Consider the following 121,896-nt stretch of genomic DNA (forward strand, 5'->3'; position numbering starts at 1 on the left):
AGGTGAATATCGGCGCTCAAGAGAGACCCCTAGTGTCGCTTCTCTGACACAGGGTCTCGTTCCCTCCATCGGGGAACGGAGGTTACATACGTAACCTAGACGTTTCATCTCTCCCTCATTTGTCAAATCAATCAGTTGCTCTTGGGCTGCTAGATCCAGATGAGTGCCAATCCCTGGTGCAAATGGGTTTCTAACATAGTCCAGGTGAGTGTTGTTCAAATCTGGGAAATATTGTTTAAAATAGCTCTGAAGATGTGACAGGTGAGACTGGATTATGGGTGTGATGTTGTCAGCAGTGGAGGAGATGCGCTCCTGGTTATAGACAGGAAACATTTCTGTAACTCCCTCTTTCTGTTTGCTTTCCCACAGAGATCATTTTTGCATGAACGTGCGCACCTTAACTTGTGCGTTCAGTATGTGAACATTGTGCCCTTGCATGCTCTGATTGAGGACACTGAGATGCTGGAAAAAAATCTGCCATGTATGACAACTTCAGTATCCACGAGCCATCTTCAAAACAGCTTGCAAGCTCTGATTTTTCACCAGAGAGAAACTCTCTCAGCTCTTTGTGCAGCGCATACACGCGATTTAACACAGCACCTCTGAGTGAAGCAGCAAGCTCTCATAATCAGCACCCATTTCTTTGCAGAGTAACGCCTGTTTCACACATACTTTGTGTGCGGTACGTATGCGGTACGTATGCGGTAAATATGCGGTGCATATACGGTACAGGAGCAGCACGTGCTATAGTGCTTTCACATATGCTGCGTTTGCAGTGCGCTACTGATCCGCAGTTTCTGTGTGCCACAAAATCAAAAATGTGTAAGGAATTTTGATTTTAAATCCAAACGTTAACTTTGACATTGTTTAAGACATTGAAACAGTATGAAAATTATTATCATCATCAACAATAATCATTGTGATTCTTTGTTTTACATGTAGTTCGAGTTGTTGACAGAAGAAAAGCTATCGCGCTATATCTGTTGCTAATAAGGAGAAGAATGAGACGCATTTGGGTTCACTGTCTTTTTTAGGGTAAAAAAATCATATATGATGGCATTTTGCAACTTTTGGGACTATAATCATACTTTTTTGTTTTTCTTGACCCTGTAATTTAGTAACTGTAGAACACATTAACTGTAATTATGCATATATGATTAAATTATTACAGTTTCTTGACAATCTATGTCTATTTTAATGTGAACAATGCGCTGCCAGTGTAAAAGCTCTAACCTGTTAACATGGGTGCGGAAAAAAATACGGACCGCATACGCACTGCAAACGGAGTATGTGTGAAACGGGCGTAAACCGAATAGTCTGTGTTTCAAAGGGTGTGATTATATATAGTTCACAGTTTTAACTACATCCCTCAGCACGTGATGCAAATCATCATCAATGTGTTTGGCCACAAGAGCCTCACGGTGAAGCATACAGTGTGTGGCAACAGCATTGGGGGTTTTCTCTTTGATCAGGGTCACCACACCACTGTGCTTACCGGTCTTAGTGGCAGCACCATCAGTGCACACACCAACACACCAAGACCAGTCTATTGAATTGACCATCATGAACTGATCCATCATATTAAATATGTAACCAAGGGGTCTACAAAAAATAAATTAAATAAATTTGTCCTGCCCGAGGAAACGAATGTAGACCATAAGCTGTACTTGATATGCAACATCAGTTGCTTTCATCCAACTGCAGTGTAAAATATTCACGGGCTTGCACTTGTTCTAAAAGCTGCGAAGCAATATCATTGGACATGTCACCTATGCGTCTGCTCAATGTATTGTCCGACAAAGGCACACAATCTACTTTTCGTGCCGCTTCCTCTCCAAATAACTCCCTGACAATGTCTTTAGTAGCTGTTAATAATAATGCTTTGCCAATCGTGTGCTGCTTCTTAGCACGCACGATGTGGAGTGATGCCAAATATGATGCCTTTAAACTCCTCTCAGGGACCGATGCTTGCTGCCGAAAAGTACTAGTCTGCCGGGCCAAACACAACTCCTGATGTTTGAAATAGTCAGTGGACTTTCCTGCCTCACTGGGATGTTTCTGCTGTAGATGGCGTTTGAGCTTGGATGGTTTCATGCACTCATTGGAGAGAATCTCTTGACAGAGAACACACTGGGGTCTCTCGACTCCCTGCTTTAACATACAGGTAAAATTAAACGTAATGTAAGATTTGTCATATTTTCTAGTTTTTTGTTTAGCGTTCGCCAAGTCAGATTGACACGAACTGCTTGCAGGAGCGTGATTATTCAAAAATCTTTCCATCATTTGTAGAGTATGTATTTAGCCTCTAATTGCTCCGTTCACCTTACCATAAGTGCAAAACTTAAATAGCGCAAAATATTTTGGGATAAACACGTTAAAAGGAACAACTCTTATACATCACGAAACTGTATGTTTATTTGGTTATTAACATCTTTATGTTAAAAAATAAATTATGTATAAAATTATAATCTTACATATATATGTTTTTTTTTTCTGTCAAGTTTTTCGCGGACTCCCAAGCTTCCTCTTGTGGCCCCCCTGGGGTCCGCGGACCCCAGTTTGAAAACTCCTCGTCTAGGGCATATATACTTCGTATGCCATCCTATCTCTTTTAGGATTTTGCATTCTTGTAGACACCATCAAAGAAAAATATAAAAGTATAAAAGTTCCACATCAGAGAGATCCAGACAAATTATTTCAAAAATCGTGTCCGGTAGAATTGTACGGAAATACAAGTTCCAGACAAAGGTTCAGGAAGCTCTTGGATTATCGAGGAAGAGGTTTAGGAAAAAGACCAGTAATAAAAAAACTTTTATTACGCTACTGCCTACAAAAGAAAGAAATACACATCTAAGAGGATAAAGTTACAAGATAGAGTGTGCACTTTCTTCAATAGAGATGATGTCAGTCGTTTGACTGCAGACAAACGTCAAACAATTACAAGAATGAAACAGAAGAAGCAGAAGCGCCTCTTATCAGGTCAGAAATCTACACAAACGATTACTGCTTGAAAATCCAAGTACCCTCATTTCCTACTCCTTGTTCTGCCGCATGCATCCATTCTGGGTGGTAACTCCAACCAATGCAGACAGGGAGACACGCTTATGTAAATTTCATGAGAACATGGCATTCCTTGTTGTGAAGCTACATCTTCTTAAAGTGGTTGGGACCACCAGCTTGGAGAGCATCGTGGATTCAACATGCTGCAGCATTGACACAAAACAATGCATGTATGGAGAACGCAGTGACTGCGAAAGAAAGGAGTTTCGAGTAAACCCTAACTATGACCCTGAGGCCAGGGTTCCATACACACAGTGGACAGCTGAAATGGGAGAGAGGAGGAAGAAAACAAAAGATGACACAGCAGAGAAAGTGCCTGTTAGGGCCACAGTCAATTGGTTTCCTTTAAGAGGCATCTTTTTTGCATGAGAAACCAGTTCAGGCACTATCGTGAACTGAAGAAAGAAATGAAATCACATGAGTGTCTTTATCTGAAAATTATGCATGCAAATATGCATCAGAGATTCAGTCAGTGCATTTTGCCTCCTCACAACAGCAGGCAACATTACACACAGGTGTAGTTCACATGAGTGGGGCAGAGGACCATGTGTTTTTGCTTAATTTCATCCTCCAAGGAAAAAGGTCCTGCTGCTATATGGGCTCACCTCTCCCCAATCCTTGATAATCTCAAAACATTCCATCCCTCAGTATCAGTCATTCACTTTTTTTAACGATGGCCTGTGTACTCAATACCGGCAAAAGGGGATTTTTTTCCTATTGAGCACTGAACTGCACCAGCGTGGCTTCATGGCTGGAACATGGAATTTTTTTGAGGCCAGTCATGGCAAAGGTGCTCCAGATGGAGTTGGTGGATTGCTCAAACGTACTACTGATGGATTAGTGAATTGTGGGAGAGATTTCCCTAATGCTCAGAAGTTGTTTCATGCCTTATTGGATGCAGAGACATCAGTGAAGCTCTTCTACATTGAGGAAGACACAATCAACAATGCAATTAAGGAAATGCCAAAAGTACTTACTGTTGTGCCCTTAACAATGCAGATGCATCAAATAATAACGAGCTCACCTGGCCAGCTGATTTATCGTGATGTGAGCTGCTTTTGCTCCACAAAGCAAAAATTGGCGTGCCAGTGCCACCATACAAAAACCTTCAATTTTGCAGTTGAGCCCCTTGGAGCAAGTGAAGAGCAAGAGGTGTAAATCCGTTGGGAGTGTCAAGATGTTGTTGGACATTGGTGCGTCCTGAAATATGATAATGACATCTATCCTGGAACCATCCTCAAAATCAACAAAACACGTGCAAAGGTCAAGTGTATGCGTAACATAGGAAGAAAGCGTTTCTTCTGGCCAACACGAGATGATGTGTTGTGGTATCCTCATGAGGATATTATAAGATTAATTCCATCCCCAACCAAGGTTGCATCACCACATGTTGAAATACAGAAGGAAATATGGGCCTGTATTTCACCAGAATGAGCACAGGAATTTTCAGTACAGGCATTCAGATCATACAAGATTCTATTTCTAAGCCATTTTTGTGAAGACAGGGCTTTTTGATGTTTGAATGATAGTTCTCTTAGAATGTTTGCTCCTAATTATATAATTGCGTTGATGGAATTATTAATTGTTTTTGTTACCCTAACTATATTTGTCCATGGTTGTGCAGGGGGGGAAGGGAGGGGGTTATGGGGGCAGGGTGTTTGTAACCCCCATAGTCAGTTCTGTTACTTAAAGGGTCAACTCTGTTTATGAACTATTTTCACCAAAAAATTATTAAATTGTTGTTAAAATCTCATAAACTTTATTGATGTATTTTTGCACCTTTATAATATTTCAACAAAAAAATAGTTTTTACTGGATATTGTATATAATACATTTTTAGATGATACATATTTGCTCCTAGTGGACGTTCTGTGAAGCCACAGGTATTTTTAAATTTTTTAATGTATGCATAGATTAAATATTATCTCAGTTTCAAGTGTTGGAATGTAAGGATGGTTTGTCTAATGGAACAAGAAGGATTTTTCTTGTTATGTTTTATTGTTATTTCTACACATTGCCTAATTTGTCTGTAACAGAGTTGACGAACGATACTATAAATAAATCAGTTTTTTCATTAAAAAAGGAAGTAACTTGTGTTTGGCAAGCACTGAATTATTAAAATGTAATATGTTTTCAACAAAACATTTCAATTAAACAATGCAGTGCATAGTTTAATTATTAAGGATGAGGTAATCACAGACCCCAAATTAATATCTGAGGAAATATAAAACTTTAATAGCGATATTTATTCATCATCTTATTCTGAAAGAAATAGTAATATATTTCTTGAAAAGATAAAAGATGTTATCCCACAGATTGATATAGAATTTAGGGAAAATTGTGAAGTAGATCTAAGAATGGAGGAACTTGATTTTGCTATTAAAGACATGGCTTTAGGAAATTCTCCGGGTGAGGATGGTTTGACCACAAATTTTTATAAATTATTTTGGGAGGATATAAAGGGTCTGCTGTTTGAAGCTTTAAAGGAATGTTTGGAACTTAAATCTCTACTTCCATCCATGAAACAGGGGTTGATTATTCTTGTACCAAAGTCAGGTAAAGACAAGAGAATTATTGATAACCTCCAACCGATTACCCTACTTAATGTTGATTATAAAATTATCTCGTCTGTGTTTGCAAACAGATTCAAATGTAACTTAAGTCAAGTTATAAGTGAAACTCAATCTGGTTTTATTAAAGGCAGGTTGATACACAACAATATTAGACTTATTTTGGATTTAATTGATTATAGACTTCTAATTAAGGATGACGGTTTTATTTTGTTTCTTGATTTCTACAATGCTTTTGACACTGTAGAACATACATTTATTTTACATGCACTGGAGCTTTTTGGTTTTGGAAACAAATTTATTAATATAATAGAGATGATGTATAAAGACATAAATCGTTCTGTTTCAATTTCATCTGGGACTTCTAAACATTTTAACATTAATAGGGGCTGTCTAATACCCCTATTAATGTTAAAACGCTTAGAAGTCCCAGATGTCCCAGGGGATCCGACAAGTCCATATTTATTTATCTTAGTAGCTGAACTGTTGGCAATTTACAGTATGTTAAAATTAGTAAAGAGATCAAGCCCTTGAATGTTGTAGGTAATCAGGTATTAATAAATCAATTGGCAGATGATACTACTTTCTTTCTTAGTAATGCAGAGCAGATTCCAGTGGCCATTAATTTGGTGTCTCATTTTTCAAAAGCTTCAGACTTAGGATTGAATTTAAAAACGTGTGAGCTGATCGCAATTCACGATCACTCATTTGTTCAATATTCCGTAAAAAAATTAAGTAAAATATTTGGAAATTGTTATTACAAAAGATACTAAAAATAGAGAAAAACTGAATCTGGTCGACAATATGAAAAAAAGTTAAAAATAATTTTTACTTGTGGTTACAAAGGGATATCTCTATTTTTGGTAGAATTCTCATACAGAAAACTGAAGCTCTTTCTAGGCTAATTTATCCAGCATACTCTTTAAGTATCTCTAACAGGTGGACAAAAGATATTAACCAACTTCAGTATAACTTTATTTGGAAAAACAAACACCATTATATAAGAAGTATATTGATTTAGTGAATCCAATCAGTGAGGGTGGGTTGAATATAATTGATTTTGATGTCATGAATGGAACTCTCAAATTGAAGTGGCTCCAAACTTTCCTTAGAAATTATCAATCAGTTTGGTCTTGTTTTTCTTCAAAAATCTTTGAATCTTTTGGGGCCTTGATTTCCTTTTGAGGTGTGACCTTTTTGGCCTTCAAAATTAAAATGCAAACTGTCATCTTTCCATAGTCAGGTATTATTATATTGGAAGATGTTATACAAACACAATTTATCCCCACATAGTTGCTGTTTGTGGAATAATAGGTGTATCCTCATTAATAGAAAATCTGTGTTTTTTCGTGATTGGATGGATAAAGGTGTCTGGTCTATTGTACACATTATGGATGGGGAAGGGAATCTTCTCAGTTATGATGATTTTTGTGGTAAGCACAATATCACATGTACTAATAGATTGTACTTATCTTTGTTAAAAGCTGTTCCTGCAGGCTTGGATCAATTGGTTAAAGATGAATTGTGTTATTCACCTGTGATACCAAGACTGAGTACTTCAATAATTTCTGGTTTCAATTTTATCGAGGAGAATGGTAATAATAAGGTATTAAGAACATTTGTAAATGCACAGACCTTTACATGTCAGAAAGAGACGCCTTGTTTTTGATTTTTGTAAGGAGAAAGTGATTCAAATTAGAACAAGGTTTCTTTCTTTCCCTCTTCTACCGAAGGCTAAAAAGGTTCAGTTCACATATATCCTTGTATTGAGTTCCTTAGACATAGATTTAATATGGACTGCAATCAGTGTACCTTCCGTGAAACAGACATTGAGTCATTGGAACATTTATTTTACTTGTGCAAATTTTTTAAATAATTCTGGGATGACCTTCATGTTTGGTTAACTTTGAAATATGTAATACCTGACTTTGATTTTAAATCTATAAAATATGGGGTCTTTTTTCTCAATGTGATGTTGAATTTTTGGTTAATAATATTGTGAGTTTGGCCAATTACGAAGCCTCCCATCCTCATGCATTTCCAGAAGGAATTGATGATCTTCCTCAAATCATTAAAATGTATACATAATAAAAAAGCCCTTAAATTGTGCAAACTTTTGAAGACATACTTTGGTAATTAACCCCCTTTTACAATATTCTTTTGGTCTTTTTTTATTTATCTATTTAGTTATTTTTATTATTATTTATTATTGTTATCCCTTGGTCATTTACCTCTGTTTATTATGTGTATCTTTTGTTAGTGCTGTTCTTTAGCTTTGACGTTATGTATTAAGTTTTATGTATACTGTGGCTTTTTTTGTATTTTCATTCAAGCAATAAAAACAATTTAAAATAAAAAAAAGATTGGTAATAAACTTCCTGCTATTTGAATAAAATAAAAAAAAAGATAGATCCGTATTGTTTTGGTCAAAACATCCTCTAAGCACACCTAAGTTATGCTAGCTTGTATAATCATGTTCCACTTTCAATTAATTGTATTCATAATCTAATGTAATGTAATGTAATAATGTTTTCATTAGAAATGCTATTGTATCAGATCAAGTAACTCTTTCAAATTGGAGTATTTATTACCTAAATTCTAATTTAAGCAATTTATGGATTTCTCCTTACAGACTTCTTATCCCAAATAAAATTAGAGAACTTAATTTCAAAATTACTCACAAATATTACCCTTGCAATCAGATTTTAAACAGGTTTTTTGAGAATTTTTGTGTTCCTTTTGTAAAATAGCAGAAGAATCAGTTTTACATTTTTTTTATCAGTGTACTTTCTCTAAATCTTTTTGGACAGAAATAAACTTGTTATTAATTTTATGTTTTAACAAATTGCAGATTACAGAGACTATGATTTTTCTTTCAGATATTCATTTTAATGATGCTAAATTTGATTGTTCTTTATTGTTAATTTGTCTTCTAGGTAAATTTCATCTTCACAAAGCCAGAGTAATACAATCAAAACCTAATTTTAGAATTTTTCCTGCCTTTTTTCTCTCCGTCTTTTATTGAGTCGTGAATGAATCAATACAAAGCATTGAATCCAACGTTGGGGAGGGAACAAAATATGCAGCTCAGCTCTTCTTATGTGTGGCATGCAAAGATATACTGCTATAGTGAAGGGGAGTTCACAGCTCTAACCATTAAAAGCATACATTACCTCATATCGATATCACAAATAACAATTCCATATGGCAAAAGTTCCTTGTGAGCCTTCGGACCTATATGGCAAACTCCTTGGTCCTTGAGAGCCTGTCAGACCTTTTGCCATACACAATAATATGTATACATAATGTATATAATGTATACACAGAGAAAGTGAGGAGGGGGCTCTTACAACTCCATGCTAATATGAAACAGATGTTTGATAATGCACACACAGCATTTCTTTCTTGGACAGAGCTGAGATAGAAATAACATTTCTTACAGTGCCCCCTTTGATAATGACAGTTATCCTATAACATAATTATCACATTATTCTCAGCATGTCCATTATTACAGAATAATACATGAAACATATTTCAATCAAACATTTCCTTTGAAGTCATTAGTACTTGATAGTTCTGTTTGCTAAGGAATATTGAGAGGATACAAAAGTATTCATAGAACGATAAATCAACATCCTAATGAATGGAATAATACAGCAAACAATAAATGAAAGGATTAACAGTATAACTCCAATTGGTATTAAAGAAGATACAAGTAATTGTTTCCAACTTGTTATCCAATCTCCAAACCCACAATCTATCATCCACTTCTCTTCTCTGTAATTCATCAGCAATATTTTATTCAATTTATCCATTTCCTTTCATACCTTCTTGAATTCACCATCATCATCAATGTGACCCAGGATGTATGTATAGCATTTGTCACCAAATATTTTACATATTCCTCCTCCATCTTTAGCCAAGAATTAATCCAAACATTTAATACCTCTTGGCTGTCCAACACTGTCTAGATATACTTCAGGGTCACTTGAGGCATCACATTCTATGTACCTTCGTTTCTGGGTGTTTACCCATACCTTCATAAAAAAAACATCTTCCTTTAACATTACCATAAAACATAAACCATCATACATTATTTCTAGGAATTGGAATTACACTTGTGACTCCTTGCTGTTGTGTTGATGCTGAACAGGCATAGGCAAGCACAAACACCTGCCATATGCAGAGTGTCAGAAGGAATGTTTTCATGTTGACTGTTCCGGGTACCTCCTCAGGTCCTCCTAATTCAAAGATTCCGGTTGGGCACTGGCGCTGCGTGTTCAGCTCCTCCAGTGCTTTCACCGTTCACCTCGAATTAGTAATGCCCTCCTCTGGAGCAAGCTTCACGCGGCTTGCGTGGATCCACTGTGGTTGAAGGTCAGTTAGCCCCCCGTTCTTGTCACAGCGATCACAGTGGCAGGCCCCAGATAATTCGTGTGGCAGCGGGGGCGTGGTCAAGCGCCCGTCCGGGAGAGAGAAGCGGTAAGGGCGCTCACACCTGGGCCAAATTATGACTAACACCTGTCTCTAATTTCAGTAGAGTGAGGAGAGCGGTTAAAAGGCCAACAGCCGGAGAGCAGAGACAGAGGGGAACAGAGCAAGCCAACTGAGTGCGCTTGTGTGTGTGTGTGTGTATATATAAAGTGGTTGTCAGACAGACGAATAAAAATCCCTTACCTTACGTTGTATCCTCCGTTTCTTGTCCTCCTTCCTGTGAGGGTGTCACACTGGTGCCGAAACCCGGGAAAGCAAAATGGAACAGAGTCGCCCCATAGAGTCCTCCCAGCTGGCTGAAGTCCTCCAGTCCCTCGCGACACTCCACCAGAGCCACCAACAATCCCTGCTTGAGCTCCGGCAAGACCAGGATCGTCGTTTTTTGAGATCATGCGGGCTCAAGCAGAGGACCGGCACGCCATCCGGAGCCTCCTCAGCCAGGAGGCCGCTCCAGCCGCAGCCGCGACCCCGGACACCCACGCCACATTGCCCCCGCCCTCGTTACAGAAGATGGGGCCGGCGGACGACCCAGAGGCCTTCATCGACCTCTTCGAGAGGACGGCGGAGATTTGGGGGTGGCCCCAAGAGCAGTGGGCAGCCCGCTTAGTCCCTCTCCTGTCCGGGGAAGCACAACTCGCGGCCCAACAGCTGCCGGCAACAAGCCTCCTGGCTTACCACGACTTGCGTAAAGCCATCCTGCAACGGGTTGGTCGGTCCCCAGAAGAAAGCCGCCAACTCTTCCGGACCTTAAAGCTGGAAAAATCCGACCGCCCGTTTGCGTTCGCCCAACGGCTCCGTGATGCGTGTCGGAGGTGGCTGCTTGCGCGGGACCGCGGCGTCGAGGAGCTCGTCGACCAGGTGGTACTGGAACAGTTTGTCCAGCGTTTGCCCCGGAAGACGGCCGAGTGGGTCCAGTGCCACCGCCCGGCGTCGCTGGAGGAAGCCGTCCGGCTCGCGGAGGACCACATGGCGGCGGTTCCTAGGGCGGATGAGCCCTCTCTGTCTGTCTCCCCTTCCCCTGTGTCTTCCCCTGTTTTTTTCCCTCCCCTCTTCCCTCTCGCTCTGCTCTCTCCCCAGGGTCCGTTCCTGCCCCCCGCAGGCGTGGAGCGTTCGCACGCCCAGCTCCCCGGTCTTGGGAACACCCACCAAGCCCTTCTCCATCCTTCAGCCGCTCTCCTCCTCAGGCGGGGCGCCCGCCAGCACGGGTGCGGCCGCAGCGTCTGGGCCGGTCTGCTGGAGGTGCGGGGACCCGGACCACTTCCGGGATCAGTGTCCGCTGATGGAAATAGGGGCGGTGGTACGGGTCTCCGATGTTCCACAGACTGCCCCCGATCGAGCTGGAGCGTATCGGATTCCGGTAAGAATCCAGGGGTACATACCAAGCTTTGCTGGATACCGGCTGTAACCAGACCACCATCCACCAACGCTTGGTTCAACCCGGGGCTTTGGGCTCAGCTAAACTGGTGAGGGTAAGGTGTGTGCACGGGGATATTCACAAATATCCCGTGGTGACTTTGGCGATCAAATTCAGGGGAGAAAAGCATAGTGTAGAGGCAGCGGTTAGTCCCCGCCTCACCCATCCGCTAATTCTGGGTACAGATTGGCCAAACTTTAGGAAATTATTGGAGGGAGTTTGCGCGGATGGGTCCTGCGTGAAAGTGAAGGGGTGTGTGATCTGCGAGGCTTTGGCGGGGGAGGCGGAGCCAGGGCCGTCCTCTGCTGCTCCGAGTGACGTGGGAAGGGGCGAGGTGGACCCTCCTCCCCTCCGGGAGTTCCCGGAGGGGGACTTCCCCTTGGAGCAGTCGCGGGATGAAACCCTTAAGCACGCCTTTGACCAAGTGAGAGTAATCGATGGTCAACAACTCCGGCCGGGTGTCGCCGTCTCATATCCATACTTTTCGCTGATCAATGATCGCTTATACAGGGTGACGCAGGACGCCCAGACAAAGGAAAAAGTAACTCAATTGTTGATTCCACGGAGCCGTCGGGAAATGGTTTTCCAGGCGGCTCACTATAATCCTATGGCCGGTCACCTAGGGGAACGAAAAACACTTCTCCGTCTAATAGCCCGTTTCTATTGGCCGGGCATTGGCGGTGACGTCCGCAGGTGGTGTGCGGCGTGCCGTGAATGTCAGCTGGTAAACCCACCGGCCACCCCAAAAGCGCCATTGCGCCCTCTACCATTAATCGAGGTCCCCTTCGAAAGAATTGGGATGGACCTCGTCGGGCCATTAGAACGGTCAGCACGCGGACATCGCTTCGTGTTAGTCCTAGTGGATTACGCGACGCGATATCCGGAAGCAGTGCCTCTGAGCAACATCTCCGCACGCAGTGTTGCAGGGGCACTCTTCAAGATAATCTCCCGGGTGGGGATCCCGAAAGAGATCCTCACCGACCAGGGCACAACGTTTATGTCACGAGCACTTCGCGAACTTTACGAGCTCTTGGGCATTAAATCGATTCGCACTAGCGTTTACCATCCTCAGACAGATGGCCTAGTGGAACGGTTTAATAAAACGCTCAAGAACATGATTCGTAAATTCGTACACGATGACGCGAGAAATTGGGATAAGTGGCTAGACCCCCTGTTATTTGCAGTACGAGAGGTCCCGCAAGCCTCCACCGGGTTCTCCCCGTTTGAGTTGTTGTACGGACGACGCCCACGCGGGGTCCTCGATGTCATCCGTGAGAATTTGGAGGAGGGACCTTCTAATGCCAAAAATGAAATTCAATACGTTCTTGATCTTCGAGCAAAGCTCCACACACTGGGGCGACTAACACAAGAGCATTTGCTCCAGGCTCAAGAACGCCAACGCCGGTTGTATGACAGGGGTGCTCAGCTACGGGAATTTGCACCGGGAGATAAAGTGCTTGTATTACTCCCAACATCAAGCTCAAAATTACTCGCCAAGTGGCAAGGACCGTTTGAGGTCACACGACGAGTAGGGGATCTCGATTATGAAGTCAAACGTACCGATAGAGGGGGCGCGCGTCAAATATATCACCTCAACCTCCTGAAATTGTGGAGGGAGGAGGCGGCCTCTGTGACGTTGGCCACGGTAGTTCCGGAGAGGGCGGAGCTCGGACCGGAGGTAAACAAAAACTACAACCTTAACACTCCGGTCACTTGTGGGGACCAGCTCTCACCGCGGCAGCTCACAGAGGTTTCTGAGTTACAAAAAGAGTTTGCGGACGTGTTTTCCCCTCTCCCGGGCCGTACGAACCTCATACAGCACCATATCGAGACCGAGCCGGGCGCGGTGGTGCGTTGCCGCCTCTATCGCTTACCCGAACATAAAAAGAAAGTCGTTCGGGAAGAATTAGATGCAATGCTCGATATGGGCGTAATAGAGGAATCCCACAGTGATTGGTCCAGCCCGGTTGTTCTTGTTCCCAAGAGTGATGGGTCGGTTCGGTTCTGTGTGGATTACAGGAAAGTCAACGCGGTGTCTAAATTTGACGCGTACCCAATGCCCCGTGTTGATGAACTGCTCGATCGGTTAGGTACTGCTCGATTTTACTCGACCCTGGATTTAACAAAGGGCTATTGGCAGATCCCCTTGACACCAATGTCCCGCGAGAAAACAGCCTTCACCACGCCGTTTGGATTACACCAATTTGTGACGCTTCCTTTCGGTTTGTTCGGGGCCCCAGCCACGTTCCAGCGACTCATGGATCGGATCCTCAGACCGCATACCGCATACGCCGCTGCCTATTTGGATGACATAATCATCTATAGCAATGATTGGCAGCGGCACATGCAACATCTGAGGGCCGTCCTGAGATCGCTGCGGCGGGCGGGGCTCACAGCAAACCCTAAGAAGTGTGCGGTTGGGCGTGTGGAGGTACGGTATCTGGGGTTCCACTTGGGTCATGGCCAGGTGCGTCCCCAAATTGAGAAGACTGCGGCGATTGCGACTTGCCCTAGACCTAAGACCAAAAAGGGGGTGAGACAGTTCCTGGGGCTGGCTGGCTATTACAGAAGGTTTGTGCCTAATTATTCGGACGTCACCAGCCCGCTGACTGACCTCACTAAAAAGGGGGCTCCAGATCCGGTCCAATGGTCGGAGCAGTGCCAACAGGCGTTTACGCAGATTAAAGCTGCACTTTGTGGGGGGCCGCTTTTACATGCACCTGATTTCTCTCTCCCTTTTATTTTGCAGACGGACGCTTCAGACAGAGGGCTGGGGGCCGTACTCTCGCAGCTGGTGGAGGGAGAGGAACGCCCGGTGCTGTACATTAGCCGGAAGCTCTCCTTAAGGGAAACTAAGTACAGCACCGTGGAAAAGGAGTGTTTGGCCATCAAGTGGGCGGTCCTCACCCTCCGTTACTACCTGCTGGGGCGGGCCTTCACCCTCTGTTCGGATCATGCCCCACTCCAGTGGCTCCACCGCATGAAGGATACTAACGCCCGGATCACCCGTTGGTATCTCGCTCTCCAGCCTTTTAAATTCAAGGTGATCCACAGACCGGGGGTGCAGATGGCTGCCGCCGACTTCCTCTCCAGAAATGGGGGGGGAGTGGTAGGCAGGCCGGATGACGCCCCGGCCTGAGTCGGGCGGTGGGGGTATGTGGCAGCGGGGGCGTGGTCAAGCGCCCGTCCGGGAGAGAGAAGCGGTAAGGGCGCTCACACCTGGGCCAAATTATGACTAACACCTGTCTCTAATTTCAGTAGAGTGAGGAGAGCGGTTAAAAGGCCAACAGCCGGAGAGCAGAGACAGAGGGGAACAGAGCAAGCCAACTGAGTGCGCTTGTGTGTGTGTGTGTGTATATATAAAGTGGTTGTCAGACAGACGAATAAAAATCCCTTACCTTACGTTGTATCCTCCGTTTCTTGTCCTCCTTCCTGTGAGGGTGTCACAATTCGGTTCTCCAAGTTTCGTAGGTTTCAGACACCTAATCAACACCGATTGTCCTGGAACGAAAGGATGAGTTGGCCCTTCTGATGGAAGAGGGAGAGAGAGAGAGACATCACCATTTATGCCATTTAACGTTCTAACTAGGGAATCCACATAATCCGTGATGATCACCTCCGTGTCACCTGTGGAAAGATTGCCAGCGCGACCTCTGACCCAAGGGGTCGGGAAAGGTCTACCCATGAGAATTTCAAAGGGAGACATTTTTGTAGTGGCTGACGGAGACATTCTCATTTCAGTCAGTACGGCAGGCAACAAATCAACCCAATTTCTACCCGTATCTAGACACGCTTTATTAAGACGTTCTTTTATCGTTTTGTTCAAACGTTCCACGTTTGACGAAGACTGAGGATGATACGGGATATGAAAATGCCAATTAATACTAAGTTCTTTAGCTAATAATTGTGTTACTTTAGAAGCAAATGGAGTTCCATTGTCGCTTGTTATAACAGTTGGAATACCGAAACGTGGTATAATTTCTTTGGCAAGAACCTTCACTACCGTCTTTGCGTCTTCTTTTCCACACGGAAAAGCCTCAGGCCACTTAGTAAATCGATCAATAATCATGAGCAAATACTTGTGATTTCCACATGGAGGCATGTGTGTAAAATTGATCTGTAAATATTGGAAAGGAAGTTCAGGATGCGGTAAAGCATCATGGCTGATTGCCTTGTGCCTGTTTGTTTGCGCACACACCAGGCAAGCATCCAATATCAACAAAGTATTTCTTCGAACGTTTGCAATGCAGTATGATTGATTCAAATTTTGTATCACTTTCTCTTTTGACACACGTGCTACACCATGATAATGCCTACACAGCATTACAACAGTAGATGCTGGTAGCGCGATTCTACCTTGTTTATCTCTTAAGATACCAACTTGATCTGGTTTTACTTCATTGGCTGCCCAATGAGTCAAATCATCTTGAGTAGGATTCACTTGTAAGATTTTAACATCCAAATCATTAATCAACGATGAATTCATCATCCGCACTTCATTGTTTTGTTCATTTACATGCGGACTACGTATTGCTTCTTTTGCTGCCCATTTCGCTACTTCATCCGCAAATCTGTTTCCTTTGGCCTCGTCAGATCACCTGTTTTATGACCAGCTACTTTAATTACAGCAAGCTTCGATGGTTGCAGAGCGGCACTAATCAGCTCGGCCACAATGTTATGATGCGAAATTGGTTTTCCTTCGGAGGTTTTGAAATTTCTTTCCTCCCACAATTTAGCAAAATCATGGACTACGCCATACACATATTTGGAGTCAGTATATATGTTGATACACTGACCTTTTGCCAATTGACAAGCTCTTGTTAAAGCAATCAGTTCTGCGACTTGCGCTGATTTATGTGGCAGTGAATACGCTTCAATTACTTTATCAGGCAATTCAACAATAGCATAACCACACAAATATGTACTGTCGTTTGGCTTAAAGCAGGATCCATCAATATACCAATGCATTCCCTCCTCCAGGACAGACGTGGAAACGTCTGGCCTGCAAGCAGTCGAAATTTGGATCCTGTTCAGGCAGTCGTGATCGTCGCTCTCAAATTCACCTTGTGTCAGCAACCTATGCAAATGTACAGTAGGGCCATGAATAACAGAAGTTACTTTCAACGTTACATTAGCAGTAGCTAACAATATAGCCTCAAAGCCGGAACTGCGTTGGGCAGTCATGTGTTGAGTCGAAATATTATGCATAATGGCTCCTACCTGATGATAAACAATGAGAGGATGTGACAAAACAACCTTTTCAGCATCCTGTATCATGATTGCTGTGGCAGCCACTGCACGCAAACAAGCCGGAAGTCCCCTAGCCACCGAATCAAGGGTCTTGGATAAATAAGCTATTGGACGGAAAGTGCCCCCATGCTATTGGGCCAGGATTGCTGCGGCTGTGCCACCACTTTCGTACACGTATAGATGAAAGTCTTGTGTGTAACAGGGTAGGCCAAGGGCAGGCGGCCTTAAGAGTGATGATTGCAAATGTTTGAATGCTTGATTCATCTCACTTGTCCATGTAATATCTTCTTTGTCACCCAGCGTAGCTTCTCGCAGGATTTTGTCATACATGGAGCAATTAGGCACCCACAGGCAGCAGTAATTGACCAGTCCCAGGAAGCTTTGCATTCGCTTCCGTGTGGATGGATGCTTAAATGTAGCAATGGCTTTGATCCTGTCCGCAGACAGACGAACTTGGCCTTGTGACAGTTCATGTCCAAGGTAATTGACTTTTCTCTGCACCCATTGAAGTTTGTCTTTAGATGCCTTGAAACCAGCCTCAGCCAGAACATTGCAATTAATCTATGAGGCAGCAGCACACATGTCCTCAGAGGCACCAGTGACCAGAATGTCATCAGCATATTGGAGCAGGCAGGTGTCTGGAGGGAGTTTGACATTTTTTAGTGTATCGTGTATTACAGCGGAGAAAACAGCCGGAGAATCTCTGAAACCTTGTGGGAGACGCGTCCAACTGTATTGACAATTCTGAAAACAAAATGCAAACAGTGGCTGAGTTTCATGATCAACAGGAATACTGAAAAATGCGGAGCTTAAATCAATAACAGAATAAAATATATGTTCTGAAGGAATAGAATTAATTATAGCCTGAACTTCTGGTACAATAGGAGCAAGTGGTTTGATCAAATCATTAATTTTTCTCAGGTCTTGCGTTAAACGGCAAGTACCGTTAGCTTTCTTAAGTGGATTGATTGGTGTATTATAAGGTGAATGAGTTCAAACCAGAATGCCTTTTTCCAAAAATCGAGCAATGAAAGTTTTGATTCCCTCCTCTTTTTCCTTTGAAAGCGGGTATTGTTTCTAAAACACAGGCCTAGTATTTATCAAATTCGCCCTGTAGGGCTGGACATCTATTAACCCTACGTCATCCTTGTGTTCCGCCCACAATTGAGGGTTGACTCCCAAAATTTCCGGTAGCGGCACAGTTGCAGACGAATCTTCAACAAGAGCACTTCCTGTGTCGGTTGTAATGGAACAAACTAAAGGAAACAGAAGTGTCAAAGAGTTAGAATCAAAATTCAATTTCATACCAAGTTTATGCATCAAGTCTCTACCTAACAGGCAGAATGGAGAATTCGGTATGATTGCAAAAGCATGCATCGTAAACAATGTCAGTACATCCTTAGAAGTAATTGGTAAGGCGGGCGTCAATTCGCATTTCACAGGAACATTATTAATCCCTACAGAACTCATTTTCTTTCCCGTGATGGAGCCTGAGTACACATCGGAAGATAACGAGGACACCAAAGTGCCGCTATCGATTAAAAACATGTATGGTTTATGGTCCACATTTAATTCAAGGAATGTCAAAACATTTGATTTATTTGGATATTGCATCGAAAGTAGTGAAAACTCAGACTCTTTGCTCTCGCACCGTCAGGCGCGGTTCCATTCAGTTGGATAGCTCCCTGAATATGTTACTCTTTGTCTCTGGTTAGGAGAAAACGAAGGAGGGTTTTTGTTCTCATAGCCATTAAAGCGCTTACACATCTGGTTTCTATTAGGCTGCTGCTCAGTTCTTTGTCTGCAAGACTTTGCAACATGTCCGGAGCGGCCACAACAATAACATCTAACAGGCTTTGTCTTGTTACGGAACGGACGTTTCTGAGCTGCAGCATTAACCTGTAACATTATCAGAGTTTTCCCTTTGGAGGAAGAAAAGGCTCCAGCAGAGGAAAGCTCACGTAAACGCTTGCCAAGGTCATCAATCGACATCGTTAAAAAATTATTCCTGGTGATAGCTATAACATCAGCAAGAGGCAATGGGTGAACCTTAAATCCTTCTGCAGTTTCCACGAACGGAAATGCAGTCGCAGCCGTCAAATCAGGATACAGTTTATTTTTTACGGGCTCACACACTAAAGGAGCCTGAAGGTGTTCATAGCTCGGGGGAAGAGCAGTGTGAGAGAAACTTTTTTCTCTCTGCTCAGGCTGTGAGACTGACTTGGGAGGAAAACTCACCACTCTGTCAGACTGTGCACTGAGATCAGCCCGCGGGGGAGAAAATTTGCGATCTTTGTTTATTCCAGCAGCTTTATCTATCTCAGGTCCGCGATCCCAGTACTTTTTCATCATTTCCCAAGTTTTATAGGATTGTTTCATATAATCGAAGTCCCATTCTGGATCACCCCAATTTTCAAAAATCATGTCTATCGCTGCAGACATGTCTCTAACTTTAAAGGAACCTTCACGTGGAAACAGATCCAGCTGTGTTTTGTCAACTGACCAGCCAGCTAAATTTGATAGATATGGTCCCGTAAAAAAGGCTTGATTATTTCTTTCCATAAAATCTTTCGGAGATTCCTTAAATAAAGGTGGATTTATTTTATTTCCCATTTTTGAAGCCACACAAAAATGTTGTCCTCTAAATCAGAATAAACAAAATTCAAATAATCAAACAGAAAACAAAGAAGAAAATTTCTGCAGTGTCAATTGTTAGTAAAGCATTTTTAGTCAAGGAAGCAAAGAAAGAAGAAGAATAGAGAAAGAGGCAGAAAAAAAATCTAAATAAACTGTGCATTGATTCACTCACAAACCCCAAAAAAAACGACGGAGATTTTTTATGAAATATCTCACAACAATCCTTCTTACAAAAGTAAGGATATCACACAACGAAGAAAATTGATCACGTTTTCTTAAGTTCGTCCCATAGTTTATCAAAAACTTACGAGGTACTCACATAACTACAAAAAGAGGGAATTCAAGTCTCTTTTGTGTTCTTCCCGTATCTCATTAGAAACACGAGGATAATCCTCCCGCATTTATAAAAAATACGAGGAGACCGTACACCCCCCAACGACAAATAAACTGGATCATGTCCTTTATTGCCCTTCCCGCATTAAATAAAACACGAGGAGTCACCAATCCCTGGTGACCTATACGGTCCTACAATAACTCAATACGGCACTATCATAACATTATAATCATATACTTTAAAATTATTTCTCAGCAAACAGTAAGAATCAACCCCTCATTAAAAGGAAAATTAGATTCTTACCGTTTGGAGAATCCCGGACGAGCCCCCAATTGTTAGAAATAAAAGTTCTTCTAAACCACAGCAGTGCCTTTTTTCTCTCCGTCTTTTATTGAGTCGTGAATGAATCAATACAAAGCATTGAATCCAATGTTGGGGAGTGAACAAAATATGCAGCTCAGCTCTTCTTATGTGTGGCATGCAAAGATATACTGCAATAGTGAAGGGGAGTTCACAGCTCTAACCAATAAAAGCATACATTACCTCATATCGATATCACAAATAACAATTCCATATGGCAAAAGTTCCTTGTGAGCCTTCGGACCTATATGGCAAACTCCTTGGTCCTTGAGAGCCTGTTGGACCTTTTGCCATACACAATAATACAATGTACACACAGACAATGTATACACAGAGAAAGTGAGGAGGGGGCTCTTAAAACTCCATGCTAATATGAAACAGATGTTTGATAATGCACACACAGCATTTCTTTCGTGGACAGAGCTGAGATAGAAATAAAATTTCTTACAGTATGTCACATTGAAAATGTAATCTTTAGATGTGATATCTTATGTAGCCTATTGTTCTTATTTGTCTTTTGTTAGCAATATGTCTCCACTGTTGTTATTCAATGTATATAGATTATATACTAGATTAAGATCCTCACCATTTACTTTTTTGTTTTTGTTGTTGTATTATTTTGTATTTATTTATTTTATTGTGTTGTTGTTTGTTTTTACATATGCTGTTTCAAAACGGAAAACATATGGATGATTATTGAATTATGCCATAAATGTTTGTATTTGAATTCTGTTTAATAAAAAAAATATATATATATATATATATATATATATATATATATATCAGCGTAAACCTCGATGTCGTCATCAGAGGCGGACCGGAACATCTCCCTGTCCGCGTGATCAAAACAGTCTTGTAGCGCAGAGTCTGATTGGTCCGACCAGCACTGTATCGTTCTGAGGGTGGGTGCTTCCTGTTTCAGTTTCTGCCTCTAAGCGGGCAGAACGGAAGAGTGATCTGATTTGCCAAATGGTGGGCGGGGGACGGATTTGTAGCCATCCCGGAAAGGAGAATAACAGTGGTCCAAAACCCGGTCCCACGTGTGTTGAAGCTGATATGTTGGTGGTATTTTGGTGCGATTGTTTTAAAATTGACTTTGTTTTAGTCACCGGTCAAAATGAACGCGGCCTCAGGGTGCGCGGTTTCAGTACCCTGAGTGCCCGGTCTGTGTCGGCTTGTGAGGGGATGTACACAGCTGTGATAATGACCGCTGTGAATTCCCTCGGTAGCCAGAATGGTCGACACAGAAGTATTCTGAAAATAGTTTATTAGTTAGAATAATAATGAAGTATTAACAATTTTCATAGTAGCCTAATAAAAGAAACAATAATGACACCTATTAATTTAAATGCATATTTAACATGAAGTTACTATACCATTGAACCCATTGCTTTACTACAGTAATATTGTAGTAGTAACCATGGTTTCACTAAATCCCATGGTTAAACTATAGTTACTGTAGTGAAATGGTTAATGTTTGTAAGGGTAAACAAAACAGAAGTCTAATAATTTCCTGTTTTGGCAAGTAATAATAGTAATGACATGAATAATGACTTAAAATATTATTTTAAATTACCCATTTTATCCAAAGTAATTGCAAAAAAAAATAAAATATTTAACAGAAGTATCGGTATTGGTATTGACGATATTGTACTTGAAAATATTGGTATTGCCCATCCCTAACACTGGCACAATTCACAAATGCATGCATCAGAATGCATTAAGGTTACCTGCTCAAATATGTACACAAATACTGAGACCTTTATATACCATTGGTATTCTGCTTCAATGATGTCCATGAATGTGCTTTTGCATTTGGGGATTATGGCCTTGATTCACAAATATAAGCAAGCTGATCTCCAATGTATGTGGTTCGGCCTTCAGCTTCTTACTTTTTTAACAGCGAATCACAAACAACTACGGTTCTTTATTGCCACTTGCTGGTAGCTTACACCAGATACATTATATTTTCTTTCCTTTGTTTATTTCCTCTGGTTTCAGCCCATGCTTCATGTTCAGCTCCTCCAGCTTCCAGACCCTTTATTTATTTTCTCTTGATTCTGCATTTGCATAGCATCCATGCATATGTTCCTCATGTTAATGAGTGAGGAGACAGTTTAATCATTAATAAGTAATTTAAATAATTATCACCAATATTCATCAGCAGTGTTACATTTAATGATGTCTGGGATATTATAAATGTCATTAGAAAAAATAAAACTGCAGGTTAGACTGTTCTTGCAATACTGCTATTGCATATCCAGCCTTACAATAAATGTACCTCTGAACCATTACATATGTCTCTTTTTGTACTGAAGCATTTTAGTAATGTGCTTTTAGATTTATAAGGCTGGCAGTTTGTGAAAGTATTCATTCGAGGTGATCCGCTGGTTGTTTTTTCTATTGTAATTATTAACTAGTTCATTGTTTTGACCACTGCTAAAGCTGTGCATACATGGAGTTGTGACATACCTGTTACTTTTCTCAGCCTTGGTCAGGTTGGATAATTTGTGGTAATAGATAGACCTACATATTGAGGCTGTCAAACTGGTAATGTACGTTAACCTACCCGTCACCGCCGGGTCTCTGCTGCCTTCAGCGGCTTCCGAAGTGCCTGATTCGGTTTCTGTCTCAAGCGAAGTCGGAGACTGTGGTGGTGTGGGGGCACTTTAACAGGAGTCTGTCACTCCAGCCTGGCTGTGGTTCTCTGTCTTGTCTTGCTGGTGCTGATGCTCAGGTTCATCTGAAATAGCAAGGCTGGATGTTGTGCTAAACTCCTCTTCACTAGCATCACCGCAGGTGCCGCCAGGCTCCTGCAGTGGTTGGAATATTTCTCCTAATTAAATCCTCTCTGCTGTCCTTCTCCCTTTTAGCTTTCTGTTTTGTGGCTCCACTGCTCCACCGTTTTTTATCCATGTTGTTTGTTTTTTCGATGTCCTCAATTCTCTTTTTTTCACACTATCGTCTACCGCCGGTCTTGCCGCTATCAACAGTTTCCTCGGTAACCTGACTCATTGTCATCATCAGACACAGCCAAAAAACTGATCATGATACTTTTTTGTGTGCAAATAAATTATTGTTAACACACATACACACACACATAATTAATTTGATTTTAATTTAATTTTAAATAAAAAAAAAAAGGATGAGGCCACACAGTTAGTGGGGTCTTGGAGGCCCCAATCGCCCCGGTGGTAAATCCGGCCTTGTGTTCAGTATGACATGTTCACAGACGGCCGATTAATAGCCTTTGCGATGATCTTCAGCCTCCAACGAAGTTCTGGCAGTGTCAGAAATTTAGCATCGTAGCCGTGTAGTGTGACTGCTATTACGACGGGATGAGATATTCTGCTCCTCTCTCGCACCCCAATTCACTTGGAAAGAAACTGGCTCCGTGTTTGCCCCACCGTCGCAACAATTGTGCCCAGTTATCTCTCTACTCAAGCACTTTCAATGTTTTTTCTTCTTTTCATTTTATATAAAATGTTTAATAAATAAACAAGCAGAAAATACTTGGAGAAAATTGTAACACGTCAGCAATATGAATGCATTATTCTCTGAATTAAATAGCTTACAAAACGAAAATAAATAAATGATTGCATTTTCTTGTCATTTTCCTTTACATTTATCATGCATTTTCTTTACAACGTTATTATAATTACTATTTTACTAATAATAAATGTACTTTAAACATCTGTAAACATCTTTAGTTAAGATTCACATCACTCCAATTTTATTTATAAATAAATAAAATAAAACAGAAAGGCTGAACAATTAATACTAGTAAGTATTTATGGGACGTTTTAATCCAAATCAGCAAATACAGTTGGATACAATTATAGAAATCTTTATCGTGTTTGCATAGCCGATAGGTTAATAATCTAAAAGAAGAAAGACGTACTATATCCCTCCTTTATTGTTTTCTCCAATGTGAACGGAGAAGTTTGCAATTTTTCGTGCCACAAGTCTTTTTATTTCCACAATGAATATTTGCTTGAGGAAGCTAATGAGCTTGAGGTAGCCTAATAATGATTAGGCTACCTCCCGCACTCGCCTTCTTTCTCAACATCTGTAAATTTCTGTCTTTTTATGGGCCTATTTGACAAAATCAATCTTTCTTGTAAATGTTAGCCTATGCTTGTGGTGGGGTATTGGAGCAATGGAAATGCTGATGTCCAGACTTTCAGAGAGAGAGAAAAAAATGTGCTCCTCCATGGAGGATGTGCTTCTCTGTTTCGCTTCTATTCCGCAACACTCCCTTAACAGGGTCTCATTCACTGATCGGGACGATTGGGACCACAGTCATCTACGATGTATATTTACATTTATCCAAAGCGACTTACAGTGCACTTATTACAGGGACAATCCCCCCGGAGCAACCTGGAGTTAAGGGCCTTGCTCAAGGGCCCAACAGTGGCATCTTGGTGGTGCTGGGGCTTGAACCCCCGACCTTCTGGTCAGTAACCCTGAGCCTCAACCACTGCCCAATATATCGTGCAGTCTGACATTATGTCGCACAGTGTGCCATGCGACAGTGGCGGTTCTAGACAAATTTTACTAGGGGGGCCAAGGAGGAGCCAGTGTTTAACCAGAGGGGCACATAAAAATAGCAACAAATTATATTTTAAGATTATAAACTTTATTTTACTTTAAAATTATATAAACATTTATTTTGTACAAGAGTGAGTGGAGGTGCAAAAGAGGTAGGGACATAAAAAATGAAAAGTACAGTACAGGGTACAAATACAGGGTGTCAATTCAATGTGAACAAAACTCCAGGGTACAACAAAGGGTACAACAATGTGCCATTTCCTATTTATGGACGCCCCACTACTGTGGACAGTTGAGTCTACACTTTAGTATTTGAATTGGCACAACAATGCTGGATCAATTTAATTTTAATAAATAGATACACTACACTACAGCAACAGGATACAGCGGTTGTGCTGTCTGGAAAAACGGTCCACAAATACATCAAGATCCAGAGCCTTGGCCCTTCTGGACTCTATGCTCAGGACACCAAGATCACGGAGTCTCTCATCAGTAGTGGTGGACCACAGGAAGGTTTTTATCAATTTCAGTGTGGAGAAACTGCGTTCGCAAGAGGCTGAGCTTACAGGAAGGGTTACAGCAATCTTGCAAAGTCTAAAGAGCTCAAAGAAAACTTCCCTGTAAGGCTCAATAACACAAACCAGCGCAACTGTACTGCATGGCTTTTTAACTTCACCACTCTGTATTTTTCTGTCCAAAACTCTCTTAAATTGATGGAGCTCATGCCCTAAATCATCAATGTCTGCATTATACAAACAGCCAAATGAAAAAACATTGCTCTCCTTTAAAAAGGCATCACTCTGGGGGCTGAGAGACTGTATGCTTCTCATGAGCTCACAGTTGGTATTGGAGAAACGTCTGTTCAACTCATTGAGCATGCTGTCAATTACAGGATAGAAAAATGACGTGCGAAACATATCTTTGTCACGTTCTACCTCCCTCTGACCAACAGTGCTTAGTGTGCAGTAGCCACTGAAAAGCTGTGTGCTGAAAAGCTCAGCATTTTCTGACGTTTCGCCACTGACGTTGTTGCAGAATCACACTGCTCACAAATATTCAATGCTTCATCCCACAACTTATCAAAGAAAGACTCCTGCCTGTGGTCTTTCAATGTTTGGACTAAAGCATTTACTAAGTCAACAGCTCTTGACAGATCAACAGTTTCTGCCTGTAACATGTCAGACAGTAGCTTTGTCTCCCCAAACAACTTACGCAGAGTAACAAGATGCACAACAAATTCTAGGTCAATTTGAGCCAGAAGACCTCGGGCCTAAACAGTTTTTTCACCATGACGTTCTTGAGCAATCTCTTGCAGTAGTCATTTAAGGGCAGGTAGAGTGTCCATAATATTACGTAGGGCTAGAAATCGGCACGCCCAACGTGTGTTGCTTAAATGTTGCAGCTCTCTTGTTCTGCCATACATTTCTCTTTGGAGAGACAGCCATTTTGGGTGCACATATGAGGCAGAGGTAAAAATATAAAGACTCTGTAACAAAGAAAAAAACTCCTCTGTTTCTGGGACACTTTTGACTACATCAACTAACACTAAATTGAGACAATGTGCACTACAATGGATGTAGAAGGCAAATTTAGCCTGTTCTTTGATCCTTGCCTGTACCCCTGAATGGTTAACGCTCATAATGCTTCGCCATCGTACGCTTGGCCTACAAGGTTATTTTTGTAGTTCAGGCCATAACGTTCCAGTAACTGCACTATTTTTCCAGTAAGCCCTGCTGCACCTAACCTCTCTGCAGATTCAAAATGGAGAAAACTCTCCTTAATGGCCCCATTGTAATAGTACCTGAGTGTGAAAGAAATCTGTTCCCTTTTTTAAATATCCTTTGTTTCATCTGCCATGATGCTAAAAACCTCACTGTTCTTCACTTCATCTATGATTTCAGACCGAACCATTTCTGCCAAACAACCCAAAACCTCATTCTGGATGATCTTGCTTGTGTACTTTGCATTGTGAATGGAAGTTAATCTTCTCTTAACAAGTGGGTCATGGTTAGCAACTTAAGAATTCCCTAAAGTTTCCTTTGTTATTGGACTCTTCAGATTCATCATGTCCTCTTTGTGCTATATTTTGTGTAGCTGTAAGTAACAGCACTTCCCCAACTGTTTTAATGTATGCCCGATTTTCTTGTACTTGTTTAGTATGTTCTTTGTCAAGAAGATCTGCTAGTGTTGCATCAGTTTTAACAGCTCTTTGATAATCCCTCCATGCCATCATTGCACACTTGTGTCGTTCAGACTTTGCATGTACTGAAAACCCTGCATCTCTCATAGTTGCTTTTTTCCAGTTTCTAAAACCAGGTGTTGAAACAAAAACAGTGTCAGGGGCATTTGGTGTGCTAAAATGTCTACATGCATAGCAATATGTTGAGTCCATCATGACAGAATAATCAAGCCATGGATGAAGATTATACCAGTCTGGCCTGAAGCTCCGTCTTCTGTCCCCCATCAAAGTGGTTGGGAATGTATTCAAGTTGGGCTGTACTGGTACATCATTCTTTGACTTGCTGATATCTGTAGAAAGATGTACAGTAAACTACAACATTTATTTACATATGCATGTACAAATTAGAATATCCTGCAAAAGTTATAATTTTGATGATTATGGCTTACAGCTTATGAAAACTCCAAATTCAAAATCTCAGAAAATTAGAATATTACATGAAATCAATAAAAAAAAAGGATTTTTAATACAGAAATGTCAGCCCTCTGAAAAGTATAATCATGCATATGTATATAGTTATATATACTAAATATATTAGTTTCACCTTTTAATTTGAATTACTGACATACATGAACTTTTGCACGATATTCTAATTTTTCGAGTTTCACCTGTATATCTGCATGTATTTCAAAAAGTAGGCCAAGTATTTAATTTATAAATGAAACATTAGAGACATATTGACACAAAAAATAAGTTACAGCAGAAAGCACCATTTTAAGGACACATGTAGGATGAAATTATAATTGCACTGCTTTGCAAATAGTAAGAACCTTCTTCATCACAAACCTGATGGTGCAGTACTTGATCCACATGGATCAACTTTCTGTCCATCTGGCTGTTCCTCTCTCTGTCCCTGTATGTTTTCTTCCTCCTCACCCTCTTCTTCATCCTCCTCACCCTCTAGAATTTCCCTCTCTGTGTCAGAGCCTTCACTTTCATCACATGCCCTCCCTCCAACCTCCACTGACTCCTCTGGCACTCCCTCTTCCTGCTCCTCAACTCTCTCAATGCCTTGATTTGTTTCTCTTACTTTTTTGTTTACTGGGGCAAAAAAGGACGCTATGTCCCTTCCTCGTTTCATGATAACTATTAGAAGAAAAAAAACGTAGGGGCATGCATTACACTTACGTGACACTTACATCACTTACGAGATTAAATCATTTTGCTTACCTTCAACTCTTGCAACAGGAGAAATCGTATAGCTCCTCTCTCCAAGCAGGGGCGTAGCACCAAATTTTGGGCCCTGGGTACAAACCATCTTGCTGGGCCCCCGTACCAAATATGTATGTATAGAAAACTGACTTCTAAGGGGCCCCTCCTGCCTCGGGCCCTGGGTACTCGGTACCCTTTACCCCCCCAGTCCGACGCCCCTGTCTCCAAGAGTAGTTGCTGAGCTCTCATTCACCGAGCAGCACCGCAGACAGTGTTTGGGTGCGCCACTCTAATTTACCCATGTAGAACGTTGCGTCACATTAGTTCCGCTTTTGGCGCTCGTGTGTAAAATCATAATTTATTTGGTCAGCACGGGGGGGCCACAGGGGTGGCCAGGGACATGTCTACAGAGGCACGGGCCTCCCTAGGCCCCCGTGTAGAACCGCCACTGCATGGCGATATCAATGCGTTCATACTGTACAGTCTGACAAGCAACAATCGTAAAGGACTATTATAAATCATACAGTGTGCACCCACCCAGGGCCGTCCATAAGGGGGGATAAAGGGGAACGTTTTCTGGGGCCCAGCCGCTAGGGGGGGGCCCATGCAGTCCAGCAATAATTATGTTCATCCTAAATATCAGGTTACCATATTTTATGTTGAACCAAAAAAGCACCATTAATTGTTGAAAATGCATTTTATTTAATGCTGCTTGAGTAAAATGTAGCCAGTGTCATAATGAAACACCCCTCTCCTGAAAATGGTCTGAGCAGGCTATTTTTTTTTTTAAACGTAACGTAACGTCAAATCCGCCAGTGCTTCAGCGCCAGTTTGCGGTCAGCAGAAAAGTGACAAGAACAAAATAATTAACTTAATATTGTAGTACATTTAGTTGGTATGCCAGGGCCAGCTAATAAATCAGGGTGCCAGAAGAGAAAGGAGAAGAAGAAGAGGGAGCTGGCAAGGGCTTTAGACCCAAACAAAATTCGACTGACCAACTTTTTTCAGTCAGCTCAGAAACCTGTCAGTGCTCCCAGTCAGGCTAACGATAGCCAGGAGGCTATTAGCGAGAGAGCCACCACCAATTGCTGAAGATGTTCTGCATTTAACCAGAGGTGGGTAGTAACAAAGTAGGCCTACATTTACTTGAGGATTTTTGGGGAAAATTTTAATGAGTTTATTCCAAGCTGAGCTGTATTTTTTTCTGGGCATGAGCGACTCTCAATTCACAAATGAATCACTCTTTTGAGTCGATTCTGTTCAAAGACTTCATCAAACAAGTTGGCAGATCTGTCTAAATCGGTTCGCGAATCAGTTTGAATGATCTGTTCAGTTCCTCACGCACTGAATCGCCTGAAGCGCTTTCAATTCACACTCGACTCGAAGTCGTCTAACAGGAAGATTTGAGAACATGCGTTGGATGAATTGGCCGTGGACCTAACGTTACAGTACAGTCAAGTGAGAGCAAATTTTCAAATGCATCACATTTTTTGCCAGCGTCAGCGATGAAGATCTTTATTAATTGAACATGCTGTCTGTGAATTAATGATTCCACAGGACGATACAATCGATCTCATTTCATTCAGGTAATACATTTTACAACCAAACAGATTATTACGCCATGATAGCACTACTACAAAGTATGACATCATCGCTTTTTTGGACATATTAATTTATACAATAAGCTACCATTGTTCACAGTTTATGAACCTGCCATCACGCGGTAGTTTGTGTGTATTATGCAGTGGCGTGCAAACTCGCTTTGGAAACAAACGCCTTTGCCTGCCTTAGACACAGTTAACCAGTTTAAACATGCTTGCAGAAATATACATTTGATTATATATTATAGAGAACAGACAGAAGTAGATCCGTCTGTGTGCATTTGATCGTTCTTTGTGTTCAGATCAGATGTTCAGTAGCGGTCATGAGCGTCAGCACATGTGAAGAGTTTTAACTATTTATTCTCTGTGTCAATTACATGCCTTTGAATGTAAAACTCTGCAGATCCTTTTTGTCGACATTGTCTAATAATCCAAATGTAGTTGTATAAGTTACTATTATACAAACCAAAGGACAGGCAATGATTTTTGGGCTATAGGTGGCAGAAATAATGCATGTCTCTTCTGTTTTTGTTGCAAAGATAGCCTATCTAATTATGATAATAATAGTCATTTAAATTAATGAAAAAAATATTTAGGCCTATATGATCTGAAGTAACTAGCTACTTGAGTAGTTTTTTCATTGGATACTTTTTACTTTTACTCAAGTAACTATTAAGATTATTACTTTTACTTAGAGTAAATGTTTCTATAAACACTTAACTTCTATCTGCATTTAACCCGACACCAGGATTTGAACCCACGGCAACAACTGTGGGGAGTACGGATAATGATGTTGCGTCTACTTCTGTGGATTCAGAACCAAGAACACAGGCTGGACATGAAGGGGAAACCTGTGAGAGTGGCACCGATCCCGGGAGCTACACCGATCCAGGAAAATGGCCCGAAAGACTTAACAATGTAGAGAGAGACAACATTGTTAGAGCACTGGCAGGTGTTGACAGCATTACTTTGTTACAAGGTATGTCAGTTAAAGATTCTGAAGGCAGGCCTTTCCCAGAGTATTTGTCATACTCTAAAGCAGCAAATGGACGTGAGAAAGTGAAAAGAGACTGGCTGTTTATTAGCGAATGTAACAAGTCATTGTACTGTGTTCCATGTATTCTCTTTTCTGACGAATTTGAAAAGAAGTCTACAAGCGCTCTTAATAGCCGAGATGGGTTTAGGGCATCTACAACGAAGTGGCAAAAACTCTACAGTAAATTACCAGAGCATGAAAAAAGCAGCCCACATAAACACTGCTACTGGAAGTGGCGAAATCTACAACATTCCCTGATGCATGGCACAGGAGTTGATGGCCAGTTTCAAAAGGAGTTCCAAACGCAAGTGGAAAAAAACAGGGCTTTGTTGGAGAGATTATTAGATGTAACACTCTTTTTGGCATCTAGAAATTTAGCTTTCAGAGGGGACACCAGTGAGCTTGATGATGTTCATAATGGAAATTTTTTAGGGTTACTCGAGCTGATTGCAAAATATGATTCTGTCATGCGAGAGCATCTAGAAAAAGTCAAAGAATATAGACAGAGAGGGGAACGGCTACCAGCGCACTATCTTTCAGGACGCTCGCAGAATGAATTCATTGAACTGTGTGGAAATCACGTTCTCAACAACATTCTCGGGGAAAGACTCCAGTCAATATATTTCTCGATAATTTGTGATGCAACCCCAGATATATCACATGTTGAGCAGAATGTTCTGCTTCTGAGATACGTGTGTAACGATAATGCACATGGCAAAGGATGGACAATAAACGAACGTTTTATTGAGTTTGTGGATTTTGCAAAAAAGACAGGAAAAGAAATCGCCAGCATGATAGAGGAGTCTCTCCAAAGGCATGAAATCGACCTCACTGATTGCCGTGGACAAGGGTATGATAACGGAAGTAATATGTCGGGAAAAGTTAAGGGTGTGCAAGCCCAAATTATCAAAGTAAATCCTTTGGCCACATTTTCCCCCTGCGCATCGCATACACTGAATCTAGTAGGTGTACATGCTGTCCAGTCATGTAAGGAAATATCAACTTATTTCGGATGTGTCAATCGCCTTTACACACTTTTTAGCGCGAGTCCAGACCGGTGGTCTGTGTTAAAGGAAAAGACGGGATGTTCACTCCACCGACTGAGTGACACACGATGGAGTGCCCGAATTGACGCGGTAAGATCTATTGCTCACCACCTCCCCAGTGTGATTGAAGCAATCGATTGCCTAATATCGTCATGTAAATTATCCAATGAGGCATTATCAGATGCGCAAGGACTGAGAGACTATTTCAGGTCATTTACTGCAGTAGTCATGTGCACTTTTTGGTTAAAATACTACAACCTATCGAAGATAGGAATTTGCTTTGCAGAGTGGCAGCCTATCTTTGGATCAGGAAGCAAAAAACATTGAAGCTTTACAGCAGGAAATAATTTCTTTGAGAAATAAGTGGGACTTAATCCTTGCTGAAGCTCAAAATATAGCGGATGCAATGGGTATCCCACCTGAGTTCCCCCACAGCAGGCAAAGAAAGCCTAGCGCACTGAAGAAAGTTCAGATGAACAGGTTACTCCTGATGTAACATTTAGGAATTCTGTGTATTATATTGCACTGGACACTATCATTGCACAGCTGACTTCCAGATTTCAGTCAATCAGAGACATCTGCAATGATTTCAAGGGAATACTCAAGTTCCAGCAGTTGAGTGAGGAGGATCTTAAGTCATCTTGTAGACATTTGATAACTAAATATTCCAAGGATCTATCTGAAGATTTGGGAAAACAAATCCTCCATCTGAAAAGGATTTACAGTGCCACATTCGCAGGATCATCAACACCCTTGGAGTTGCTCAACAGGATTTATGACTTGAAGCTTGAGAGCATTTATGGTGACGTTTGCATTGCACTAAGGATATTTTGCACTTTACCTGTAACTGTGGCAGGAGGAGAGAGATCCTTCAGTAAACTGAAAATAATAAAGAATTACCTGCGCTCCACAATGAGCCAAGAGAGACTCAATAACCTGGCAATACTTGCCATTGAGTGTGAACTGGCTAAACAGGTAGACTTTAAAGACATTATAAAGGACTTTGCATCCAGAAAGACAAGGAAGATGGCTATATAAGAGGCAAAGATTCATTTCCTTCTGAGAAATCCTGACGCTCAAAATAATTAATTGGTTAAATTAAACTAATTAGTTCAGTCAAATGAACTTTTATTAGAGTATTTAGTTCACATAACTGATATATTTTAAGTAAAATGAACTGTTTCATTGTTTTGAGTTTTATGAAATTTATTTTAATTAAGACAAACTTAAGTTTAACTGAAGCGGCTGGTATGTCTATTTCCCAGCATGCTTTGCTGATGGCACTTGAGAGTAAATGCTAAAATGAAGTGTAATATAATGTTGTTGTTTTTTGTGAAAGATTAATGTTAACTGGGAGATTTGTTCTAATTGAGATTACATGAAAGTTTTAAGTAAATGTATGAATTAGTGTACTCCTAAATCTTAAGTACCTTGAAATGTTTAAGTACAAAATAAAATTTGCCAGTTCTGCTTACTTAAACTTTGAATTTCATTGAGGCAATCGATTGCCTTAAAGGGGTGGTAAAACACATTTTTTCGAAGGCTTGATTGTGTTTGTGGGGTGCACTGTAACATGTGTTCATGCTTCATTTGTAACTTTACAGATGTTGTTTATGCTCAAACAGCAACATTACACACTAATCATAACTAAAGTTAGAAAAGTGAAATCATATTCAACAACCCCTTTAAATGTTTTGAGTTTTGCCAACTTATTCGGGTTTACAGTGCAGATCGTTTGAGAGTCAAGTCTCTCTGTTAAATGTATGTTAGTGTGTGTGTGTGTGTGTGTGAGAGAGAGAGAGACCAGCATGATATGAGTAGCTTAGCAGATTTGGGGAGGGCCCATTCACTGGACCTTTTCAGGGGCCCAGTCATTTCTGTGGGCGGGCCTGCACCCACCTCAAGGTATGCATGGATCTGTTGCGTGCATATTGTATTGTCATGTGCATTTGTAAGATGTTTTGATACTATTTTATCTCCATACATACTATGGCGGTACACTGGCGAGGAGACAAGAGGCTGTATTTTTGAATGGATATCTATGGAAGAGATGCTTCAGTATGCAAAATAAACTGCTTTTGTGAGGAAACAGATTGAAGAACAATCTTCAACATGTTTAACGCTGAAAAAAATCCCTTTTGAATGAACTGCGTGTAGAGTTTACTACGATAAAATTGCTGTTGTTTTTACGACGACACGGACCATTTTGCGACAGGTAGTTGTCAGTTTACGAATTTCACCATTCATTATGGTGTCCACAGACGGTGACTTACTGTCGTAACACGCTAGTTGACCGTTACGCTCTTTCCTGTGATAGAACCGCGGCGTTGCTAAATATAATTTACGCAAACATTTTGAGCGTGTTTTAAATGCCATTCCAAAAAGTTTTATAAATCTTGTACAAAACACTTCTTTCAACATACCTGATGGAGCTTGTGAACTTCCATACCTTCTCTTCAATGGTAATGACCTCAGAGCAATGCTTCCCAACATAGGCGGTGGGCCGGACCTCGAAATTATGAATTTAATACTTACCTCACAGCTGTGTAAGTCTTTTTTTGCTGAGGTCATGTAATAAAATCGTATAAGTAGTAAAGACATTGTTTCCAACTTTGTTGTTTGCACATTTGACGCAAAATGTCCTTACAAACTCTTACTTTTTTAAACCGGCAAATAAGCAGGTGTACTAATCATAACGTTAGAAAACCTCCCGTTTCCTTGACAACCAATGTAAATAATGAACACAGATGACCAGGAAGCTGCGTTCTTGAAATTACAATTTTGCTGTAAATCATTTAAAAATGTAAATTTAGTTCTGTAGTTCAGTAATACTGAGGTAAAAATTAGGTGTTTTATCCATTTAGCCTCAAATGTAAAAAGCCCTGTAACCCCCCTTTCCCAGACAAGTTGGGCAAAGATTGTTCAATGTACAAATTTATGGGTGAACCTGCAAACCACAGAGAGTACAGTAGCTGAAAAAGCCGTATTGGCATTTAACTTAAATTCCGAAGACGTCCAAGATGTGCCGGCTAATGTTGGATTTCACAGAGAATGCTACATGCTCTTCACCAACAAAGAACACATAAGAAGAGCACGTAAGAAGATAGAAAATGCAGCTAACAACAGTGAAGCTCTGTATCAAATGTATAATTTTTATATAAAACGTTTCATTTATATACGTTTAACCCCTTACTAGTCAGCCCCAATTTTGGCAAGTGATGCATTCATGACATCTGCTCAGAAGTCATTCTGAATATACACATAACCAACATATATTTAGAAAGCCAACCCTTGAGAGTTTACATTTCAAGACTCAAAATTAACCAGACTGTTATTAATATTGAGATATATAAGCTCAAACATAGAAACAAAAACAACAAATATTAAGAATATATTTATAAAATGTATAAAAATATTATGTGAACTTAGGATTGCAACTTATAACCACAACTAAAACATGGGGATTTTTTTAAAGACAATCATCCCGCACATCCCATTCAATATTCTATAATAAAATCAACTAATCGAATATTTAAAAATCGTGACTCATTCCTAATTAATATAGTATTTCAGTGCAAGTGGATGACATGACAAGTAGCAAAAGGCAGTGCAATATGTGTGTAAGTGGGGTCAAATGTTCATAGCAAATTTAAAAATAAAAAAATAAACCAATGTAGCAGCATCATAGTGTAAACTACCAGTGTATTTGTGCAAGAGTCAATCAGCTGCCCTTAGGTTATTGGAGGGTGGGGGTGGAAGGAAGAGGCTCTCTATGATTCCCCTAAAGAAAGTTAAGAGGATGGATTTGTGGGAGATGAGCCTTCCTCAACTGTGGGAGGAAGTGCAGAGGTTTTTGGACTTTCTTGGCCAGGTTCTGTTGGTGGTGTCGATAGATCAAGATGGGTCATCTGTGATGTGGATACTAAGCAACTCCGTGATCTTGACCTGCTCCATTCATGGTGCTGTTGATGTGATGATTGTCAGCGATCACCTCTGTAGTCATTTGGGTGTGGAGAGATATGATGTTGTCCTGTCCGTGTCTGTGTGTTAGATAAACAACTGAATTATATTCAGATAAATAAACACAGAAAGCACACATTACTAGATAATTTTAAATCACATTTTTCATCTTGACATTTGTATTAAGATGCTAACCATCTTAAACGAGCTTGACAAGACTACTGCAGTTCTGACCACAAATAATTTTGTTAAATAGCTCAAAAACAGCCATCTTTAAATAAAATATTTTTCCACCATATTCCATCTTATACCTGTTCTGTTATGTAGGTGAAGCCCAACCACTGCCGTTCAATTATGAGTGTCTCCAAGGTCCGTATTCTGCGCTCTGCATTGGATGATGGCCCTGAACAAAGGAGAGCATCTCATCTACTCCCAGCTAGATGCCTAATATGCAGGAAGAATCAGTATGTTATTGACAGTCATAGAAAAAGGAGAAAAGAAAAGCTTTCAAAATGTGAGACACTGACAGCAGGTAACTTGCTTTTTGCGGCAGAGGACAAGATGGATGAGAGGGTTCTCATCCATATCCGAGGGAGAGACCTCGTTGCCTCAGAGGCCATATGACGTAAAAGATGTCAAAAGTGTCAACCAGGCAAGGTGGCACATGTTTAAGTCTGGGAAATGTCTCGAAAGGAGCCTTCCTCCAAATCAAGACACCCTTCAGCAGCACATTCAGCGTGCCAACTACCAGGCTGCAATACACAGGTACATGACCAAGAAACAGAAAAAGAGAAAATGGTTTACAGCTAATATGTCACTCTAAAGATAACAAAATTAGAAACATAAAGATAATAAACAAAATAGAAACATAAAACTGATACAGTAGGTTAATAGGCCAAAGTAATGTTTTCATATTTTTCATTCTACAGGAGAAGTCTGCAAAAACAACCTGACATACCCCCGCCGGTACAGCATGGATGGAGGATGGAGGGAGAATACCTGGTAGTGCACTGGATGACACTGCCCCCAGCACCACAGAGTGTCTTACAGCTGGTGCACTGCCAATGCAAAACCCTTAAATGTGTGGGAGGGAACTGCACTTGCAAAAAGCATAAGCTACCATGCACAAAATTGTGTCATTGTATAAACTGTGACAATCAACCATAAATGGCTTATACAACTCCATGACTACCACTATAAAGTTGATTTGAAATCATTTCTTTGTTTTGCTTTGCACTCTTTTTAGCTGATAATTACTCTAGTTTACTTGTATCCTAGGTAGCTTGCTATAAACCAATCCAACCTTGACATACCTGTCAAATTATTTCCTACTGTCTTCCCGTTTAAATATTTACCCGTAATTATCCCGTATTTGAATACTCTTTGCTTAGTTCATTGTGTATGTACCGAATGATTTGGATTAGCCTAAGCAACATACCGTTAGACCTAGCTTTATTGCTCCACTACCAACATTCTTTCGTGGCTACTGTTCTCATCAACGACAACGCATATATTCACGACGAAGTATAGCTTGCAGTCTTAAATACAACTTATATGAAAAGCATTAAGATATAGGGGTGTATAATCATTGTAAAACAAAGTTTACCTTGACGTTGTCTTGCCGAGACACACCGGTCTCTCCAGGTTGGGTTGTAGACTCATTTGGCTTCAGACTGACGCGAGTCACGCGACGCCGATTCAACGAATAACGTGATTGGCCAAATCAATTCAACAAGGTAACAACACAAGCGTTGATTGGATCTCACTCCGGCCAACGTTTGTGATCAGCTAGCGAAATTAAATCTATTTTTATACTTTAATGTGCAACAATTGGCGTTGGAAACAATCGGTAATCTTTTTGTGAATTATTCATACAGACAAATAAAAAAAAATGAGCCACACAGCTGCTGGGTAACTATCAAATCAAAAACTAAACGAGATAGACGGACTCGGCCCACCGCCTGCTGCAGGGGGCGCGCGACGACTCACACACATGAACTGTGGCTGGCTAATCCAGAGGTGCGTTGTGAAAATGATCACGCGGCAGCGCTGTCACTGTTTTATCAATAATCCACCTTCATCTGAATAAAGACACTAAGAAAGAACTTTCATTTAAGAAGTTCTTGTTTGAGAGAAGCACCCAGCATGTTTTATTGTAAATTGGCAAACGGATTATACTATTATTATTGTACAAACATATAACACAAGCCTTTAATAATACTTTTTCAGTAAATTTATTACTCAACATTTTGAAAATCCTACACACATGCAACAAGAGAAAAGTCATTGCAAATCTTAAATCACTCATGGTGAGGCTGATAAAGACCGATAAACTTTCTTGTTACATTTGTAAATGTACAAACAAAAGTTAGTGAAAGGACAAGTGCTTTTAAATAATTATCATTCATACATACATCCACCTGTAAATCACTGACCATATCCATATTTCTATATAACACAATACAATTGAATAGCCATTAAAACTTCTTATGCCCATGTCAATAATGGAATAGATCAATTAACCAGAAAGAAGGAAATACACAATGTTGATAAGAAGAATGTTTTCAAAGTGAATGAAAGAGAGAAAATGTAACAAAAGCCCATCAATGTCACTGATTCTATGAACATAACATCTGTTGTGAATGCTGTACACCATTACATATAAGTGCACGTCTGAATATCACCATCAGACAATAAGAACATTTACACATCACTAGTTAACTAGAGGCTGAAAGCATTCCCACATACTGAAAATAATCATCAGAATCAAGCGTTAATACAATACAAACATCACAAATTAAATTAAAGGAAAACTGGAGTGCATATTTCTTTCAAGGTCACTAAGACTTATACAGCAGAATCTCGTCTGAGTGAATATGTGGAAATCTGTGATCCAATCTGAAAACCCCACTGAGCATGCACACATTATAAGAAGTCATTGTGAAGTGAAGTTCTCTGGTGGAGTGCCGGAATCGGAAAAAGATTTAAAGGACATTAGTATTGCACTCAATGTGTGTCCGCAGTGCCAGCATTAGTGTAGAACAACACAATTTTTACACAGGACATGCCATGGGCAGTCACTGAGGCGCTCGGGTATATTTACACTTGTAATGATGTCACGGTGTCAGTGTTCAAGATCGTGTGTGTTGTTTGACAAATGAAGCCCACACTCGTAACAGACAATCATGAGTATGATGGCAGAGCACTGTGGAGTGGTAACGGCAGGGCGTTTCTTGACTGACTGTCATTTGGACGCAGCATGGGTTGGGAAAAGGCCTCTGATGACACCACGGTGATGGGTGGCAGTGTTTTTTGGTTTCGTATGGGGAAGCCACTGAGGAGGAATGGTGGCCCTTGTAATAACATTTTTGTTGTTCTAGACAAAATCAGAAGCACACATTATTCAATGAAAAACTGCACAGACAGTTGAAATATTCAAGTGTTTTCATTGAAGCAGACAAACTTATTTCCATGTACCTTAAAGCTGAAGTGTGTATTTTCAGTTAATATGCACAGCTAGTTATAAGTAATAATAAGTAGTAATAAGTAGTTTGTCTCGAAAACTATAAACACTGTGTCTCTGTTCACTATAAAAAAAATCCTGTGTCTTGAGTGAACCGTTCAGCATAATCAGTGGCGTGAGTTGGGGCGGGTCTATCAGTTTGTGCGTTCAACAACAGATGAACGAACAATGAAAAATGTTTACAAACAATGTTTGTTTTTGTAGTTACTTTCGGTGGTGAAAGAAATCACACACTTCAGCTTTAATAAAAAGTGAGCATTTTATTTTAGGTATACACAGAATATAATAAAAGTGTTAATTCACTAAATGCATAATTTAGTCACCAATCTGTAGAGATTTTTAGCAGGATGTCCACGCTACGGCTGTCAACAGGGCAGTAAACTCAATTCAAATTTTTACCTTAAATATTTTCAAAATGTTAATAATATTAAAATTTTAAAGGCAGATGATTGTTTTAAATTTACGTTGTTTCCTTAGTCCACAAGAAGGTGCATTAAATACATACAAATTCAGCACCATTACATTACTGCAAATAACATTCCTGGCTGTTAACAAAAGAGCATTTTCAACTAATGTGCATAAAATAAATAAATAAAAAGTTTTAGTTGGTCCATATTCTCAAATGTTAATTCAAAAGTAAAATTGGGGGGGGGAAACGGTTCAATAGACAGTTCACATCGTGTTACACTTGCACTGATTCCTATTACTCCAGACTCACGCTTCATAATAACACCGAAATACCACATTGTTTTTTTATTCAGAACAGCTGTATGTAGAGTAGCAATATTCACAGGTAGCAGTGGTATTCGGCTGAACTCGGTGGCTTTGTTTGTTTATTCAGATTCTCGTTCAGGAGCGCTGTTTTTAGATACTGTGTCTAATTAAAAATAACTTTAAAAGCATCTTGAGACACCTATTTTCTGTTAAACTGTATTTGTTGCGCTGTGTTAGCCTTTTTTTTGCGCAAGAATGCGATCAATCTGAAGTCATCATCAGTGCTTGGTACAAATCCAAAATTCAAATACACAGTTTTAGCATTTGAATGTGCATTTTTCTCTTAAATTCAACGAATATTAAAAATTCTAATTTTAATTTGACAGCCCTAGATCATGCTGCTCTCTTCTATACAATCAAAGTGAATGGTGACTGATATTGCATTGTAATAACAAAACAGCACTGTAAAAGTATCTTTACAGTAGTCCGTATGACTGGTGTGTTATATTTCAAGTCTTCTGAAGTCATACGCTTTGTATGAGGAGCGTACATGAGAATCTTCCCCTCCACTGCAAATCTCAAATCTTATTGCGTTTACGTAAATTAAAATCTATTGCCTCAAAACACCTCCATGACAGCAAATATTAAAATATTTATTGGTCTTGTTGGGTGAGGTCTGTTACACTACTTTTTAGTCAAACACACTACATTTTAAATTGTTGTAATCAGATTACAGATTTCAAGTTCATTTCTTTTGGGTAACATATATTTCTAAAATAATATTATTTATGTATACATTTTATTTATTTTTATCCCGTTTTCTCCCAATTTGTTGGTCCTCATGGTGGCACGGTTACTCAACTCAATCTGCGTGGCGGAGGACAAGTCTCAGTTGCCACAGTCAATCTGCACATTTTATCATGTGGCTTGTTGAGCGTGTTACCGCGGAGACTCCGCATGTGGAGGCTCATCCTATTCTCCACGATCCACACACAACTTACCATGCGCCCCACTGAGAGCGAGAATCACTAATCGTGACCACGAGGAGGTTACCCCATGTGACTACCCTACCTAGCAACTGGGCCAATTTGGTTGCTTAGGAGACCTGTGGTAGTCAGTATCAGTACTCACTGAGCTACCCAGTCCCCCTGTTTATGCATGCATTTAAAATATGAATTAATCTATTCATATGGAAGTCTATTTCCATTTCTGTGACAGCTGAAGGGTCTGCGACATTGAACAAGGAGGAAATATAGACAATATTATAATAATAATTTTCTCCCCAATTTGGAATCCCCAATGTGCTCCAAATCCTCGTGGTGGCGTAGTGACTAGGACGAACCTTAGTTGCCTCCACGTCTGAGACCGTTGATCTGCGCATCTTATCACGTGGCTTGTTGAGCGCATTACAGGGGAGACCCAGCGTGTGTGAAGGATCCATGCTATTCTCAGCGGCATTCACGCACATCTTACCATGCGCCCCACTGAGAGCGATCAAAAGTAAAGTCATTCGTAATGTGTACTTTTTCGATGAAGCAATCAGTAAAGTAATCTGATTTCCATTTTAGAGAAGTAATCAGTCATTTTTGGTGGATTACTTGTTTTGAATAGGGATGAACATGGATAGTCAACATTCGGTTAACCGCTCGATGCGACACTATTCGAATACCAAAATCACTATTCGGTTATTCTACACGGGCAATAGAAGTGTTCAACCCGACCCGAACTCGACTAGTCGGGTTTGGGTCAGTTTTTCAAGTATAGGGCGAGTTATGGGCTGTTGGTACATGCTTTACTGTACATCTGGGCTGTTTTTCTATGTACTGTTAACACGCACTGGACGGGCACTGAATCTCACTGTTTTCTCTCTCAGCGTCTCATTCAAGATGTCACACTTTCAGACACCAAGAAAGTTTCTCGAAACACGTACACTGCGTTATGAAGATGTTGAGAACACGATTCAAGTTTGTTTTTCACAGAGTAAAGTTTCAGCGCTAGATAAATGGTAAGTGTTTTTTCCCCTTTTGCTCTAATGTGCATTTTTACATGCAATAATAGTTAGACAAGTTCAATGCCATTTGATTTCAAACTGTTCAAATATCAAAGAATCCTGAAGAGGCTATTTATCCACAACAGTGTGACACTACACACATGACAATACTTGTGTTCGCTGCCTCGCAGCGCGTATATACTGCCACAAAACAGTTTGATAATGTTTTACTTTAATGTGAGATTTTATCATTTGAAGATCTATATATTGTACTATTTACTCATAGCTCACTGTGCACTTATATGCTGCTGTTTAGAGGAAATTCCATCACAATAAACGCTCTTTATTCCCGCATCTCAGCGATAAAAAGGGTTAGTGACACCTTGCGGTTAACCGAATGTTAAAAACAGTAACCGTGCACATCCTTAGTTTCAAGTCACTCATCACCAATTGCATTTAAATGTTTTGGATTGATCGCATGGACTTCTTTTTTCCCATTAGACAGCACCTGTCCCATACACTTTTTTACTTCAGGGGAAATAGCAGCATGTACATTCTGCTAGACATCTCCTTTTGTGTTTTACACATGCAATATGGGCCTTGAACGGCAAGAGGGTGAGTAAATAATGCCTTGTTTTCATGATTTGGGGTGAACTATCTGTGTAACGTGAACAGAAGAGAGTAGCTTTACTCTATTTCGTTGTCTTTCAGTGGCGCTTCACACTCGGTGGATTTGTGCATGACGCTGTATGGGAACGCCGCTCCGCTGCAGCTGCTGTAGCTCAGCTTACCGTGGCGGGACTGGGTCTTGATACTGCCAGGCGGGCGACCGGGACTCACTTTGTAACCCGCGGCCTTGGTTGTGCCTAACGGCCGCCCCGGGCTGGTTTTAAAACCAGCGGCTTTAGTGGTGCCCAGCGGCCGGCCGGTGCTGGTTCTGTAGCCGGCTGATTTGGTCGTCCCTGCTGGCCGCCCGCGTTTACCGGATCTGCCCGGCACTGACTTTTTCTTAGAGTCGCCGCTTTTCTCGCGTCCCTGAAGAGCGGTGGACCCCTGCGGTTCCTTGCAGCAGTCTGGCCTCTGGCTGGATGTGGATTTGGGGGGTTCAGTTGATGGGCTTAGGTTAGCGAGGCACAGCTGTCGTGAGCGCTGTGGAGCTGCTGCGGACGAGTAAAACTTGGTGGAGCACAAATCAAAGTGTCCCGCTGAGCGTCTTTCATCCTGTACTAAACACGCCGGCCTGCCGCTGAGACAGAACTCAGTACTGCTGCTGCTGGACACCTGACGCATCATATTCTGACAAAACAAACAAACACACAGACACACACACACACACACACACACACACACACACACACACACACACACACACACACACACACACTTAATCTATAATCACACACTGTCTATATTACTGATCCAGAATATTTCATAAATACGATCATGCATCAGTCAAGGATGTAATGTGTTTTGTGATGTCAGCATGCAGATCTTTATATAAAATGTAATAAATGCACAAAGCCCATTTTGTTTTTCTCGTGTATCTCACACTATTCCCAGAGTGAAACTATGCATTTCATTGCTGTGAATACACATTTTTGTCCATGCAAACTGACAGAAATATATATATATATATTTTTTAATATAACCAACAACTGTACCTCGTTTTAATGCTGATTTCGGAATGCAAAGGGTTAAATCAGATTTTATTGTCCCATTTTGGTGCTGGATGAATTTTGGCTGTTTATAATCGAAGCTCAGATGAATAAAACCAGATGACGTTCACTTTAATATTGATCAAATGTGTTATAGTTTCCTTCTAAATGTAAGAAAGCTTTAGCAATGAACGGCAGCCATTGATATTAAATATTAATAAAGCGAAGAACAGCCGCGCGTGCGCACTGAGAGCTGGCGCATCAGGAATAGAATAAGCGGCCCGGACGCTGATCAGGAACTATATATTTAAATAACTAGTGTCCGATTTGAACTCTTCACTGTGTATTTTAATTCAATGTCTATACAATTTGGTCAGTGTCATTTTTCAAGTGTAAATTACTGTTCCAATTGCGCAAACGCACAGTCACATGATGCCTGTTCCAATTCACAGCGTCATAAAGCGCCATAAATTTTTCGCAAATTTTTCTGCTTCAGTTGTTGTGGTTTTGATTCACATGAATCTAGATTATTGTGCAGAGTGGTCAGATGCATTTGAATATTTTATTTAGAATTGCAAAAAGCTTAACTGGCCAAAAAAAAAAATATTTTAACACAAAAACCCAAATGTCACTGTTTTTTGGCCCTGGCACAAAATTACCAGCTAACATTATTTCAGGAGTACTAGTCAGGTGAAATCACTCATCATTCTGATTGGATTATAGGAGCAGACTGATTGCTATAAAAGGAGGGAAGAAGCGCTTCCACTCATTGTGTTCTTGTTAGCAATGGTTACCTCTAAAGACATGCAGCCATCATTGCTTTGCATCAAACTGGCCTCACATGTAAGGAAATTGCTGCAAAGAATATTGCACCTGAAAGAACCATTTACCGGATCATCAAGAACTTCAAGGAGAGAGCTTCAACTGCAGTGAAGAAGGCTTCAGGATGTCCCAGAGTGTCCAGCAAGCACCAGGACCATCTCCTCCTGAGGAGTCAGCTAGGAATCGGTTCTTTGCTCAGGGTCAAAAAGAAGTTTGAAACTATTGATCAAGGACATAATGTTTGTACAGATGTAGTTAAGTTTGCACCAGCTCACCAATAACTCTAAACACTGGTGTGTTCATGTTCACTGATCTTAACTGACTGAACAGGAATCAGCTGTCGGCCTCAAAGTGGGTGGTGCTCCAGTTCACGCCCACCGATTATGTGGACATGTAACCACTAGATGTGTTACAGTAAGGTGTTTAGCAGCCAGTATTACATTTTCTTAAAAAAAAAAGTTCACAAACCATCAAAACGAACTAAAAAACATTTTGGTTTTGGCCAGATTTTGTTCAGATTTTTGTTCTGGTCACCCTTTTGTTCTTTGATTTTTTTTTTAGGAAGTGTGCAGGGATCTTTAACATCTGCTAAACATCTTAAAAAGATCTTAATCCTGAGTGTCTCAAAGACATCTACTGAAAGAGGAAACAACAGGTTTTCCAGATGCAATCACACACATAAAATAGACATCTGGGTCATGTACTTGTGATGTGAGGAACGTGTGTTCGTGACGTGTTTGCACCTGAGGGAAGTCGTTGATCTCCAACTCCTCCTCATATGCTTACTCGAGGTAGACCGATATATCGGTTTTACTGATTAATCGGTGCTGATAATTGCTGATTATCTTATTGGAAAAATCTGACAATATTTGCGAATAGATTTTTTCTTAATTTTGTCATTTCAAAATAAGAGTCCCGGGTGTGTTTTTATACTTAAAAGTCCTGTGTTATGCACCAAATACTTTTTTTCTTCTGGTCATTATTGGGATTTTGGTTGAACAAAAAACAGCATCTGGGACTTATATCATTTGACTCTTTGTCTTTGCCCCCATAGTAAAAACATTGTCAAAAAAAAATATTTAATTCTACAAGTTTATTTTAAAAACTATTGGCCGATTAATCTGTAATCGGCTTTTCCCACCACCTTAGTTATCATATCGTCAAAATCCACTATCGGTCGACCTCTAGAGGTTACTTTGTTTGGACACCTGTGTGAAATTCACTTTGAACTATGATTACAGATGTAGATGTTTGAAGTTCTGAGATATTTAATCCTTTTATGCTACAACTGTCAAATCAAATCAAATCACTTTATTGTCACACAACAATATACACAAGTGCAACAGTAGGTGAAATTCTTGTGTGCAGTTCCGAGCAACATAGCAGTCATGACAGTGATGAGACATATACCAATTTACAATAAACAACAGATTTACACAACACAATAATAATATACAATGTACAGTAAACAATACATACAATATAAAATACACATACAATAGAAATAAAAAATAGAGTATATAAAAAATATATATACTGTAGTTGTATTGTGGAGAATATAATTATATATAACAGTCCAGTGTCCAACAGTCCAGTAAGAGATATAAGATTAATAAAGTGCAGTGCTGATGTATATTGATCGTGAGAGATCAAGTGTTTAAAAGTCTGATTGCTTGGGGTAAGAAACTGTCATGTAATCGGCTGGGATGCTGCGATACCGCCTGTCTGATGGTAGCAGTGAGAACAGCCCATGACTCGGGTGGCTGGAGTCTCTGATGATCCTCCGAGCTTTTTTTCACACCGCCTTGTATATACGTCCTGGAGGGAGGGAAGCTCACCTCCGATGATGTTTCTGGCAGTTCGCATCACCCTTTACAGTTCTTTGCGGTTGTGGGCGATGCTATTGCCGTACCAGGCGGTGATTCAGCAAGTCAGGATGCTCTCTACAGTGCTGGTGTAGAACCGTGTGAGGATGTGGTGGTTCATTCCAAACTTCCTCAGCCGTCTCAGGAAGAAGAGGCGATGGTGAGCCTTCTTCACAACGGCCTCAGTGTGGACAGACCAGTGTGGATGGAGTTCCTCAGTAATGTGGACACCAAGGAACTTGAAGCTGCTGACTCTCTCCACTGGTGCTCCATTAATGGTGATGGGGCTGTGTTCTCTGTCTTTCCTCCTGAAGTCCATTACAAGCTCCTTGGTCTTACTGACGTTGAGGGAGAGGTTGTGCTCCTGACACCAGCGTGTCAGAGTGTGCACCTCCTCTCTGTAGGCTGTTTCATCATTGTCAGTGATCAGACCTACCACCGTCGTATCGTCAGCAAACTTAATGATGGCATTGGAGCTATTTGTTGCCACACAGTCATGTGTGTATAGGGAATACAGGAGTGGGCTGAGAACACAGCCCTGCGGGACTCCAGTGTTGACGGTCAGTGATGAGGAGATGTTGCTGTCCATTCTAACCACCTGACGTCTGCCTGACAGGAAGTCCAGGATCCAGCTGCACAGCGAGCTGTTTACGCCCGGAGTTTCACATCAAGCTTGGAGGGCACAATGGTGTTGAATGCTGAGCTGTAGTCTACAAACAGCATTCTCACATATGTGTTCCTTTTTCCAGGTGGGAGAGAGCAGTGAGTATCGTAGATGCAATGGCATCATCAGTGGAGCGGTTGTTGCGGTAGGCAAACTGCAATAGGTCCAGAGAGATTGGCAGCACAGAGCAGATGTGATCTCTAAATAGCCTCTCAAAGCATTTGCTGTGATGGGGGTCAGAGCAACCGGACGCCAGTCATTTAAACAAGTGATTTTTGATTGCTTTTGTACAGGCACAATGGTGGACGTTTTGAAGCACTGTCATACAATTTAAGTGTCCAAACACTCTTCAGGGCCACTGTACGTGACGACAAAGTGATTTATGATGCAAATCGATGTCCTCACCTGAGCTTCAGCACCAAGGTTCTTCTGTGCTTGTATTCTGAGAGCCAGGTTCTTGGCGATCTCAAGTTTCTGATATCTCCAGCAGATGGAGCGGTGCCCCCTGGAGCCGAGAAATCCTTCACACGCTTCTTGCAGTGAAACGTACTCTCAATCTGGTGGAACAGGGCTGGACTGGTAATCCGGCATACCGGGCATTTTCCCGGTGACCCAATGCACTTTTGGGCCGATCAGGGGCGCACTGGCCATTGGGAGAACGTGCCAAATGGGCCGTGATAAGCAACAATGAGCCGCTGTGGTGCCGCGATATGCAGAAAAGTTTCTGATTGAGAATAGTGAGTGCTGTGAACAGTCTTTGTGACTCACGTCCAGTGCGATGTCTTCATCATCATAGTCGTGCAGTCCTAGCCGCTTTCTGCAGCTTCTACCTCTCATTGGCCAGTACGTGTTCACGTTGATGCTCTTTCCCTCCTGCACCAGCAACCACACACAGCAACAGATGTATTGTGTTCAGAATCCTGTTTATTAGCTCCGTTTCAAAACGTTGTTAACTGCCTCATAGGAACGCTCTTTTTCTTGCCAAAATCTAACTGAGAGACTCAGTTAGTGTGAGGGGATTGTTACAGGCATCTTTCACCGCTTTCTGCTGCTCTTTAAAGATGGTCCACAGGTGCTCGAGTTCAGGAGGAACTGCAGATCCAGACTGCTCCAGAACTTTAATGATATCGCCAGCATAACGGGCCTGGTCATCAGTGATGAATGTGTATGCAAAACCCTACAACACACCATCTGCCTGTTACACACTCCCAAGAACCAACTTTAAGACTGCATCAAAAAAAAAAAGACGTAGAAATTAACACAATAATGGGATTAAACGTTGAATGCAACATGAAAACAATGTTCTGGGAATTTTCTCTTACAAAGACAACATGGAATGAAAAATCTGTTTAATATCTAGCCAGTAAAAAAAGACACAACTTGGGAGTGGCTGAAGGAAGACCCTGCAGCTAAATGTAAATGGCGAGAAATGGTAGACTATAATTACAAGGAAGCTCTGACTGTTTCATTAAGAGTGATAAAATCCCAGCATACTGGGGGAAATGCTCATTAAGAGATGTAACACAACTGCTTGAATTAAAACAGTTGGGAGGAGGATGGAAACACATGATATTTGTATATTTTTGGGATAGATCAAATGCAGAATGTTTTGAGTTGACTGAGATACCCCATGCACTCTAGGTTTAAGGTCTATATGCTGTGACCTGTTTTTATTTTTCTTTGTGCATTTTCTAAACCACTGGAAACTATAATGTATAAAAGTAATTAATATATATATATATATATATATATATATATATATATATATATATATATATATATATACACACTCACCTAAAGGATTATTAGGAACACCTGTTCAATTTCTCATTAATGCAATTATCTAATCAACCAATCACATGGCAGTTGCTTCAATGCATTCAGGGGTGTGGTCCTGGTCAAGACAATCTCCTGAACTCCAAACTGAATGTCAGAATGGGAAAGAAAGGTGATTTAAGCAATTTTGAGCGTGGCATGGTTGTTGGTGCCAGACGGGCCGGTCTGAGTATTTCACAATCTGCTCAGTTACTGGGATTTTCACGCACAACCATTTCTAGGGTTTACAAAGAATGGTGTGAAAAGGGAAAAACATCCAGTATGCGGCAGTCCTGTGGGCGAAAATGCCTTGTTGATGGTAGAGGTCAGAGGAGAATGGGCCGACTGATTCAAGCTGATAGAAGAGCAACTTTGCCTGAAATAACCACTCGTTACAACCGAGGTATGCAGCAAAGCATTTGTGAAGCCACAACACGCACAACCTTGAGGCGGATGGGCTACAACAGCAGAAGACCCCACCGGGTACCACTCATCTCCACTACAAATAGGACAAAGAGGCTACAATTTGCAAGAGCTCACCAAAATTGGACAGTTGAAGACTGGAAAAATGTTGCCTGGTCTGATGAGTCTCGATTTCTGTTGAGACATTCAGATGGTAGAGTCATGGATCCATCATGCCTTGTTACCACTATGCAAGCTGGTGGTGGTGGTGTAATGGTGTGGGGGATGTTTTCTTGGCACACTTTAGGCCCCTTAGTGCCAATTGGGCATCGTTTAAATGCCACGGCTTACCCGAGCATTGTTTCTGACCATGTCCATCCCTTTATGGCCACCATGTACCCATCCTCTGATGGCTACTTCCAGCAGGATAATGCACCATGTCACAAAGCTAGAATCATTTCAAATTGGTTTCTTGAACATGACAATGAGTTCACTGTACTAAAATGGCCACCACAGTCACCAGATCTCAACCCAATAGAGCATTTTTGGGATGTGGTGGAACGGGAGCTTGGTGCCCTGGATGTGCATCCCACAAATCTCCATCAACTGCAAGATGCTATCCTATCAATATGGGCCAACATTTCTAAAGAATGCTTTCAGCACCTTGTTGAATCAATGCCATGTAGAATTAAGCCAGTTCTGAAGGCGAAAGGGGGTCAAACACAGTATTAGTATGGTGTTCCTAATAATCCTTTAGGTGAGTGTATACACACACACACACACATACTGTATATTAACTTGTGTGTATACTACGTTTTTATATTTGATTCTTCTAGATTTATTCTGAAGAGGTACTGTCTAGTTACAATATCAACACAAAGCTAGTCGTTTTTATTAACAACTTTAAAATTTGTTGATGTGCACCCCTCCTAAATTTGTTCACATTTACTATATAATCAAAAATGGTTAATAATGTTGGGAAATTATGCAGTTGTATAATTTGTCAACATTATGAACAATGAGCATCAACAGATTTAAACTATGAAGGCAGAGAAACATTGCATCCTGTAACAATCTGCAGATGGATAACTTTGCTTTAAAAAGGGGTATTAATACACTTTGGTGTTGTATTTTTACTGTTGATTATTAAAGATTATGATCGTTATGCCCACTCTACATGGGGATAACGACTAATGTGTGCTTAATATGTACATAGTCATAAATTACAACCTGTGGGTACTTTAGCCGCATCCTTAAGTGGGTGTTGTTTCACGGTTAAACGCCGCACATGCCGCGATGCCCTCTGTCGGTAGGGAATAGTAAGATGGCCGCCTTCCGGCAGTTTAGCTTCACCTACAGCTGGCAGTTTAGAATTCTATGAGCAATCCAGTTATATATATATAGATCAGTGGGTTGTACTTGTCCCCTTGTTTGAAAATTGGGGTTATTTGATTTTTCTTCCAATTCTCAGGAAAGTGTCCTGATTTTAATAAGAGATTAAATCATTTCAGAACAGCATCTTTCAGTTTGGGGCTGCTATGTTTCAGCATCTCATATTCCATCCAAGCCACAAGATCTTTTATTTTTGAGGGATTTCATCTTTTCAGTCAGTTCATTTAAAGATATGGGGGTGTCCAAATGGTTTAATTGATCTTTTACTGTGTGTTCCAGATTATTTAGTTGAGAGGTCAGATGTTTTTGGCTGGGGTTTGGTTCGTTCTGTGAATAGAGTTTTCTGAAATGTTCAGTCCAGAGTTTTGGGTTACAGATGGGAATGGATTTGACTTTTTGATTTATCTAAATGATTCCATAAATCCCAGAAGTAGTTTTCATGGACAGTGTAATGAAGGATTCAATTGTGTTGCTGGTTTGTAGTTCTGATCACTGTGAGCATCTGTTAGAATGCACAAGTCTTTCGTTCTTCATCTACACTATCTTTTATTCCAAACTTGCTTCTTTTAGGTTAGGCTATGGTGAATAAATGTGGTTCTACAGGAGGAAATAATAATAAACAGTAAAGTCTTAGTAAAGTCACAACAAATATCAAACATTAATAACAATATGGTGAAATAATTATTAGACTGTCTCATAATGTAGAAATATTCAAAAGAGACAATATGCTCTTAAAGAAACTATATGAAACAATATAATAAGAAACAATCTGTACCACGTTATATGAATCATATCAACAATAATAATAACAGTAAATACTCTTCCTTATTGGAAAATACAACATAAAGCTGCCCATATACTTAACAAGATTCATAATACAAGACGTAAATGTTAGCATATCAAACTGACGGTAAATAGAAAGTGCTGAGTCATTTAGTCATTCGACGGCAAACAGAAAACGACCCAAATGCTAAATAACGTTGCTCATCTCCACACAATATCTACATATAGTGTCACTACTCACAATTTCCTGCACGCATAAATAACTAAACAATATGAACTGCATCAACAACACTTAAATTACTGGTGTTAAACTTTTCTGTTGCCGAATTGATACTTTTCATGTCCAAAAGAAAAGTCCAAATTTGGTGTAGATAAAGGTGTCCATCATATTCTGAACATGAATGCTGTGGAGCTCAGCTTCTTACTGTGCAGGACTGTCATTTTTCCATAAACATTTGGTGGGGAGGGAATACAATACAATTTTCTGATCAGAAGATGGCAGATTTGCTGACTTGTTTAGACTAATGACTATGATCTGAGAAAGGAAGCTGTGACATCACCATGAAGTAGTTGATCTTATTGTGGTCTATATCTGTAATAGCATAGTCCACTGTGCTGCTGCATCGAGGTGAGCAGTAAGTAAATTGACCCAGAGAGTCCCCCCTTGTCCTGCCATTAACTATATATAAACCCAGGCTTTTACAGAGCTGAAGGACATGTTTCCCATGTCGGTTTATCATATGTCATAGCTCTGATGGGCTTTAGTACACAGTTTATTCAGCTGTATATGTGTACTGTTAATATATTGATCTCCAGCTGAACTAATATAGTCTGGTTCCTTTCCAGTTCTTGCATTCAGATCCCCCATTAACAGTACAGAGCCTAGAGACTGAAACTGAACGATCTCTGACTGTAGTGTGGGTAAGGTGTCCTCATTATAATAGGGGGACTCGTATGGGGAGATATACACTGCAAATAGGTAAGTGTCCTCATCTGAACAAATTACTTCCTTATTAAGTTTCATACAGATATGTGTTTTTCCTTTTTTTACAAGTTGAATATAGTGTGAAAGATACTCTTTAAACCATACAATAATTCCCCCTGAATCTCTTCCATTTTTAACATGAGGGTTTTTGAAGGTATAAATAACTCTGTAGTTTGAAGAAGTGTAAGTTTGAGACATTAAACTACTCCATGTCTCAAGTAATATAATTAAATCTGAACTATACAATATTTAATAAATCAGGGTTAGTGCTTTTCTCTCCAAAAGATGAAGAGATAATCTCCTGAATGTTGTAGCATGTTATTTTAAATGAGGACATTGAGAAAAGTTCAATTTACCAGAAAGAATCATATATGATTTTGTGACCCCAATTGTTAGGAATTCCTTGTCTTGTTTCACTGTTGCCCTTTGTCTGCCACCTTTTGCATTCCTTAGTTTTCACTTTTGTCTTTTGGTTCGCCTTCGTGTTCACTTGTCATTGTTTAGAACTACACTTCCCAGAATCCACCTGCCATCTTCACTGCCATTTTGTTCATTGTTTTCACCTGTATCTCATTCAGTCATCACTCACTGTGTATTTAAGCCCTGCTTTTTGTTCACCCCTGGTCGTTCGGTGAATGTTGTTGTTAGCTTGGTATGTGTGCCCTGCCCGAGTTTTCAGTTTTGTTTCATCGTGTTCTCAGTTTTATGTTTATTTCCCCATTGAGGGTTTTCCTTTGTGTTTATTGGTTTGACTGTTTAAATAAAGTGAGTCTGCATTTAGATCCGCTCTCCTCGTCTGCTTCGCTGCCTCATTCGTAACACCAATATTGTTTTGAAATATATTAAATCAATTAAAATGCATTACAAAATAAAAATAACTGTAATAATGAAGTATTAAAGAATATGCCTGACTAAACTCACATTGTAGGTTATTAAGCTAATAGATTGTCACATATCATTTTCAGCATGTTTTTTATCTGGCTGAGGTCACTGGTGTCTGAACTACCTCTACCAGCCACAACAGTGGCGTAGCTGTCCAACTGTCTGCCGGAATGCTGTGTGACCCTCTCCTCGCTGACAGGACGTGTTATCTGGGGGCTCCTCAGAGTCGTGTTCTTGATGGATATTGCAAACAGTCTCATGCCATCTCGATGAATGTGGAGACGGTCATATAGATGGCCATGAGTGATGCGCTGGTGATTTGCTATATGTACATTTGGCATGAGTGCACACACATCAGTTATCTCTGCATTAATGGCATTGATGATGTTTTGTGGAACATATCTGTGAGGCAAAAGTGTTGAGATGATGACTCTGGCACTGGAGTAGATCCCTCTAGCTGATTTCACCACGTTGATAAGAGCTTTGGTGACGTCCACTCTCCTGATGCTGAGGTCGTTTGTCCCAGTGTGCAGTATAATGTTCAAAGCAGAGTGAGAGGTGGGACACCAGAGTTTCCTCACAGTTCTCCCAGGGAGCAGTCGTCTCTGGTCGAGGTGGTTGCCGTTAGAATCACAGAGGATGATGTTGTGTTGTCTCTTCTCTTCTCTGTTGCTGCTGATAGATGTTGTTGTGGTCTGTGGATATCTCTGTCTGGTGCTGATGTCTTTTCTCTTGGAGTTCTGAGAAGCTTGGGAGACCTGAGTAACCTGAGTGGTCACAGGGGGTGGGATGGTGTGTGTTTGTGTGTTGACACACTGCTGGTGTTTTGATGTGTTCAGGAGGAGAGTTGTTGAGTGTTTCTGTGCTGGTACACTGTTGCTGTTATTCTGTGGTTGTGATGTGTTCTGTGTTTGTGTGTGCGGTTATCTTATCTCCTCCAGTTGTTTCTCCAGCATATTGCTGTGTTGATCTCTCTTGACCAGCTCCTCTAAAACCCTCTTCAGCTCCTCTCGTAGCTCCTGGTTGTCTGACAGCAGAGCAGAGCTGTTGAAGTTGCTGTATGCTGAGGTGGCTAGTCGGGTTTAGAGTTGGCAGAGGTTGTTGATAGTTTCCTCTTTTAACAGGAAGTAGTCTTGCTCCAGCTCAGCAATGTCGTCTCTCAAGGCCTTGATCTTTGGAGATGCCAGAGAAACAGTGGGTCTGTGTGCTACAGGGGTGTTCGAGCTGAGGTGAGTGTTTGTGGCTGTTATGATGTAGGACTCTACTCTGCTCTTCACCTCAGGATCTTTCTTACCTTAAAAATCGTCTGCCTCTTTTTTGATCTTAGTTTAGTTTCCAGTAATTTAAGTATTGTTTGAGTCATAAAAACATACATTTTCTGGCAAAAATTGAAGTTACAGCAGGAGCTGATATTTTTTGCTGCCCACACTCACTCACACTCTCTCTCTCTCTTTTTGATACAGTGAAGGGATTAGTTGAAGTCACATGTGAATGCCCAAGTACGAAAATTTTTAGCAAATGTATAAATGTCATGAACGGCACATTTGTGTGCCGGGGGTGCGGGATTGTCTGCAGAGGTGTTCCGTTTGATGGGGTGTTGGTGGAGGGATGCGAACGAATTGGCAGAACATTGTTATGGACCATGCGTGACATGGATGTGTTAAGCCGTTGCGCACCGTCTATAGGATGCGATCGGGGTCAGACTCGTGCCACCCTTCTGCCCCGCCCCTGAAAAAAATACAATTAAAATAATTTTAAATAATTTGAAATAACACAAAATATTGTATAATATACTGTCTTCTCTCTTGGTGTGTGAACACGTAACGGAATGCATACACACATTTTAAACCACAATCAGAAATTGCAAGCAATTGTATGACCCGTGAATAATTTCGTAAATACTCGATTGGCCCTAAATGGAAAATGGTTCCCCATCCCTGCTTTAAATGATTGTGTATTGGCAAATGTTCCTGGTTGTAGGTTTTTTTTTTTTTTTAAGGGAACCTGTTTAAGGTTTTTGAACATAAATGTGTGTTGGCAGTGTGTGTGCATGTAACACCCCTCACAGGAAGGAGGACAGGAAACAAGTCTTCACCGCAAGGTCAGCCTTTAATGCCCATTGTAATTTATACAATTATACATCCAACTTTATAATAATACACAATATAATACAAGCGCACTGGGTTAGCTTGTCATCTCTCTCCCCATGGAGGCCCTCAGGCTGCCCTTTTATGCCGCTCTCCCCGTGCTCACTGAAATTAGAGACAGGTGTTAGACATAATTTAGCTCAGGTGTAAGCGCCCTTACCGCTTTTCTCTCCCGGACGGGCGCTTGACCACGCCCCCGCCGCCACAGTGCACAACCGCCCTATAATGATCAAAATCCCCCCAGTCCTTTTTTTTTTATCCTCATTAATCATAAGCACTGTCTCTGAACAAGCCGTCGCAAAGTCTGTACAAAGTGACGTAACTTTGTATAAGCCCTACCCATGACTGTTGACGGACACTGCCGACGGACATATTTGTTTGTGTGTGTTGTTTCGTTATAGCCCATAGCAAACATTAAAACAGTATTTGTGTGTGTGTTGCTCATCCATCATTGCAAAACTGCTGAAAAAACTCTACAACAAATAAATACATTTATCAAATAACCATTTGGAACTTCCTGGTTCATTCTCAAAGTTGTTACCTCTTAAGAAGTCTCTCCATCATCAGTGTCTGACTCCGGTTCAAACATATAGGGATGAACACCACTATTTTCGCTGTCAGTCATATTGCTTATGATGTTTAGTTCACAACAGCTCATTTTTATTTCCACCCAAGAATTGGCATTTTCAACATGGTATAATAAATGATCTGTGGCCATTTTGAGCTGAAACTTCACAGACATATTCTGGGGACACCAAAGATTTAAATGACATCTTGTGAAAAAGGGGCATAACAGGTGCCCTTTAAATACAATATATATATATATATATATATATATATATATATATATATATATATATATATATATATATATATATATATATATATGAGTTCCAAAAACAACAGTCTAAATGTAAAATTGACCAAAACCAAAGTTGACCAAATAGAGACATATTTTTAGTATTTAGAAATATTTATATATTTAAAACATAATTTTTCATGTGATTCATACCTTTTTAAAGTCTTCAAAGGAATTCATATATCCCAATTTTTTATTGGTCTATGTTGACCAACACGCTAAGCTCAGCAGGGAACATAAGGTTGGCCACCACCAATCATGGTTGTGGAGGACAGGGAGAGCAGTCAGTGCCAGAAAGAAAGCCCACTGCCAACCATCAAAGACAGTCAGTAAAGCAAGAAATGACTAGGTGTGAGATTCAATGAAACCATTATTTAGAATATTTTTTATTGCTTTGGCATTATTTTCAAAAGTGGTACATTTCCAAAACTGATTGAACTGATATATATTTTTCTTTGTGATTGGTTGATGTAGTTACTTGAGATAAATTGGCAAATACATGTGAAAATTCATTATATTTTGTTATAATTTCTTTGAAAATTTCATTTAGATGTTCACACATTAAAACAAAAAAACAATTAAACTAGTTATTATGTATCAATATACCAAATTATCAATTGAGAACAGATGGCAGTGAAAATTGTAATATTAATAGCATAATGAAGGTAGGTAAATGGGTAAATCATTTATTAGATGTAGTGGAAAAAGTTACTGGTGGATTTTGTGTTTTGTACTGAAATGAACATATCCTGAAACGTTTGAAAGAAGTGTATTTTCAATGATCTGTTGTGAGATTAAGAGGTTTGAACATTTACCACTTGTTCCTGAAAATATTGTTTTGTTGTTGTGCTTTGACATTTTCTGAAATTGCTCCAGAAATAAAAAGAAAATGTTTTCAGGTCATTTCAGTACAAAACACAAAATCCACCAGTAACTTTTTCCACTACATCTAATAAATGATTTACCTAGTTAGGGGAAAGAGGCGGTTTTGACCATATAAGAAAAAACTTTTTTAATAAATGTTTTTTTACTGGATAAACCTTGAGGATAGTTCAAGAGGATGAAGTATCTCTTACAATGGCTGGACTTGGGAGACGAGCACCAAGTCTTTCAGAAAACATCACCCATTCAAAGGTACAATGATACATTTTATTCTGTTTTCTGTTTGGGTGGGGTGTCCTTTTTACATGTCATTGTCATTATTAGAATATTATCAGTGAGTCATTAATATATTCAAAACTATGTCTTGTTTCTCAAGCTGTCAGAGGTGCTTATTAATTCATTTCCAAAAATGGCTAAAATCTGTGGTGGGTGGTTACTACACAAGTGTTCAGGTATGATGGCCTGCTTTTATGTTCACCTTTTTTTAATTCTTTAGTATGTAAGAATTATAACTAAATGGAATGTGCAGTTGTAAAGAAAAGTTTTTGAACTCTTGGATAAAAAAAAAACAAGTAATGCACAAATCCAGGCATATTCTAAAGTTCACACACATCTTCTTGAAACTACTTATATTATAATTGTTTGCTATATTCAAGGAGGAGGTGGGCATTGGAAGTTGATTGTTGTCCCTCCTGACCCTGATGGATATAATGGACAGCAGTTAAAAGTAGTGAGTGGCAATGGGAAGTGCATTCTGTACATAGTTCCTCTGCAGGAAGAAATAGACACAACTCCATTACCACCTGATGCAAAAGAGTTTGAGAACATGCCCAATGCCCAGTGTTCAATGTGCAGGAAAATGGTTCCTCTTCAGTGTCTTCACATGCATCTGAAAGCGTGTCAGGACGAACATGTGGATTTATGTATCTCAACTGATGATGTAAGTCTAAGATATTTTTTTATGTTTATATGTCACTTTATATTTTTAATAAACTCTGACAACATTTTTATTTTGTTGTAGGAACTGGAGAAGTCCCCAGAAGAAAACTCAAAATCAACTGGCATTTCACCAGAAAGAGTGAGATGAGTTGTTTTTTTTATTTATTGATGTTCATTTTTTTATTATTACTTTTTTTGTTGTTGTAAATAATAATTTAGACTATGTATATTGCACATGTTGAACTTAAATCCCTAAATTCCTGTTTTTTTGAAAACCAAGAAGATTATGTATTATTTGTAGGATGTGGAAAATTCCCCAGAAATACACAAGTCCATGGACATGAGGAGGTGAGTAATTGTGTGCGTGCAGTAACAGTAAGGTGGATAGGCTTTCATCTGGGTTCAACGGATTCGGCTGCTCCAGGGCCAGTTGTGTTCTCTAACAGAGATCACATACAAATACTGGAACAGTCATCTATGAGCAAAGTTGCTGTTACTCTCCCTGTATCTCTCTGTCCAATTTAAAGCATGCTTCATAGAAACTATTTTAGAAATCCACAAAATCAGCTCTTTATCATAATTTTTTTTTAATTATTATTATTGAGATTACATTATATGTTTGCCAGTCTTGTGAAGTAGTCACAACCCCACTCACAGAATTAAAATGTTGATAACAAGCATCTTGATGCCACTCAACCCAAATTAAGCCCAATTGGTTTTGTCAAACTAAATATTATCATGTAATCTTGAATTTGGTCAACTAACTTTGTGATGCATGGCACATGTCTCTTACACATAATGAACATTAATTAAGCAATATCACTCAAGCAAGAGTGCAGCTGTGCCAAATATCTACATGGCTGACATTGGTCACTATGCCACAATGTTTGTTTACACTTGATTTTACTGTGTCCGTGTAACACTTAACACATGGCACTATTATCTGTGATAATAACAACAAGTAACTCTACTAAAAAATAAAAATGCAATTATTTGTTCACTTGTTAACTGGTATTACTCAGTAATAATTTATATAAATACAAAGTATATTGGCACTGAAGAAAAGTACAACCTAAATCAATAATTCAAGAAATCAAGACCTAGGATAGTCCCAAAAAAGCTTTTGTCTGACACTGATGAACACAAGCCTATTACCAATTCAAAAGCAAACTTTAACTAGTAATGTTGACTTGGGCTGATTCTAAGAACTAATAAATGATGATCATTAGTTTACACTTACTGTTGTAAAGCTGTAATGTCACTGAGATAAATCCAAATTGCTACTGAAATAACCTAATTCAACTGCATATTAATCTCTCTTCAGACTGCTGAAAAGTCCAGTGTGCCGGAATATATTTAATAGTGAATTCATTGAGATAGATACAGCTGACTGTGGATTACGGTAATCATGTTTGTATGTCTTCTAGCTACATGTTTTGATTATGATTTTTTTTTTCTTGTTCATAAAGAAAAAAGAAACTGATCTAGCAATAGTATGTTTTTGTATTTATACAATGTTTAGGTTGAATTGTTTAAAAAAAAAAATATTTGTGCAGTCCTGCAGAAGATGAAGAAAAATTAGGTGGCCCTATGGATACCTTTCAAAGGTAGAAATTGTATATTAATAAATAAATTCACTGAATTGCTGTATATACTGTATGATCTGATGTACATCTCTCTTTGCAAATCACTGATCTCATTTGTTTTAAAGTTCATGGGATGTTTTGGATTCAATAAGTTGTAAAGTTGATGAAACCAAAACCTTTTCCATCTGCGTGTCTCAAACCGACATCTTGAGTAGAGGCATGCAACAGTGGCAGCGTCAAAATAAAACCACTCTAAAATGTAGGCTAAAAGTTACCTACTTTGGGGAGGCAGGCATCGACACGGGTGCTCTGCGCAAAGAGTTCCTAACAGGTGCAATTTATTTTATTATTTATTTTTATATCAGTGACTTCAGATTTTTTTGGTGTTTGTTCTGTTTACCAGAAATGCTTGCAGAGACGGAAAGAAGACTGTTCATTTGTGTTGCAGACAAAAGGTGGAAGAATCCCCTTTACTGTCTCAACAGCTTAGACCAGAACTACTTCAGGTAGACATTTTTATTAAGCTCTAATGGAGTTCCTGTTGTATTTGTTTCCATATAATAATTATATTGGCTGCCAGAGACTGTAAATTGTGAAGATGTTAAACTTTGGAGGATAGTCCCAAATATTCCCTCAATTATTAATTCTTCAATTAATCAAATAAAAAGTTCATTTAAATTATTATATTTTATTAAAAAACGAATGGTTGAGTCCATAACAAGTCACTTAACAATACACACCTTATTTTGAACTCTTAAACATATATTGTAATATACTAAAAATAACTGTACAATTTATGTAATACTCTAGAGAAAAACTGCTCTCAAGTACTGGAAATAGGACAAGTAATCTTGCAACACACCAGACATGGCAGTTGGTCCACATTAAAATGTATGGTTTTGATCTTCTTCAGTACACTCCTTTACATTGTAGTCCTGCACTTAGGACCACTTGGGTTGGTTTTTCTGCTTCAAATTTGATCCATTCTACAAACGAGTTATCATATCTTCTCCATGCATACGTTTACATTTAGAGCTTTATTAATCAACCATGGGAATTCATTCTGCATTTTCTTTCTTTCTTACCAACCTACATTTTGAGGAAGAGGGTTGCCTAGAATCTTATTTTATGTTTTGTTCCCTTCATTGTTCTATTAGGAGTGCTGGAGAAATCATGGCACTCAGCCTGGCACAAGGTGGACCTCCTGCTTTTATACGTGAGTGGTGCTTTCGATATCTCTGCTCTGGAGATTGTGACCGCATATAAGTGTCTACCAGTGATGTCACAGATCTTGAGTTCTCACTGCTTTTTACAAGGAATCCAATTTTCCATTATCTTTAGACATATGAAGTGTCATTGTACTATAAAACTTCCTGTACATTTTAGAACTCCAAATTTCCTCCTCCACTGCAAAAAGAGCATTTATTGAAAGAAAGCTGGCTTGTTCTTCCTGCTATTCTCTAGCCCTGTCCATTACCAGTGATCGAGCAGGCCAGTCAATAGCAGAGAGCCAATCAGAACAGTGGGTGTTTACTGTCAAGTTCAACCAAAATAAAAATTTGCTATGTGACATTTTCATCATCAGAATAAAAATTGAATTAATAATAGTCCAATGCAAATATACAGCAACCCATTTTTGACAGTCCAAAAGTCTCCTTTAATCCACAGGACTCCAGTCGAACAAGTAGTGTCTTCTATAATATACATGCAATATACGCAGATCTTGCAGGGAAGAAAGAGTGTGAGTGGTTGCTAGGTGGGACACCACCGACCTCTCAGTCTGGGACTGAGTTGTATTACGCTGGTGAGAGCATCAGCTTGAATGGCAGAGACCGGTGTAAAATGTTCCGAGCTTTGATCTGATTACTCCGGTACCAGGAGTTTATTAAGACAAGTTTTGGGCTCCACTGGTGTTTGCAGTAAGATGCAAAGTATTAAGGGACATTATAATTCCTTTGGTCAGGTTTTGAATGTTTAATGAAGTGTAGATTATTTCTATGATAGGAATCCACAGAATTGGAGAAATTCCACCACAGCACAAGTCAGAATCTTGTAATTACTACATTAAGTGATTGCACCAATAGCTTCGCAAAATTTGAGCGATTTATCCCTTATGCTAATTAACTCTAATTCGATGCTTTCAGATTAACAACTCAACAGATGACTTAAGTAACCTAACTGATGAAATTTTAGGCTGTGGATACACTGGACAAGTGTCTGTTGACAAGAAGAGCAACATCATCAGGCAGTCTTAGCTCTTAAATCCCAAAGGGGTATACGGAAGTCTTATTTAAAATGTATGGTTAGATGCAGCCTTCATTCTGGAGAACTGCAACCCTGTCCTTAGCAACAAAGGTTCTGTGAAATACATGAAGGAAATTAAAACCATGAATTTTTTTCAGGAAATTGAAGACAATGGTATGTTTATACTGATGTTTCTAAACTCCAGCCCTGGGGACCCCAAAGCCTAACAAACTGATGAGTTTAATCAGTTGTTTTGATTAGTGAGTCATCTAAAACTGTTTGGGAGGGGGGTCCTCAGTACTCTAGTTAAAAAACACTGCTCTATAAGATCAAATTAATCTGTTAATCTTGTTTATTTAATGCTAACTGTTTATCTATTTTTAAGAACAAGGTGAAGCTACTGAAGAAATAACTGTGGGTAAAATAATGCAGTGGATGACAGGTCAAAGACACCGGCCAATTCTTCCTAGTGACAAGAAGGAATTCAGCATCACTGCAAGGTTCTTTCATGACTGTGACCCAAACCAAACTGTTTGTTTTCCCACTGTGAGTGCATGGACTCGCACAGTTACCTTTCCTACAGCTCACCTGACAACATTTGACAACTTCAAAGATATTATGTAAATGGCTTTAAGACACGGAGAGTGCTTTGATAATGTATAACTTTAGAGAACGTTACATTATTGAAGTTAACTATTTATGCAGTTCTTGTTCTCAGGGAAGTAAAAAAAATGTTGTTAATATAATCATTAGCATTTTTCTATAATGAACAATAATAATAAAATGTAAATAGATGGAATTGTACAAAATATGACCTCCTGACAATGCACCCCAGCTGTGTCATTCTTTCTAATGCCAGGTGCATCAACCCTGTGCATGGACTCCTTTATGCGGTTCCACTGTACTTTGTGTCCGTCTGCTTGCAGGCAACCTTTCACCATCCTATACCCTGCATTTGGTATTCTTCTTTTGATGTCCAAAATGACATTATCCAATTCCTGGTCCGACAGGGTGCTATAGTTCGTTTTGGTAGACAAACCTAATTCACGCATTCGGCAGAAGATGGTTGACTGGCTGACTCCTAAGATGTTAGAAATGCAGGAGATTGGTAAAGACATGTCAATGAGTCTGCCCAGCAGTTCCTCTGACAAAATGTACTTGGGTCGGCCTCGTCCACAAGCAAACTCTCTGATCAGAATTGGGGGAGCCTCTTGCGAAAGTGTTGTGTGAATTTTTGTTTATAGACTCAGAAGTTCCTCCAAAATGTAATTTGGTACATCCATTACTGTGGAGGCAGATGTCAGAATAAAAACTTCTTGGTTAATGATGTAGTTACAATAGTCAAGATCTAACTGATGTCCATCTAAAATGCCCATTAACGTTGACCTGAGGCGTTCCAGTAGGTGCATCATCAATGGTCCCTGTAAGAAAACAGACTGTTTGAATCCTCTTAATGACACCTGATAAACAATGATATACAATCAACTACAAGAGGCAGAGCTGTAGTAAATCCAAAAATGAAAATTCTCTCATAATTTACTCACCCCCATTCCATCCCATATGTGTATGGCTTTCATTGTTCAGCTGAACGCAAATTAAGTAAACGGCAACAATCACTTTCAAGGTCCAAAAGTCACATTGATCCATGAAAGTCATACACATCTGGGATGGAATGGGGGTGAGTAAATTATGAGAGAATTTTCAATTTTGGGGGAACTATCCCTTTTAATAGATGTTGTAAGGAGTGGAGATGGAGTGACAGCACTAATGGAAAGGATTCAAAAACCAAACACTTTCAGCAAAACATTTAAAATTACATTTTTTTTAACTAAAACATTGTAAAAGTAAACTTACCAAGTACATAGTTTACCAAAGCAAAAGTCATAACACCTGACATAAAATGTTGAAACAAAAATAATGTTCCACCTTAAGTGCTGCTGCTGAGCAGTGATATGGTGAACGGGTGTTTGACAATAAAGTGTATTACAGTACACCGTGTAGTACACTACTGTGTCAAAATATGAGAGCTGTGAAGCTATGCAGCAAAGTGCATGACAGTATACAATTAATCGTGACCAGAATCAGTATAATAACAGCCCTTCTTGATCATGCTACAATTTTCCTTAATGTGAAGAAGTGTAATTATACATTGATTCATTTAAAATCAACTACACCAATCGTACTGTGCTTTCTAACAGACGTTTCCACTGACCTACCTCTATATGCCAAGAAATGTGACAGTGCGCTTTATTAACACAATATAACACGATTAAAGATTGATAGAAGTAAAACATTGCATAATAACAATAAAAAAAACTTACCTGAGTGGGTGTGTGAGAGCGTCCTTGTTCGTCTGCCATTTTGCCGCGATGAGGTTCAAATGACTGCCCATCCCCCACTAGGTGAGATTCAGGGGCACGCATGCGCACTGTGACAGATCGATTTATCTTCCAGTCTTTTAGCAATGGCTGTGACGTAATTTTGACAGCCGTTTTGCACTTTTTGATTCGTACTCATAAGCAAGGATTTGTGCTCGTAACTGAGCAGCTGCAAAAATAGACGTCTTGTCTGTAGAATAAACCAGACGTAAATGTGGTGATTCGTGCTCATATGGAACAGTTTGTGCTCGTAAATGAACATTTGTAAAAACAAAATTGTGTCTGTAGACCAACCAATTTGTAATTATTTGATCCGTACTCTCACAAACAATGCAAATGTTGTCCCTGCGATCATACGTTTTGGAATTTGACACTCACAAAACAAAAGTACAGTGTTTCACAGTTACGCACGATCATTTAAAAAAAACGCACGAGTGTTTTTTGACAGTCATTTTATTCCATAAGGTTCCTTGAAGCTGTGCAGAGCGAGCGCGAGAATGGAAAGTGAACCGCAGCTACCATATGTTCCTCCTGGACCACCATTAAAAGGAAACAAAAAAAATAAATACCGTGTTATGAAATTCTACAAGGAAAAAGCGTCTGGATCAAGAGCGTGTTAAAAGCGGAGGAGACGCGTCTGAAGCGAAGGCGGGCTCTATGCTGTCAAAGCTAGTTTGCTAAATGCTAGCCTTTCTGGATTACACACCCTAGCTTTAAAGAGGCCAAATATTAAGAGCAGTGAAGACAAATGAACATTTATTATAGATTACTGTAATTGTGAATAGAGGAGCTTACTGATAATATATGCTTTAAATGATTGATTATATGGAGAGAGAAAAAAAAAACATCCAAAAACAAACATTTATCAACTAGTCTGGTGGTGGTACAATAGCATCTAATGTTCATTTACATGGCACTTTAAGGTATTTCGAGTACAACCAAAGTTCAGGATCCAGGAAACAAAACATTACAGTAACTGTGGGCAAGCAGATTCTTTTTGACCCTTGCATGTACTCAAAGCTTTGCTCGTATAAAATGTGCTTAAGAAAATGTGATTCTTTCTCAAATAACAGAACTGAGATTAAGCGGAGGAATCGGTTCATTCGAGTGTTTGACTGAGACAGACATATTTTCTGAATCAGAAGTGAAACGAATACTGAAACTAGCTTCACACTTGATTTGACAGAATGGGGGGGAATTAGCAGCACTATAACGATTTTACTACAACCAGGGGCGCCGTATAGGGGGGAAAAGTTAGGACCATTCCAAGGGCCCCTGAATGACAGGGGTCCCCAACAAATAGGTAAAAACTATAATACAATTTATAGTCTAATTTATAGTAATAATACAATTAATTATGTCTTTGATTTTTCTTATTTTGGCAATAAAAGTTAAATATCCCCATTGACCAAAAAGTAAACATCCATATTGACTGACCACCCCCCTGTATCTGCATGAAATGGTTTGGTCCTGCCTTAGCGCGCTCATCAGTGAGCGAATGACGGTGTTTAGTTGCAGACAGTTAGTCGATGCGCCAGAAACACAGATTACAATGTTGAATAGTATAAGAAAATCTGGTTTTCAATAAAGGAAAGAGAGGTAAGACAAAGGAAAGGGTGTCAATCTGTAACCTAGTTTTTCACCAAGAAAGGTGGGTAGCCTTTAGTCTGTGAGTGGTATTAACCTGTTGTCCATAGAGACAGAGCGTATTTAGGCCACGGAACAATCCAACCGTCTCCATTGACTTTGCATTGCGAGAGACTGCCTCCTTGTCATTTATGACTTATAACAAAAAAAAACAAAAAACAATGTCTAAAAGCTGCTGTGTGACAAGGTATACAGCAAACAAGCTAAATAACCCAGAAATAATTCTTTATAAGCTGTCGACACCAAAAAACGGTTTGTTTCAGGACATAAAAGGAGACAGAGCGCAACTAGTTCCCGAACTACTCTGAGAACTACGCCCACTGGAACGCGACATGATATTGTAAAAAGAAAAAAAACATTCATAATTTTAACCATGTCGTTTGCTTATTTCACCACCCTATGTGAACCTGAGAGGAGGAGATATATTCAATTTACCCATTCTTCCTTCTGATGCTTCAAGTCTTATTGCCTGTATCTAGTTTTGTCTCCTTAAAGGCTGGCGTTTACGGTTCTGAAGCTTATAAAAATGTATTTCTGGGTTTAGTTAGGCATTTTCTGTCTTTTGTTATATGTCATAAATGACAAGGAGGCAGCCTCTCGCAATGCAAAGTCAACGGAGACGGTTGGATTGTCTTCCCTCCCGGTGGGCGTGGTCTTCAGATTATGACGCGTTGCGCTCAGTCTCTGTAGTGAAATAAGCTAGCTAGCTAAAAAAAATAAAATAAAAAAATAAGTTAGCTAGCTGCAGGTGTTAGTACGGAAGAGGATTAGGGCCAAGCAATAATAAAAAAATAAAACCATCTCGACATTAAAGTCATTATAATGCGAGATTAAACTCGTTAAATTTCGAGAAAAAAGTCGAAATACAATCTTGAGAATAAACTCATTAAATATCGAGAATAAAGTCATTATAATGCGAGATTAAACTTAACGAGTTTTTTCTCGAAACACAACGACTTTATTCTCGCATTATAATGACTTTAATCTCGAGATGGCTTTATTTTTTATTATTGCTTGGCCCTAATCCTCTTCCGTATGTTAGCCTACATTTCATCAACATTTAATCAGTGCAGGGAAACTTTTAGCAAGATATTCATATTAAATCATTGTCCATGCCCCTTTTAGCAGACTTAACAACAGATGAGTCAGCAGCACCCCAGTCTCCCCATAACTGCACCCCTCCCTGTCCCTGTGAAGAAGGTGAGCAACATCGTGTAAATGACTTAGCATCATTCCAGGAAGTCTGTGTGGGGTTCTCTGTCTCTCTTTTTACCATAACAAAAAAGAAAATGAAATATTTATTAATGACAGAAATCAAACACAAATTATTTTCTCACATAATGACCATTATGACATAAATAAAAAAACCAACCTCCTGTCTGTACTGGATGCAGTTAGAAACAATGAGTATCTTACCTCAACCAGTTAAGTTAAAAAATCTGCTGTATTCATTGTTTTGAGATGATGATGTTAATTTACTTTGAATAAAAAGTTAATATATATTTAGTTTTTTTCTTTTTTTTATAATCTGTCATTCATTTTACAATAAAAATACATTGAGACTGTAAAGGATTGCCTTTTTTATGATGGCTTTTAATCTTGCATCAAAGAGTGAACTGCATACTGTATGCAGACTTGCATTTACAAATCACCAGCAGTAAATATTGTGCTAGTACTAGTATTGAACTACAAGAAACAAGACAGTTGCAAGCCTTTGATTAGAGTTATGTAAAGCTTTTGATGGCAAAGTTAGGCCCTAGAGATGTGGTGACAACAGCTGCTCAGAAGGGGCCCAATTAGATTTTTTTGTCATGGGACCCAAAATTCCTGGCGGCACCCGTGACTACAACAGTGCTGAAGAATCTGCGGAGAGTTGCGTCACATCTAGAATTTAAGCGGCTCGACTAACTGTTCGGATTTACTCGTGGACTGATCGTTCGTTATGAGCTCAGGATTTGCTCTCGACGACATCGAGCGACAATGAAGCTGCTGAGCAACAGTTTCTAGCAATGTACGGCGCTTTGTTGATTAGACCGGGGGCGTCCTAGTTTGACGCGTGGCTTTTCTGGCAGTGACAACTCGGCTTAAGAAGCAGACGGTTGCGAAACATCTCACTGCCTGCCAAACATAGAAAGAGCTCGTTATTAACGCGTACTTTAATAATGCGCTAGAAAATGACAGCTGCGTGTCATAGGGAGAAATTACGAGTTTATTCACCGTTAGCATGTCGCTCCAGCGCTGGACATCGTGAAAATCGCGCAAATTAGTCTGATCGAACTTAGAATTAGAATGAATCGCACTTTCCGGACTCTCCGAGAGCTGAAATGGGTGTCGGGCGTGTGGATCACAGGCCCGCGTCTCCGGCCATTCCTCCGCTACTGCTGATAATTTTTTTTATTTTTTTTTTTACTACTGCTGATAATCGAGCAGCTTCCGATTAGAGCTCTGACATCACGCATGCGCACTTGTTACACGTGGCATTTCCTGTGAAAAAGCGCTTTCGGCCGCACTGTAAACGTACAAAGCGATAAGTGACGCCAGTGAGTTGGAAATGCCCCTGAAACTGGTTACACGTTTATTTTGGGCTTGTCCGCAAGTGTAAGCACTTTGTGATGATAAAAATGCCTTTCCAAAAAAATCTATTCATTTAATGCAAAAGGGAATATGTTTAAGCATGTTCCAAATGCAAATAATGCACATTTTGTGCTTTTATTTGCTTTAATTACTATAATTGCACGGAGTTAAATGGAATAAAAAACATCTTTGTTTAAACAGTTTAACATTGAAGTCAACACATATGAAAACTACATACAAACGTAACTATGTGAAAGCATTACTTCTCTCATTGTATCGCAACCGTATCTACATTAGTATTAAAACTGTACAAAATAGAAACACTTCAAAGCTGTCACAGTACATCGAACAAAATTATAAATGTTGTGTTTACTCTGTGGGAACTTGCTGTCCTCAAAAAAAAAAAAAATAAATAAATAAATAAATAAATAATAATAATAATAAAAAAAAAAATAAATAAATATATATATATATATATATATATATATATATATATATATATATATATATATATATATATAATTCCTGGGAAAATTTGACAAACATTCCGCATTCAAATGACACTATTATTCACGACACATAATGTCACAAACAATAAATACAGACGATTTATACCAACAAAAAACAAGGTATTTTCTTGTTCTTAGTATAGTACCGATCATTTATTGTATTCACTCGTGTTGTGTATTATCAGGCCATTAAATGTGTGTTTGTGCTGTCATGTTGTTCAATGTTGTTTTTATTGCAAAAATCCAGATTCAACAAATGTGTACATGTAATTGAGCAATATCAGTTTATAATGTACACAGAACACATTGAAACATCAACGTAATACAAATAATAATACAAATAAATATATAAGCCTATTATACAAATGTATGTTCTTTTGGATCTTATGTACCAAAAAATTTAATTATTTTGTACACATAAATATACATTCTTTTCACATTTATTTTTGGTAAAATACACGCAACATGTATTATCTGCTGTACATTCATATATACACACAAGGGCATAGATTTTGCTTGAAAATTGGGTGGGTGGCGGGGGATTGTAGTTTGAAGAATTGACATGCATAAATTTGGAGGGTTGTATTTGCTTGTTTTTATTTATTACTCCCCATCCCCCGTGGAATCTACACCCCTGTATACACATTTAGTACATGTATGTAGCAGTGGCTTAGACAAGGGTGGGCCGGATTATTCTTTGATTTAAAATTTATACAATTATATTTATAAAATAGTATAAAAATTCTAATTTCTGAAAGTGTTAAATAACTTTATGTATGTGCCACTTCCCTGTTGTTAAGGAAAATTAGGTTTCAAAAAATGTTGGCGAAAACATGGCCCATACATTTTTATTGAGGCACACCCAAAAGTAATTTTCTGGCTATGGCCTTGGTATGTAGTAAATTCATATGTCAGTTTGGCCCGTGATTGGATTTCTCTGACGGTGCTGTGTTTCCGGCCGGTCGGGTTACAGTGACACACAGGGCGGAAGTGGAGCCATTGCTGTGTGTCGTGGCTGTGAGCAGACAGGATCTTCACTCGACTCTACTGTGATACTCACTTATTGAACAGCACTGAGGAGAGCTCGACCCGTCTGTACACACACTTCAGGTATATGTTTCTCTCTCAATGTGTTGAAATGTGTGCTCTTGTGCGAAATGTGTGATGTTTTCACTTCTGCCGGTCGGTCACGCTAAAGCTAATGAGAGACACTAGCCACACAGTTGTGTAACAGTGACGTGCATTAAATCGACACAAGTCACCTCACAACACACTCATATCAACATTCATCTATATTAATTACGTGATTATATAATTTGAAGGCTGGCAGTAGTCATGATTGGGTGTTTGCTACATTTAAACGGCCTAAGCTCTAGAGCCGCCTGTACTAGCATCATCAACAGTGACACGTACACACACACACACACACAAACACATACGCGCACACGGGTTTGTTGAGTTAGTTGATACATTTTATTTTTATGTTAATCAACTTGTTCATGCTGTCATTTAAAAAGGTATTTCAAAATGATTACGTTTGCGAAGATGAGGCATCCCATACTTGACTTTTGTTTTTAGTCCATATGTCTGTAGAGGTCTTAGACACATCGAAGCTCTTTTACTAGGTTCTAAAAAGAACAAACATTGACGTGTCAGATGTAGACTCAATGACTGTCATAATCTAAACAATTTTGATAAACGTCCTCCACGACAGGTTTAAAATACAATAAATGTGTACATGCTAATATTTTATGCTTTGGTTTTTATATAGCAGTTCACTCCTGCTTGGTGTTTATTTGTTGTTTTTTTATTATTTTGTCCAGCAATTTGCTCAGGTCAATTTGACCCTAAACAGGACAAAAATGTTATTTTACAACAATTCCCTTTGTAAAAATAAGTGTCTTTGATCAAACCAAGCATTAAAGCTTCACAAATATCCATTCGCTGGGATTTGATGAGGTCAGAGTAAAATATAAAAAGAGTTAGAAGAGAAAACAATAGGTCAGTTTTAAAAGTACTATTATATACTTTGGGATGCCCTAATATAAAGACAGTAAATTGAACTTGAACAGATCTTGAGGGTTCAGCATTTTGCCACTGCTTGATTAGTTGTAGAATTCCTTTCATGTGTGGATGTATTGATGAAACAGCGGTGTATTTACATGAACCCTGACTGTAATCTGATATTTGGGCTTTGTGAGGCATTTGAAATTCCCATTACCTGTCTTGACAAAGTCCAGAGAAATTTGTGTATGTGGAAGATGCGATTCAGTATTTGTGTTTTTTGTTATTTCAGCTCTGTTCAAATTCAAAATGATTTGCAATCTAACTCTATTTTAGTAAGTAAAATGTTTAGTGATTTAGTTTGACTTTTTGTGCTCCGTTTTTGTGTATACAGTGCTGTGACTGAGTAAATGTGAGTCACAGGCTGTTTAAAGGTACAGCTCACCTGAAAATGAAAATTCTGTCATTTATTTACTCTCATCATGTTGTTCCAATCCCAGCGACTTTACTTTGTGGTGCACAAAATGAGAAGTCAGTCAGGATGTGTATTCTCAGTCACCACTTACTTTCACTGTATGGAACAAAGATTCAGTGGAAGTGAATGGTGACTGAGTCTGTTGACTCACAACGCTGCCTAACGTCCCATTTTATTTTTCATTGAAGACAGAAAGTCATACAGGTTTGAAAGGATATGAAGGTGATTGAATGATGAGAGGATTTTCCCTTTTGTGTGAATGGTCCCTTTAAATGCAGCTGGCTGCGGTGACGTGTAGCTCGGCTGCGCCATGCGCGTCCTTCACCTTTAATACTGCTGGTCTTTACTCCAGTGACTGTTGCAGCTTATGTAATGACAGAATCGCATTTCATACCGCTTCAGGACAATCACCAACATGATTTGAAAGCCTGTGATTTTCCTGTTGAAGTGAGTTTGAGTAATCTGTCATTATATTAGTTTTACAAGCCAACAGATCATCAAGAGGCAGGTCATTTTTGTCAAATAATCCCTGACAGGGGGGGTCAGGATCCCCATTCAATACATTTATTACACAGCGTCAACCCAAGAATTGAATGAACATGATGATATTCAATTGAGTTTAAACGATTTATGCAAGAAGAGAGCTAAGATAGAAAATAAGATCAGTTACAGACTGTAATATACTGCTTCTGTGACATATGTCACACAGATTTTTATCTTCATTAAGTTTGTATAGGGGACATTTGTTTCTCTTATGCAGATTTCACTTCTGCATCTGCCTCCCAGTCAATCATACAATATTCATCAGTGTAATAGACATGTGGCCGCTTGAATATCAGCTCATATAGAATATCAAGTCACACAATACAGGACAAATTTTCTGTTGTACACATTAATATACCAATAAAAGTGTTATAACTAATGTCATATAAAGCAGCAGGCAATATATTCAACTTATCAGTCTTGACAATAATCAATAAATCTCTTATGTGTTTGCTCTGAAATGGGTTAAATTGTATTTATTTGTTTTCAATGCAAATGTCAAAGCAGACTTCTTTGAGTGTAGACTTAAATCGTTTAATGATTTAGTGTTTTGAATCAATTCATTAAAACTATTCATTTGAACTGATTCACAGACATGATTGAACTTACAAACTCTAACACTGTTTGTACAACTGAAGTATAAATGAAAGATACCATTAAAGCATCTAATGTATGTGCTGAAAAACAATCTGGTATCATGTGTAAGTCACATTAAATGAACAGTTCACCCAAAAATTTAAATTCTCTCATCATTTACTCACCCTCATGCCATCCCAGACGTGTATGATTTTCTTTCTTCTGCTGAACGCAAATACAGATTTTTAGAAGAATATCTCAACTCTGGAGGTCCATGCAATGCAAGTGAATGTTGGCCAGTAGGGCTGTCAAATTAATAGTCGAATTTCGAATATTCATCGAATAAAAAAAAAAAAAAAATGCACATTCGAATGCAAAAACCGTGCATTCGAATTTTAGGTGTGTCAGGAGGTGCGCAAGACATGATGACGTAGCTGATGCATTTTGTTTTTGTTAGCCTATCCAGTTCATCCCATTTGATGCAGCATGGCTGCGTTGATAATTTGAAAAATAGAAAAAGAGAGTTAGGACTTGGAGTCGGAGAGGATCTTACACCAAAACAACTTAAAGTGCTGCGTGGCGCTTCGGTTTCTGGAGTATCAAATTGACAAAATTGATTGTTGACAAAACCAACGTCATTTGTAAGTTGTGTAAGAAACCGCTGCTATGTTAATCCACAACCTCTAACTTGAGAACACACATGCAGTATTCTCATCCCAAAGAGATTCTAGAGAATGTCAAGACGAGGTGCCATTATTAAAACAGTCCAGGGTATTACTGGCACATTGGTCAGAGCTGAGCGTGTGTTTTCATCAGCTGGAAACATCAAAAATGCTCAGCACCTGCTGCAGATCAAGTTGACCGTCTTGTGTTTTTGCCAAACAATATGTAGATGTATGAGTGAGTGAATGGTTTCAGAATAACAATTTGCCATTTTGTGTTAACATAATACATTACGCTGTCTGTTGAAGCATGTGTTCTCATATTACTGATACTCTTCCACTTATATGCACTTTTGTTACCTCAGTTTCCTTGCGTGCACATTGAGGAAATTAAATTTGATCCATGAACGATTGTTTAAATCGTCTTTAAACAAAGTCATTTCATTAAAAAATGCGATGCTTGATTTGGATAATATTTGCTCATTGCACTCACTTGCGCCCGCTTGTGATCTTAGGGGACAAAAAGTACTTTTTTCCAGTGGCCAGTATTCAGAATGTCCAAAAAGCACCAAGGCGCACCATAAAAGTTATCCATAAGACTCCAATGTTTAATCCATGTCTTCAGAAGTTATATGATTGGTTTAGGTGAAAAAACAGATCAATATTAAATTATTTTTTTTTACTACCAATCTGCACCTTTGACCAGCCCCATCCAGTAGGTGACTGAATGTGAAAGTCACTTACACACCAGAATATGGAAGTGAAAGTGTAGATTTACTGTAAAAATGACTGAAATATTGATCTGTTTCTCACCTACTCCTATCATATAATTTCTGAAGACATGGATTAAACCAATGGAGTCTTATGGATTGCTTTTATGCTGTCTTTATGTGCTTCAGAGCTGAAATATTCTTCTAAAAATCTTAATTTGTGATCGGCAGAAGAAAGTCATACACATCTGGGATAGCACAAGGGTGAATAAATTATGAGAGAATGAAAATTTTTTGGGTGAACCAATGGAGCTCTACACTTACATCTTTTGGTAACGTTAATGTGCCACAATATAATGCACAAAAAGGCATGAGAAAACTGAGCTCATCAATTATCAGAAAAATCAGTGATAAACATGGTGTGAGTCATGACAATTAAATTCTTGTAAACCACATTTAATATTTTCCGTTAATTTGACAGGCTGTCTGCTAAAAAAAACACTACAACAGCTCATGTAACCTGTTGTCACATGCATTAGGGAGTTGAAATTTTTATTCTGATTGTGAAACACTTCGTAAGCTTCAATCTAGTGTCGGGAATCTTTAGGCACCTCACGATTCCTTCCGATTCTGGGAATTAGGATACGATTTAAAAATTATTCCTGAAACATCTACATTGTTTGCTTATTGACTTTCTGCTGTGCGAAGGCAAAACACAGTAACTTCACATTTTGACCAAAATTGGGGTTCGAAGTCAGACAGGTCTCACTCAACTATAATCAGGTTTTGAGAAAATTGCAGTAACCATAAAATCCAAACTCAAATCAAGAAACCGTTTGTGGTGTACAGTGTATTTACATCCTTTGTATGGCTATTTTGTCATCATGCAAAGTAGGGTTGCAGTGGTATACCGGTTTCACGGTATACCACGGTTTGAAAATTGACGGTTATCATACCATGTACATTTGCTTATCTACGGTATTGAGAAAAAAAAAGCAACCGGACGGAGAATCTCACATGCGCGTGCACATCTCTTTTTCGACTGTCTGTCAGACTCATCAACTTGTGTCACACACACACACAAACATGCAGCAGAGAAAATGTCAGAGAGAAGCAAGGCGAAAGGGTCTGACATAAGTGAGTGTGTGAGAGTTTAAGCAGTGTTTCTCAACTGGTCTATTCAGACTGGGTCTTGGACAGCAGGGAAAGAACAATGCTATGGTTCTCCCATTGAAAATATTTCGGCTGCCCACAAAGTGATCTACTATTCAGGACTGCCGAGGTAGATTTAATGATAATCTCGCAAACTGCTAAAGACTTCTCATCTGCCCTTTCGTGAGTGTAACGAACTTGCGCTAATGATCTGCTCTTCTCTCTGGCACACGTGTGCAACAACTGGGCTTCCCTCGATATTGCGGAGCGCAGACATCAAAACTGATGTGCCCATTTTCAATTTTAGCGAGACTTCTAGTTTAAAGTGTTACAGAGATTGTCAATTCGAACCCCTCAACAGTAGCAGCCCTGACATGCCAAACAGCACTGAGGAAAAGAGCAACTGTGCTATGTGCCCCACATTTTTTTGTTTTGTTTCAGGATTTGACATGAGTAAAAGTAACTGTTATATATGACAATGTTATAGTTTCATAATAAATAATCTAAAGGTAGAATCTATTTTATCAACAGTGGCCGTTGTAAGTTTCAAGATGTGTTTCAGCTGGCAAGTTTTGTCCTTGAAGATTGCATACTTAAATGTTTTAATGAATTTGCTTTCAGATTCCCACAGCCTGGATATGTCCTTCATATTTGACTGGATTTATAGTGGATTCAGTAGTGTTCTACAGTTCCTAGGTACGTTTTTCTTTGTCACTTACACAGTGTAAAACATCAACACATTTGCTTGGGAAATGAACTGAAGCTTTGTATATATCTCGAGGCTCGCCATCAAGCATTGCTTATTCTGCGATCAAGTACTGTAAATTGTTAATTTACTTTTCAGAGTAAAAAAGTTATTTGTCCAGAGGAAAAAAAAAAAGCACATTTAAGTTACATGTAAAAGGTTCTGTTGTATATATTCTATAATTGCCACAGATGGCCAACCTTATAGTATTATACCTATGCAATCAACTCAATTCTCTGTGACAGAAATGTAAACTGCACTGGGTAGGAGAGGAGACTATTGTCATATGATTATTTTATGTTATGTATGGGAGTCAAATAAAGAAAAGCCTCCGTCGCCATCTTTTACAGCAGAGGGACGCTCACACTTCTATGGAATGAGATATACTTTTTCATCATGATATTGATGCATGATCTACCATGTACAATAAAAGCTAAACATTATCATCACAATACTCAAATTTTAGTAGTCTGTAGTGAATTTTGATGACTCAATACCAGCTTCAAAACCACAACAAATAATAACAATAAATTATATGTTAATTATGGAAGAATGGTTTAAATTATTTAAGTCTAGTAAACAGTCAATAATATAATAATAATATAGCTGCAAGCAGCAATACCGGGGTCAAGCCAATCATCGGTAGCATGAGCAGCAAAATAAACGTGACACATTTTAAGTTAGAATTCTGATGAATGCTGTAGGAGTTAAAGATAAAAAAAAACTATGGCCATGTTTCTCAAGATACACTACTGTTCTATTTGCGTGTTCTTGTTGCACATAAAAATCTCTATCATCGGCAGAACAAAAGTGCTTGCTCTTTTGGCTATTAGTACATTGATAAAGAGTGTTTACTCAAGGTTGTGCAGAGGGTGTTAAGTGCAACATTGAGTGAATTTAGACACAATTAAATACCAGAACTTCCATTTCAAATAGCATTTTTGATTCTGTAATTATTATCTTATATTTTTGATAAGTGTTCTTGTTTTACTACAGCTTGTGTTTTTGCCTTTGAACACAATTGTTTTTTTCTCTTCTCATTATTTTTTGTATTTTGTGACAGTGATGCTGATTTCAGTACATTATTTAAATAAAAATATGTTTTGATTATTTCCATGACAGTAACTTAATTGAAAACAATTTGTCTAATTGATTGAAATATTTCAAGCAAGCACATTTTGCCATTGTTTACTACAGGGCATCCAGAATTCACAATGACCCCTCCAGGGCAAGGTCCTAAAATATTTTCATTTTACGAAGCAAATGCAACAGCCTTAATTTCTTTTTGGTATTTTTTTTTTTTTTATAAATTTGGTTCCTTCAAATTTGTTTGTGAAACTATTCTAAACCACAACCATCTACTTGCTAATATTTTCATTACAAGTTTTATAATTTTTGTCCAAAGCATTGAAGAGTTATAAGCCAAAATAGCCATTTTTGCTATCTCCTTACCAGTAGGGGGTAGAGTGGTGAAAAACTGCAGGTGACCTCAAGGCATGATGGCGATGACGCATACCAAGTTTTTTCAAAATCTGTCAAATTGTTGCAGAGATAAAGCATGAAGTCAATTTTAGCATGTTTGCCTTCAAATTCGTGAAGCCATTGCTCAGGAACTATTTAGAACGACATAGAAAAAAAGTGACAAGTTTTGTGTAGCTCTGTCTCATGACCGCTTTAAAACAATTTAGGTGGAAATCGGACAAAAAGTGTAGTAGCAGCAAAAAAACATGTGTCCTTAACTTTTGATTTCTGCCATTTTTAATATTATGCATTCGACTCTGCGTGAGCTCACGAATGGGGGACAAATATTTTTTTTTCTCTACGACTTGCAGTTCATAAGTTATTAGCGTAAACATGAGTGAAACTTTGACCTGTTGGTGGCGCAAAAGTGTTTCAAATTAAAGGGTGCAATTTCATAACTTTCCTGCAAACGGTTCTGTGGCTGCCATAAACTCCCATAACAGAAGAATACAGTGGGTACGGAAAGTATTCAGACCCCCTTAAATTTCACTCTTTGTTATATTGCAGCCATTTGCTAAAATCATTTGTTCATTTTTTTTTCCTCATTATTGTACACACAGCACCCCATATTGACAGAAAAACACAGAATTGTTGACATTTTTGCACATTTATTAAAAAAGAAAAACTGAAATATCACATGGTCCTAAGTATTCAGACCCTTTGCTGTGGCACTCATATATTTAACTCAGGTGCTGTCCATTTCTTCTGATCATCCTTGAGATGGTTCTACACCTTCAATTGAGTCCAGCTGTGTTTGATTATACCGATTGGACTTGATTAGGAAAGCCACACACCTGTCTATATAAGACCTTACAGCTCACAGTGCATGTCAGAGCAAATGAGAATCATGAGGTCAAAGGAACTGCCTGAAGAGCTCAGAGACAGAATTGTGGCAAGGCACAGATCTGGCCAAGGTTACAAAAACATTTGTGCTGCACTTAAGGTTCATAAGAGCACAGTGGCCTCCATAATCCTTAAATGGAAGACGTTTGGGACGACCAGAACACTTCCTAGAGCTGGCCGTCCGGCCAAACTGAGCTATCGGGGGAGAAGAGCCTTGGTGATTGAGGTAAAGAAGAACCCAAAGATCACTGTGGCTGAGCTCCAGAGATGCAGTCGGGAGATGGGAGAAAGTTGTAGTAAGTCAACCATCACTGCAGCCATCCACCAGTCGGGGCTTTATGGCAGAGTGGCCCGACGGAAGCCTCTCCTCAGTGCAAGACACATGAAAGCCAGCATGGAGTTTGCTAAAAAACACCTGAAGGACTCCAAGATGGTGATAAATAAGATTCTCTGGTCTGATGAGACCAAGATAGAACTTTTTGGCCTTAATTCTAAGCGGTATTTGTGGAGAAAACCAGGCACTGCTCATAACCTGTCCAATACAGTCTCAACAGTGAAGCATGGTGGTGGCAGCATCATGCTGTGGGGGTGTTCTTCAGCTGCAGGGACAGGACGACTGGTTGCAATCGAGGGAAAGATGAATGCGGCCAAGTACAGGGATATCCTGGACGAAAACCTTCTCCAGAGTGCTCTGGACCTCAGACTGGGCCGAAGGTTCACCTTCCAACAAGACAATGACCCTAAGCACACCGCTAAAATAACGAAGGATTGGCTTCACAACAACTCCGTGACTGTTCTTGAATGGCCCAACCAGAGCCCTGACTTAAAGCCAATTGAGCATCTCTGGAGAGACCTGAAAATGGCTGTCCACCAACGTTTACCATCCAACCTGACAGAACTGGAGAGGATCTGCAAGGAGGAATGGCAGAGGATACCCAAATCCAGATGTGAAAAACTTGTTGCATCTTTCCCAAAAAGACTCATGGCTGTATTAGATCAAAAGGGTGCTTCTACTAAATACTGAACAAAGGGTGTGAATACTTAGGACCATGTGATATTTCAGTTTTTCTTTTTTAATAAATGTGCAAAAATGTCAACAATTCTGTGTTTTTCTGTCAATATGGGGTGCTGTGTGTACAATAATGAGGGAAAAAAATGAACTTAAATGATTTTAGCAAATGGCTGCAATATACCAAAGAGTGAAAAATTTAAGGGGGTCTGAATACTTTCCGTACCCACTGTAATAATAACACTAACGACTAAAATAGGGGTCTTCGCCCCTTCAGGGCTTGACCCCTAATTAAAAAACAGCAATGAGTAGAAATAGAGTACAAATAATAGAACAAATCAAGAAAATTCAGTGCTTTATTTTAACAGCTTTAAACAAAATTAACAGCAGTAGCTATCAAGCATTCAAGTTAACATTCAGAATGAAATGCAACATAAAACTACTACTGGTCCTTACTGTGTCATTATAATACATCAGTACTTTTTAAAGCTACTAAAGTTATTCATTCAAGAGCAGTAAGTGTTTTCTTTTTTTCCCCATTATGTTTGTTTGATTAATATTAACAACACCGAGACAGCAGCAGGTTCATTAGGTTTTAACACTTACAAATCTGACGTTTTAATACAAATCCACTTTTTTCTCCACTGTTTACATTCACTTTAGACATCACTCAGTGTTTACATGAATATCTCACCAAGGAATATTTAAATGTATTTGACTGTTCAGGTGCGCATTAGCGCAAGTATTTTCTTCAAACACACATATGCTGCCTGTCAATCAAACAGGGTGCAGCTGTTATTGATTACTCTGCGTGTCTGGTCGGGCAAGTAAAATTCTCTTTCACATGCCCCTTCAAAAATCCAGTTGTCCCAGACAAGCGTTAATGTTGAGCCCTACGATTGTATATTGATCTTGTACTGCTCATTTATTTTAGTTTTATTTATTTAGTTTTTTTTTTTTATTATTGTTATCTCGATTTGTATATACATACTGTATAGACAAGAAATATGTTCACAATATTTTTATGAAAAAATCTGATTACGTCGTCAACCCACCTGCCCCACTTTATTGATTTTGCTTTTAAAATTAAATAAATGTATTGAAACACGAAAAAATTGCACTTCAAACAAAACAAAAAAGCAATAAAAATATTGTAGTAGTAAAAAAATCTGCATTGAACCACCTCCCATGCTAGAGCCCGAAGCCATTTGTTTTGAGAATAATGGCTGGCTGATGAAGTTATTGGCTGGCTAGCCGGCTCAGCCAAAACCTAAATGGCTGCTGCAGCCGCCAAACTTTTCATAGCTGCAAATGGCTGAAGCTGCCACTTCATGTCTACAGATGTCTATGTTATACTGATTTACTAGATCTCAATATTTCCAAGCAATGCATGGCTTACACTATGTTTCTACAAAATGCAATACAATGTAATAAAGAAAACACCAGATTTTACTTTCACAACGTATGTACATATTTGCTATAGTGCTAGGCGCATTCAATAGCCACTGTAACGTTAGTGAATAAAGTCCCTGATGCTGTGTAAGAATGCACACTTGTCAAACTTCACGGAGTAACGTTATGCATATATTTATGACATGTACAGTAATTCAGCTGTTCAACTTTATAGTTAAGGCGAGACACTACGGGTGAATAGGGTAAAATCTTTAACTAGCAGATATCACCATGAAACTTTCCCAGTTGATTAGTTACATTAAGATGAGAAAAAAATGTATTACAAGTTTTCTTTAATTTAATGTTTAAATATGCAAATTAGGCAATATCTAATTAAATATGTGCTAATTTGCATATATTTAAAAAACGAAATCTGAGTATTGGATAAAGCCAGGTTAAAAATATTTTTTTCATTGTGTTCACATATTAGATGGTAAAAATTACAGAGGGATTTATGGATATCTACTTTTGTTATCCTGTAAATCAGAATATAATGATTTTCAGCCATGTTTTTGGAATAAAATGTTATATATATCAGGCTAGGAATAATATATTTACAAATCCCTCTGTAAATGTCTTCATAATATAACTAGGTACTACTGAAGTGGAGATTTCGGACTTGGAGTATGAGAGAAAGGTTATTTTGAGAAAACGGGCTTTAAAGATTTATCATCAGCCAATGAGATCGCGCATTCAGTCTTTTTACTTTCACGATTGGTTGCTGATAAAAAGGAAATGACCATATTTGGATCCAACAGGATTGTACAGAAGAGAGAGAGTTTCCTAACGGTGCATGTGATGAGAGGGTGAGTGACGGCAGAGATCGCGGAGAAGTAGGCTATGTTGATTAAGAACGCAAACTTTTGTTGAATTTATGATAAATCTACAGACGCAAACAGACAAAGTGTAGTAAATGTGTATTTCGGACTTTTTTTTCACCACAAGTCTGAAAGAAGACGTTATTGAAGACAAATATCCAAAAATCTCAAAATTGACCAGTAAAAAAAAAACGATGTTTTTGCCTGCCGTGTCTCGCCTTAATATAAACACACACTGTTATCAGTATTATTTTGGACAAAGTTTTGCACATTTCACTTCAGTGTACACTGAAGCATGCGTCGTGAATTAGCAATGTGGAAACGGTGGTTTGTTACTGCAGTAATATCACGTTCAGTGATATAAATCTCTCCGTTCCAGAATATTTGGTTCATCATCAATCTTTGATTCAGGTGTTTGTGCAACCGTGCCCTGAAGATTTAACAAAAGTCTGGGTAGGCCTAAGATTAAAAAAAAGTAAGTAGGAATTAGGAAAGTATGTGAGAAGTGAGATCAAAATTACCTTGCTTGCTTCTTTCCGCCATTTCACCTCAGTGCGAGAAAAACATGCATCGCTTCTTCTGTACGGAAAAGCGAGCAATTTTAATTGGTCGATCAATTCACTAGTGAGTCTGTGTATCGTAGCAGCGAGCACAAGACTGTGCTGTTATGAATCAAGTGGGAAAATAGATCTCGTGTATTGTTTATATATTTCGTGTGTGTATGTCACTATGTGATAGAATTATTATTTGATGCAAATAATTCTAGCCGGCTCAGCCAAACTTTATCAGATGGCGGCTCAATTTGGCTTACGAAATTATTGGCTGGCAGCGGCTGAAATTCTAAATGGCGCAAATGGCGGCGGCTTCAGGGTCTATCCCATGCAAGCATCCATCTACAACAACTGGTGGAAAATTACTACAAATTAAGATCAAAAGAAATTATAATTTTTAACTATAATAATAATAATGATTACTGAAATATAAATCTGTTTTAGGTTCAAGGTGTCTTTGTATTATTTCATTATTTGTGAACCTGCAGAGTTGCATTCACAATATAAGTTAAACTCGAACTGCTCCATGGAAATAAAACTAACTTAACTCCGAACACCTCCTGAGAATGTCTTGGGTCATTTACAGTATTCTTATACATGACACTATTCTTGCAAACTAACCAAAATTACCTGCCACTGTGCATGAAATAAGCAATTTACATTTCGCTTGTGCTAATTTTAAACCCTGGACTACTACTACATATTTTTGGCGACTTCCCAGCGCCACGATTTTGTAATTTCCCGATAATGTTAAACATCGTCAGTCAGTGAGCGTCAATATCGTCATTGGGATATCTGATTACATTGTCCTGTTGCCCACCCCTAAAATATATGTAATTCAGTAATTATGGGGCCAAGCACCTAAATGACCTACAGGACTATTTGACCATTGCAGATGCAGTGTGGTTTGAGTCACTTCAAGTAGGGTTTGAGCCTGTACCTTTCTGATCTCCCATCTAGCGCACAATCTACTGCACAACATGGTCACAACAATAAAGGAATAGTAATTATCTTAATACTCTCATCTTTTACTCACTCTTATGACATCTCAAACTCCTTTTTAACTTTCTTTTTTCTGCTGAACACAAATAATTTGATGGAGATATGATGCATATGATGCTGCTATTTAAGGTTTAGTGGCTGTAACATGAACCAGAAATATTTGAATGAGAAATAAATAACACTAAATTGTTTGCTGCCCATTTACATAGGTGTTAAAGTAATCCTAATGAATTGCTAACAGAGAAAGAATAATGAACTTCAAACAGCTGTAATAATGCATTTAACCAAAATGGAGTGATAGACGGCATGTAACGAAAAATAAACAACAAACAGACAATACAAACCCTAATCTCTGTATACATGTTGGTGGGACCTATTTTAAGAACACTAGCACTAAGCGCAGCACTATGCCATAAGTCATAAGTGTAAATTTAGTGGCCATTTGGCAAAATCCCACACGCAAATGGGCTGGATCAATTGCAATTTAATTCTGATGTTTTCTCTGGTTATTGCAGTGTCTGCATCCTATTATATATTCCATTCCTTCAAGCACCAGCTATATAAACCAAGACAGCATATTCATAAGAAGTTGGTAGTGTAAATGGACTTCATGTTATGAATTAGCAGAATAAAAAAATCTGTTAAATTATAGAGAATGTAAGTATTATTAATAATTTTCATCTACTAACACACAAATCATGGTTAGTATTAACATTGATCGTATCGGTATGCACTTCACTTCTACTGATCAATTACATTATTTTTTGGAACACACAAAAAACAATACACTAAAATATTTTTTTATTGAAATTACACTTCAAACAAAATGAAAATATAATCCAAATAACTAAATGGTCAAAATATCATACCAATTCAAACATTTTTTACTCCCAACTTCTTCCTTCGGCCCTTTTTCCAGTGACTTGAAAATCACACTGCGACAACAGGTGGAAAAATATCAATGCAAATTAAATCAATTAAAATTTTCAAATAATAATAATTGAAAAATAAACCATGATTTATAGATAGTTTAACACATCTCATAAATATGTTTCATATAAGACTGCTGAGTTTGGACATGAAGTTTATCACATGCTGGTGTAATCTCCTGACTGCAAATGCAGGAACAGGAGCAGACACACACACACTCAACCACAGCCACTTGCGCTTTGCACTGGCACAACAATTGCAATTAGAGTTAGCGTGCTCAAGAAAATAGAGCCAGATGTGTTAGTGCTGGCAGTCAGACTGTGTATGCAGCGATGGTTTTTGTGTTATGTCCACACACTGTGAAGACGCTTATTACAGCACTTATCTGTGAACGTTCCTTTATATAACTTGTAAAATGTTAACACAACAATCATAATGATAATAGGTAACGTCATGCAGATTAAATAGTCATGATTTATAATGTAAGAAAAGTCTCAACTTGTAAAATACAAGTAGTTTCACTCCCAAACTGTGTTTTTAGCCATCTCGCATCTCTTTGCGAGGATTATTTCTAGATCTATGCACCGTGCTATGTTTGGTGTGGTCTTGTTTTAATTGCAGTTCTTTGCTGTAATGAATGATACACTATTTTTCATATTCTGTTTGTTTCATGAAGTAATAAAAAAATGACTATAAAAACTACATGTTTTGTCATGTTTTCATTTATTGCTTGATGAAACTGTTAGATAATTTTGTCATCCAATGTATTTAATTTATTTTGTTGATCTGCAATCCCCTTCTCGATACGGCTCAGCTGAGGGAAGAAAGAAATGACACAGACACACAATGCTATCAAATCCTTCTTCAACGTTTATTTGTTCAGCATTCTGATATATGGTCCAGAAAACCACATTCCACAGGACCCTCACCAATGAAATAGATCTTTACCTTATATGGGGTGACATACATGTTTGAGCTACGTGTGTTACGTGAGCATAGAGACAAGAGAAACATTCCTTTAGAACATCTTTAGAACAATGAGCAGCTGCAGCTACCCAACAAAAGAAGTTTAAAAGAGGCCTTCATTATTCCACATTACATCACCAGAGAAGTTGTTGAGAAGCATTCATTATTTCACAGACACATAAACACAATATTAGAAATGGCGTGTCATCACTCTCAGCAGATGATCCTGAATTAAAACCAGATCAAAACAACGTCACATGTTGAAGTAATCCTCACAGAGTGACATGAGCTTGGCACGCACTCATGTATACGCACGTCGCGTGAGACTTCCCAAGTCTCTATCTGAAGGAAAGCCTGAAGGTAGTCAGAGATTCTCAGCCGCAAGCAAAAAAACCATAACAAATCTGCAAAAATATCGTCTGTAATTCATATATTGGCACAATAATATTTAGATTTTCCTGGTTATTGGCCAGTAATGTATCGGCTGCCGAAATATCAATCATTCCTAATTAGAGATGAACCAATCGACCAGCCAGGGACCAGAATTAGCCGATTTTCCGCTTGCTCGGCCGGACCGGTGACCGGCCGGTCAGCCTCACGTCTTTCCGATTCCAAGCCAGTCCGTTTTGTTGCCAGCGGCGCAGGCAATAACGTCACAGCCACACGTAAACATGTCATTGGCGTGGAAGATCTTCACTGTGAGTGAAGAGTACATAAAGTTCGAAATGTGTAATAATTGTAAGGCCAAAGTAAACCGTGGGGGAATCACCACAATAACTTTCGGAAACAACAAACCTAATTAGACATTTAAAACACCATCACACAGCTGAAAATGCCCATTTTAAAAAATAATCTAAAAAGGGAAAGCAGCTAAAGCTAGCCAGAGCTCAGAGCCAGCCACAAGTCAGCAGCCTCTCCTATCATCCCTTGGAATGAGCACCGAAAAGACCAAAGCAATTATGAGGAAAATTATGGAATTCATGGCCCTGGATGACCAGCTGTTCTCCATAGTTGAGGACAGAGGGTTCAGAAATCTGATACATTTCCTCGATACAGAGTAGGAGGTACTTTCCGACGTCGTGTTGCCTGAGTTGTTTAATCTCGTGTCATGTCACACACGCAGCCAGTTATCTGTCAACATTTGGTTACACAAATCCGGGTGAAGGGAAGTGGGGTGCTGGATGGCTGAGGCAGGCTAAATACATACAACTTGTGCCATTGTGATTTAATGTGCTGAGTAACGTAATTTTTCCCATCGTGTCCGATATTAAAATCAGTGCGACACACATTGCAAAAGGCATGGGCATTGTTTGGATATGGCTTCGGGATATGAAATTAAATTCTTCCATCCAGCTGTTGTTAAATGTACATGTATATTTTGTTTTTTTCACCGGAGCACCAGCTGAGTCTTCTCCTCCCATCTACCAGTTATGCTTGATTGAACATCCCGCGTCTACTGCCTGTGCAGATATCAACAGCGCAAATGGGTTGTAGGTTGCCAGGTTGAGGTCATAAATGATTTGTAATGTGTATGATTTGTCGATTGTGTGAGTAGGATGCGTTTCAGTCAAGATCTGGCAACTGGACCACCTTGGAATAATATATTGATGTGATTATTCATATAACGTGGTTTGGGCCATACAAATTATGGGAGTTTTTTTGGGAGAAATAACAAAACGGGAGACTCCCGGGAAAAACGGGAGTGTTGACAGGTATGCAAGCCATTCCTGAAGCAGTGCTCAGTTTTACAACTGATATTTGGACATCTAACGTAAGTTGAGCGTATTGGACACTTCAGTTTTTCAGATCTTTGGAATTTTTTTGTTAGACGAGTAATAAAGAGAAAAAGGTCTCTTTAGGTAATTGGAAATTACATTTGTTATATAAAGCAACTCATTTGCAGTTAATTGTTATTTCTACCTCTTTCCAGTCACAGAGCACTTTATTTTGAGAGTTGTTTAAGTGAGAGAAGATCCTGTAACTTAGTGCAGTTTGGGGGAAATTGTAATGTTTAATAATTAATTTTATTATGAAAATAAAATGTTGCATTGAAGAAAGGTAGATTTTGTTTGTATATGCGGTCAATAATAGTTCTTAGAAAGAAAATCGGAATCTGAAAAAATCGGTATCGGCAGGTCTCACTTGAAAAAATCGGAATCGGCCAAGAAAATTGCAATCGGTGCATCTCTATTCCTAGTAATGGATGTAGGCTTAATGTAAGGAGTAGGGATGGGAATCGTAATGAATTTAACATGTCCAGTTCTGAATCAGAGTTCTCTTGATGAATCCAGTAACGATTCTTTTGAGAAATAGTTATTTGAAAATAAGAAATGCAGTTCTTCATTGTAGTCGAGACTAGCTCATCGGAGTCTGAATACAAGCCGAACCAGTGTAGGTAGAGTCAGAGACAACAAGGGAAATCTATACACACAATTTTTTTTAAATGCATCATGAAAACTATAAAAATCAATGATGAAAAATAAATAAGCAAATTTAATTATTTGTTATACCTGTTCTCTTCATGGAGAACCTCCAGTGACTTCCCTTTACACTAATAAAAAAATAATTTCTGTAGAAAAAAGGACTAAAATACTCTATATAAAGTGTTTTATAGAAGTTTATAGTTTTGTGTGAGGTGTCAGGTACTTTGACAGATTTCTTCTGCTGTTTAATGTGCTTAAAGCCCTAGATATACTTTGGTTTTGATGCAAACATTAGTGTGTGCTCACTAGACTTTCAAAGTATACTTTATTTAACTGCGTACACATACACAAGCGGTGGTTGCATACGCGCAACAACTGCTATTTCTCTTCCGTTTAAACCCATAAAGAGGACTTTAGTTCTTCAGAATGGAGTTATATAAATGCAAGTCTCTCCTGACCTCCTCACACAAGTGCTCTTAACCTGAAGATACATTGTTGACATTTTTACCTCCGCCTCTTGTCGTTTACCGGCTATTATATATTCTAGCTCTTCTTTGTGACAGCAATGGCATGCATATGGCAAGCCATGAATCTTGGAATAGCGCATTCGTTTTAACGCATTTAACATCTAAAACGGTATATTTTGCGGCATTCTTAACGACCATAACGCCGTAAAAAACGTGTGAAATTCTTTTAAAACACTGTATTGGATGCCATTTAGTTTGTGAAAATTCACTTTTTACTGCACTTTCTATGTAGTATAATGAGTCCCGCCTGCTGGTTTTCACAGCCAGTGATGTTTGAGATGTTCTCACCCAATCAGTGATTAACTGAGTCAGGCCAGACCAGTTCACTGCTGCAGGTTATTTCCTCCAATTGGTCATTCATTTCATACAAATCCAGATAGCCAGAAGAAACTTCATTTTGCATGGTTCAACTGGTTTTCATGTTAACTGGAGAACTTCCATTTTATGCAGCCTGCAGCAGATTAATTTGAAAATCATGCTCCTGACTCAATATTTTGCTTTCCATTTAAATTAAAATTTACTAAGCACTTTACTGACATTATTATACAGATTAAAATAAGTGGTATTATTAGATCGAATGGTAGAAGAATGCAAAAAAACAATAAAAATTAAATAAACTCAGGAGGCAGGAGATTCGAATTCAGCCATCACTAATGCGATCAGCACAACACTTCAGAGTATTATTAATTTGCGCGACTAGACTCAGAACAAATGAAAAGGGTAAAATTACTTGAAAAATTACTTAACCATATAATTGATAAGTCAGACATGGAGACTAATTTGTGCCACCTTTGATTAAAAAATGACATTTGGTAGATTTAATACCGTATCTCAAAACATAAAGAAATGGTTTCATAATAATTACTTCGTATCTCATATAAATGAGAAACATTTTCATTATAATGACTTACAATCACTTTTTTAATTAACTGTGGTGCAAACCAGCTTCAATAGACATTCCACCGTTTTCAATTTTAAAAAGGTGTAGCTGAACATGTTCATATTCTTTTAATAAAATAATATGCCTTCATATGTGATAAGTTGTCACAATGGTAATATGCCAATGTGATAATACTTTGTTAAAAAAAATCACTGTTTCATAAAGTAAAAATAACAATGGCTATTAACTGCAAATAGACAATTGCTGTGTCCGAAATTACCCTATATTCACTCATTTACTAAAATAGGGGATGTAAGTGTTCAATATTAGAAATGAGAGATCGAAAAAGGGTGATCAACACTTGCATAATATACTCGCTGCGGAGCTATCGCAGAAACAAGTTAGTAACATATGCACTTTCCATGTGTATTTTCATTTTACACTGTAGCTTAATATGGACAATAAGGATTGATGATGATGATGATGATGATAATAATAACAGCTTCATTTTGTATCTATACATATGGTGCATTGTAGTTTCATTCATGGTATATAACAGTAATGCAATAAGTCTTCAGTCTATTTATTATTTTTAATATGTTTATAATGATCAAAAATAATAACAAACTGCCAACAAGAAAAACCACATATGTAAGTGTATATTATTTCATTATTTTCATATTATTATTTAATAACACACAATTCTCTCCAGCCTGGTCTCCCAAGCAACAAAATTGGCCCGGTTGCTAGGGAGGGTAGAGTTACATGGGGTAACCTCCTTGTGGTAACTATAATGTGATTCGCGGTGGGGCGCGTGGTGAGTTTTGCGTGGATGCTGCGGAGGTTGGCGTGAAGTCTCCACACGCGCTAGGTCTCCTCGGTAATGCGCTCAAGCCACGTGATAAGATGCGCGGATTGATGTTCTCAGATGTGGAGACAACTGAGATTCATCCTCCACCACCCGGATTGAGGCAAGTCACTACGCCACCACGAGGACTTAGAGTGCATTGGGAATTGGGCATTCCAAATTGGGGAGAATAAAATAATATTTTCACAAAATTCTCCTATCCAAACTGCTGCGTTTAGAGAACAGGTCATGGGTGCATAGTGTCCTCATCCAAACAGTACTGATGTTATCAATAACAATCATTAATAAGATGAATACATTACCTACAATTGATAACCCATTATTTGAATAATACATTACAGTTCAAAATGACACCTCAGAAAAATAGGAAAAGACACTGATATACACTGGTGCATTAAGATGTATTAATGTGGTAAAAAGCAGCAAAGAATTATAAATGTATTAAAAAGAGAGTGAGAGAGAGAGAGAGAGAGATTTGAATACAGATTGTGATCAAATATGTGTTGAATGTCAAATGTACCTGGAAATTGAAATCTTACATGTAATGCAAACCAATCTAAGAACAGTAACTGTAATAAGATTGCAACATAGAGTTTGGTTTATTATCATTTAAATTAGTGATTTAAATTGTCCTTTTGCACAGATCTTTTGTTATGAAAAGCAATATGCAATATTTGCTTCAACAGTTTTTGCATTTTAAGTTGGACATAACATGTGCATCAGTATAAGATTAATTCAATAACCGCTGGTGCTGTAGTGATTTTGATGTAAAGACCTGAACAATTACAATAGTTGCCTCAGCACCTTCATTGGTTCTTATCGCGTCTCATGACTCAAGTGCGTCATGTGACTTTTTAAAAACGTTTGGTCCCGAGACTATAAAAACAATTCACCTTTTGTGTTTCACAGTCATGTGGGTTTGGAGTGACATTAGTATAAGTAATAATGACAGAAATAAAATTTTTGACTGAAGTATTCCTTAAACTGTATATGGGTAGGGACATGAGGCAGGTTGTCTGTATTGGCTGGTGTCCAATAAAAAGGCAGAGTGTAATGGGTAGCTGAATCTGTTGGGTGTCACACATGAGTCATATATTCTGTTAGTTTTGCTCGTAGTTCAGTTTCTACAACACAGAGTCTCTTCTGCTCTTACTGCCCTTGATTTTCCTGTTCATCAAGCACACACTCACAGCAATGTGTTTCTCTCAAAACACAATCTCTCTATCACATTTACAGAACTTGATCAAAACTGCTGGGAATTGTTCTGTTCTTTCCACTTTATTTTTGTACTTTTTCAACATTCTGAGTTTGTGTGTCAGCTCATAATCCTAAATTCTGCTGCTACTTCAGGGTTTGAAACTACTGTATGCATTTGTTTTAGCTGTGTAGTGGAAATCACAGTGATATGAAACTATGAGTCTCTCTTGTGCATTTTGATGTGATCTTGCCCGATGCCGGTCTTGAAGTGTTCTGTACTGAATTCTTGGCTCTGTCTCTGTTTTTCAGGGCTGTACAAGAAGTCCGGCAAATTAGTATTTCTTGGCCTGGACAATGCTGGCAAGACGACATTACTGCACATGCTTAAAGATGACAGACTGGGTCAGCATGTGCCAACCTTACACCCCAGTAAGTGCACTTCGCAACACTAACCAAACAGATTCCTCAACAAAACCAAATAGCAGCTCATTGCTGGTGTACAGTAAAGTTAAATATACTCATAGTGAAATTGAAGAATGAATGGTTGTGACATTTCAAACAAAATCTTTGTACCGGCTGTTAAGTCAAGTGGTTTTTATTGTTGTTCAACCATATACAGTTGTACAGTACACAGCAAAACGAGACAACGTTCCTCCAGGACCATGGTGCTACATAAACCAACATAGGACAAACACAGAACCACATGAGACTACACAGACTAAATAATATTTCTACATAAAGTGCAGTTACAAACGAGTGCAAAAAGTATGGGACAGTACAATAAATTACTAAAAGGAACAGGACAATAGGCACAGTGAGAGACAGTGCAGCGCTGACCAGTACACATTTGTAATTGAGTAGTGCAAAAAGATGACACTTTCTAAATTGCTAAATGTAAACATAACATACTATGAAATAGTGTTCTATGGATACAGCCGTTATTGAGGTAGCAGCCAGGTATAATGTGACAATTAAAGTGCAACTCTGGACAGGTGCGTGCGTGCCAGTCCACTCCCAGAGTATTGAGTAGTCTGATGGCTTGGGGGAAGAAGCTGTTACACAGTCTGGCTGTGAGGGCACGAATGCTTCGGTACCTCTTGCCAGACGGCAGGAGGGTGAAGAGTTTGTGTGTGGGGTCATCCACAATGCTGGTTGCTTTGCGGATGCAGCATTTTATGTCAATGTATTTTGATGGAGGGAAGAGAGACCCCTATGATCTTCTCAGCTGTTCTCACTATACTCTGCAGGGCTTTGCGGTCCGAAACGATGCAAGTCCCAAACCAGGCAGTGATGCAGCTGCTCAGGATGCTCTCAATAGTCCCTCTGTAGAATGTAGTGAGGATGGGGGGTGGGAGATGTGCTTTCCTCAGCCTTCGAAGAAAGTAAAGACGCTGCTGGGCTTTCTTGGTAATAGAGCTGGTGTTGAGGGACCAGGTGAGGTTCTCTGCCAGGTGAACACCAAGGAATTTGGTCCTCTTGACGATCTCCACAGAGGAGCCGTCGATGTTCAGCGGAGTGTGTTCACTATGTTCTCTCCTGAAGTCAACAACCATCTCTTTTGTTTTGTCCACATTCAGATACAGGTTGTTGGCTCTACACCAGTACGTTAGCCACTGCACCTCCTCTCTGTATGCTGACTCGTCGTTCTTGCTGATGAGACCCACCATGGTCGTCTCATCGGCGAACTTGACGATGTGGTTCGAGCTGTGCATTGCTGCACAGTCGTGAGTCAGCAGAGTGAAAGCAGTGGACTGAGCACACATCCCTGGGGGGCCCCAGTGCTCTGTGTGGTGGTGGTGGAGATGCTGTTCCCGATCCGGACTGACTCAGGTCTCCCAGTCAAGAAGTCCAGGATCCAGTTGCAGAGGGAGGTGTCCAGGCCCAGCAGGTTCAGCTTTCCAATTAGGTGCTGAGGGCTCAAACCAAGCGTAGAAGTCGTTCAGCGCTTCTGGAAGGGAGGCATCTTTGTCACAGGCAACTGATGTTGTCCTGTAGTTGGTGATGGCCTGGATGTCCTGCCACATGCGCCCCGTGTCGCCGCTGTCCTAGAAGTGACTGTGGATTCTCTGTGCGTGTGTGCGCTTTGCCTCTCTTATGGCCCGGGACAGTTTGGCCCTCTGTTCTTAGGTCCGCCTTGTCGCCTGCTCTGAAGGTGGAGTCTCGGGTCCTTGCGTGCCTCCAGTCATCCACGGCTTCTGGTTGGAGTGTGTGGTGATGGTCTTGGAGAAGGTGACATCATCAATGCACTTGCTGATGTAGCTGATCACTGATGCTGTGTATTCCTCCAAGTTGGTGGAGTTGCCATATGTTGCAGCCTCCCTGAACATGTGCCAGTCAGTACACTCAAAACAGTCCTGAAGAGCAGAGATGGCTCCTGCTGGCCAGGTTTTCACCTGCTTCTGAAGCGGTTTTGTGCACCTGACAAGCGGTCTGTATGCTGGAATTAGCATAAGATGTGGTCTGAGTAGCCGAGGTGAGGGTGGGGCTCCGCCCGGTATATGCCTGGGATGTTTGTGTAAACAAGATCAAGCGTGTTCCCCCCTCTCGTTGCAAAGTCCACATATTGATGGAATTTAGGGAGCACTATCTTGAGATTTGCATGGTTGAAATCTCCGGCGACAATAAACAGTCCGTCAGGGTGAGCGTTCTGCAATTTGCTAATAGCCCCATACAGTTCACCGAGCGCTTCCTTAGGATTAGCGCTGGGGGGAATGTAAACTTCGGTTATTATGACAGTGGCGAATTCCCATGGTAAATAAAAAGGTCTGCATCTAACAGTCACAAGCTCCAACAATGATGAGCAGGAGCTAGTGACTAGCACAGACATCTTGCATCATTCCATGTTGATGTAAACGCACAAGCCACCACCGCGAGTCTTCCCGCATATTGCTGCATTTCTGTAGGCACGAAACTAGATGAACCCGTCTACGGTTTGTTTTTAGCCTACCATGGACCCCCGCCCTCTTGCCACACTTCCGCTTCCTCGCACACCGCTTACGATGTCCTCTTCCCCCGGCCACCGGCATCAGACAACACTGGGGACTGGTCTACGCAGCAAGCCAAGGAACACTCTGGAATCACTCTGTTGTTTGAAATGCTGCTTTATTCATGTGTTGTTTGCAGCTGAAAGTCATTAGCACATCTGCCCAAAAAAATTATGTTTCTATTAGGGATGCAGATGATTAACCGGCATTAACAATTTGCTCGACTAATAAAATCAGTAAAAAAATTAACCGAGAGTTTAATTCAAGAAATAACAGAGACGTGATTTGATGGGTGTGGCAGGGCGGAGGGCGGGGCCGGGTCGTGATCATACACACCCGGTCCCTTATCAGGCTAATCAAGCCTCCGATAAAGGTCGACTTCGGAGGATTGTGCGGGAGAGAGAGATACGGACATGTCCATCATATGTGTGTTTATTGTCTTTTGTTTGAGTTTGAAATTAAACTATTATTTATATCATCAAGCCGGTTCTCGCCGCCTCCTTTCCATTGACCGCTTTACACTGGTGCCGAAATCCGGGAAGGAGGAGGGATATGCCGTAGTAGAGTTCTCGCGACGAGGAGTCCGGTCAACTGGAAGAGGACAATGGCCGCCGACCACGAGGGGAGAAGGGGCTCCTAACCAACCGCCTGGGCGGTCAGGACCGCTGCCAGGGGCTGGAGAAACCCCTTCTGTTCCCCAAGAACGCGGCGGGGCGTTCCGTCCACCAGGGGCTGGAGGTCTGCCTCCGATCTGCCCGGAGAGGCGCGGCTGTCGTCCGTTAGAGGGTGGAGCAGTGGCCAAGGAACAAGCTACGGCGTATCGGAGAACTGGCGAGTAAGTGTTTTTTTTATTTTTTATATCTCTCTCCTCTCTCTCTCACTGCTGCTCCGCATTGGCCTTTTCCCTCTCGTTTAAATTTTACAGTGTACACTGTTACAAGAAGTACCCCCCCTATTTAATTATTTCCGTTTCCCTCTCCTTGTCCCCTCCCTCGTCCAGGTAGACTGGGATGACCTGCCGGCAGTCGGGGCAAAAAGGCACGCCCCTCACCAAAGGGGGGTGCATTTCATGCTGGGGGCTCCCCTGCCTGAGATAAAGAGGGAGGAATGTGGCAGGGCAGAGGCCGAGGCCGGGTCGTGATCATACACACCCGGTCCCTTATCAGGCTTATCAAGCCTCCGAGAAGGATAAAGGTCGACTGCTGAGGATTGTGCGGGAGAGAGAGATAGTTTACGGACATGTCCGTCATGTGTGTTTATTGTCTTTTGTTTGAGTTTTAAATTAAACTATTTATATCATCAAGCTGGTTCTCGCCACCTCATTTCCATTGACCACTTTACAATGGGTTTTACATATAGGGCATTTTATGTAACCGCTAAAACACAGTCTTTCTCCCAGTCTGAATGACAAGGAAATGTGAAGCATTTGCTGTGCCTATGGGACTTTTTCGTCAGTGAAGACATGTTCCAATGCAGATTGTGACTGGGACGCACAAGTGTAGTAGCGGTACCTAAAGCGGTCACGATTATGAAATTTGTCTGACAATTAAATATCAAACAAATAATTGCGATTATGATGATTGTCTGTTTTAAGGCTGTGATGATTAATTATCTTGTTAAGGGCTTTCACAATTAATTGTCTTGTAAACTGTAATTTGTTTTGCATGTGTGCGTCATACACCTTAAGAAGTAATTTTTACATATTTAACTTCAAATATGTAAATCAAATAATAAAATGGGAAAACCTATGATTTCCTTTTTAAGGTTTTAAAAACTTATGAAAGACATGAAAAATAAGGTTTTAAATATCAAAAGATTTCAAAATACTTAAAATATTTCTCTCCTTTTGGTCAATTTTACATTTACACTTGTTTTTGAACTTGTATATTTTATAGTTTTTTTTTTATAAAAAATGTAATATAGTTTGTTATATTTTATTATGTTTGTATAATATTTTATTATGCAATAGTAAAACATTTCTTTCCTAATTTCTTTTTCACTTTCACATGTTATTTCAGTGCTCTAATTAAACCCATGATCCTTTATTTGTGATCAAGCAAAACCAAAAATGGTAACATCATGCCAAGACATTGAAGATGCTAAATTTCAACAGATTTTTGATATTTCAAACGGTGTTGCCATTGCGAGGCGATAAATTAATGGCGAAAAATGAAAAAGTTAGGTTTATGTTTGGTATTGGGGGCTGATCACATGGATATGACTATTGTGGGGCACGATCATAGCGCCACCAACTGGCTGCAGGAAGTGTGGAACTTTTTACAGACTTTGGAATAGCACTCTTATTTGTATCTGATCTGCTTCAAATTGATGTATAATAATGTCAAGATGGTATAGATTTAAAATTCTAAAGGGATTTTTTTATATCTTAACTACGGTTGCCATGTCAATGCATTAAACACTAATTCCTTTATGTATATTCATATGTTTTCGAGGTACTTGGCATGCTTGAATATGATCTTTTGCACACACATCAGAATTGTTGGCCATTAGGGCTGGGCAAAGGTTCATTCATGGGCATGTAGAGGGGGCTCTGTAGTGCCAAATAGAAAATGGCCATGTTTAGGGGGACTCTGTAGCACATCCCTTTTCAGGTGCAGTCACCAAACTTGGTACATATAATGTATGTAGATCTCATCAAGCCGGACAACTTTCACACTACAGACATTAGCTCCTCCCAACAGGAAGTCGAAGTTTAGATTTTTGAAAATGGCATGCTCTGGAATTGAAATATTCCTCATAGGGAATAAATCTGACTGGCACCAAACATAGGTAACGTCATGCCAAAACATAGAAGATGCTGAATTGTGAGTGGTTTATTGATGTCTCAAATGGTGTCTCCATAGAGATGCTAAAACTTTTTTTTAAAAAAGGAATCATTTTCTCATACCTTCTGCGTGTATTATTTGATTTACATCAATATTGACCCATATGTTTGGCCTTGAGGGCTGATCACATTGATGTATCTACTCTGGGTCACGGTCGTAGTGCCACCAACTGGCAGCAGGGAATGACGCCCTTACAACAGTCTTTGAAAAAATGTATTTACATTTACTCAAATCGCTATTGCTTTGCAGTGCCACCTAGAACATGGGCATGTTCGAGGTGCTATGTTGCACATTCCATTTGAGGTACAGTCTCCAAACTTTGTACACATATAGATCTCATCAAGCCGGACAACTTTCACGCTGACCGTCATAAGCTCTCCCCAACAGGAAGTTGGCCATTTTGGATTGTTTGAAAAATGCATGCTTAGGAATTTTATGTTTGCTCTTGTAGGTTGATCACATTGATGTGACTATTGTGGGTCATGGTTGTAGTGCCAGCAACTGGCGGAAGTGTGTCACTTATTTCAGACTTTAAATATCCCTATTATTTTAATCTGAATTACTTAAAAAAACAATTATTTTTTAATAATGTCAAGACAGTGCAGATAGAAATTCTGAAGGTATTCTTGATATCTTAAATACTGTTGCTATGGCAATGCATTAAATGTCATCATTCCTTTTTGTGCATATTCACATGTTTTGAGGTATTTTTTTTTAAGTTTAATGTTAAACATGTCTTATTTTTATATAAATAAAATATAATAAAAATCAATTGAAATGTATAAATAATAGAAAACTATTTAATATGTGTATATGTGGCAATTATAAAAAATGTAAAATAAGGGCATCCAAGCTCCATGAATGATTTCTAAAATAACACAGGAGATTTGTGCTGTCCTGTCTAGAAACCCTCTTTCGTAAGTTATGTATATGAAGTGTAACTAGGTTCTTCAGATATCTATATTTCTCATTTCATGTGTTAAACATCTCCAGTCCTTGAGGTAGAGTTTCTGTTTCTGATCTGTGTATGTTTTGATTACCGATCCAGTGCAGGAATGTGTTATTTTGAATATATTTATTTGTGGCTGTTATCAATGTCGTTAAGTGTCATCAGTTTTTACTGCAGCTTGCGCTGTTTTCCAGGAAATAGAAAACCGAATGTTTGTGTATATAGAGCATGTCTTTTGTCTCTCTCTCTCTTAATCGCTCTCATGTGATCTGCTTGTTATTGTTGAACGCTGGCACGTAGTGTGTTTTAATCTTGTATAAATCGAGTGATTCGTGGCTGGGTTGTGCGATGGTGTTTGTGAGCTGTGCCATCTTGGTCACCGGTGCTCTCGCACAAATTCCCAGAGTGGATTTTCCTGCATTTTATTATTTATTTTTTAATATATTACATAGTTTTATATGGACAAATTAGAACATTTAACCTCTTATGCAATGGGTGGATTAATTACCACTAGACTCAGTCAGACTCTTTTTACCAGTGCTGATTTATGTACTTCTCCACTGACATGCATCTCATGAATGGCAATAGTACACATAGAGATGTAGTATGCTATTATGGGAATCCCATCTCTTTTTTTTTTTTTTTTTTTTTCTTAAGTTTGACAGTGGCAAAACAAATGCTTAAAGTCTGAAGCAGTTGCAAATTTTCCAAATATACAGCAGCTGTTTGTATAATCTACATATTAACAATGAATCCTTCTAAACATTCTAGCCTGCATGCTGAGAATTGGAGACAAAAACGCGCATTTATACAAAGACTCCCTAACATTCACTTAAAACCCCATGAGTTGTGTAATGAAATGTGATTATAATTTGAAGTGTTATTAATACCATAGGAGAGGGCTGGGCACAAACTAAGACTTTTTGTTTTCTTATTTTTGTTTTCTCTCGTTTGTGTAAATGTACTTGGGGTTCGATGTATTTTCTTTGTTCACATTAATATCACACATCTATTACACACACATGGCATCTTGTTCCATGAATACATCATGTACTTTTTTCGCAATCAACACTGAAAAAAGAAAGTGAAACAGGAGAGGGGCACGTTGTAGCAAGACCATATAATAGCTTAACCCCCCCCCCTTTAAAAACTGTCTGATCTAATTTAAAGGCTGGAAGATAAACAAAATTTTCATGTCAGTAAAAGCCATTTTAAATTTGACAACTTCAATAAATGCACAACAAAGCTCAGCATTGAACGAAATAATGCATGGATTGATGACAACACACACAAGCATTAAGGGGAATTATTTAAATTACATATCTGACTGAATGGAACTGCATATAGTTTTTTTGGGAATTGGGGCACATTGTAACGCAGTGTTACAACGTGCCCCGTCAACGCAACTGGGATTTAAGCATGGCTGGTCACTTCTGCATGCTATTTGAGAATTAAAAGACTAAGATGCTAGCTAAAAGATTGGAGATTAAAATGATACCAAGTTTGCCTCATTTTAAATAAACAGTAAAAACAGTGATTCAAATTCATTCATGTGAAATTTTACTTTTTGCTACTTTAAAATGAACTTTTGGCGATATCTTCCAAATTATTTGATTTGTTTTGTGAATTTTTAAAAAACAATCTGCACAGTGTTGATATGGCAACAAGTAACAAATGAAGTTTCGTCTCACTAGTCTGTTGAAACGTTTAAACCACGTGTGTGACAACTAACCCTGCGTTATTTTGTGCCCGACACTCCCCTAGGCTGCGAATCTGAAAATGGCTATATATGCTAAAAACTTGTATGCTGAAAGGGTTCATTAATGTTTTTACTGCTATAAAAATGTAAATTATATATAGTAGATATATGCAATATACAGAATATGAAAAACATTATATGCATCATGTTTTTTTATACATATGAACTCTGATTGTTTTTGTTCGCAGTGGCGATTTCTCAGGACCAGCAAAGCCTTTGCTGGCACAACATGCCTAATAACCTCCTAACACTAAAGGCAATGTAATGATGGCAACAGGCATAATTATTGAATCCTCATTTGTGTTTTTAACTTAGGTTTATTGTACTTCTTTTTTTTTAAACTTGGATAAGTTTTATTGCTTTCTCTGAGGCAGAATATTATAATACAATGCCCACAGCTTTCACATAAATGTATGCTATTTTTGTGTGCGTTAATTCTTTTGGTTGCTATCTGCATATTTACTTATTATGCATTAAAATATTTACATGTAATTGCATTTTAAATGTAATTAGCACAATTACATGGGTAAATGATGATTTGTGAGTTTTCACTGCAAAACAACCCAAAAAATGTAGCAAATTGCGTTGCAAAATTTTTGAAAAGCAGCAGCAAATTCAGCCCTGTTGTAATCCCACCTAGCCAAATTACCACAATGGCCACTTCCTAACTACACCATAATTTGACTACCAAACTTTAGTTGTGGCAATGTAACTGATTACGATGTGACAACCGGAAAAGTGAAATTCCTGTGCTTTGCACACATGCATCAGAAGTGGTGAAAATGTATATCTGATATGGGTTTCAGAATTAGGTGTGGCAAAATGGCTCAATAGCACCACCTACATGCATTCCAAGATGTGTGCTTTACACTACGTTTCATCTACATGTATGAAAATCGGTACACGTGTAACATGCCTATACCTCTTGGACCCATGCCCTACAATCAACAGGAAGTCAGCCATTTAGATTTTTCTCTTAAATTTTTGCTCCATTTTTGCCATTTCCAGGCCTCATACTTTAACAAACTGCTCCTAGAGATTAAATCAGATCAACATCATATTCGGTCAGTCTAATCTAAAGGCGTTGGCAATGCTATGTTTTGCCATGGAGGAGGAAGTTGTTATAACTCAAACATAAAATGTCCAATCTGCTCCAAACTTTATATGTTTTATAAGAGTCCCCACCTGAACACTTCTACATGCCAATATTCAGTAATAGTCATAGTGCCACCTATTTGGCAACAGAAAATTACATGTTTTACACTGTGATACACTCTTAACATTTAAGTGCTAAAAAATTGGAGTGAAATTCCGCTGGCACAGCAGCCCCAACCTACACCATTGTGCGAGGGGCCCATTCATCACTGCTTGCAGCTTTAATTTAAATTGAAATCTGAGTGCTTTGCACTCACTATCATAGTTTATACTTTATATTTTCATGGGAGTTTGGCACATGCCTCTAATGATTGCGCACGCATCTGAACGCTTCACATGCTTTTCGGGACAGGAGCTGGTTGACCTCCACGGTGCAGCCCGGTGACGCTCGGACTCGGAGTTCAACTGAATGACACACAAACATACCGTTCATGGCATTAATACAGTATATTCACTTAAAATTCCCTTATTTGAGCATTAAAATGGGATAGGAACTTGAATGCCGAATAATAGCAGCTGTCTCAAATAACCCCGGTTAGATCAAATAACCGCGATCAGACAGTTATTCAATAATCGCGACAGGCCTAACGATACCATATTAAAAACTGTCACTGCCGGGTCTGATTGACTCTTTACCATCAAAGACCTCTTGACGAGCACAGGTTTCTGTTCTTGCTGACTTATTTCCTACTGAAACAGGAACCTATTGAATTGCTGACAGCCTTTAGTTTGCATAACAAACGTGAACCATGATTTGCTTCTTGCTATTGCTATTTTGATGCAGGTGGTATTAGGGGGAGGGACATTCTGATTCTAGAGATGATGTCAGGGCTCTATGCTTCATTTTTTTTAGGAGCACAGTGAAATTTAGGAGCACAGTTGTAGTCCAGTTTTTTTTAGGTTTTTTTTTAGATGGTAATGTAGTATTATACATGCAGAAGAATTAAAGCCATATGATTTGAATCTAGGAAAAACCCAATCTTAATCCTCAAATTCCACAACAGACTTCGGTGCCAGTGAGTAACATCTGGCCAATAAACCTAACAACGATAACTTGTCTAGATCCCATATGATTTGAAAACTTCTCTGCAAAGAGGCCCTAAGTTCAAAGCTCAAAGCAATAAAAAAAACAGAACACACACTCATGGAGTTCCCGAGAGACTCGGAAAACAAGATTCTGTCCTTCGATGTAAACCAATGTGCTACACTTAGACTCATCAGATCATGTGACAATGTGATCATTGTTCAGAAAACTGCATCTTAAAAAGGAAATTCCTTATTCCAGAAATATCTCACACAAAGTCACAGTACTTTGTTGTATACAGGTATGCAAACAGCGCGCTTTTCGGCGCCTCCCGCTTTTTTCACGTCAGTTTGGGTGACTTGTGTGAATCGTGCAGATTCAAAGAGTTTTTTTTGGGGGGGGGGTCTGTCTGATTATAATTTCACCAACAGCAATTCTGGATTGCATCCACCAAACAAGTAAATAGGAAATAAGCAAATCAAAACACTGCGCGCCAAAACATATCATGCGCGCAAGCGTGAGCCACTAGTGTTTCTTCTTGCTGCGTAACTGCCACTTCAACAAATTTCTCCCTGAGGACCAGAGTTCGGCGCCGCGAATTCCCGTCTTACTGGCAGCTGGTGAGATCACTGGAGGTAAGGATATTTTTGATTTATAATGTTATATAATCTACTAGTCATGTAATTTATTAAACATTTCAACAATGCCTATTTCAATTGGGTAGGTAATATGTTGTGTGTGTGTGTGTGTGTGTGTGTGTGTGTGTGTGTAACCTACATATATATCATTACGTTTTAGCTAACGTTACATCAAGTTCACCTGTAAAAGACCTAACGTTAGTGCTTGTTAGCAGATCAAATTATGGATGGCTGTAGCTACATAGAAAAAGTTGTTCGCCTATAATCATGTTCGTTTGCATTTGCATTTTAATATTAAATTCCTGACTTGGCTAACGTTACTATCGCCTATCTTGTACAGTAATATTAAACCCTACATTACCGATTTTCCAATGTTGTTGTTAATGCTAGATTAGGGCTAATGCTAGATAAATGCTGCATGCATGCCCATGGATTTACTATGGTTAACGTGTAAGGAATAATTGACGACAGGCCGTTGAATTATTATAAAAAATAATGCACACCCAAGGTGGTTGCTGAAACATTTAAAGACTGACTGTTTACATCGACTGTAGCAGGTCTTAAACACCGACTCTGAACACCGACTGAACGCGTTGAACACGCGTTTGGGCATGATCAGTCATAAGTATAAAATTACATTCATAAATGGCCTTAGAGTAAGTGTGTGCCCGGCTTTTATGCAGTTATTGATGCAGTTATTAGAGAGAGAGAGAGATATGTTGCAATAATGAGACAGAAAAGCATGTGCGTCAATATTATTATTTATGTATTAATTCAATTTGTTTTAAGTCGGTCATTCTTGTTTTCTATTATTGACCGTAGATAACCTAATAAATGAAACGCACAAAGCCCTTTTAACAAGTAGGCCTATCAATAATTATTTATTTGTTATATTATCTGGAATAATTACGAAAACCCGTGCAGCAGGATTATTAATTTATTTATATATTCAGTTTAATTTTCTATTTATCATAGATAGGACTATATGCTTTATTTATTAAAATTAAACTACATGTGTCCATTGATTGTGAAGTTAGACATAGAAAATTGCAGATCAAGGCATGGGGCTGCATGTTTTTTCTTGTTATAAATTGTATCCTATTTTCCATTATTACAGTTAACAACGCGCAGTGATATGGAACTGTAATGCGGTCAAACCTACTTGAAACTATAGTCGTGCGTTTCCCTGAAAATAATTGCACACCTTAGAACGTTCTCAACCAATCAGAATCAAGCATTCAACAGCCCCGTAGTATAACTAGACATATTGCCCTTGACTTTGCTTACTGTTGGTTAGCTAGCAGCATTGCGTCAAGCATTACTTCTCATAATTTTTTTCTCCATATCCGTGTCCTTGATTTTCTCATAGTAACGTTTTGTTTACGTGATCCTACTAAAAAATAGTTTTGCTATTTTTAAGGAGGTCCCTTTTTAAATGTAAATTGACGCAAATAGACTGCTGACGATGATTTTTAAGTAGCGCAGGGCACTGATGGACCCAAACGTTCTACATTTTATGGCAACCCCAGAATGAACGAGAAATATTGCAGCATATAAACAAGACATTGTGAAAAGGGGCAGAGTGAACTATTTGCACTCCGTTATGATACAGTTTTACAAAAATATTCAACTCTATTCATTGGCAGAATGAGGGAAATTGAGGAAAGTGAGGCACTTCTTGTGCAACAGATGGATCGAGGCTGTAAAAGCAGTTGGAATTGGTCTTGGCTGAAACTTGAAACTACAATCAAGGTCCATGCAGTCAAACACACATTCATACTGTCTGACTTTTTTAAGAAAATTGAAAAAAAGGGTTGTGCTAAATGCACTCTCTGCATGAAGGAAATTAACAGAGGAGTGCATGCCCTGTTTGCACACTGTCAGACATCCACACACACAAACAGAGTGACCTCAATCTTATCAACTCAAAGTGTGGCACAACTCCTCCGTAAGGAAGATCCTTTACCAGCTACTCAGAACCAGGTCTCAGCAGCAGAAAAGATCAGGGAAAGTGTTAAGCTTCCAGTGCCTATGTGTAGTCGCATTGCTAATGATTGTAGCCCATCCAAAGCATCCGGTTAGTTTTTTAAATAACGTTTACTACTTATTTTAATTTTCTTTCCATTTTATCATTAGCGGTTCAGAACAGGGGAAACGGTATTGAGAAACTTGCCATTGTGCTGCAGCCATGAAACCTGAGTATGAACTCAGGATAAACATGTTTTTTGTATGTTATGTGTTGCAGATAATCATGGATTTTATTGGGAAGGTGACCAAGGCATACAGAGCTTGTGGCAAGTACATGCAGAACAAACTACCTCTCAAAAGTAAGACCCTACAGGCCTTGTCATCCATTGATCCTGTGGTAAGAGGCCATTCCCAGGCTGTTCTTCAGCTGAAAGTGTTGGCTAGGATCATGAAACATTTAGTGCCCCTAGAAAGTGACATCACCCAGGAGATCATTAGGTACAATGTGGACCCTAACCTGGCCAAGTATGAAGATGGAGATGACATTGTGAAGTGGTGGGCCCATGTCATGAGTTTGGGGAAGTATCCAGCTCTCGGCCTGGTTATCAGAGGTGCCCTCTCCATCTTCCATGGGCCACTGGTAGAGTCCTCCTTTAGTCTCATGGGAGATGTGATTGACGCTAAAAGATCTAACATGAAGATCTCCACCTTTGATGCAGTGCAGACTGTGAAATATGTCCTGAGGTCTAGGGGCAAGACTGGCATTGGCATGTTCAAAAGAGATGACATCAACATGGGGCCAATTGATAAAACTCTCTGCCGGAACATTAGGGCTGCAGGGAGAAGGGACAAGACCGACAGAGAGAAGAGGATGGAGTCAAAGCAGAAGAGACAGGCGGAGTATGGCTGCAGTGCTACATGTGAAAGTGCTGAGAAGGCCAAGACCATTGCTCTGGCCAAAGAGAGGCAGACACATCTCAAACATGTTGAAAAGAAAATGAATGCAGCCAGACGGAAGGCCCTGGATACGTTGCAGGAGGTGGCCAGGAAGAAGAGGAAGGAGGTGTAAAGCAAGAAGAATAAGTGCTAGATAGTTAAATAAGAGTTTATTGTTCAGAATTGAAAAATGAAATTGAAATTCCAAATTTGTGTCGGTGTATTTGATTTTCAGTATTTCATAATACTCTATGTGCCTATAGGGGTGGGCTGGGGATGGCAGGGGTTGGTGGCAATGTAAGTATCTGGATATTTTCCGCGGGGTGAGGGCTTCGATTACCTCTCTCTTTATTGACCATACATGTGTTTGCATCCCTGTGTATAAATCCTATAAAATATACAAGACCGCATGGACCCACAGTATATCTAGCCTTGCTAGATAATTCTGACAATTGATTTGAACTGTGGTAACTTGAATAACTGACAAATTAATAATTATAGCCTAATGTACCTCCTTTAAAATGTGTGTGATGTTATCCATGTTGTATAACCAAGGAATTAACCAGTATGATTTGTAACCAGGGATTTTCATGTTTTGTTACCTACAAGAATAATATTCATGAAAGAATGTCAAGTTTAGTATGCAAACGCTAGCTTGGTTATAATAGAGGAAGCTGACGACAACGGATATCATGTCTCTTGTACCATTCTCAAGATATAAAAGTTAGTTTAAATATGCACTATTTTTGAGTGGGATATTTGTAAGAATCTGAAACAAAGGACCATAAAATCAACTGTCGGAAAAGACAGCCCAGTTGACCATGTGACTCTGAAAAGTCACTTTTGATTGGCGCAGGACACCTTTGGGGATGCGGCCAATTTCAATTCAAATCTTTCCAAACAGCAAGAACTGCTCGCTCTCGTCTTCTCTTGTCTCTTCTCTTCTTTTTCTCCTGCTCTTCTGACTGCTCAGACTTCGCTCTGGCTCTTCCCTCGTGGTCTTCTCTCGATCTCTTCGGAACCAGATCCATTCCAATTGAGGTCCAAGGAAGCTCGGGACTCAAAGTCCCGAGGAAGCCTCTCACTCTCCAATGGGAGTCGCGGATCCTCCATGAGAAGGCCTCGCTTCAAAGCCAACCTCATCATTCATACTGACAATAAATATCCGATTTTACTGAGGTCCAAAACATCGACGGAACAAACTTTCGACAAAGAACCAAGCAACTCAAAGAATGCAAGGAACCACCACGACACGCAAGTACATCTCTACACTTTGCTCAAAGTGCTGGTGTAATAGTTAAATACTTTGGGTAATTCGACAGCAAATCGATGTAGACTCAAAGGGTAAATGGTTCTTCAGGCATTGTCAACAGACTCCATAAAGTTCATTTTCAGTGTATTGATCATTTATTGCACATTCTCTCATTCTTCTCACCAACCTGTCTCATGTATATATGTGTTAGATTAGATTTATTTTTAGAATAGCAATAAAGTTTGTCTGTATTCAAAGATGATTTGAACTAGTATGTTTTGATAAATAATCTCATCCCTGTTTCTTAAAGATTTTGCTTTAAAGCTATACCTAAATACGTGTGATATTATTTTCAATAAGCCTTGAGAATAATATTACTCTGTAAAGGCGTTCAATGGGAAGGAGGCGAGAACCGGCTTGGCAATATAAATAATATTTTTATGAATAATTTAAACCAAAAGACAAACACACACATGACGGACATGTCCGTAAACTATCTCTCTCTCGTCGCACCACCGTCTGCCATCGGCCTTTATCCCTCTCTGAGGCTTAATTAGCCTGATAAGGGACCGGGTATGTATATTCATGACCCTCTGCCCTGCCACATACTCCAATAAGTGAATTAATCTTAATTCACTTATTAAATCTAATTCCTTACAATGTCTCGTATCCGCTCACAATTTCTACTGTATTACGATTTTAATGGTGGAGAATTTTATTCAGACAAGTAATCTAGTTATTTGTCATTTATCTAATTTATAATGGTTGTCGAACGTGACTAATTCCGTTATATATTACATTTACATAATAATGTAATAGAAGGACAGTTTAATTTAGTTCATAGCTTACATATTTCTAGACCCTAAATTCACTTGCATATAATGGTGTTAGAATGAGGGCACTTTAACAGTTCCCTTCTAAATTTAGCATACCAGATATCATACAATGTTAACCTGATTCACCTTTTGAACATAAATATACAAAATTCAGTCTTTGAAATGTGGTCCTACGTGTATTTAAGAACTCTAAATTGACATCTGTACTGCTGAACACAGTTAATGTTCCTGTCACACAATGTACAACAATCAGATGCTGCATGTTTCTATACTATACTATGTAAAGCGCTTTGAGTGCCTAGAAAAGCGCTATATAAATGCAAGGAATTATAATTATTATTATTATTATATTTCATTTGGTCAGGCTTTGTAAACTTGCAACATTTAAAGTAAAATTGTATGCTTTTCATTACATATAAGCTGACTAAAACGTCTCAAGTTTTTGTACATGCTCTGTTTACTGAAGGGTTGAAAAGAAGCCAATCGCAGTGTAAAACATCACTATTGTGCAGTGTAGATGCATTTGGGAGTTGTAATTTTTATTTCGATTGTACAACACTTCATGAGCTTCAATCTAGGGTTGGGAATCTTTAGGCACCTCACAATGATTCTGGGAATCACTATCCGATTTCAAAACGATTCCTGAAACATCTACATTGTTTTCTTATTGATTTTCTGCTGTGCAAAGGCACAACACAGTAATTGACCAAAATTGGGGTTCTAAGTTGGCCTGTGACAGACAGGTCTCATTCACTATAATCAGGTTTTGAGAAAATTGCAGTAACTACAAAATACAAACTCAAATCAAGGAAATATTTTGTTGGTGTACATTGTATTTACATCCTTTGTGTGGCTATATTGTCATCATACAAAGTGATAAACACTGACCTCTTTACACAAGAAAATAAATGAAAGACAATAAATATTGGTTTTCAAAACACAAAACTATTATATTCAACTAATTGTTAAATAACTTATATGTTTAAAGCATCATTAATCATTTGTATTTAATAGTATTCCATTTTGATAGAATAAATCTATCAGAGGCCTTTTTATTTTAACTGTAACTACAGGTTGATTACATGAGATATCTGCTTCTGTGAGTGCAGATGTCAGCTTCTCCTTTTCCTCACCACAGGTGATAAAGTGGCATAAATAGCAAGATTATTTAAATCTTTCAAGTATGTTGTATGCACTGTTCCATATATTTGTTCTGCGAGTAGAAGTCACACCTGCCTAAAATTTTTCTGACGAGCCATCAGGTGTTTGCACTCTTCCCCTTGAGTGATAGACCAGCAATGTACAAAAGCAAATTAAAGGGTGCAAGAGGAATAAAAGACATTGGGAAGAAGCAGACAAAAAAATAAAAACATCACCCATGTCTCCCGGACTGCTGTCTCGTCATTATTTTCAGGTGTTTTTTTCCTTGTTTGTGCAAATTAGTGCAATAACGGCGTGAGCTTTTTGACATGTAATCATGAAATCAACTCTCCCGTTGCCAGTAATTTTGGGATCGTAGTTTCGCTAGGAGACGAATGGTGTGTGTGGTTGATACATCCAGTCTAATTTCTAACATCTGTCACTGGTGCGCGCATAAGCGTAACTACTGCAGTGTTCTCAGAATCTATTCTGAATTTAAGAATCGATCCAGAATAATTGGAAAAAGAATCTCTATGCATAGAATACTTTGTTTTGTTTTTTTGTTTTTTTTCCCCCCACCCCAACTGTGCCTAAATATTTTTTCACTGTCACACACATTCATTTTCAGTCACAAATGCAACTGAAATGGACGCACTGTAGAGCCCTGCAATTGATTAGGAACTACAGACTATAATGGTTTCATACTGCGATCAGAAATGTGGTAGAATTCAGAGAAAAGTGTGAGAAGTAAACATTGACTAGGTTTCATTCTGCTTTAAGATTAGAAATCAATGTTGTGTTCTGGTCATTTTGGCCCGAAGAGGATATGCCTGTTAATGTTATCCTATTGGACTAAATCTTGCTGACTTTGCTCACACAGGGTGAAACAGCTGATAATTCTTTTGAAATTGCTTAAGTCCCTCATTATGCTGTATTATCACCAAATATTGGATTAGATCTTTGTCAACTTGTTTTCTTTCAATTGGCACAGGTTATGTATTTCTTTTTGGAATTTATTGACAGTAGGCCTCACTGACCTGAACTTATGCACCTCTGCTTATGAGTGAAAAAAGCATTATTTGTGGATAATTTTGGCAATATTAAATAAAATATGAAAACATTCTATACTGTTTATCACACTAGTGTGCCTTAATGAGGATGTTCATCATGTACATGTTCACATATGTGCATGTGTGCGTTGCAAACATAAAGGCCTCGGAACTGTGCACACGCACATACATGCACACGTGTGCACTAACATGCGCGCACACAAACACACACATGCTCACGTACACGCACAAACTCTTTCAAACTCATGCTTGCCTTTTCACAGAGATTAATGTATCCTACCCTGAACTGCATCCAACATCCATTCATTCATCCATCCATCCATCCATCCAACATTACCATACACAAACACACATGTACATGCATGGAACAAAAATACCAACACACATCATATTTCTGTTATGTTTTCTAATTATCAACAAACCAAATCAATGAACACCTGGTAGTTTTGTGTCCTCATGCACATGACTGACAATAGTTTTTTTTTGTATGTGCCTTGCAAGTGTGTGCTCTACATTTGAAACACACAATGTTTGATGATAGAAAGATCATCAAAGAAAGATTCTATCCGAGGCATTGGGTACACATCAAATTTAGACACCACATTGACTTTTCTATGATCCACACAGAACCAGACCGAACCTTCACTTTTCAAGAACGTATTGAAACACCCAATTGTTCCATAGGATGTCGAGCACGTACAATAGTTCAAATGGGGAGAACCCAGAGTACCTCCCGTACTGCAAATAATAGGTGTTTGAGCCACTAGTCCCAATTTCGAGTGCCATAGTTCATATTATTCATAAATCATATTCTTTAGTGTCTGATTAAATTGTTCGACCAAGCCGTCCATTTGGGGGTGGTAGATGCTGGTCCGAATTGATTTAATCCCCAATAATTAATAGTTTGCCTATTGTATGTGACCAACATCGTGCCTGGATCAGTGAGGATTTCTTTTGGAATTCCCACTCGAGATTATTCTGAGAAGTGCCTCCGCAACACAATGTGCTGAGATGTTGCGCAGTGGGACTGCTTCCGGATATCAAATTGCGTAGTCCACCAGAACCAACTCAAAGTGATGTCTGCTCTAATGGCCCGACGAGATCCATGCCAATTCTCTCTAAGGGAACCTCGATCAGTGGAAGGGCGCACAATGCGCTTTTGGGGTGGGCAAATAACAATGTCTCCCACTCTCACTGCAGTTAGAGACAATCATTGACAGGTGGTGATCCTCAAAATTCTCATCTCCTGATCTCGCTCTCCATTCACAAGCCGGCGCTCAACCACGCCTCCACCCCCACACTGTTCTCATTGAAAGAAAACAAGTTTATGAAAAGATCTATTCCAATATTTGTTGATAATATAGCATAACAACAAGAGATTTATATTCTATTTTTAATAGGCGGTCATTTTTGACCGGGGAAACCAAATTAGGTAAAACCTAAAATATTATCTGAAAAAAAACATAAAAATAAAATAAGTACATTTGTATTAAATTGTCGGTATCATTTCTCTGGCCAATATTAAAGTAATTGTACAATGAAACATAAACCTAAGAATTGTTTTTTTAAATTTAACCCTTGTGCTGTTGAAATGATTGAATTTTATTTTTTTTTTAGCCTCAGAAGAACTGACGATTGCTGGAATGACCTTCACAACCTTTGACCTGGGGGGTCATGCTCAGGGTGAGTATAACACCTAATTCATGACTGAACGAGCTGGCTCATGTGCTGACGGCTCTGTTGTATCGTTCTGAACAGCTCGTCGTGTGTGGAAAAACTACCTCCCTGCCATCAATGGCGTCGTATTCCTCGTTGACTGCGCAGATCACAACAGACTGGCTGAATCTAAAACAGAGCTGGACGTGAGTCGCTTCAACAGTTCTAACAATACTCGTCATGTACTAATGAACATGATGTCATAGTGGAATTTTTATTTGAATCCCAGGCACTCATGACAGATGAAACCATTGGAAATGTGCCTATCTTGATCCTTGGCAACAAGATTGACAAACCTGATGCCATCAGTGAGGAGAAACTGCGTGAGATCTTTGGACTGTACGGTCAGACAACAGGCAAGGTAAGACACAGCACCCCTTGTGCAGTGAGACTTGTACAGTGACATGGTGCAATGCTGTTAATCTAGGCGTGAATGCTTTGGTGTATTAGGCCTGTTTCACACCACTAGTCAAAGCAGCAATTGTTGTTTTTTTTTGCTACCAATGTTAATAGGTTAGATCAGTGTTTCTCAATCCTAGCCTGGAGTTCCACTAACGGTACACAGGGTTCGTACGGGTGCTGGAAATCCTTGAAAATGCTTTAATTTTAATGTGGTGTTTTCAAGGTTTGAAAAGTGTTTGGATTTTGGATAAAGTGCTTGAAACTGCTTGAAATTGTTATTGCATTGCTTTCATAATAATTCGCTGTCTTACTGAATAGTTTTATTTTTTAGATAAAATAAGTCAGAGGGCCTAATTGCGTTTGCCTTTCGCATAAAACAAGGATGACTCCGCTTGAGCCTCACTTGCCACTCTTGAGTCTGCGTGTGTGGTTTTAGTGTGATCTGCTGGTCTTTTTTGATGTGTGGCCTCTGATGGAACAGAGTGGGAGATGACAACATGCCGGGAGGTTGTCGCTTCAATGAGCATTAGCTTGAAAACGAAAAATACGAGTCATGGTTGAAACGAGGACCAAATCCTTGAGTAGCCTCCTGTAAAGCCTGCAAAAAGGATATGCAGCTTTTCACCATGGAGAGTCTGCACTTTCGAGCCATGAGAAATTTTAGCCGTAGGGAATTTTCAATTAGACCAATGTTACACGTTACGTTTATTTAAGCTAGCTGGCAAATTCGCAGGCTAAATATAGTCTTTATTTTCGGGAGGTATGTAAACCCATATTTTTGCCAGACAGTCAATGAAGAGGGTAAATCCCATTAATTGAATGTTGATGAACTGAATTTAATGAAGCAAATTAGCAAGTTAACCTGGCGCCAAAAAACTTGCGAAGTTAACATTAACCATGCATCAGCACTAGTAATCATGCATGATGTAAATCATTTTGCAATTTGCAATCGCTGTTCGGCTTTCATGCTTCATGAGTTCATGCACAGAGAGTTTGTGCCTGTTTCATCTGATTCCTGCTCCAGTATAGCTGTCTGTAACTGCAGTCCATGATTCGCTTCCATATCAAAATCCAGACCTTTAACTGTTATAGATGCAAAAAGCTGACTCTAGATCAGTGTCTGCGGACATTTTCATTCCTGGCATCACTGGATGCTAAGCGCAGAGAACATAATAATGATGATGATGATGATGTGAATATATATTTAAAAACATGATGTAGATAAACTAAGATGTCATTCATATGCACATTCATTCACAAAGTGATGAGTTGACTGTAAAGTGATTATTAGTATATTTAAAATGCAACCTCTTATTGTATACAGTTAAATGATATGTGGTCTGGTCAGCATTTTCCAAAAAACTGTCGATCGTATAAAATTATGAAACAGACTTCTCAAAAGCGTTGTAACATTAGAAGCTCTTGAAAATCGGCGCAGATCTACAAACACTGAAGCAGTCATGGATTGTCAAGTGCATCTTAAGGAGACAGACTTGTGAAGGACACCAGCTGGACAACCGCAAACTTACACCTCAACTTTACAGTTAGGATGATTACACTTTGTAGCATGGCTGTAATGAAAGAATACTTTATATTCTATTAACTTATGTTTAATGTATTATTTAATTAATATTGCATAAAGTATATTTAAAAATGATATAAAATTAGAAGCAATAAATATTAAATAAATGATTATGAAAACTGAATACAGAAATAACTGACTCTACACATATATGCATTTGGAATAGGCAAGGGTTGGCATGATTGTTGCAGACAACTGTGTAATTTTTTTTTATTCAGAATTCAAAATTCTGATTTATGTGACGAAGAAGTACGTATATGCATGTAATATGTAATTTACCACAGCTGGAAAAACTTGTAAATACACCTTGAAAATGCTTAAAGTGCTTGAATTTGAAAAGGTGTAAGATCCCTGAGTACACATTTTGGATGTCGGTCTTATTTGACACTAATAATGACTTAATCAGTAGAACCAGATGTGTTGGATAAAGGAGAGTGTTAGTTGTACTCCAGGAAAGAATTGAGAATCACTGGGTTAGAGTATTCACACTGGTAACACATATCTCAGGATTGTCCCAGACTTTTGGTGCTGACTCTATTGATTGCTACACATAGTGCACTGTGAACCCAGCTGATAATACAGTGAAAATGCACTAAAAATATATTTAACCACATAATCTTTTGCAAGATAGTCTTTAATGATGCAATATGAAATACTGGAGCAAACTAAGCCCCTGTTTTTTTAAATCAGACATTGTTTGGGCTTGCTGCAAGTTCCATACACATTGACAGGCACACAAAAACACTTTCTGTTCATTAAAACTGAAGAACCCAGCAGCTTACAACTTTGGTTTGGGTAATTTACATTTCATGAAAAACATGTTTGTAGTAATTCTCAGTGGTCAGCTCCAGATAATCATTTGATAATTTGTGTTATTAAAGGAAATGTTCATTGTTTTCTGTACTGAGCGGCAGCTATGTCAGTGTAAGCTCATCACGTGTCTGCTGCTGTAATTATGCGTACGCACTGAAACGGGCCGTGGATTACTATTTCTTACATTGTGGCACTGTAATACTTCAGATGTTGATATGATCTAGTGTTTTCTCTACGAATACTAAACTAAAGTCTGTCAAATGTTATGTTAGTAACTACTGTGTGTAATTCGTTCACTTGATAAAGATTGAGTCTCTTAATTAGTTCCAAAGTCCCTTTAAGGAGTCACATCACTCGATGTTACATTCATAGTCAGGTGGTTTCTATTGTTACACTCTATCGACTTGAATGGTGAAAACTACGATCTCCCAAACTGTTTGTCAACATTACATTTTAGCAGTTCTTAAAATTAGGAAGAATTTCACACAAAAATGGTATCGTAACTGTTGCTCAAATCTCCCAAAAAAAATGCTATTTCTCATGCTACTGCACATGAGGCGGACAGCTACCATATTAAGAATTACGATTTGTCCCAACCACCCTGCCGAGTGTCGGTGAATATTTTTGCTTTATTGATTTTGCTTAAAATTTGTTATTAGTTTATTGAGAAAAAAAAAAAGAAATTTCTAAATTCAAATTACACTTTAAAAGAAAATTACAAAGAAAAATCTTCTACCTCCCAAAATCCAAACATTTACCATCATGCAAGTATCCGTCAATGAAAATAGGTGGAAAATTAATAATAATATTCATAATAATAAAGCCTAATGAATTGTGTTCCCAAAATAATGCTAACAAATGTGTTCTTATTGGATTCCTCCGGTAGGAGGGAATCTATTGTAATTGACAGTTTTATTATTATTATTATTCTCCTTGAGCACCAATAGCTCAGTCACTGGTCAAAAATTTTCTAAATTGGCACATTGATACTTCATGCCAACGAGTACCCCCAAACCAAGAATGGCCCACATTGACTGATGGTTTTTCAAACGTAACATGCTTCAAGATAACATCCCTCTGAAGTACTGCGCAAAGAATTGCCCACATTCACCATTAGCGGTTTGCTACAGGCCACGCCCACTTGTCCCATTTTCAAAATGATGTCATTTCCACCCCATTTGTCCAATCATTCTGAAACTTGGTGTACATGCCTCATTTCTCATTGGGAACAAAAAAGCCTCAAGGACCCATATGGTTCTGCATGATGGATTTTCCTGTACAGTGAAATTTTGGGGAAACCTACAAAACTCTTCTTCTCTTGAATTCTCATGTGTAGAATTGATGTCTTTCAATTTGTTACTTAGCAAAAATAAATACAATACAAATTGTCTGAAAGGGGTCGTTTTTATGTAAATGACCACATTTTGTCTCTCTCTCTCTATATATATATATGTGTGTGTGTGTGTGTGTGTGTGTCAATAAACCAGCTGTAAATTTGACTAATTGTTTTTCAAACCTAATATGCTTCAAGATGACAACTATGTTGGCTTGAGAAAGCCAACATATTGTTATGTTACATCAACTTATTATTAATACTATTTTTGTATTTTTCTGAGACTAAAATTTCAACAGCCCCAAACTGTCTGTCTAAACTAAAGTCTGTCAAATGTTAAGTTCCTCCAAGAGATTTAATGCTACAAGCACCAAACTTTGTGTTGATGCCTAATTTCTCATGGGGAAAAAAAAGTCTCAAGGACCCATAGTTTACACCATGATAGATTTTTCTGAACACTGAACATTTTTCGTTTAGGATTCAGACAGAAATACATGTTTTTTGGATTCCTCCATTGGGAGTGTTTAACTCCAACCCTCTACTGATCAATTTTTAAACGAATTGCCATTTTGCGAAGGAATCCGCATTGCTGCTTGCAGCTATATTTGAATTTGTGTTAGTATTGCATTTTGGTAATGCAGTTAATGCTGCATGAAGAAAATAAAAAAGTACTCAATTTTAGGTTCAAGGTGAATGTGTCTTGTATTTTATGATTTAATCACTTTTGTCTTTGTTTCTTTAATATAAATATATTTATTACTGACCCTGCAGAGTTGCGTTCACCTTACACGTTAACTGAGGACTACGCTGTGGAAATAAAACCTCCTGAGATGATCTGAGATAATTTGCAGCATTCTCATTGACATTTTTCTTGCAAACAGTTTTCAGATGAATGAAACATTCAAAAGAGTGAGAACTCTCTTACATGCGCTTGTTCCACAAGACAGGCTTGTGCTGCATGCCTCTGAACAAACAGCGAATCAGACACGATCATTGACGTTTTTTTGTCTGTTCTTATAAATATAATAAAGAGTGCTAAAGAAACTATCTTTTCTTTAGCACTTTCTTTAGTGACACATGGCATTTCTTGTCATGTGTCACTCCGAGACACCTTACAGGTCATCTTCCTGTTGCAGGTAGATGAACAAAATTACCAGTGCATGAAATACATTAGGACTAGGAGCTTGCAAACTGGATTCAGCCTCATCACATTTTGTAGGTGGCGGGTGCTAGTTTGGCACCCTTGGCTACTGTTCAATATATTTGCTGAATTCCCAGATCCATGGTTTTGCCATTTCCCGATATTGTCAATCATCGTTTTTCAATTGAGTGCCGCAATCAGCATCTGGATCTTTGTAAGATATCGTTGATATCTGATTACATCGTCCCATCACCCAGCCGTAGTCTTTATCCTCTATAGACTGTCTCTACCGATTAATTAGAAGATGCACTTAACAAGAATCATTCGTTTGTGAATTGGACTGCATTGGTCGTGGTCAAAGTCCCTTTCAAGACAAGTCAGGTCACTCTTTGTCCATCTTTAGAATGCTCCCAGTCAGCTAGTTTTCATTGTAAACAAGTGGCTTACAAGTGCAACTCCTATCTACTTGAATAGGGAACGTCCGAAATCTCCAAAACGGCTTGTCAAGGAGTGAAATTTGTCAACAACAAAATCATAAATAGTTCTGCATAATCCCCTATCACACCAAAAAACTAAATTTTCAGGCTGGTCCAGCTAATGCCAATACACTTTTCTGATTAGACTGATAGGTCCTTATTTAAAAGTGTATTGGCTCTATTACCTGCAAGGTGGGTGTCTCTACATTTAATGGCCGTTCCAATTTCTCACATACATTTTAATACAAGTCCTCCATCTCGGAAGTTGATTCTTTCTGATGTGGTGCTGCAAACAAAATGTTAAATAATGGAAAATGTTCAGTTGAATCATGCTCTCTCAGGCTTTTCACTCTATAGTCCCTTGGTGGTATTAATTATGTTGCAAAAATGTACAAATTTTTCCAATTAATGGGAAAATAAAATAACAAAATGGGGGGAAATTTGCTTAATGTTCCAATATGCCAATTCTGTACCACAGAAGAAAAAGTTTGTGCTAAAGATTGTTAAAATCTTTTCTCTAAATCGAATCCATATTTGTAGAGTGGCTGTTATTGATTAATGTGTCAGTAAAAAATGACATTGGATTTGACGGCAAACTCTTGTGAGTGCAGCAAAGCACTGATAATCATCACATATGAAGGGTGCGTTCTTTAAAGGCACAATAACCAATAACAGACCTTTAAATTGAAAGGGTCATAGAGGGTGAAAAATATTAATACAAAAATAAATTCTGATTGCTTGCTAACACTGAGTGATCTGTGAGGGAACATGTTTAAGATGTGCCCTTTAAGGACATGTATCTATGATCAGGTGGAGGAACTTGTCCATTGTGTGAATGTCTTATGGTGTTTTCATGTTTTTCAGGGCAACGTCCCCCTCAAAGAGCTGAACACGAGACCACTGGAGGTGTTTATGTGCAGTGTGCTGAAGAGACAGGGCTACGGTGAGGGCTTCCGCTGGCTTTCACAGTACATCGACTAGAACAATACACACACACACACACACACACACACACACACACACACACACTGACAGCCTGCCTTCACTCTCAGACACAGCTACTCGACTCCAATAGACTGTTATTGGACACGAGCGTTCGGTTCAACTACTCTTTTCTCACATTATTTGTTAAAAAAATGACAAACTAGAAGTGATTCTGCAAATGTGCTGAATCCAAAACCATGAATCTTTACATTTATGCCACTTTTATTTACGCTGTAATTTAATGTTTTGCAATTCATCTGTTGTTTGTTCTCATGTGGAGCTGTAAAAATCATACAGCGACTGTAAATTATGCTACACGTGTACTGGCAACCCCAATGTAACTACACATCACAATACATACTTAAAACGAGAACTTTGTCTTCTATCCAGTGTTTCACTTCCTGTCACATGTGGCCGCAGTCTTCTGACTTTAAGATAAAGTTGTGACTGTCTGTGCCAATACAGTCCATCAGTATGGTCAGTCTGAACAGCATATCAGTTTTTCTTTCAGCAAATTTGGGACTTGTACTGCCACATTCAGAATGTCATTCCCAGTCTCAAGTCTCTTTAAATGGATACAGACCTTTTGAATTATGTTATGGAATTCCAGATAGTTATGGCAATAAACTGCAGGGCAGAGTAAATGGAAGAATATCATTTCTGGGTGTCCTCAGGGCGGGGTTTTCACAAAAATACATAATTATGATATTTAACTGCTAACAAATGGTAAGATAGTGAAAAGTGGAAAATCTAGTTGAGGCATAAAATGTTGCCGTTTAAAGCTGTTCTGTATATTGATAACAGATCTTGCCTTGAAACAGCACAGGGTGAGTGCTGGTGTGAGAAATACTCACGCACTGTTATTAATCAATGACATGGACCATATGTAATTTATAGAAATGCCATACATTGATTTTTTTTTTTTTTATCTGTCTTGAATAGCTCTTAATTTGATCAAAGTGGATAAAAAAAAAAACTATTATGCATGCCTTATTCCATGATTATATACATATATTTTTGTTTTACAAACAAACATTGAGAGTGCAAAAGCATCTGCCGCAGGATGAAATGCCATGGGCATGTCTTCATGTTCTGTTGAGCTCTAATGGAATGTCACATACATCAATGATTTAGATTTTCTATACTGTCCCTCCATGTATCATCGTTCATTCCATGAGCTGTTCCATTTATGAGAGAGAACATTGTTTGCATCATAAATTGTAATAAATGTTTGCAATGAAAACAAACTCTGTCTGTGTAACAGTTTCTATTAATATTTAAATCATGAGCGGGGAGCAGATTTTCTTGATGTCTCTAGAATGAGTTAAGTTTTGGTTTGTGTGGTTGCAGCAACAGTGCCATATTACTTTGCGTATTTTTATCAGTTTGGGTTGGTCAACATTTCAGTAGTTGATACCAGTATAAATCATATCTGTATAAAACTGTATATGCAGGAAAACACTTTTCTCCTTTAGTTTCACATCAGCCCATTGAACTTCTGTAAATAAAACCCAAGACTCTCTTTAGATGCAGTGTGTCTGGTAGGCAGATGTTTAGAACAATGGTTCTTAACTGGTGGGACACAGACAGCAGGCAAATACAATGCTACATGCAAATAATAAAATGCAGTTTACCACATAATTCAAATAGCAAACTAAAGTAAAAACAAAAGCAACTTTTAAATGATTCCCATATTTTTGTTTTGATGTCAAAGACCACGCATCCAATCAAACTCTATGGTATTTTGGCATGAAAGCCACATTTGATGCCAATATGGACACTGGACAGGTTGTGTTACAAGCCTCCATACTCGATGTTTGGCCTACACCTCAGCATAATTATACTGAAACATTTCAGGAGTTGATAATGAAAGAATATTCCAGGTTCAAGAAAAGTTATTCCAAAGGTTAATTAACAGCATTTGTGTCATGGTTATTTCCAGGGGAGCTGTTGTCAAATGCTTTTACAGTAAGACAAACAATAGAAGAGAACGGGTCATTCCAAAAACAGTAAAATGCACACCTTTTCAAATGCATAGTTACAAGATGTAGCCTACACATTATATAAGTTAAGATGATGTAGTGTGATAAAATCTTACCTGTACATGTAAGACAATGAAACTATCTAATCCCATAATTTAATAGAACTTTACGCATTTGCGGTTAATAAGTGATTTTATCACACTAAAATCATGTTAACTCATATAATGTTTACATCTTGCAGCTATACATTTAAAACTGATTTTAGCATTTATGGACTGGCCCCATTCACATCTATTGTGAGTCCCTTACTGTAATGGCATATTTTAATAAACAAGAGATGAATTGCAAAGTTTTGTGGTAATCAAGATTATGCTACAGAAGCTGTTGATTTAAGCTTAACTTGTACTGTATCTGCAACATGAAATTTTTCTTTACTTTTTTATGTTAAACTATTTAGTTAATTTACTTCATTCTGGAAGCAAAACCATTGGATCACAGTATATTTATCAAAATATGCTTACATAGCCATTGTTATGTAAGTGTCTTCTTACATGAGTAAACTGATAAAGTTAGAATAATCAGCAAAATTCACTGAAGAAATGTACATGTAAGTATATTAATTTATATTGTAGTTTTTTGCAGTTGCTGTCTGTAAATATATTGCACAATGACAACTAAATCAGAGATGCAATGACATCAAACTGAAGAAAAAAGTCAAAGCCACTCACGTGGTATAGAGATAAAAGCCTTTGTTCAACTGGGCTACAACATCTTAAAAATGTGTTTTAGGCCAATGTGTTCACGGCAAAAAAATTATCAGGGCACAATTCCCCAGGTAATAAATGTTGGAACATCAACAGCTGATTAACAAGTGTATGAGGCTCATAAACTGGCTATAAGGTTGCCAAATATTCTGATGAAGTAATAATATGACCTAAATAATAAAATAAAAAAATTATAAAAATATCAATTCATACCAGTATTTGTAACCTACAAAAAAGGTGTACAATCTTTTTCTTCATAAACTTCAGGCAACGTAGTGCCTCTGAGTGCATATTTCCAAATAGTTTCTCTTTGTCGTTGACGTTTTAATCTGGTAAGTAGTAAATATTATATACGTTGTGACAAAAATGATTGATGGCCTATGATTTACGACCTAACATGTACATTTGACCTTTTGATGCCTGTTCCCTCCTCCCCACCCCTCCCTCTGGCAGTTGTACAGGCTGTGGTTTGACGTGTTTGGTCAGCTGTTCTGATATTAAAAGGGGTTAGGTCTGTTCATTGCAGGTATTCAGCAAGTATTTTGTGATTTCCACTTGAGCAATGGCATCCCACAGAAGTCCTAAAACCCCATTGGTAAATGATGTAGAAACAATTGCTAAGTTATGTTATGTCCATGCATGACCAAGTCTCTCCATGAGCCGTTAGAAAATCTGAAATATGAATTTCATCTAGACAACGCACAGTTGTGTGAGTACGACTTTGACAGAACATCTCATTCTGTTAAGTTATTCAACATGGGAGCTACAACGGATGAGGATTTGTATTTCACGGAAAAGGACTGGGATGTATTTTACAATCGTGTTTGGAGTGACCTGAATGATTCTGGAGATGACCCATTATCCGTTGCAGAGGGATTTGGTTCAACATCACCATTTCCAAGAGACCGTGTGTTTGGTAACCACACTACCAAGAGGGTGGATGACCATGTCTACATACTTACCAGCGAGGAAGTTTTTGTTTCAGTGGAAAGATGTTCCTATCCTGAATGATGTTTTTTCAAAGATAGACAAACTGTTTAAATGGTGTGATGCATATGACCAATGCAATATAATTAAGGTCAGGCTGTTTGAACCCGAAAAGTGTGGGAGAGTTCGCAGGAGTGACAGTGTAACACCGCCCACCTTCTATAGACCTTAAAAGCTGGTGGTGACCGACCGCATTTCAAACCAACATGTCTCAAGGTTTTACTACAGATCTTCCTGGGCCCGTCGCATCACCCGATGACACGGCTACTTCAGCAAGGGGTGACCCCCCTGTAGGGACTCCTGACATCGGCCATTGGCTCGACAAGTTTTGTATGGCGCTTGGC

General features: G+C 39.0%; 2 protein-coding genes and 2 long non-coding RNA genes across 4 annotated transcripts; 1 reads left to right on the forward strand and 3 right to left on the reverse strand.

The window, feature by feature from the left end:
* Nucleotides 1-34,599: 34,599 nt before the first annotated feature.
* On the reverse strand, nucleotides 34,600-36,636 carry LOC127624585 (uncharacterized). Its single transcript, XR_007968196.1, has 3 exons — nucleotides 36,232-36,636; nucleotides 36,016-36,148; nucleotides 34,600-35,784 (listed from the first exon to the last, which is right to left on the reverse strand). It is a non-coding gene; the product is annotated as an uncharacterized LOC127624585 (long non-coding RNA).
* A 1,322-nt stretch (nucleotides 36,637-37,958) lies between these two features.
* On the reverse strand, nucleotides 37,959-43,754 carry LOC127624583 (UPF0461 protein C5orf24 homolog). Its single transcript, XM_052099370.1, has 3 exons — nucleotides 43,593-43,754; nucleotides 42,623-43,227; nucleotides 37,959-39,080 (listed from the first exon to the last, which is right to left on the reverse strand). The coding sequence occupies exons 2-3, from the start codon at nucleotides 43,222-43,224 to the stop codon at nucleotides 38,888-38,890; spliced, it is 795 nt and encodes a 264-aa protein (XP_051955330.1). The 5' UTR covers nucleotides 43,225-43,227; nucleotides 43,593-43,754; the 3' UTR covers nucleotides 37,959-38,887.
* Nucleotides 43,755-60,314: 16,560 nt separating this feature from the next.
* Nucleotides 60,315-68,782, reverse strand: LOC127624586 (uncharacterized). The gene is made up of 3 exons (XR_007968197.1): nucleotides 68,096-68,782; nucleotides 64,175-64,421; nucleotides 60,315-63,274 (listed from the first exon to the last, which is right to left on the reverse strand). It is a non-coding gene; the product is annotated as an uncharacterized LOC127624586 (long non-coding RNA).
* A 1,130-nt stretch (nucleotides 68,783-69,912) lies between these two features.
* Nucleotides 69,913-119,082, forward strand: sar1b (secretion associated, Ras related GTPase 1B). The gene is made up of 7 exons (XM_052099371.1): nucleotides 69,913-70,071; nucleotides 75,705-75,779; nucleotides 91,125-91,244; nucleotides 110,990-111,055; nucleotides 111,131-111,234; nucleotides 111,318-111,449; nucleotides 117,700-119,082. The coding sequence occupies exons 2-7, from the start codon at nucleotides 75,722-75,724 to the stop codon at nucleotides 117,814-117,816; spliced, it is 597 nt and encodes a 198-aa protein (XP_051955331.1). The 5' UTR covers nucleotides 69,913-70,071; nucleotides 75,705-75,721; the 3' UTR covers nucleotides 117,817-119,082.
* Nucleotides 119,083-121,896: the final 2,814 nt, after the last annotated feature.

This window comes from Xyrauchen texanus, chromosome 31 (genome assembly GCF_025860055.1).
Source record: "Xyrauchen texanus isolate HMW12.3.18 chromosome 31, RBS_HiC_50CHRs, whole genome shotgun sequence".
In the NCBI taxonomy this organism is placed as follows: Eukaryota; Metazoa; Chordata; class Actinopteri; order Cypriniformes; family Catostomidae; genus Xyrauchen; species Xyrauchen texanus.

What these genes read in the sequence shown, in the direction of transcription:
- sar1b (XM_052099371.1), top strand. Translation starts at nt 75,722, where the DNA reads ATGTCCTTCATATTTGACTGGATTTATAGTGGATTCAGTAGTGTTCTA. An exon ending in TAGTGTTCTACAGTTCCTAG is followed by an intron (nt 75,780 to 91,124) that starts GTACGTTTTTCT and finishes TCTGTTTTTCAG; the next exon opens with GGCTGTACAAGAAGTCCGGC. An exon ending in CCTGGGGGGTCATGCTCAGG is followed by an intron (nt 111,056 to 111,130) that starts GTGAGTATAACA and finishes CGTTCTGAACAG; the next exon opens with CTCGTCGTGTGTGGAAAAAC.
- LOC127624583 (XM_052099370.1), bottom strand. Translation starts at nt 43,224, where the DNA reads ATGATGCGTCAGGTGTCCAGCAGCAGCAGTACTGAGTTCTGTCTCAGC. An exon ending in CTGAAAGACAACGAAATAGA is followed by an intron (nt 39,081 to 42,622) that starts GTAAAGCTACTC and finishes GATTTTGTCTAG; the next exon opens with AACAACAAAAATGTTATTAC.